Genomic DNA, 144,179 nt, shown 5'->3' with positions numbered 1-144,179 from the left:
AAATATATTTTGTCTTTCTTAATAAAGTAAGGGTAAAAATTCATGTATAAAAAAAAAGTAACGGTAAAAATGACTTAACTTATCAACTTTTATCATTTCTTAATCTTCGTGCAAAATTCTAGGACTAATTAAAGTTTCGGGACAGAGGGAGTATTAATATTACTTCTCTATCAACTAAAATAAGGTCAAGAAGCTATTCTCTCACAATTTAACAAATCAAGAAATGAATATCGATGAAAAGATATATTCGTATTTAGTGTTTAATATGTCTCAATGAAATTATCTAGATATGAATATGTGAAAATAAAACAAGTAATTGAGAAACTATTTTGGGTCATTTTTAGCTAAATAAGTCTATCACTAATCTAGATTAAATAAGTGAGTGCACCGACTATTATGGAAAAACAAATTATAAAACAACTAGTGAGAGTAATTTGGCAACAAAATAATCGATGTAAACAATTTTTTCGAAGTGGCAGTTGTAACAAACATATCATCACTTTCACCTGATATATTTGCAACCAATCGATTAAACATGAGTCAAAATAAATAAAAATGACTAATTTATCTTATAAACAAAAATTAGGGACTATTGTTTTTTGTGAGGTACTAAATTGGACCATAGAAAAATTGTGAAGACCGAAATAAATAATTAATCTAAAATATTATTACTTCACTTTGTTCACACTCTTGCACATTCAATAGGAGAGGAGTAGAGACCAAAATGTGGGAGGTTAGCATGATTTCATTTCAAACCCATTTTCAACTTGCCCACATTCAAACCCATAAAGCAATTTTGTCCACTAAGACAACTGGCCCAATTTATTGTATCTACTTTGTACCTGCAGGGTCATTTATGTCCAAGTAATCAATCAAAATCTGGTTGATAGAAAGAGGAGAAACATATTTCAGTTTGTAGGAGATTGCATACGATATGGAGAGATCGAAATTCGACCCTTATATATATACCTATTTTTTGTGAAAACATTTTGTGATTTTGTTACCAAAACATAATTGTCCGTTGTTTCCACTTTATACGTCTTGAATTGTATTATTTTCACTAGATAGAACCTATATAAAATCGTTTATAAATTTTAGTTCAATTGATAAAAATGTTAAAATTGTTAGGTTAAATATTATTATCAGGGTTTAAATTCTAACTGATCTATTTATTTGTGTAACTTTTTAATGGTTATTATTATTTTGTCTATCTTTAAAACAAAATAAAAATCCTATGCTAACCAGCATAGTGTGACACAAGTTGTGGATATTTGAGCCCCTTAACCATTTGGTCAAGGGTTCGATCTCTGATCGGTGCGTATGGAGAAACATTTGTTGGAAATGTCAATCCATTTAATGGATCTCGGTTACCTCGGGAGGATTAGTTTCTGCAGTTGAATACGGATGATACCTTAGTTTAAAAAAAATCCTATGCCAAACAAAAAAAATGTTCTTTTTATTAAGCTATAAGCCTATAACTATGCAAACTATAATATAACTGATAAATTGGAAGAAAAAAAACTAGCTACAAATTAAAAGACATATTTATTCATTAATTTGATTGGGACAGATCAAATGCATCAATGAAACTACATATAGAATGTTATATGTTTGACTAAAAAAGGTTTAATATCTAAAATCTAAAAAGTTCAATTAATATAAGAGATTTCTTTTTGTCACCTTACCAGTGACTCGCGCGTCCTATGCATTTCACATCCGCTACTTAAGTAGTGAACGTTATAAAGGTATGGCATTTTTGAGGAGTGACCGCTACTTAAGTACCCGATGATAATATTTTGATAATTTTGTAGGGCGCGTAAAAAATGTAGTAGGGTGGTAAAAGTAAAGGTCCTAATATAAATGCTACATTAATCCAACATATAACAGGATTTTTTTTTTTTACCCCAACAATTGTCAATCTACCCCAACATTAATTTTGAATGGACGAATTTACCCTCATATATAAACTAAAATCCTGAAGAAAAAAAATTTGTTTACCGGAACACTTTGGAAAAAAGTGTTCTGATATGTAAATTTTTTTTTTACCTGAACATTTTGAAAAAAAGTGTGTAGGTATGTAAAATTTTTCCAAATTTATTTTGTTACCTACACACTTTGGAAAAAAGTGTTCAGGTATGTAAAATTTTTCTAATTTTTTTTTTACCTGAACACTTTGAAAAAAAGTGTGTAGGTATGTAAAATTTTTCAAATTTTTTTTTACCTGAACACTTTGAAAAAAAGTGTGTAGGTATGTAAAAAAATAGGCTATTTTTGGAAATTTATTTTATATACCTGAACACTTTTTTCCAAAGTGTGTAGATAACAAAATAAATTTGGAAAAATTTTACATACCTACACTTTTTTTTCAAAGTGTTCAGGTAAAAAAAAAAAATAGAAAAATTTTATATATCTGAACACTTTTTTTCAAAGTGTGTAGGTAACAAAATAAATTTGGAAAAATTTTACATACCTACACATTTTTTTTCAAAGTGTTCAGGTAAAAAAAAAAATTAGAAAAATTTTATATATCTGAACACTTTTTTCCAAAGTGTGTAGGTAACAAAATAAATTTGGAAAAATTTTATATACCTACACACTTTTTTTCAAAGTGTTCAGGTAAAAAAAAAAATTTACATATCAGAACACTTTTTTCCAAAGTGTTCCGGTAACAAATTTTTTTTCTTAAGGGTTTTAGTTTATATATGAGGGCAAATTCGTCCATTCAAAATTAATGTTAGGGTAGAAAAAAAAAATTTCCATATAACACCATCGATAACTTTGGTCCAATATACATGTTCTGAACAGTCCATGTGCAGGCCCTAAATAAAAAACAAAAGAGAGTTCTTCTTTTTGAACCTCCTAATTATTTTTGCGCTTCCTTAAAAAGTTTAAAAATATCCCCTCATTATTTATTTATAGAGATTAAAATTAAAATACTTAAATATTTGTAAGGATTAAATAAATTTAACTAGTTTTTTTTGCCATGGCATTAATCTAAAGTGGATTTTTGAAAGATGTAATCCAAAAAGTTGTTCATCCCTTTTCTTTGGCGAAAGGTTGTTAACGTGTTATTAAGTCCAATCTCCATAATTTTTTTTTTATACTCCATAATAGTAACCTTTGTGCCCCTAAAGCAGCTTTTTTGACTTAATATTTGATTGAAGAATAAATGTAGTATTAAGAACTTGAAATATGGCTGACAGAAATTAAGTTGACGGTGGATATAGTAGACAAGAACCAAAACAAACATGTCAAATTTGTTTTGCGAACTTTTCTGGTACTACTTGCTTTTTAGGAAAATACTAAAAAGTGATATTAATTAAAGAGACAAATACAAATGTTAGTAATAGTATGTTGAAAAATAGTGAATTCTTGCTATAAAAAAATAAAAAATAAATAGTGAATTCCATGTTTTACAATTTCAAAAATAAAACTACAAGAAAATGAGGAGGTAGACCATCAACACACTAGGACTCATCACATGCAGAAAAAGAGAGGTAAAGATCAACTACATGAGTTTTTTTTTTTTTTTTTTTTTTTTTTTTTGCCCTTTTTACTTCTTCCTTTATCCATTTATTTCTTCCGTAACTAATGATGGCACCTTAGGTGTTTTTGTATTTTTGTTTTTCTACTTATTTTGTTTTCTTCTTTTGTGAGTACTTTGGTACTCCTCTTTGTATTTTTTCTCTTGTGCTTTGTAACTTCTTCAATTTTAATATATATCTTTGCTATTAAGAAAAAAAATTAAATTGGACAATTGGTCTCTTAACTTATTTATTTGTTTCATATTGATCCCTTAAATAATTAACATTACAAATTAATCCATTAACTTTATTTTGTTTGTCATTTTCGTTAGTTTTTGTCAAAAAATGTTAACTTTATTTTTTGTTATTCGTTATATGTACGCATAAATGATTTATTTATAAGTAATATTGTTAGGCATGCCAAGAAATATGATTATGAGTACAAACATCTTTCTTAGACTGGAGATAAAGCTAACGTTTTTTAAGAAAAACTAACGGAAATGACCACAGGTATTCGACCTACTTGATTTGGAGGTCAGTTCAGTCATCAAGTGGTTCAAACCTCCTCCTAGTCGCATTAGCGGGTGTCACTCTTTTAATTAGTTTCTAAAATATGAAAATCATTAATAATCAATCAATCATGTTCTATTAAAATAAATAGTTCAATCATAACAAGATCTACTAATAAATTTTACATTCTTGTCCTGTTTATTATAGTAATGACTTGAAAACCTTAATTTTTAATAATGAATTCCTGTTCGTGAAAGGATAGCTACGTTTACACCGAGACGCATCCATCCACAGACCAAAGTTCTTAGAAGAAATTCATGTAGTATACTATTTTAATCGATTACCAGATTAGCAAGGAGATCATAAAATCTATGGTGGGACCAAGCTGTTTCATATATACATAGTTTGCAACTATCAAATTTTAATCATGGACCCATATGATCGGTCATCACGGTTATAAATTGAAATTCTAATGGCATACACCACCAAAGTTAGTTGATTAATCAATATATAGCTTTCCTGCTGTCATCTTCATCAAAAAAACAAAACAAATTGAAAACAAATTAACAATTAATAACTTTCTTTGTTGGCAAACTCATATATTCCTTTTAAAATAAGAAAAAAGTTAAGGTTTAAACCATATACAAATGAAAATTTAGTAATATTTTTCAAATTTGATATACACGTTTCGTTTCTTCTATAGTGAATGTCACTGATTATTAAACACCGTTAATTTTGATGGGTCTCTATAATATTTGAAATGTTTTTCAATTTTTCTAATTTTTATATGGATGATCCATGTGATAAACTTTCAATCTAACGGTAAATTTGATAAAATTCGTATTTAGTAATCACTTATCCACGGTGGACCACTTATGAATGTGGTCCACCGTAGCATAATTAGCCTTAACAATAATAGTATTATCAAGTGAGCTAGATTAAGGATCATTTGCAAGAATGAATTAAATTAATAAAACATGTCTCATTCTTCAAAAAAAAAGAAAAAGTCCCAAGACTTTATCTTATTTGAATGAGATACATCGCACAAATAACATACTCCCTCTATCCTGATTTATAGGCAAAATTCTACTTTTAAGCTTCATTCAATAATTGATGTATTTGATCTATAATATATGCCAAATACATTTTTCAATGAATCTGAAAAATTAACTTTTACTTATAATTAAGGATAAAAGGAGTAATTACCTAAAAAAATTAAACTCAATATTTTCATTTTTCTCATCTAATAAAGTCAATAAATATTTCGTACCAATAACATAATTCTCAAAATAAATTGAACTACTGTCTCAACTTTTTCTTTTCTATATTAGTACACACTACCTAATGGATATTGTTTATTTAATTTAATTAAGTAGTACCTAATGAGAAGTGAAGCTTGTTTAAGAATATAATCTCTAAAGAATATAATCTCTTACAGATAATATATATATACAAAGAGATCTAGAGAAAGATCAAGTGAGTTGGAAGGTGATCAAACAGTATATAAAATAAATTAGAAAAAATAGCAACTGGATATAAAGACCATAATCAATCATCATTAAAAATAAGAATTTTATACAAAATTAAGTGAGCACAAAACGACAAAAGAAAACAAATACTATTAAAAATGAAGTGGTTGCCACAGTTTCTATCAAACCAAAACCTTTTCACAACAAGAAAAAGGTTACAATAAGTCAAAGCTTCTAAAACAAAAAAAAAAATAACCATTCCAATAATGATTAAAAAAATTAACAATTACACATGTGATGGAATTAACATAGTTAACCTTAACCAGTCAAAGTCAACTATGCAAAAAAAAAAAAAACACAACAGACGAAAAAACAAACACTTTGGCACCATCTGTTGAAATTCCACACACCGACCTAGAAGAACAGACCAAAGCAAACAAACCCTTGACTGAAAACAAATGAATCATAATACTATGTGAATGTTGAAAACATGATCTTCCTTTGTATGTATTGTACTCCAGAATTCAGCTTATTAAGGATACTAAAAAGGAAAAATAATTGAAAGCACTTGTGATAAAAATCGTTTGTTGAGTAAACTTATTGATGTAGGTTAAATATTTTTTCAATTGATCAAAGCCTGTCGTATGCTTCCTAGGAGATCCTTTGCAGTCACACAGTTTTCCTTGTTCATCTGCATGAGATGTAATTATATTAATCATCTTGGTTTAACAATTCAATAAATAAATTAATCTAAAATGTTCAATATTAATTGCGATCATAAATATAAGAGACAGTCAGGTTAATAAATTGAAATTGATATATTTAGTCCGGTCATGGATCATACATCAATTTCTATTTATCCAACAAACTCATGCGTACTATTTAAGACTGAAGAGAGTATGTGTGTGTATGTACTTCATCATTAAGCTGAACATTAAAGCTAAATATATTTTGATTTCTATTAACAACTTAATTAAGCATGCATAAATATTTATCTAAATAATAACTAAACTAAAGGCTTAGAGTATAGCCTTCTTCCTATGATAAAAGATAAAATAAAATCAATTTTTTCATATATTTTTCATAAGCTTATCTTAAAGTTTATAGAAATAAGCTTAAAACCATATCATAACATTATGTGATCCCACAATCCCGCATTTGGAACAATGATCATTCTATCTAGATCAGACTTTCAAAATTTTAGTTTATTTATAATTTAAAATAACGACTTTAACTTAGACCATCTAATATTGATCAAATGACCACCAATATTTTGAATGTGTAAATATTGGTAATGGCGGTTGCAGGGGAGTCGAATCCCTATTGTGTAAGTTTGTATGATACTAATAAATATAAATAAGTGAATTCAAATATGTCATATATTAATATAGAGCCAATACATTGAATAATTGATGAATCTGGATTCTATTATAAACTAGATACATCAGTTATTCAATTGATCTGAAAAATTGACCTTTACTTATAATTAAGGATGAAATGAGTATACTGAAGTAACAATAGTTATTACTTATTTACCTGAGCAACAATAGTTACATCAAGCATGTTGTTTCCAAAGGGCAAAAAGTTACTACTTTGAACAATGAGATTAAGGTTTTCTAATTGGCCCAACACCGTAGCAGCACGTCCACTTTGTTTATCACATTGAATCTTGATGAGTACATCTTTACTTGAAACTCTTACTTCGATTTCAGGAAGAAGTGTCCTCTTGTTGTTGTCATCATGGTCATTATTATCAATGAAGATAACAGATCTCTTGACTTGAACTGTGGATCCGACTTTTTTGTTGTCTTCAACTTGTTCCTCAAGAGTTTGTAAACGTGCTTTTAGTTGTTTCATATATTTGATTGCATCTCCCAATACAGATGCTTTATCCATCTGCACATGATGCCATAATTAATTTACTACTATAACTTAATTAGGTTAAACTTGCATGTGTGTTTATTCATTAATCACTATAATTTGTACTACTTGCACCCAATGCAAGTAAAGTAGACCAATACTAAAATAAAAAAGTAAAAAAATATTAGCAAAATAAAGAACTAAAAACTCTCTAGTCTCTGATGAAAATAAAAAAACAACCTCGATCAGTTTGAGTCTCGAAAACCAAATTGTCCGTATTATTTTTAGTTTTTCGAATGACTGAAAGTTGATTGAATTTATTTTTTCCGAGATCAAATTAGGTTTTTTTACGGTTTTTCTTAAAACTAAAACAAGTCTTCAATTAGAAAAAAGTTTGATATGGCACAAGAGAATTAGAGAGATCTCACTTTTCTAGCTAGTAATGGTTTTGAATGAAGTAGCATTATACTTAGGATAAGATCATACCTTCTTGAGGCCAGGAACGATGGCCGAAAGAGCAATGAAACTTCGAGTGAGCTTTTCCCTTCGCTTTCTTTCGGCCATTACATGTTCTTGAGCTTGAGTTGTATTTCTGGTCTGATTTGCTCGGTTATCATAATTTGCCGCAAAATTCTTGTTTGTACTACACCCTTTCTCGAATTTAGGCTTTACATCGGAATAATCAAGGCCGTAAAATTCCTTATTAGAAACAATTGGTGTTGCATTGAATTGTTCAAATGAAATGAGTTGAGGTGTTGATGAATAGGAAGAAGGATTGGTTGACGATGTCTTTATCTTCTTAGTTGGTCTTGTTTGAGCAACGTAGTTATCATTAGGTTGATGAGTTTCAACTGGGAAACAATTTGGTGTTGTTTCGTAGTTGTTGTCAAAGTGAAATCCAAAGTTGTCAAATGCATCCGATGCAAGAGAATCCATAGGGTATTGGTGCAAGAAGTTGAGATCCTCCATTCCCTATTCAAAAAATTTAGTAATTAATATAAGACTAAGTTTTCTCCTTCTATATATATGCAATTTATTTTCATTGGTCTGAACTCTCTTGTTCGCAAAAGAAAACTCTGATAATCGGTTAAAAGAATAAATAAAGTGTAATAAAAAATTATTCGTGTATATATACTTGATGTTTAGTTATATTACACTCTTGTCTCCTTAAAAATGTTTTTCTGGTCAAGAAACAAAAAGTTTATGAATTAATTTTAAGATACACTATTTGATAGGTAATATTTTGATAGAGGTATGCTTACAAGTTCAGGCAAATAGATAGGAGACATAATTTCCATCATCTTCGATCAGTTTCCTTCCTAAAAAATAGATTTGATTTGATATTGTGGTATGGAACACACTGAAATAGAGTGAAAAACAAAAACAAATTAAGGAAATTCAATTAAAAAGTTGAAGTCTTAGAATGGAAGGGACAGTCCCCAAACATGACTGACATGTTAGAATAGAAGACAAAGAAACAAACACCTGAAAAAGAAAATAACAACTTATACCTTGATGAATGAAGAAAATTAGAAGAACGTACGTCAAAGGGAGAAGAGGTTTATTATTTTCTCAAATTAATTGTTTGTAAGGTTGTTGAGAAGTACAAAGTTATGAGGGATTATTATTTATTTATATAGAGGCAACTATAGCTATAGCAATACACGCTTCATACCCGGGTGAAATAATGGCTTTAGAATTATACACGTGTGAAAATGATTCCTTATGCGGCTGATACCTCTTCACTCGTTAGTTATATTTGGTCAAACTATGGGTTCTATCATCTATGACTTACACTCTTTGCAACATTTTAGCACGTCCTTTTGAGAATTTAAGGTTTTACAAAATTTGTTGGGTAATTGAGATTCTAATAGGCTAAAATATAACTTTTGATCTACAAATATCATTCATACTGATTTTAATCTTAGTAAAAAAAAGGTTTTTATGTGAAAGTTTCTATAGGCCAACTGAATGATTTTCACCAACGGTCCAACAAAACTTCCCGCAAAAGTTTTAATCATGAGCGCACGGTAGTTCTAGGATAAAAATATGACCATTGATAGTTCAATGAATCATAAAGTTTAATTAATTTTTTTGTTAGGGTTTTTGGAATCTTTTGCTTCGGTGGCTGTGAATTTCACAGCTGAAGCAAGGAAATGTAAGATAAAGTTTAATTTTTTTTTACACGGATAAAATTTAATTAAAAAAGCTGTTTGTGTGTATTACGTTAGCCCTTGTACGCTTTGCAATGCTTTTTTATATAATATGAAAATGTCATCATATCATTTAAATTAAAGTTTTGTCGATCGTATCATTTCTTCAGACACAAAGAGTCTGATCATATTGTTTGTGTTTGCTTGTGAGTTTAATCTTTGTTCTTGTTTCTTTACAATAGAGAGATGTCAATGATGAATGAGATAATATAGAGAAACTTCTCCATTTAGTATTCTCTTTAATTCATTTTTGTTATCATCAAAATTGATTGAGTCATTTTCAAACCAATTTAGTTCTAACATAAGTGTAATTTTAAAGAAAAAATATGAATTATATAATTACATGTATTAATTAAATGATTAGATAACTTCCCACTATAATTTTACTTAATTTAAAAATTAATCTACCGAAATAAAAAGATATGGCGTAGTGTGGCTGCCAACTCACCGCAGAAAATATGACAACTAGGATGGAGACTTTCCTTATTTGGTTATTTCTTTCTCCCATCTAACTGGAATATATGCAACTGTTGTCCTTGCCTATCTCCCACATGCTATTTAGATCGTGCCATTGCCATCAACAGTTTAGTTCAATTAACTTTTTAAGCATATAAACTAATTAATAATGATCACTAATGTCATTTCTTTTTAATGATATGGATTGAACTTAACTTCATCTCAAAATCATGGTTTAAAGGGGAGGATTGTTCAATCCTATATAAACTCTCGCACTAGATTCATTATTTCCGATTTCAAACTCCAAGTTTGATTCATGAAGTCCAACATGCACATAAAAATCGGCGACATAGAACAATTAAGATTAACAATGTTAAGTAAAAACACATAAACTGTTAGATTTGACTAGTCTCAATATTATACCAAATAATTATAGATTTGTTAAAGTTTTTGCATGAATCATCTATACGATAAAAACTTTTAATACAACTGTAAATTTTAGAATAAAAAAAATATTCGTTAAAATGTTATTGAGTGGTGTAACATTACTCAAAAAATATCTAGGGTGCGTTTGATCCGTTAAAGAATAAGTACTTGACAGAACAGCACAAGACAGAATAGCACAACACATGGCAGAACAACACAGAACAAATTTTTATGATATTGAACAACTTTGTGTTTTATACGATATTTGGTGAATAAAATGATATTTTGGTATTTTAGACAAGTTGTACTTGGGACAAAAAGTTGTGCTGTGGTTTAGTGAGGGACAAAAAATTCTATTTTTGTGTCGTCCCTTGCCTCCATATTTGTCTAATCCCTGAAACAAATTTACAATCAAACACATTACAATTGAAGTTGTCCATTCTTTTGTTTTTTAGCAGATCAAACGCACTCATAGTGTAATTTGAGCACTCCCTTATGTATATATATTATCCTTGTCCGATATATACATCGCTTTCATAGATGATTTGCAGGATCGCGTAAGCCTATTTGACGAACCAGAAGTGCGTATTCTATTGTTAATAAATCAGCTAGCAGTTCAACACAAAAACTTAGTCATGTCCCCTTAAGGTTTTCCCAATTTTGAGGATAATAAATAGTGTAGCAGTGAAACACATGTGTTAGCATTGCGCGTCAAAATAAACAACTAATATATAGCTACTGTAAAAATAAAAAAAGTCTTTTGTCTCTAATATATAGCAAAATATAATTTTAGTCTTTATTAATTAAAAATAAAGATAAGATTTCTCTTGTGCCAATTTTGGTGGGCTAGTCCATACAGAGTAAAAATACTCTGACTTTAAATGGATCACCGCAAGTGGGCGATGAGATTGATCTCATCGAATTAGTCGGTCCTAGTGCCGGATACCGAGTTTTAAAAAAAAAAAAAGATTTGGTAAAAAAAAATAAAGATAAGATGTTTTCATCTTTTAAAGTTTTCATGTGACGATTGTGTCGAAATTGTATACCGATAAGACTTCAAAAAAAGAGTGAATTATCCTTGTGATGATTGTCTTCTCTGTGAACATGGTGATGAAGATAATAGGCATCTGTTTCTTCTTTGTGACAATGCCAAACAAATTTGGTATCACTTTGGTTGGTGTCATCTTATGCAGGACCCTTTATAAAACTAAATTCGTTGCTGTTTTATTTATGATTGTAATTTGGGGTGGGTGGGGTAGCTCAGTTGGCACTTGCTGACTGAGTGGGTGTAGGCTGTTGGTCAGGGGTTCGATCCTTGGCAGCAGCACTTGTAGTATTTTCTTTGTAAATAAGTTGGTGGTACTTATAAACCATCAACTTTTAAAAAAAAAAAAAAAATTTATGATTGTAATTTGGAGCATTTGGCAACAAAGAAATAACAAGTTATGGAAAAACAATATTAATTGAACCGATCCACTTAGTTGTGAGCATGCAATAATTTTTTTTGACTTATTCGAAAGGAGCACAAATTCACATGGAAGCAACACATTCACAACAACGAATTGTTCTACGATGGTCTAAGCCCGAGAGTGGTAGATACAAATGCAACATTGATGTTTTTTTTTTCTATATCTCAAAATAAAGTAAGCATAGGAACGTGTATAAGAGATGATCAAGGAAAGTTTGTTCTTGCCAAAACAGAGTGGATCTCGCCAATTTGACACCGGCATTGGTGAAGCTCTGAGTCTTCTTAACACGTTAAATTGGATTCATGGGCTACAATTGGAAAATGTTGATTTTGAGCTTGATTTCAGAAACGTCGTAACGAGATTTTATAGCAAGAAATATGGTATGTCTGAGTTTGGTGATGTAATAAAAGATTGTTTACGTGTTCATAGTTCTCATTTTAGAACCTCGCGTCCTGAGTTTATTACAAGACAAACCAACGAGGTTGTTCACGCTTTAGCAAAAGTGGCCTCATCAATAACTAGTTTCCATATTTTTATTGATATACCCATATGTATTAAAAGCATTTTTGATAATGATATGCAATAAGTTTATCGGTGTCATAATTTTTTTCAAAATTTTCTGTTTTATTTTTAATCTCTAATAATCAATTTATGTTCATTTTAATATTAAAATTATGACATTTTTATGTTCAAGATATATGTCGATGTTATGTCTATCGCTCTATCTATTATTTTAAACTTATTTAATCCATGTTATGTTCAAAAAATGTAAAAAAAATTCAAAAATTGTCCATTTTGGACTATAAACAAATCGATTTATTTTTTGGGATGAACAAATCTCAATTTTATTTTTAGAGACTAAAATCAAAATTCATTCAATCTAGATCAATTTTTTTTGTTAATTAATTTTTGCTAAACCGTTTAGATCCCTAATTATTAATGTCAATTTGACTAATACTATCTTTTTTTCGATTTTTTACTTAAAAAAAGGGGGGTGAATCCTACTTTTCATTTTACAATAGGATTGGAATGACGTCACTATGACATTCTGCTTAGATAATCGATACCTACTATTTTTTTTTTTTTTCATTTTCAATACACTTTTTAAAATAAGTTTTAAAAAATAGATTTATAAAATGAGTATATCTATTATAAAATGAGCATAAGTTTTAAAAAATAGATTACCCATATCTATTTTTTAATAAACTTATTTTTTTTTCATTTTCAATACACTTTTTACTAATATTATTTTATTATCTTCTCAAAATAAGTTTTAAAAAATAGATTTATAAAATGCTTTTTTTAAAAAAAAAAAAACAGAACTCATTCGAACATACAATAAATTGCTAAATTTTGAAGTACCACTAGTTGGGACTAGATTGTCTTCAATCAATGAAGAGTTCAGTGAAATTCTGACCACTCATTATTTTTGAACAGGTATTTTAATAATTAAATAAGAAAAGATGGAGGGTGTGGATCTACACTTTACTCCCTCCCGTGAGATTGTCACGGGAGACAATCCTAACCCCCATTAGCTATAGAGTGGGGTTGAATAAATTAAAATTTGAGAATTACTTTCAAAAAATCATGTGCTCATGGACTCGATTGAGTATCGATTGAATTGCTTGTAAGTAAGTCATAGTTTCACCTTCAACTGGTTTTTATATTATAAAAAAAGTTTATTAAAAAAAGTATAAGGAATACTTAAATCATACAACAAGATGTGTTAAGAGTCTCATATCAGATGTGGGTTAATCTGAACAAAATTTATAAGTAGAGATAATATTTATTTTACAAATCAATCTTGAGATGATTTGAACATGAGTTTACAAGTAGAGACAATTCTCACCTTACAAATATATTTTGTACTCCCTCCGTCCCAAAAAGAATGACCCATTTTGAATATATGCACTATTCATATATATTGTTTTGACCATATTTTTCTACTAATAAATAAAAATAAATATTAACATATAAGATGTTGTTAGATTCGTCTCGATGAGTATTTTCAAAATATCAATTTTTTATAATTTTTACTATTATACAATTAAAGATATTAGTCGCCAAAGTTATGCATTGGCATGCGTGTTTCGGTCAACTGGGTCATTCTTTTTGGGACGGAGGGAGTATGATTGAGATAGACTCAACTTTCAATTCAAAAAGAGCTGTCCAACTCGAATGAGCCACCACAACCATTGTTGTTGCACGCACATCGAGTCACACTTATTTGATACTGCACCTTTGTGAAACTATTTTACTTTTTGAAAGAAAAAAAATTAAGAAAAAGTGTTATATAACTTTTAATATCTATGAGCCATGAAAAACTTAGCTTCCATTTTCCTTTTAAGAAAATGAACCAAACAAAAAAAACATTAAAAAAAAAGTGTCTTCACTCTTTGCTATTTTCTCCTAACTAAATGCACAATTTAAGAAAAAAACAATTTAAGAAAAAAAGAATAAACATATATTTTTTGTTTTAAATCTCAAATTCATAAAAAAAAAAATATATTCTGATAATTTAAAATTCGGCCGCAGTGTAAATATAGCTAAGTCCAATTAAAAAAGAGAACACATTAATTAACAATATTTTATGTAAAATTAATGTATTGCTACTAAAAAAAATAATGCATTGATTCTACGTACTGATCTGTATTCACAGAGTGGCATGATAAGTTAGTGGCAATATTAGATTTAGAATTATTGACCTATTTTTTTTAATGGTGTTTTTTTTTAAAAAAAAATATTAACCTAATTAAGTTTTTGTTGGGGAGCTATTTTCGTTACCAAAAGTTGAGCAAATTAATAAAATTTCATATTTTGTTTCATTTTGTCTATATATCTAACGTCCAATCTATATCCGATCTTCTTGTTACGAACCCGCACGAATGCAACTAAGACTGCATTTTATTTTAATTAACATTTCAATTGTCAAGTTATATTGAAACACTTGTTAATTAAAAAATACTTTTTACATATGCCTGGAGATTCTTTCCAGATCTCATGAAATTGGTCACCAGATAACATGTATTAGAATATCCGTCCATCCATCAAAATACATATATTTTAAGCGAATATTCTAAGTTATAGTGAACAAGAATTGTATCGTTAGAAATATGTTAATTAGTTTAATCTTTTATGTTTATATTTGGGCTTAAAGATAGTTTAATCTTTTATGTATATATTGTAAGAGTAATTTTTGTACTCATAAGTTTTACTCAATGTAATGGAAATCCTAGTCTCCTTTTACTTTTTTGTATTTCTTTTTTTCTTTGATTGATTGTATATATTATCATGATATAAGAACATGGTTTGATCCGCCTTGAAGTATTAGTTTCTTCCGCCGAGTTTTCAAAAAAAAAATTGGGAACGTGTTTGCTTTATTTTATTTTTATTATTGATTTTCTATATATGTTTTTTTGTTGTTGTGCTTTCGCTGCTAAAAAGGGAGAAATGCAAGTGGTGTGGTGAGATATGAAGGTTACCTATTTGTTTTCTTTTATGCCTCAGCTCGTGCATTGTGTTGTGAATGGTTAAGTTGGTTCTTAAACTTGATTGCCTCTGTTGTATGTTGGTTACAATTTTAGTATTGATTTTAATATTGTTTAACAAACTCTCGATGCTTTATGTCATGTGAACACATTGTGAGTTTGTCGGGATAGTTAAATAATATGTTAGGAGGCTTCTAACAATGTAATGGACATTTGTTATATTTGGGCTTAAAAATAGTTTACTATATTTCCTATATATTGTATGAGTAACTTTTGTAATGAAAATTCTAGCCTCCATTTATTCATTCATATTTTCTCTTTGATTGATTTTATTGTTAAGTATAACTTAGTTGATAATGGGATGTTGAGGTGAGTCATGAGATCCGATTAGTTAGAGATCTCTTGTGTATGTCCTTCTTGATGGTTGATCACTGCCTTCTTCTTTGAAGGATTTTTGGATCTTCTTGTGGTGAGGGGTTAATTAGAGGTATTTAGTTTTTTGTTGTTGGTGTGCTTCTTGTTTGCTTATTTGTATTTTTTGGAGTCTGTTAGTGTTTGTGGAGTGTACTCTCAATATCTCTTATATTTTTTTTCTCTTGTACTATATTCGTATTTATATAATATTAATTAATTTCCCATTAAAAACAAAGTTGATAAGGGTTTATAAAAAACTTTTAAAAAAAACTTAGTTGATAACGACAATATTATATTATATATACAAGTGTCAATTTGTTGGATGAAAGACATTTAGGCCCCAATTTTATATGAGTGTGGATACCTTAATGTTTACTCCTCCTTACACCATCATAATATTTATATTTTTTTATTGATATTTAATATATAAAAAATATATCTATGTGACATTTAAGAAATATAACACTACTACACTATCACACACCTTTTTAATTAAAATATTTATTTATAATATAATGCAAATACAATACAAAGATGTGAACACAATGATATAAAATTTAACATGTTTAATAGTATTTAGGTTTATAAATCTAAATATAATATCAAGTTCACAATATGAATAAAAATATCTTAATTATTTGACAATTAATTGTGTAAAAGATGTTTCTAAATTTATTTATTTTTTATTAAAAATAAATTTGTGCTTAGTCTAGCAAGTTTTTTTTTTTTTTTTGCTTTTTCGTTTTAGTTTCTATTCCTGTCACTAACCAACAAAATAAATAGTAAATACACATACAATACAAAATTCTCATCTTTGTTTCACTTGGGGACATCAAAGGGTGAGTTATTGGGAGATTATGGGATAATTTTACTCCATCAAATGTAAATGTTCTCTTGTGGTAAATGTTGCAACATCGCTTACCAACTAGAAGGAATGATCTATTCCAGTGGAGAATCTTGGAGGAGGGGTTAAGAATGTCTTTGGGAGAAGTGAAAATGGAAATGCAGCTTTTTGCAAAATGCAAGTTTGTAGCTGAAATTTGATATGGTACTTTTAACCGATTGGGTGCATTGATGCCGATATCGGGTGACCTCTTTATCCTATTTCAAAGTTGTTGCTTATCCTTCAAGGATTGATGTTGATTTTGCATACATCTTTATGGGTTATTTGGAAAGCTTGGAATGATACTATGTTTTCGAAAAATCCAAAATGGTGGTAGAGATTGTTGATAAAATTAAATGCCTTTTGTGGCCATGGTTTTTGGATAAATGTTTTGGATCCTCTTGCTTGTATAAAAATGATTTGTAAATCCTTCGAATTGTATTTCGCGTTAGGGGGTAGGTTTTAGTTTGTTTTTCAATAATGCTTTCCAATATTATTTTCTTGACAAAATTACACTACAGGTCCTTTATCTTATTTTTTTGTAATACTTTGGTCCTTTATTTTTTTTTGTAACACTTTGGTCCTTTATCTTTTTTTTTTTGTAACACTTTAGTCCCTTTTTTTGTAACAGTTTGGTCCTTTATATTTTTTTATTTGTAACACTTTGGTCCTTTATTTTTTATAAATAAATAAGATAAGGACCAAAGTGTTACAAAAAAAAAAGATAAAGGACCAAATTGTTACAAAAAAAAGATAAAGGACCAAAATGTTAAAAAAAAAAAGATAAAGGATCTGTAGTGTAATTTTACCTATTTTCTTTGTTTGTTAGGGAGAGAGTACCACTTATACTCAAATTTAGAGGTTAATACTACTTGTTTGGACATCTTCAAAACCACTTGTCATGGGCAATTCAACATTTGAGTCTCCAAAAATTACATATCCTAATTGTCAAGCCTAAATTGATCCTCGTGTTGGTCCTTTGTTTGGCCAGTAGTTTGTTCCTAGTCTTCAAGTTTGCTTGCTTATGAAAAATTCTATTCTCTCCTCTCTCACCCCAACACTCTTTTAACGACAGAAAAAGTTTGAAAAATATGTTCCATATTTTTACAAGGGCAAAAAAGTAATTTACAAGAGAAATAAAAGAGTGTTAGGGATCCTTCCTTGTTTATGCCTCATGTGCATGTTGGGCTAGAGTGGGGTATATTAGATCCAACATGATATGCATCTTGGGCTGGGTCGCATAATAAACTTGGGCTTCATATTCCACGTGGGCTACAAAATTAGGCCAACAGCCCAACACACTAGCAGGGCCGTTTCTATGACTTTGCTGGCTTATAGGTGAATTTATAATTTAGGATTAACTATTAAATTATATAAAAAATTGAATACATAAAAAATATTAATTTTTTTTAATATATATCAAAATACTCATATAAAACACTTCCCACAAACATTTTTAGTTGCAAATTCACTAATAGTTGTTTCTATATCAATATGTTATATCATTTCTTTTTCAATGTATAAAATGACTAAGTCAGTCAACCGTTCTTGTGACATTGACGATCTCAAGTAGTTTTTCAATAGTTTTAACTTTAAAAAACTTTTTCCTGCAGATGCAACAGTCACCGACATAATTAAGAAAATTTGGTAAGCAATTGCTACATTTGAATAACAATCTACAGTAGAAACTCTTTAAATTAGTAATGTCAGGACCGGATAAATTTATTAATTTAGAGAGTTATTAATTTATCGATAAATTAATAATTATTAATTTAAAGAACTTTTAAGTAATTATACTGTACATACCAAATAAAAAGGCAAATTAGTCTATGACTCTTAGAATTACGTTACAACGAACCTTGAGACTCAACGTAAATTAGTAATTACTGTGTTCATATGCATTTGAAATCAATAATGACTTTTGAAGTACAGTAAATGTAAACAAGAGGAACAAATGTGTTCAATGTATTCTTAAACTATTAAATCATATTTCAATAGAGTGTAATATATTTTTTTCAGTTTCTATGAATTATTAATTTATGATTTTCTTGGGACCGAAAATTATAAAGGGATCTCCCGAAAAATTATTATCTTATTATTTTATCGAGTTTTTCAATTTTTTACATTGGCCCAAGTCGGGACCGAACATATTTATTATTTTAGAGAGTTTATTAATTTACCGAGTATTAATTTAAAGAGTTTCTACTGTACTACTTTGACAAACTCAAGAATTTTAATTGCTGACTTCAACAGATTTGATAGACATATTTGCAACATTATTGGCGAACTATTATACAATAGGTACATGCCACTTGGTGAGTTTTAAATTAAAAGAGTAAAACTGCATTTAAGTCGTAATTAAACAAAAGAATTTGCATTTGCTTATAACAATGATTGAAGCTTATAACAATGATTGAAGGGAGTAAGTTTTTTGAGGGATCGAACTGTGGTCCTAAGTTTTTTGAGGGATCGAACTGATAGACATATTTGCAACATTATTGGCGAACTATTATACAATAGGTACATGCCACTTGGTGAGTATTAAATTAAAAGAGTAAAACTGCATTTAAGTCGTAATTAAACAAAAGAATTTGCATTTGCTTATAACAATGATTGAAGGGAGTAAGTTTTTTGAGGGATCGAACTGTGGTCCTCCCTACCAAATTCAGCATCAATCAAACTATTTTTTGCGGAAGATCGAACTGTGGTCATCGTTACCAAGTTCAGCGTCAATCACCACTAAACCAACTAACGATTGATTAGCGTGAATTATCTTATTTATTGTTTATAAATAGATATTGAGTGCATGTCCCTGTGAGCTTAGCTCAGTTGGTAGGAGACATCACACTATATGTGAAGGAGTCCGGATTTGAACTCGGGACACTCCATTTATTCACCTTTAAGGTGGATTTTCTAGCCACCAGGCTATTTAAAAAAAATATATTTAATGCCATAATGTGTCTTTGATTTACGAGGCTATCCATTTCGTGATTCAGTCAATTTTCACATTAAGATAAGGGACCTAACGTCTTAATTCTTGCGGATCAACTCAACAACTATTCTATTCATCCATCGATATCACCACAGATTTTTTTTAATACTTCATCATGTGGCAATTTCTGATGAGAAAGATGAAGACACACACATTGATTGACATGAAAATAATGTATTGCAATAAAGTACTACTAAGCTACAATGACATGAATTGCAATAGTCCAACTTGAAGGTTTCTAGCTAGCTCCTGCACACTTAGGCTGAACTCCTCATCCATCTGCATTTTTAACACAAGATAAATAAGCTTAGTAAATTCATCAAATAAAATGAACTAGTCCTTTACACACAAAATAAACAAACTTTGCAAATTTATTGAATTAGTTTATGACATACGGTGTATACTATTATGAATTGGCAAGTTGTTTTAAATTTAATGCATATTTTGAATGTTCATAAAATGTCGAAATTGTTAGGTCGGACGTCATAACCGGAGTTTGAATCTCGTCTCTCTCACTTGTGTGTGAGTTTATCATGACATTCGACATGCACTTAGTTTACTAAACTCATCAATGTAGCTAGGAAAGTTTATAATGGAATTCAATTCAATCAAATTTTTTAAATACAGTAACAAATAAGTTAAGGAGAATGAATCATTTTACAATTGTCAACAAAGGGGTTTGAACTTAATGCCATAATTTTTTAAGGCAAATGCTAACATCTATCTTGAGAGCAAATGATAAACCAATTTGGAAAGTCAAATTATTGTATTTTTCAATATCATAATTCAATTTTTAAGTTCTTTAACATAGTATGCCGTAACATGTGCCTAACAAGATCCATTCTTTAAAGCTGAGATACTCAACAGTCAACTCAACACTATGTTGCATGGCTACTTCATTTTAGACAGAGTACCGGTACCGGGTACGGTACCGGGCGGGCAACATAGTATGATTTGGTTTATTGTGTGTAAATAGTGAAAAAGATAAAGATTAACTATTTTGATGTTCAAATAACACATTTCAAACGCATCGAAAATATCTTACCTCGGCAATGATGGTTATGTCAAGTTTGGTGGTTCCAAATTGCAATGTACTACTACTTGTGACCGATAGATGAAGATTCTCTATCTCTTGGATTATGTTCATCAACACACCCTTTTGTTTCTCACAATGGATTCTTATCAGCACGTTCTTCTCTGACACCCTTGCTTCAACTTCTGGCAGTGACCTTGAGGGATGACAGCAATTACCATACTCAGAATTTGATGAAGTGTTGTCTGAGACATCTTCATCTGAAGAACATGATTTTGTCTTCTCAACATATACCACAGATTCTTTGTTTATCCTTTGGTTCTTTTCTTCTAGTACTTTCACTTGTTCTTGAAGCTGTTTCACATGGGTTATAGCATCTGCTAATACAGAAGCTTTATCCATCTACACCCAAATCATTAATTAAAATTAGTAACCCTTAATTAGTATACTTAACTAATCAACAATAAAATTAATTTGGGTGTTAATATTGAGTATAAAAATTGAACCTTTTTTAAGTCTGGAATAAGTGCTGAAAGAGCTATGAACTGTTGACTAATTTTTTCTCTTCTTTTTCTCTCAGCAATTATGTGATCTTTAGCATTTCTTGTAACTGAATCAGTTTTCTTACTCTCTTGAATATTGCGTTTAGGTTCCTTTTTTTTATTTTCTGATTTCCCATCGTAATTCAAAATCTGGGCTTTTGGTTTCAAGGATGAATCAATGTTCAATATTGGATTTGGTTCTGTTTCTGGATTTTCATTGTTAAAACAAAGAAAATAGGAATGGGAAGGATCTTTCTTTTGTGTAGGGTACCCTGTGTTTGAAGGGGTAGTTTTGAGTATCTTTGTAGGCCTTTCCTCAAAGCTGTTAACAACATCACCTGAGGAATTACTCATAGTGCTTGAGGTTGTTTGAGAACAATGGCTACCACTAGATAAAGTTTGTTGCAAGTTTTCAGGTTCTTCTGGCAAAGGGGTTATGTTAATGTCATCCATGAAATTGTAATCTTCTGGTTCCTGTGAAAAAATATAAAAATTTATGTAAAATAAATGAAAAATTTAGAAGTGTGCAAACAAGAATGTGGTTGAAGAAAACATAATTGTATTTACCAAATCACATAACCAAGTTGTCCATGACTCATCAGTTGATGTCATTTTGCTAGCTGACATATCCATTTTGAGTAAATGCTCACTGCAAAAAGTAGAAAAATCTGGAATTTAGTTGAAATCAACACAAATGATACTAAATCATATTCTGAAGGGAAAATCACATCCATACCTTTCTCTCCTAATTATGTGAGAGAAGTCACTTGCCTTCATTATTCCTTTATAGAGACTAGACTCCTTCTCATATTATAAGAAGAAGAAAAAATTACTAAATTACTTTTTTATGTGTTAAATTATAAGTAAAAAAAATCAGTTTTTATTAATTTTAGGATAGACTTTTATTTAATTTACTCTTTTTTTTTTCTCCATAATCAATAATGAATAAATTTTTTTTTTCCTTTTTCCAATAAACTTATCTCAACAAAAAATCATCTTTAAAATTATCAAATTTTATTTTTCTTAATAAATGTAAAAATATTTTTTTCTTGCTTATATTATGGACAGAGGGAGTACCTCCCACAATAACAGGAATACAAAAATAGGATAAAATAAATCACACTTATTTAAAAATAAAATTACACTGTTACAAAAAAAAATGATAAATTATTCTTATTAAAAGAAAAAAAAAATCTCTCTTATTTTTTTCTTCGCTAAATTGGATTTTCTGCCCTCTAATTTTTCACAAACTTGTGATTTTTTGGCACCTTAACTTTCATAATACTAACATTTTTGACCCATTAATTTGCACAAACTTGTGATTTTAGCTCTCTAACTTTAACTTTTTTTGCAAAAGAATGATTCATACAACATGGGACAAGTGACTCATATGTCACGTCAACATGTCTTGTCACATGAAAAATGACTCACACATGAGGCAAGTGGCTTACATGTAACGACAGCGTCTTGTCACATGGAGTAACACTCATGTCACGTCAGCATGTTTTGTTACATGGAAAATGACTCACATGGTCACATGTCATGGCATGTGAGTCATTTTCCATGTGGCAAGACATGCTGACATGACATGTGAGTCACTTGTCATATGTGTGTTGACTTGGTTAGGAGATCAAATCACAAGTTTGTGAAAGTTAAGAAACCAAAAGTGCTACTATGAAAATTAATAGGTCAAATTGGAAGTTTGTTAAAGTTATGGGACAAAAAAATACAATTTAGCCTTTTTTTCTTCACATGTTCAAATACTTGTTAGTCCATTATTGACCATGATTAGGAAAAAATGTTGGATATATAAGAAATATGACTCTTATACTTAATTTTTTTTTTTAAAAAAAAAAGTCGGCATGTGACGTAGAGCTAGAGTTGTCAAAATGAACTAGCTCATATGAGACGACCCACCAAGCTCATATAAATGTAGGCCTTGAGCCTTAAAATATCAGCCGGATTTTTTAGGGCTTTTTAGTCCAACTCGAAAAAGTCTAAATTTAAATAAGGGCATTTTGGCCCCGCCTGATAAAACTCGATGCCCATCCGAGTTAGTCTGCTTACGGCCAAGTAGCTTGTTTGACAATTCTAAAACTATCAAAATGGGTTAGCCTGTAAGGGCCGACCCGTCAAACCATCTGATTTATATATTTGAGAACTAGGAAATAATGTATAACGATATTTTAAATGTACTAAGGTATATTCCTAGTATATACCATAATTAAGCTTAGTATTTAAATTGAACCATAGTAGTAGTACTAAAGTAGGTAGTACTGTAGTCTGTCCTGTTCTATTTAGGTGTTCCAATTGAATTGTTATACTGTATGATGATGATCACTGGTTAGTCTCATTCAACAATTGAGCGCTCGCAGTATAATTGAGTGAGTATATATCTCCATTAATCATAGGCCGTTAAGTTTCATTACAAACACGTGAGAGTCAACTTAACAATCAGTACACTAGGTGAAAGAATTTCATAGCTTAATACAAACATTTTTATTTATTTTGGGGTTTCTTAAGAGTTGATATCTACGGCAGTTATCACACTAATTCAATGTAGATTAACTTATCTCTCATTATTTGGTGCTCGGTGGAGCACTTTAATTCAACATGTAGGTAGTTCTTTCTATGACTTAACTCTGAATATATGTTAAATGAGTTTAAATTCCATCTCAAAGACTAACTCGAAGGGTTGTGTGTTCAAATCCATTTATATATTCAACAGTTTGAAAATATGAGTAATGTGAGACTCCAACCAACTTCAACGCTCACGCACATGTCTAGCGTGAGCCTGAGTTCAATTTTGACATTTGCAATCTTTAACCGAACCCTAATAGCATATTAGATTTTTATATTGGTCTAGCCTAACTCATCCTTAAAAAAATCAATTTTTAAGGTGAGAATTGTCTCTTACTTATAAACTTTTGTCTAGGCCAACTCACATCCGATGTGAGATTTCTTAAAACACCCCCTGATGCCCAACATTATTGGGTTTGATGCGTGGATATAAATGGTTGGTGTCCTGATAGTGGGTATCCCAACAAATCTTGAAGAGACTCTGATACCATCTTAAATTAGTTCGAATCTCATCCCAAAAATTAACTCGAAAGATGAAGATGTTCAAACACATTTATACATTCAATTGTCTAAAAATATGAGTAATATGAAACTTCAAACAATTTCAACAATAAATATCCGACTAGGAAAACAAATCTTTTAGGCTTATATTGAATAATTTTATCAGACAATGTAGACTTTTCTCATGTGCTTAGATTGATAGACACTTATGAATGAAAATGGTTTAAATAATTTAATAAAACTTTTTTTCTAGTGTTAAACATTTTTTATAGGAAATATACTTTTGTAGGAAACGATTTTTGTGTTTAAATTTTACTGAAAATTGAGTGGAACGAGATGTCTAAAAAAATATTTTATAAAAGGAGCTCAACTTTTAGTGAATAAAAAAAGATGGACGTTATAGACATGTTTAACATTTAACAATATGATTCACCAACAATATTAAAAGCAAGTGGAGGATAAGTTATGGGTTGTCGATACTTAAATTAATGAAACAAAATCCCTAACACTATCTAATCCAGTGTGTAAGATCATCAAATTGAACATAATCTCGTACTTAACACATCTATAGTGGCACAAAGCAAAGAATCTTTTCCTGTGCTGAACATAAAAAACTGAAATTCAAATTGAACAAACAACTCCTTGGAAAAATATCATGAGATGCCCAACTGCTATGATATCCATGGCTCAGATCTTGAGGTACTTATCCCATTACTTATTTTGGAAAAAATATTTTTTTTAACTAGGGTACACATATTAAAATAATAACAACTGCTTTGCTGTATGTATGCAGTTCAAGTAATAGTTTATTTTGATACTTTGTATAATATGAAAGAGTGGTTCAATTTGTGCATGATGTATAAGTCATGAAAAATATCAATGAATATGAATATTACAAAATGGTTTAATGCGATTATGCGTTTTAAGGGCCTGATTCTCTAGCAAATGAATATAACTTATCGATAATGTATTTCAGGTTACTCGTTTCAACAAAATGATCACTGATGATTTGAAATGAATCACTCCAATTTTAACTCTCAATAATGTGTTTCCGGTTACTCGTTTCCAAACTTAGAACACAGTCTCTTTCTCTAGGTTAGAGTTGAGATTGAAATTGGGTTCCAAAACCCATTAAATTTATTTTCTTTCACAATCCCATTAATTAACTTGCATGCAAAAACTAAAAATGCAATAGATAGTATTTTTTTTTAGGTTTAATTACTTGTGGTCCTTCTATTTTATTAATTTCTGGATTTTTTGTTCCCTCCTAATTTCACAAATTTGGCCTTTTAATTTTGTCAATTTTTAAATTTAGGTTCCCTAATTTTGCAACTTTTGTTCTCTATTCGAAATAATTCAAGTTTTATTTTTGGTGAGAATAATATTCGGCCAGATTTACTTACTTCGCAGCTGGATTATAAATTACCGAACTCTCTTCCCTTGAGAACCTGAAGGTTAAGTCCTACCACAATTCTTGATGGAAACGTGAAATACAAATAAATTTGTACATTTAATGGAGAATAAGGGTGTGAGGCAATTAATATGTTACACTTCATCCTTTTTTAAGTGTCGTTTTAGAATAAAGTTTTCCAACTAATGTAGTGAACTATTATATTTCTTTTTCCAATAATACCCTCATTTAATCCACCATTTACACTCTCTTTTCAAGTAAATTTAGCATATACACTCTATCTCCATTAAGTTTTACGAAAAATGAGAACTGAAATTATTGAGACAGTAAGAGTATAAGAATTTAAACTAAACGATGCTTAAATATGAACAATTTTTTTTCTTTCTAAAACAACACTTTAAAAAGAAAATGAGGGAGTATGTGAAATGCAGAAAAAGAATGCTCAAGGAAATAAAAATTAACAAAGATTAATGTTGGATTTAAATGTACTGTTAAATATGTTTGGATCTCATCCCCAAAAGCTAGCTCAAAGGGTGAGGTTGCCCTCACATATTTATACACTTCACATCCCGGGAACCTAAGCAATGTGGGACTTCAAACAATCTCAAACAACACAACACATTCAACACTCACCCTCACGCCTAGCGTGGTCCTGGGTCAAATGCCCACATTGCAGTCCTTAACCCGGCTCTGATACCATGTAGAAACTCAAGAAAATATGAGAAATAATTGTATATTCATTGTGATAATCAAAGTACAAGTAAAAACTCCTATTTATATTATAGGATTAGACAAAGAAAATAAATACATATAAATGCTAATGATCCTAATTTAATTACAATATAAATTATTATAATGAGAGAATCATAACATATAAATTATTATAATGTGAGAATCATAACATATCTTAACATGTACGTCAACTATGAATTGAAAGAATGTTGAATTTATATATAATGTGAAGATTAATATTTTGGCGGAGATTAACGTATCTCTCGTGATCTTAAAGCATTTGACCCGATGTTTTCTCTGAATTATATATATTAGTAGTTTTTTTTAACATATTGAAAGAACTTGAACTATATACCTCTAACTTTTTAACATTTAGCTCAACTATTTTAAATAGTGTAGCTACCCATCTCACTCCTATACATATGTGATGTGAGTAACTATTTATTATAACTTGTTGAAACTTCAACACTCACACTAATTAAGTAAAAAATAAAAAACATTCACACTAATTAAACGTTATGTTTTATTTATAATTGAGTTTTCTAAGATTAACATCACCGTAAACATTGTGTCAGAACAAAAATAACTCGTGACATAATGCATATAAGACAGTATAATAAATGAAACATGTGGAGTATATGAATACGTACGAATCTCTTCATAATTTTATTCATGTTACCTCAAAAATGTACACAAAATGAAGAAAAAATATCCGCAATACTAAAAATACACAAGGCAATACATATAATGAGACAGAAAATGAGACCACACCACAACACAAGGAGCATGGCTTAATCAACGGATCATGCCATGGACCTCTATCCTTCAGAAAGTCAATATCTTGTAGGACCACAAAGTCACGTGTCGAAATATAATTGGTTGATTCAGATTTTCCATTACCATTTGAATTGGATTATGAGTTGGTAATTGTTGTGTACGTTCATAATAGAAGTATGATTATAGATTTATTTATGATTATTATTGTTGCATTGTACCCACTACTTGGACCACAAGTTCGTTCATATTATGACATGTATCTTAATGCAGCCACGCGTAGGCTTTTTATAAGGCCATTTCTTGTCAATTTGTACCCCGTTCCCATCTGCAAAAGAAAATTTCAAGTGGAAAAATCAGTGTATCTTTCTCAAATAATTAACTAGGGTATCCATATATATAAGTCTAATAATTGATTTTACAAAAAATTTAAAAATTGCCTATGAAAAGGAGAACAAAATATTTACATTTATAAGGATAAAGATTGAAAGGGACACACACGATCAAAGTAGGGAACATATTTTATTTATTTATGAAAATTGTCAAAATACAAAAATAAAATATTATATTTCTTCAACAATGACATATTTGTTATCTTTTTTAGCATACATACAAAAATGAATAATAAAGTAGAAAGGGAGTTTATTATTATTAAAATAATGAAATCATGTGATTTTTGCTTGTGTGTCTAAAAGATTTGGTTTCGTGGCTGTGATCTAACCACACAAGAATTATCCAATCTTGCAATTAAAATGCTAGGGTTATTGAGAAAAAATTCCTTATATTTTTGGGATTAACAAGATGTATTTTGATTTTATTTAAAGATAAGTAATTTACATATATGGTGTGCATGTTTGATGTAACGTTAGATCGGACAAAATCTTAGTTGTAAAGTTGCATGCATATGATTTTGTCGAATTTACCCAAATACCAAACAAATTCTTACTCCCTCTCGTTACTATTAATCATATAATAAGGGTAGGATGAGTAATTCAACTGATTTAAGGAGTTGGAGGTCTATGATTCGAGATAAAAACTAATGTAACAACTAGAGACTAATTATTATTATTTTGTTTTAAAAGTTGATACTAGTAGTATTCTTTAATTTACCTGAGCAACGATGGTTATGTCAAGGATAGAATCCCCAAAAGGTAGGACACTGCTATTAACAACAAAGAGATTAAGCTTTTGAATCTCAAACAATACTTTGAGCAAAAGACCCTTTTGCTTTTTGCAGTGAATCCTTATGAGTACGTCCTTGTCCAAGATTCTTGCGTCCACATGGGGTTCAAGAACTTCATTATTACCACTACCAGCTTCAGCTTCAGATTCATCATTGCTTGATGAATCGTAACTTAGTTGTGGTCCATTATTCATTGTCACTACACACTCAACAGGACTAGTACTATTACTATTCTTGTTCTTTTCCTCTAATACCTTCAAACGTTCTTGAAGCTCTTTCACATACTTTACTGCATCTCCTAGGACTGAAGCCTTGTCCATCTGTACATAATTCATTCACAGTGTCCCAGACCACTCGTTAGAAATATCTTAATAATAATAATCAAGTTTAATTATTATGAGATATAGTGTAACTTATTCATTTTCTTTTTAATTAAATGAGACATAGTGTAATTTATTGAGATGTATTGGTAAAAAGCATATTCTTTGTACATGATGTAAAGTAATTTTGTTTTGTGCACATCAAATAAAGTATAATCTAAAATGAATTGATGGGCCATGACAATTGCATCATGTTGATGTGGATTGATCACTCGTTGAGACATCAACTACAATTACTAGCAATATTAGGTGTTTGTGTGGGCATTGCCTGCCCCAAATGTGGGTACATTTTGATTTTGTTGTTGGTCATCTCGTGAAAGTTTAGCTTTCCTTTTTGGAAAATGCTAAACAATGCTCCCGGGATATTGGTTAAGGGAGCAAAAATAGTAATTTGACACTGAAATTTGTGCCGTCAACTTCTCAAAAGTTTAAATAGTATTATTTTCTATTCAAAACTTTCTTTTTTTAGTTTTCTTAACAAGTGTTCCGAAAACACCAGTTAGCATGACCCTTTTTTTTTAAAGTTCGGTATTTGGTATAGTGTCGTCAATGTCCTGTCCAAATTATGAATATTGAGTCTATTTTTTCTTTTTCCAAGTCATATTTTTTTCCCGAATTTATAATTTATACAATAAATAAATAAAATAATATTAGATATATCTATAAATTGATGCCTAAAAAAGTCGTGTCTTGGATCCCCGCTCCTCGCAAACACTGGATGGCAAAAAAACCCAAATTCGAGAGACCCACCCGAACTCAAACTCAAGTCAACGGGCGAAACCCAATTTGACTGGGTTTAGGTTTGGGTTCGGGTGACACCCGATAATATGGGTGTGAGTTTGGTATCATTCAAACTCACACCCGAAACCCATACACCCACCCGAAATATTTTATAATTACCTAGTTACCCACATAGTCTCTCTCAATTTCCTCTTGAAAGTCTATATTGTAATTTCTTGAAAGTCTATGTTTGAAATTCCTTGGAAGACCTTAATTTTAGTTGTAATTTAATTCAAATTCTATGTTGGAATTTAATTTCTTAAATTTGCAAATTATTTTCAAATGTGCTGCGGGTTTGGGTGAAAAAAACCCGAACCCAATGGGTGTGGGCGTGGGTGTTGTTTTGCCACCCAAACAACCTTTGGATTTGGGTTTGGATTTGGGTGATGATTTCGGGTGTGGGTTTGGTAAGTATCAAACCCGCACTCATGGGCGCCCGTTGTCATCCCTACTTTTTGGAACCCCTGTTTGTTTGGTACTCCCTCCGTCCCATTATATAAGAGCTACTTTGACTAAATGTATTATTCATTCATCTTTTTTTGACTATATTTTTCTAATAACATATAAACGTAAATATTAGCATATGAGATCTTGTTTGATTTGGTTTGAAGAGTATTTTCAAAATATCAAGTTTTTATGATTTTTACAAATAGACAATTAAAGATATTAGAGATCAAAGATGTTCGTTGACATACGTGTTGTGGTCAACTAGGTCTTATATTTTGGGACGAAAGGAGTATAAGATTAACTAATTTGGAGGACTAATTTCAGCTATTAACAAGAGTCTAATTAAAGTCAAGTCTGAGTAAAATGGGAATGAATTGTCTCTCGTGAAAAACAACTGGAGGAGATGCAGTGATATGATCCATCATTCATTTAATTTATTTTATAATAAGTTAATATTCACATCTAAACTAGGTTATGATTTCACTTAAGAAAAAAGGGACCGAAGAGGATCCTCTCCCGAGTAAAATTATATATGAAATAGTCTAATAACCTAAAACTAGAGTAGAGTAAGTTATGAGGTATCAAGTCTATATACCTGAGGGGAAATTCTACTATGGGCACAAGCCTAAATAAATTTAGTTTAGGCATACTCACAATCAAGATTAAAAATTAAAGATAAAGTAATTAAATTAATATTGATTGATGTAATAATTTTATTTTTCTTTTAATTTTTTAAATTAATGTGTATGTCTAAATTTGTGTCTATTACATTTGTGTCTATAGTAGAATACCTCTATACCCGAGTTAAATTACATGTTTTTTGTTTTGATTATTTTTTAGTGAAGATAAACACCAGTTTGATTTGTTAAAATTAAAGTTTGAATAAAACAATTTTAATTGTACTGTGTTTAATTTAAAAATTGTTCTAAATACCGAAAAAATCGGAAGATAAAAAGTGGACAAAAACAATGAATATACTAATTGAATTGTACTTACGATTACTTTTTCCTTTACCTAATTTATTTCTTCATTTATAGAAGTTGAAAGTGACTTTAAAAATATAAAATTAATTTTTTCATGAATATACTAATTGTCATTGAGTTGTACTTACAATTATATTTTTTTCTTTACCTAATTTTTTTCTTCATTTATAGAAGTTGTAAGTCACTTTAAAAATATAAAATTAATTGTCATAGATGTTTATTCATTTCAAATTAATAAATTTGTTTCTGTCGACATAAAGAACTCAGTCTTTTCTAACAAAAAAAAAAAACTCAAACTTTAATGCGGAGTTCAATTCCCATAAATAGAAAGTAATTCAATTTTATTCCTTCAACAAAAAAAAAGTAATTCAATTTAAATTACTTATCTTTAATTCTTTTTATATCCAGACATAAAATTAATACTCCTGTGTCGTTCTCAATTTTAATAATTAATTTACAAAAAATTAAAAATAAAAAAATCACCCTGGACCAAAAAATTAAATAAAAATCACCATCATAAAATCTTTGAGTTTGTGAAAAAAATCTTGATGAGTTAGTTCATGAATGAGAAATTAGAGTACTATACCTTCTTCAAACCAGGAACAAGAGCAGCTAGAGCAATTAAGCATTGGCTAAGTTTCTCTCTTCTCTTTCTCTCAGCTATGATGTGGTCCTGATTATGTGCCACAGACCTCTTACTCCCTCGATTTTGAGGTAATTGAACATGTTTTTGTGATGACAATGGAACAACCTCGTTCTGTTTTGTAGTGTTTAAGGTACAGTCAAAAGACAGAATCTGAGAAGTTGTTGAAGAAGGAGAAGAAACAGGGGAAACATCTTGCAAAATAGTGTTTGGTTTCAACTTTTTGTTTGGTCTTTCCATAGAATAGCTTTCAGATTGTTCTAGTAAAATTTCATCTTGTTGAAGAACACTTGCTATGTCATGTGTAAGAAATTCTTCAACACCAAACAAATTTTGTTCACATTGTTGAAACAAATCACCACAACCCTCTATGTCAATTTCTTCAAAGAGCTGAACAAAATTTTAAAATGAAAACATAAATAAATTCAGTTCAATTATGCATATAATTAGTACTATATATGTAATTAGAGCAATATATTGAAAAAAAATTCTTACCATATTAGATAACCAGCTAGTTGATGATGTGTTTGAAGATGTGTTTAATTTATCCATAATAGTATTGATATTATTGAATTAATTACACCTTTGGTTCACAATATTTCAGAGATTGTTGTTCCAATTTTAGGTATAGAACGTGTCCTTTATATAGACTCTCTAATTTACCTTCCGGAGACCTACCAAGGATTTGTACCATTAAATTGTTATTACTATATTACCCCCCCCCCCCCCCCCCCCCCCTTGTTTTTTATAATAAGAAAAAGCTTATTTTTTAAACTAAGGTTTTTTTCAGATCCAGGAATCTATAAAACGGGGGTCGGAATAACTAAATAATAATTATAATGGTATTTAAATATACTCAATAAAAAATAAAAAAATACATCATATTGTTTATCTAAATTGTACATGACATTACTCTATATCATAAAATTCATCGACAACTGAATTTGTATTAAATTTTTTAGTAATTCTTCTCTCGTTATAAATAATCACATAATTAGTTTGAAATTCATTTTCTATCTTGTTTCTCAACCTATTTTTTACAATCTTCATAGTAGAAAATAATCTATCACTTGTAGCAAACAATCCGAACTAACTTAATTGAATTTGGACTTTAGTAGTGTATAATATATATTATCAAAATATTTTAAAGTAAATTGTTACAATTACTATGTTGTGGATACATGTTTTGCACCAAACAATAGTTACTAATCTTTAAACACATATTTTAAATATCAATTTATGTGTACATATATTTCAAGAACAAATATATGAAGAAAAAAAAAATACAACAAGAGGCACTACAAGAAAATACGTGATTTGCTACCAAAAGTTTGCTACGAAACGTTTTACTAGTTAATTTCAAGTATATTAGCCACCATTCGACTTAAATTAATTTTATATTACTTTTTTCAACAAATTATTACTATTCTTATTTATTTATTTATGTTTTAAGGCTTTATCTCATTGTATCTCAGAACACGACACCGGTTTTACTCTCTATGGTGAAACCGCTCCCGATCTCGCTTCGATCTCCTTCACACTACGACCTCGCTCCGATCTCATTCTCGCTGCAATCTCGCTCCGATCTCGCTCCGTTCACGATCTCGCTCCGACATGGACTCGATTCTCTTCCTTGTATTTCTCCTTCTCTCTATAAATTGTTGTTCGTTTTCTATCCCTCTCGTGGTTGTTATTCTTCGTTGAAATTTGATGTTCTCCTCTGTTTCTTCTCCGATTGTAGTGTATATTAAATTTCAACACTCTAATTTAGTTCCTTTTCACTAATTGTGCTTTGGATTTGAACCCTGTGAATTTCATGTTTAGGTTTTGCATAAATTGAATTCATTAGGTTTTGCAAAAATTGAATTTAGGTTACTGAATTTGTTCACCAAATTGACAATTAGGTTTTGCAAAATTTGAATTCAGGTTACTGAATTCACTTTACTTTATGCGATAGAATTAGATGATACTTATTGGATTGATTCTATAATTCACATTTCCGGTGGCTGGTATTTAGATGATACATAATTCTTATTCTTACAAAAAAACTTTGTGTTGAGATAATAATCCCTCTGTATATTGATTGTCACTTTCTTTATATGTGTTCATAATGATTGCCTTTTTTTCTAGTGTAGGTGATTTGTGATATGGTTTAGTAAGTTAACAAATGCAGCTTTTTTTCATAGATTATTCATATAAACCTTAGCAGCTATGTCTTTTGATAAAAAATGAATTGAAAGTTAGACGAAAGTCTTACATAGCTTAGAGGTATGCATGCCTTAGTATGAATATACTTATGTAGTTATAACTTATGACAGTATATAGATAGCTATTCAATGTATAATTTTCAGCGTTCAAAATAACACTTCTTCAGTCAAGTCTTCATTGCAAACTACTTTATAGCTAATACTTATTGTGAAGGGATTATTTATATTTGATGGATTGTAATGAGTAGTGTACGGTGCCTGTAGTCTTTGATACTTTCAATTTGAAATTTGAGTTTCTTTTGTTTTTGTATGCTTAATTATTGTTTGGCAAATAGGCATGTGAAAATGCATTGCGGTGCATTGGTAATAATGATGTTCAAAAGCTTGGAAGAAGTGTTTTTCCTGAAAATTTGAAGGCTACTACTATCAGCGAGATAACTAGGCTCAGGAACGTTGCAATGACATCAATTACTTCACGTTCTGGTATATCTTCATCTGCTCCATTAAACATTCTTGCTAGTATTTTAGGTATTAATTCTACTAAATTAATTTCTCTAAAATCAAAAGGAATGCCTCTAATCACCATTCCTCTGACCAAACTTGACCTCTGTGGTTGATGAACGGACTATCCAGATGTCGGTAAGTCTACAACAAGAGACAGATACTTTACTTCAGTGGTCAGATACCAAAGTAGAGAAAGCTGGTAAGTTCATTTACTGGTGTTTCTTGATTGTGGATGCCACATTTATCTTCTGCTAATTTGCTTCCTTAATCTGTTTAATCATTTTAAGATGTTTGTTGAAAGTTGACTGCTTCTAACTTCTAAATTTAGATTTAGGTAATGAAAGTTACTTTTGTTTTACTTGTTTGACCAGATTATTCCAAAATAACTTGTATTGGTCCTCAGACAAAGAGTAGGAAGAATTCTTTCCATGAGTTTTTGTCATATCAAAATGTTGAAGACTATCTTTTGTTTTTGTTATTATTAAAACATCTTTTTTGTTAGTTACTATTGTTTGTTACTCTGACATTGGAAGTAGCGGTTTATTGTGTAGGAGAATGTATATTTCGTGTTGGTTCAGTTCGCTACAGAATGGATCCTTCCAGGCGGACACTTCAGAGGATTTCAGGTGAATGACATTTTGAAATTTCTTATCATTTTATGAGCCAGTGGCCTGTCAAATTCTAAAAACTCTGCTGCTATGTTCTCCACGATAATTTGTTTGCATTATATTGTAGATTGTATGTTTGGACAAGGAGAGGTTGTAATACTGTAACATGAAATAAAATAAAATCATTAAGTTCCTTTCTTTTTCTGCCATGCTGGGGATATTAGTAGTAGTATGGCCGTTATGGTCATTCGTTTATTTTCTGCTGGTCCTATCTTTATATTGTTTTGAATACTTTTATCTCTTCCAAGCAAGTTAATAGGTTTTATCACTATATTGATATTACAAAGTTTACCTTAATTTTCTTTGTAGATGATGAATCCATGTCCTCTGCCTCAATCAATTCAGGTTTGGCGTCCAAAAAAGGTTACATTCCAAGGAGATTAGTGTTTGGAAATGATGAGTAAGTGCTTTGTTCTTTTTCATCGAGTTTACAATCTTTGATGATGAGTGTCAAATTTCGTCGATGTTATTGTTGGCTGTCTTTTTTAACAAATAACTATGCAGAAAGTAGGTGAATAAGAGGTGACCATATAATACAAAGTCCTGTGTTCTATTGAATTATTTGAATCACTGTCAATATATTTGCAGATATGTCTGAATTGGCAATGGGAACCAACTTATCAGAGACCCAAAGAAACGAACTAGAAAATTGGCAAATGAAAAAGTTAGACGAAGCTTGCACACTGCCAGGCAGTGGTTGGCTCGTAAGCAGAAGTACTGTGTAAGACCCCTAAATTCCACTTTTAATTTATATGAGTTTATGGAGTAAATTAAGTGTGGAAAGGATGTTGAGTTTGGAAATGAAAAAAACAAGGTTTTGGTTGTTTTGTTGAAGTCTGAACAAACTCGTACCTTTTTGAACCCTTTACGTTTTGATTTGGTTTTTATGGTCAACATGAAACTTGTAGATCTCTTCGTTAGCTTTCCAACGAATATTGGTGCGTCTCAATTGGACAACCAGAACTCAAGTTATGATCGTTTCCGTAAGAGGCGGATTCGCAGAAATTTTCCCACACTTCCTAGCACTCGAGCCAGGCACAGCAGAGGCCCATTTTAGGCCAAAACCTGACCATGGGGGCTGAGCATAGGCGCATGGTACTGTTCACAGGTGGACTTTTGTGACTTTTAGTTGACTTTAGGGGTTTATGCACCCGGGACCTTTGTTGCTTAGTTTTTCGCGTAGATTTCGTTTCCGAGGTTTGTTGTTGGGCTAAGGAATGCTATTTGGATTTGTCTTATGGAAGACCATTAGTTATAGATAGGTTGATTAGAGTTCGAGAGTTATTAGTTCGAGTATCGTCGTTATTACGATATATTTTGCTGAGATCGTGCCTGTTTTGTGTTCGAGTGTCAGAATGACACGGGGTTTGTTTTCCTAGTCTTCTTATAGGAATGAGGATGATCCTGTGTCTTTAGAATTTCATTTTTCGCGTTATGCTAGTTTTTGAGAAAACGGGCAATAGTTTACCCGCTGTCGTAAAATTTTACGGTTTCGAAATTCAGTAAAATTTTGGGTGGAAGTTTTATATATCTGCGCGAGTTAGGATATGTCCTGAGAATAATTTTCGAGAGTGTTGAAGAAAATTACAGTCGCGGAAAAAGATTCGGCGATAAGTTTTGGAATTATTTTGAGACGGACTTCCGTTCCGTAAGTTTTCTGTTTTTACGAGTTTTGCTCGTCGCGGCGCGCGAGAGCTATGGGGCGTGAGAGAAAATATCTAGATATTTGTTAAAGTAAAATGGATGGCTAGGATTTGATCTAGAGAAAGTGCTTTTGATCCAATGGCCAAGAGTTACCAAGACCATTTGTTAGTAAGGAGGTTTAGGCACTTTGGAGACTTAGAAAAATCAGATTTTTCATCCTTTCTCTTCCTCTCCAAACCGTGAAAGCCACTCCTCATTTCTATTCATCACAAAATTTTCATTTCATCATCAAATCCTTCCTTTTCAAGCTCTTTGGAACCTAGACTTGCTAAGGGAATCACTTCACTTAAGGTAACTAACCTCCTCCTTTCTTTTAGTTGGTTGAAACTCATAGATGTTAGGATTTGTTATGAATATGTTCTTGAGCAAATATTCTAGAAATTTAGTTTGGTTCCATGGGAGTGTTTATGGGTAGTAGACTAGCTTGTTTAAGCTTGGCATGTTGTGATTTCCATGGTGATTAAGATTTTCATAAAATCTTTTGTTAGGGTTTGAAAAACTTATTTGAAATGATCATAACTTTGAAAAATTGTTTTGTGCTTTTCTTTTTGGTGTTGTTTATGAGCTTAGTAGAGAAATGGATGTTAGATTATGGCTTTAATTTTGTGAAACAAGGAAAAATAATTTTGAGTGTGTTCTTGAGGATTTTATGAACATATTTTTAGAAACTTTTGTTTTGATGCTCAAAGTGGTTTGGTTGATCAATTTCAAAGACTTGTGGACTCATAGATACATGCTAGGTATTAGTATTGGAAAAATTTTGAGTGTGGTCCTTATTTTGAAAACTTTTGGTCATGAGAAATTTCGGAAAAGTGTGGTAGAGGTTTCAAAATTGGTTAGGGCTTTGAGGGAGGCACAATGGTGGCCTAGGGCGAATTACCATGCAAAAATTTTTGGGAAAAAAAATGGTTTTAGTGTTGTATGTGTGTTAAAGAACCTAAAATTGAATTTTCGAAATTTGAGGCTTTGCCCGGAAAATTTTTGGGGCTTGGATTAGTAACTCGGGGGTATTATGGGATATTACCATGCCCTCGGAAGCGAAAATTTTTGAGCGGAAGTGCCACTTCCATTTTGGAGGGCAGAACCTAGAGCTTGTGTGGGGGGGGAAAAATTGTGAAATTTTTCTAAGTCCACAATTTTGTGAAAAATGAGCATGCTTTGATGAAATGATCATAGGTGGGTCAAAGTTTGATTATAGGATTGTATTTGGAAAGAAAAACTTGAAACTTGCGACGCAAGAAAAACTCGATTATTTTGTCGAGATATTTTCGTAAAATTTTTAGGTTGTTTTCAAGTGTTTTGGTAGTGTATGAAAGTGTCCTTTGAAGTTTAAAACCATAGAGAGCAATGGTATGCTTTGAAAATGAAAATTTGTGGGAGAATGCCTTGATTTCTCAATTCTGGACGAACTGTGCAGGGGCATTTTCGTCCATTTAAAATTGTTTCAGTTCCCTCAAAACTTAACCATTTGATCCGTCTTTTCGAGACGAAGAGTTTGGCGTATGGTTCGTCTCGAGTGGACAAGAGTTGAATTAGTTATGGTCATTTTAGTTTGAAAACTATTTTGTCGAAAATGTGTTTGTTTTGTGAAAAATAGTGTATTTAACTTCGGGAATTTTTAATCACTATGGGGAGGACTCGGAAATAATATCCGAGAGTGTTAGGAAGTGCCTTAGACACCTCTAGACCTTTGTTGATAGGTTTAGTTTCGTTAAGATATTTTGGGAGAAACTTATGCTTTGTCCGCTCACTATTTTAGGAAGCACGTAACGGTAGAATAGAGCGAACGTTGTGGTTTTTGATTGGAAGCTTGCCGAGGTAAGGGCACCTTCTATTTATGCCTTACTTCCGACAATAACATGTGTTGTTTTGGCTTGTTGTTTATGCACTGGTTGTGAGTGCTTTGTATGGTTGCGTTATGTATTCTCGTAATGAGTTATGTTGAATACATATTGGTTGTTTACATATTATGCGAATATGTATGTTGGAATGTTTGAGATTACATATTAATGAGAATATGTAAGTTGTTGCATTAGTATATGTAGAGAAGGCGTATGCTCATGCATTCATAGTGGGTATTTGATCTGAGTGATTGTACCCGGTGATACTCCCGCCTTTAAGTGAGCCGGTATTTGATCTGAGTGATTGTACCCGCCGTTAATGGAGCCGGTATTTGATCTGAGTGATTGTACTCGGGGTATTCCACCAATTGAGTAGGTGTTTGATCTGAGTGATTGCACCCGGTGTTATCCCACCGTTTGATTCCGGAATCCATGCATGTGACGATCCTGTGACGGGGTGTCACACTCATTCATTAGAGGTTTGCATTAGGCTATGTGCGCATTTTATTTATTATGCATGTGTTGAGGAAAATGATAAGTGTTTAGCCGCTTTCTATTTGGTATTTGGTATTTGTATTTCCTGTTTCCAGTTGGTGACCCTTATTTTGCATGCCATATCGCGGGCTCCTCCCACCCCCAGACGATGGAGCGCCATCTGAGACCGTAGGCCGTGTGGACGGCGAGGACTTCGTGGACTATCCCGGAGTGTAGGGAGTAGCGCTTGTTAGGCTACATTTTGGTAGGCTTAGGGCCTAGTTTGTATTTTGGATGACTGTATGTCTTATACATTATACTCAGACATGCTTAGTGCCTTTTGGCCTTGTGATATATTCGGTTCATAACTCGTGTCTTTTGGTTGATGAACTTAATGTATCCGCCGTATGTAAATTATTCAGGTACACACTTTGCTTCGAGGAAGCCCTGTAATATAATGTGTTGATGTTATATTTATTTTTCTATTGAATGACGAATTGCCGAGATAGCTGCGGGCGTTCACGCGCGCCATTTTATTTAAGCGTGTTGTTTTAAAAAAATAAAAAATAATACCCCTTTTTATGCTTTGAAAAACGGGGTATTACATTTTGGTATCAGAGCTCGGCATTAGATCTTCAAAGGGAAAGTGTGTACATGAGTTAACAGTCTGAGGTCAGTTAGTTTAGAGTTGGATTCGCGTCGGGTTAGCGAATTATTTGTGGGTAGCAGTGTGTCTTGTTTGCTAGTATTGGCGCATTAACTCGTTTCGTTAATGTGTGTCTTCAACCAATCCGTGATTCAACTACGTTTGGCGCTTATCAAGTTGGATGTGGAATTGGAAAAAGATTTATTAGGCCAAGTGTGTCTCCGTGGGGAGCATCAGTCCTATGGGTGAAAAGGAAAGATGGACTTGGAGCGAATCAAAACTACAAGGGATTCTTGGAAGTGGCATTGGACGTGGCCACTCGACAATGTTGAGTGTGGACGAGTGGACGTCGTTCTTGTAAAGGATTACAAGTACGGAATTATTTAGGGGAACCTCTTAAGAAAAATATTGGATGTCTTCTACGATGAGTTCGGGACGAGACTCGATGAAGCCGTTTAGTTGTCAAGAAGGTGCGACCGTTGTGGAATGGTGGAGCAGACAACGAGGTCAATTGGTATTAATTACGACGATTGGAAAATCATCGAGGCAAGTCGCACTAGAATTGAAGGACGTTGCGTGTCAAGAGTGAGTGAACCTAGCGTGGCTAGACGACGGTTATACCGACAATGGGTACCTTAAGGGTTTAAGTTGAGTGTTTAAGACATATGGGATTATGAAATGTGAGTATTAAGGTAAATCACGTGATGATTTAAGGTAGGAGAACAAATATCACGTTGATAAGTGATGAACTATGCGTAGTTCAGGGGATAGTAAGTATAGGTGTCGATGTGAGACAAGAATATAGTTGGTTAATTTTTGGATCAAGGGTGAATTTGGAGGGATGTTTAGGTAAAGAACGAGTAGTTCAACCTTGGAAAATGAGTTGTGTGTCGATGTTAAGCGATGCTAGAGGTATAAGTGTGGAAATACCTAGAGAGTTGTAGCCGTGTAAGCTAGAATTGTTAGTTTTGGCGGGTAAAACCTAAGAGAAATTAAATTTCTCAAGTAGTTTGACGGGATTAGACCATGAGTGAGTAGAGGCTCGGTATGAATGGGCATTTAAGTTAACGATTTCGATCGACCGAGAGGGACGAATGATCAAGTAGCACCTTGAGTTTATGATATCATAGTAGTTGAAGTGGAAAATTTTTGAGTAAAACAAGTTATGGACGGAAATTTTTAGAAAATTTTCTAGAAATGTCGTAGATGAATAAAAAAGGGGTTCGTTAGTAAGAGTACTAAGACAATGAGAGTGATAGTTGGAAGGACATTTTGTTGAATGTTAAGATGTAATGGGAAATTTGGATGATATGGCTAGTATTTTAAGTTCTTGAAGATTAGATTCAAGGAGTTGATTTATGCATCGGACCTATTACGGAAGTTATGGTAGCGTATGATTTATTCTTGGTGGGTAGTCTCAAGAAGACGAGCATTAAGATTTGAGATAAGTGTCGGACACTAGATGGATGAGCAAGATGAGTCAATTTGGAAGTTAATCATAATGACGTTCTAAGGATAAGGTTAGAGATAGTTATGCATAAAGGGCTAATAACTAGGAACATGGATGGTTAATTATTTAGAGTGTTCGATTACGAGGAATGTGTTGGTTGCATCTTAGAGAAGGCTAGAAGTGAGTAAGAACTTTTTGAGTAAGTAGATGCGTCGAGATGAGCGGCAAGAACTTGTGCGCGAAGTGGGTAATTAGTATTAGAAAATACTATAACTTTAGATAGTTGCGACGATTTGGGGAGTTGTAATCACCAATCGGATGTTGGGATGGTATTATTAAAAATGAGATTGGAATGAGATTAGTGTATGAACGAACGGTGCGGCGAAGTTACGAGATCAAAAAAAAAAAAAAAATTTTAAGGATTTACGGACATTGGTGAAGTTGTAAGGTTCTACGGAGATGACAACTTCATTCGGAGTATTTATGTTGTGGGCGGTTGCGACTCGTAGACAAGATCGAGGTAGTAAGAATTGAGGAGACATGTAGAAAACCTCGAAGAAGACGTTGGACCTTTGTGATTCAGATGAATTGAGTACAAGTGGCTGAGAGTGCTATTGTAGTTTGGTAAAGATGGTCTATGTCACCATCATGGTTGTCGACTATCTAGTGACAAATTGAGGAACTGATCGTCCTTAATCTCTTGTTATTAGTAGGCGGAATCGTGTTGACTGGAATGGACTAGTTTGGCCAGCTTTGGTAGTGCGTAAAGTTTTTGAAAACTCTTTTTGGAAGGTAGCCGTCACTGTTTCGTGTAAACTTAATGAAATGGACTATGATGCGGAGGCAGAAGAATGTGATGTTGGAAACGTCATGTGATAACTTAGGTTGCGGACTTTCGTGAAGTTAATCTAAGTTATTACTCTCACTTTAGTTTCGAGGACGAAACTTCTTTTTGGTGGGTAGTAATGTAAGACCCCTAAATTCCACTTTTAATTTATATGAGTTTATGGAGTAAATTAAGTGTGGAAAGGATGTTGAGTTTGGAAATGAAAAAAACAAGGTTTTGGTTGTTTTGTTGAAGTCTGAACAAACTCGTACCTTTTTGACCCCTTTACGTTTTGATTTGGTTTTTATGGTCAACATGAAACTTGTAGATCTCTTCGTTAGCTTTCCAACGAATATTGGTGCGTCTCAATTGGACAACCAGAACTCAAGTTATGATCGTTTCCGTAAGAGGCGGATTCGCAGAAATTTTCCCACACTTCCTAGCACTCGAGCCAGGCACAGCAGAGGCCCATTTTAGGCCAAAACCTGACCATGGGGGCTGAGCATAGGCGCATGGTACTGTTCATAGGTGGACTTTTGTGACTTTTAGTTGACTTTAGGGGTTTATGCACCCGGGACCTTTGTTGCTTAGTTTTTCGCGTAGATTTCGTTTCCGAGGTTTGTTGTTGGGCTAAGGAATGCTATTTGGATTTGTCTTATGGAAGACCATTAGTTATAGATAGGTTGATTAGAGTTCGAGAGTTATTAGTTCGAGTATCGTCGTTATTACGATATATTTTGCTGAGATCGTGCCTGTTTTGTGTTCGAGTGTCAGAATGACACGGGGTTTGTTTTCCTAGTCTTCTTATAGGAATGAGGATGATCCTGTGTCTTTAGAATTTCATTTTTCGCGTTATGCTAGTTTTTGAGAAAACGGGCAATAGTTTACCCGCTGTCGTAAAATTTTACGGTTTCGGAATTCAGTAAAATTTTGGGTGGAAGTTTTATATATCTGCGCGAGTTAGGATATGTCCTGAGAATAATTTTCGAGAGTGTTGAAGAAAATTACAGTCGCGGAAAAAGATTCGGCGATAAGTTTTGGAATTATTTTGAGACGGACTTCCGTTCCGTAAGTTTTCTGTTTTTACGAGTTTTGCTCGTCGCGGCGCGCGAGAGCTGTGGGGCGTGAGAGAAAATATCTAGATATTTGTTAAAGTAAAATGGATGGCTAGGATTTGATCTAGAGAAAGTGCTTTTGATCCAATGGCCAAGAGTTACCAAGACCATTTGTTAGTAAGGAGGTTTAGGCACTTTGGAGACTTAGAAAAATCAGATTTTTCATCCTTTCTCTTCCTCTCCAAACCGTGAAAGCCACTCCTCATTTCTATTCATCACAAAATTTTCATTTCATCATCAAATCCTTCCTTTTCAAGCTCTTTGGAACCTAGACTTGCTAAGGGAATCACTTCACTTAAGGTAACTAACCTCCTCCTTTCTTTTAGTTGGTTGAAACTCATAGATGTTAGGATTTGTTATGAATATGTTCTTGAGCAAATATTCTAGAAATTTAGTTTGGTTCCATGGGAGTGTTTATGGGTAGTAGACTAGCTTGTTTAAGCTTGGCATGTTGTGATTTCCATGGTGATTAAGATTTTCATAAAATCTTTTGTTAGGGTTTGAAAAACTTATTTGAAATGATCATAACTTTGAAAAATTGTTTTGTGCTTTTCTTTTTGGTGTTGTTTATGAGCTTAGTAGAGAAATGGATGTTAGATTATGGCTTTAATTTTGTGAAACAAGGAAAAATAATTTTGAGTGTGTTCTTGAGGATTTTATGAACATATTTTTAGAAACTTTTGTTTTGATGCTCAAAGTGGTTTGGTTGATCAATTTCAAAGACTTGTGGACTCATAGATACATGCTAGGTATTAGTATTGGAAAAATTTTGAGTGTGGTCCTTATTTTGAAAACTTTTGGTCATGAGAAATTTCGGAAAAGTGTGGTAGAGGTTTCAAAATTGGTTAGGGCTTTGAGGGAGGCACAATGGTGGCCTAGGGCGAATTACCATGCAAAAATTTTTGGGAAAAAAAATGGTTTTAGTGTTGTATGTGTGTTAAAGAACCTAAAATTGAATTTTCGAAATTTGAGGCTTTGCCCGGAAAATTTTTGGGGCTTGGATTAGTAACTCGGGGGTATTATGGGATATTACCATGCCCTCGGAAGCGAAAATTTTTGAGCGGAAGTGCCACTTCCATTTTGGAGGGCAGAACCTAGAGCTTGTGTGGGGGGGGAAAAATTGTGAAATTTTTCTAAGTCCACAATTTTGTGAAAAATGAGCATGCTTTGATGAAATGATCATAGGTGGGTCAAAGTTTGATTATAGGATTGTATTTGGAAAGAAAAACTTGAAACTTGCGACGCAAGAAAAACTCGATTATTTTGTCGAGATATTTTCGTAAAATTTTTAGGTTGTTTTCAAGTGTTTTGGTAGTGTATGAAAGTGTCCTTTGAAGTTTAAAACCATAGAGAGCAATGGTATGCTTTGAAAATGAAAATTTGTGGGAGAATGCCTTGATTTCTCAATTCTGGACGAACTGTGCAGGGGCATTTTCGTCCATTTAAAATTGTTTCAGTTCCCTCAAAACTTAACCATTTGATCCGTCTTTTCGAGACGAAGAGTTTGGCGTATGGTTCGTCTCGAGTGGACAAGAGTTGAATTAGTTATGGTCATTTTAGTTTGAAAACTATTTTGTCGAAAATGTGTTTGTTTTGTGAAAAATAGTGTATTTAACTTCGGGAATTTTTAATCACTATGGGGAGGACTCGGAAACAATATCCGAGTGTTAGGAAGTGCCTTAGACACCTCTAGACCTTTGTTGATAGGTTTAGTTTCGTTAAGATATTTTGGGAGAAACTTATGCTTTGTCCGCTCACTATTTTAGGAAGCACGTAACGGTAGAATAGAGCGAACGTTGTGGTTTTTGATTGGAAGCTTGCCGAGGTAAGGGCACCTTCTATTTATGCCTTACTTCCGACAATAACATGTGTTGTTTTGGCTTGTTGTTTATGCACTGGTTGTGAGTGCTTTGTATGGTTGCGTTATGTATTCTCGTAATGAGTTATGTTGAATACATATTGGTTGTTTACATATTATGCGAATATGTATGTTGGAATGTTTGAGATTACATATTAATGAGAATATGTAAGTTGTTGCATTAGTATATGTAGAGAAGGCGTATGCTCATGCATTCATAGTGGGTATTTGATCTGAGTGATTGTACCCGGTGATACTCCCGCCTTTAAGTGAGCCGGTATTTGATCTGAGTGATTGTACCCGCCGTTAATGGAGCCGGTATTTGATCTGAGTGATTGTACTCGGGGTATTCCACCAATTGAGTAGGTGTTTGATCTGAGTGATTGCACCCGGTGTTATCCCACCGTTTGATTCCGGAATCCATGCATGTGACGATCCTGTGACGGGGTGTCACACTCATTCATTAGAGGTTTGCATTAGGCTATGTGCGCATTTTATTTATTATGCATGTGTTGAGGAAAATGATAAGTGTTTAGCCGCTTTCTATTTGGTATTTGGTATTTGTATTTCCTGTTTCCAGTTGGTGACCCTTATTTTGCATGCCATATCGCGGGCTCCTCCCACCCCCAGACGATGGAGCGCCATCTGAGACCGTAGGCCGTGTGGACGGCGAGGACTTCGTGGACTATCCCGGAGTGTAGGGAGTAGCGCTTGTTAGGCTACATTTTGGTAGGCTTAGGGCCTAGTTTGTATTTTGGATGACTGTATGTCTTATACATTATACTCAGACATGCTTAGTGCCTTTTGGCCTTGTGATATATTCGGTTCATAACTCGTGTCTTTTGGTTGATGAACTTAATGTATCCGCCGTATGTAAATTATTCAGGTACACACTTTGCTTCGAGGAAGCCCTGTAATATAATGTGTTGATGTTATATTTATTTTTCTATTGAATGACGAATTGCCGAGATAGCTGCGGGCGTTCACGCGCGCCATTTTATTTAAGCGTGTTGTTTTAAAAAAATAAAAAATAATACCCCTTTTTATGCTTTGAAAAACGGGGTATTACATACTGTCAGTTTTTCACAATATTTGGGAAATGTAACAAGGATGATGGAGGGAAGTGTCCTTACATTCATGATCCCTCAAAAATTGTTGTCTGTACTAAGTTCCTGAAGGGTTTATGTTCTACTCCAAACTGCAAATTGACTCATAAGGTTTTGTAATATATGGGGTCCAACGAATTGAATGTGGTCACTGCATTTGCCGATCTGCAAACTAAATATTGAGTTTAATTGATTTTTTGTGCAGGTTATTCCGGAGAGAATGCCTGATTGTTCATACTTTTTGCAAGGTGCATCGTAGAATGTTGTTTTCAAGTAAATAATATTAAAATATGATTCTGACAATTTTTTTTTTGGCAGGCCTATACTCAAACGAAAGTTGTCCATATAGACATGTCAGTGTGAATCCTAAGGCATCTATTTGTAAAGGTTTTCTTAAGGGTTATTGTGCTGATGGGAATGAGGTATTAGTCAACTCTAATTAATTTCCCGTTGAAATACCGGATAATTTGAATTTTGGACTTTTCTTTTTTAGCACAATGAATCAATTTTTGTGGGTGGAAGTTTATTACGGTCCGTATTTCAAAAATGTTAGGAACCCCTTAAGAAGGTTGATTTTACTTACATGAATTCTATCATGGCAATGATGAAGGATCCTGAAGTTGATAAAGCATTTGGATGGGTGCTTGAAATGTAATTTTCTATATCTTCTCTAAATTGTATTTATCAACTGCAAGTTTTTAGTAAGTATCTTCTCTAAATTGTAGTTTTATCACTCTAGTTCTTTTTCCGATATCACTCTAGTTCTTTAAATAGTTGGAACTTCATTTGTTAAAAGTTTTGTAAGATTGTATCTTTCTAGTTTAAGAACTTTTGACTCTTATATTTAGGACCGGAGGGAGTAATAGATAAGCATCTATCTACGATTCTTAATGTCTTGTTCTAATATTGATGCCAGTTGACATTTTGAAGGCTTTAATTATATGATGTTTATGTAAAATTCAGGTGATCGAGTAAAATTTGTCGGTAACTTTCCACCTGCCGTCTCATCACTACAAAATTATTCTTCAAGGTTTTTTCTGTCCTGCTTTGGCTAAGGCTGTAAAAACAATGAAGAAGGGAGAGAAAGTTCTCTTGAATATTAAGCCAGAATGTAAGTAAAATTTTTGTTGTTATTATTAGAATTATGTTGATACATGTTTTGCTTGTATAAGTAGTTTATTGAGTTTTTTAAGTTCTGCAGATGCATTTGGTGAGGGTGGAAAACCTTCATCAGGAGATGATGGTGTTGTGCCTCCCAATGCTTCACTCCAAATGGATCTTGGGTTAGTCTTGTGGAGGATTGTATCTGACATTACTAAGGATAAGAAGGTCCTTATGAAGATCTTGAAGGAAGGAGAGGGATATGAAAGACCAAATGATGGAACTATGGTTCTAGGTACAGTTTTGCTAATAAAAGCTTTTAAAGGTTTTTGTACTTTGATTTCATTTGTAAAGGTGAGAATATTATGTCTTCATTTTCTTTAGGTTTTTTTAGTTTTGACAAAGTTGGAAGATATACTTGATTACTTATATAATGCTAACATGTGTTTAGTTACTTTGTTATGCGTAAAATTTAGTCTTGTAGTTGTAAATCATGTTCATTTATTTTATTTTATTTTTTGGTAGAAAAATCATGTTCATTTAATTAGGCTTATTTGGATTTTTTAATAGATGATAAATAATTTATAATTAGCTTGAATTTTGGGCATGAATTCATAATCAGCATTTTATAATATTTTTTTTTATAAACGCTTGGATTTGGCTGCCAAATCGCTAGGACTGTATAGCTACAGATTTATTGCGAAATCGTTGTGAAATATCCTAGCGATTTAGTTAGGAAACATAAACATTTGAACATTATTTAACTAGGCATTAATTGGGAACTAGCTAGGATATTCTATATATTAGTTGCAAATTAGCTAGGAAATATTTTTATAGGTGATTTGCCGCCCAATCCATGCTACACCCTATACGACAGCTAATTCACAACAAATCTGTAGCTAACTCTGTTTTACTAGAGATTAGCTACGGATTAGCTACAAAGGACGTCGTAGCAAATCCCGTATTTTCTTGTAGTGAGGGAGGACCTTAGCCCCTACTTGCCTCCTTATGTCCATCTCTGTTTATAAGATCACGTACATAAATAAATTGGACTTCAAATTTTTATCATAAAGTTCGATTTAATAATTTCAAAAAAAAATTATCGGTTGAACTATAAGTTCTAGACGTAAATAATGTTTTATATATCACAAAAACAAATGAATAATATTATCGTGATGTGGTCTAAAAAAATCTTTTAGCTAAAAACAGAGATTTGTATTTTTATAAAAAATGAAAGATATTGGCACGTGGGAAATTATCTTCACCACTGGACAAATGAAGGGTGGCAGTGATACTGCACAATATATGGGCTATTTTTATTTGAAGATTTTTTAAATATAAAATAAATAAAAAAGTTTGACAAAAAAAAATATTTATTTATTTATTGAATAATGTGACAGTTTTTGACAAGCTACGTTTAACCTGCACAAATACTAAAATTTGTGTTCCATACCTCAAGTGTAATACTAGCCATTGATTTATCATTTAATATTTCAATGGCAAAGATTTTATAAGAATAGTTTGGTGTGAGAAGCATGCAATATTTTTCCAACCAAAAAGTTCATGCCGTATTACTGACAGTGACATAGCATTTGGTTACAGTGTTTACTTTTCATACCATACAACTCAAGCAGTATTGTTTTTCACATTTTTCACAACCAATAGTCCAATACTACTTAAATAAATATAAATGAATATACATTTTCACAGACTAATCTAAGAGAATCAATCTCACCGCCTAATTGCGGGACTCAATTTAAAGCCAGAGTTTTTTTTTGTTCGGTATGGACTTAGCCCACTGAAATTGGCACTAGTGGAAATCGAACCTGAAACTTTGAGAGGAGCATACTCCAAGGGCCCAAGCCAAAACCACACGATCAACTCCAAGTGGGTTTCCCTATTGTGCAGTTTCATTGACTGGATAGACAGAAAATGTCAACTAAATGTCACGCAGACTAATTTAATTATGTGGATGTGACACTTTTCGTTTGTCCAATCAACCAAAACTTTATAGTAAGACCAATGTAGGGACCCTTTTTAAAAGTCCTAAAAAAATAAAGGAACTAAAAACATATTTAACCATATATAAAATCGAAGGGAGCAGCACATTAGTATCAAACAACTCTTAAAAACTTGACAATGAAATACTCTGTCTCGAATTATAAGGTAAAATATAAAATTACACTTATTAGAAAAAAAAAATATGTCCATAAAATCTAACTTAACTGGTAGAAATAACGAAATTGATATGTTGATTGGAGTTCGAACTCCGATTCATCCATTTTAATTTTACTAGATATTTGTTATGAAAAAAAATAAGGAAAAAAAAAATTAAATGCAATTTGCATTTAATTTCATGAGAATAAATTAAACAAAATTCGTGTTTGAGTTCTTTCTCTGCAATTGTTATTCATAGAGTTACCACTTATCATCTCTATTTTGAACTTGAAGAAATTTAGGAATTTCAGATTTGAGTAATACAAATTAAGAATTGTAAAATTTATGGTTATTTATTAAATACATAGTTTTCTCTTCTTTTTTTTTGTCATGGTGTTTATTTAATATTATCAGGATAATATTAGAGTTATATATATTCCTATGGTGGATGGTTTGAAATTATTATATCCAAGGTAGTTTTAACTGAGTTAGTGGACGGTCATTATAAAGGTAATCGAAGTAATAAAGTTGAAATAGTAAGATTAACCATGAAGAAAAATATAGAAGCGCATTAGTTATAAGCTATGTTGCATGGGTACTCCATTTTAGACCGAGTACCGGTACCGGGTACGTACCGGGTACCGGTACGCGTATGGTACTCCCCCGGTACGTACCGACGCCGTACCTAATTTTTTTGTTTGTTTTTTGCAATGGGTACACGCGTGGTACACCTGTGGTACGCGCGTGGTACACCAATCCAAAAAAACACGATTTTTTTCTCCTTTTTCTTTTATTATTAGTTTTCTTTTTATAGGAAGATTTACGATTTTTATTTGTTTATAATATATAGTTGATATTCGTAGAGATGAATGAGATTTATTTAATATATAGTTGATATTCTTGAAATTGCTAGTCTTACTCGCGGTGAACCTAACTAGAGGTCACTCTTTTTAGTGATGATGAAGAGGGAAATAATTGACTCTTTTTGAGCTAATTGGTTTTTAATTTCATATTTTGATGTTTCGAACAATTTAAATTACATTTAAAGTGTGGTGTGATCTTTTTTATGTTTAATTATTTGTTTTAACAATATAACTATATTATTTGATATATATAATTATATTTAAAAAAAATTATAGGGACGTACCCGTACCTTAATTTTTCTAAAAATAACGTACCCCGTACCGGTACCGGTACCGGGTACCGGTACCGTACCCGCACCCGGGCAACATAAGCATAAATATTATCCGAAATAGTATCTAAAGAAAAATTATAACTCATTGAAAAAAACAAATTATCAAACATATTTTATTTTGTTAAAAAAACTTTTTTTTTATTAAATTAAAGAAACTTATAAACTAACTTATTTGTGTTACCAAATAAAATATGATTCTTATATAAAAAAAAATTAGGATTATGCTAAATTAATTGTTAACTAGTCAATCTAAAACACTAATTGAGAAAACAAAAATAATATATTATATATTAAAAATAACATTATTTATATTTTAAAAATATCAACTATACTTCGACAAAAAAAAATTATCAACTATAAAAAATTTAAGATTATTTTTCTATTTTTAGTTTTTTTAACTGATATCCAAAATCACTACCATGCATTTTCCGAAAAAAGTAAGTATGAATGTTTATCAAATTAAAGTGAAACCATGTTGGAAAAAAGTTGCATACTCCTCACACCAACTCATCCTTCTCAAATCAATGTCATTGAAATTTTAAAATTTCAATCAATGGCTAATGTTGTATTTTTGGTATGGTACACAAGTTTTACTACTTGTGTATACTAAACGCCACCTTAACAATGTAATGTAAAATGTACAGTATTGAACATTTAACAGTTTTTGGCAAGGCTGCCAGAGGGAGACAGAGTGAGTGAGAGCGATGATGCGGCGAATTTGAGAGCAGCTGGGAGATTGGGCAACGAGGGACAGACAAATTGAAAGCAACGCAGTTGATTTGAGTGGTTGAGAGAGAAAGAGAAAGCGTGGAATTAATGAGTTAGCGACTTAGCGGTGCCTTTCTTTTCTTTCTGCTGTTTTTTTTTTAAAAAAAAAATTAATAATTAGGCAGCCCGAACACGTGCAAGGCATGCCGGACGATAGAATCGCCATGATTGTAACCAACTGTCTGTTGGTGTACCCGTTACCGTGTTGGTGGTCAAATTCATTTGCCATTTATTAAGGGTGTGTTTGGATATGAGAAGAAAATAAGAAGAGATAAAGATGTGAGAGAGAGATTGAGAAGATAGAAAGATGTGAGAAATAGAGTAGATTTGATAAGTTGTTTGGTATAAGAGAAAGAGAGAAGTGTCGATTATATTGAAAAGTACAAAAATACCCTTAGAATAAAAAATCACAAATAAAAATGATTTAATCAATTTAACTAGAAAAATGATTTTAATTTTATTAGATCAACTCATCTTTCATTTTGTTAAAAATAACTCACGGGTAGAAAAAAGAAAAAGAAAAAAACAGTCATAAAATCCCATCACCAACCGACCCACCCGTTGCATCTCAATCCAGCCGACCACAAACATCTTCCCTTCATATATCCAACAACAAATCAATTGTGTTTTGTTCATAAATTTCACTAAAAAAATATTGGTAATCGGCTGGTTTTTTAAGATATCAAACAGATGGTACCAAACCCACTTGTTGGTGAAAAAAAACTCCATGTCCTAGTTCGTTTGTTTCGTGAACTTGTTGGGAGGGAACATAAATTAATAACAATATGGAAGAAAAAAAATAATATATTAATATTCTAGATTTGGTTTAGATTTTATTTTATTAATATTCAATTAATTATTTTTAATTATTTAATATATTAATAAGTTGTAATGATTTAATTGGTTATGCCTAATCATTAATGCTTAAACGTGGACTCATCTAAGAATTTCTCAATCCGAGAAATGGAACACGTGATATATGAACAATCTGTCAATCTCAATAGGTGTCGGAAAAATAATAGAAATTTTACAATCTCTATAATTGAATCACTTTGTCAGCCAGGGCCCACATATGTTCTCATCTCTGTTTTTTCATTGATATTTTCCTGCTTTTCCATTGTTTTTTTCTCTAGAGTTTGATGAAAGACAAAGGTTAATAGCTAGACAATCTTTTTTTTATTGTACAGTAAATGTGTACATTGCTCATAAGTCATAATGGACATGCCATGCTATAATACTCTTCTATAATAATCTAATTCATTTTCCTACTAATAATGGACATGCTAAATTTACTTTGAATAATGCACTTGGGCAGATGATTTGGCGTGATGTTTACAAAGTCGTGATTCAATTCTTTCATATACTTGTGGTTCTTATTTCTAACATAAATGAAAAAAATCCTATTGAACAATACAGGCCTATCTCTATGACCAATTTCAAATTTTCCTTAAAATATTCAAAAAAATGTTAGGAAGATAAATTAACTTAGATTGCTCCTAATATTACTTATCCTAATTAGTAGATAGATTTCATTTAGACAAGTATATGATCGTATTGTATTTGTTTAATTTCTGAAGCGCGATATGATTAATATCTTGTAAAAATGGAGTTATGAGGGATTTAGCCCTTAAGATTGACGTTACCAAAACATTTGATACCAATGATTGGAGGATGTTGATTGCTTGTGCCTGTTGTCGAAAAATTCACACAATTTTATGTTGTAATAAGAGATCACAACCGTTAATTTTAAATTGAACGATTAAGATTATATATAGTAAAATTAAATAAAAGCAATCTCTATCGTCCATCTATATCAGACGATCCTGATCTGTTACAACGGCCTGCTGTAATAGCGGGTATCCATTTCCATAATTGGAAGTTTCTCTTCAAAGATTTTCATAAAAAAATTGAAGTTGGATTGAGGTGATTTTGAATTATGACTATTAAAGTTGAGCCATCGATTATTTTTCTAGTAATAGAGAGGTGTTCGTCAAGGAGAAAACTCTAATTAGTAGAGTGGTGTGAGTGTTGATATTTCAAGTGTGAGTTGAGTCTCACATCGGATGAAACAATGAATGTTGAATGATTTATAAGTGAAAGGACTCATAAACCTAACATCTTAAGGTTACGGTGAATGTTGAATGATTTATAAGTGAGATGACTCATAAACCTAACACTTTAAGAGTGTGTTTGGATGATGAAATTTTTTGAGGTAAAGTAATGTTTTGAGGGAATTCAAATGATTTGAGGTGAATTTTATTGTTTGGATGAAAATTTGAAGAATTTTCAAAATGATGGAAATTTATGAAGTATTTTGTTCAAGTTAAATCTAGAGAATTTCAAAATGACACTAAAATCAAAGAATTTGTAATTCCTTCTTTTCTATAAACTTTTAAAAATTACTAATTGATCGTAAAACCTAAAATTAGCCGAAAAATCTAAAATCGACAATAAAAGCTAAATCGGCCGAAAATCCAAAAAATCAGCAGAAAAAACCTAAAATCGGCCAAAAGCCCAAAAATCGACTATAAACCCTAAAATCGGCCGAAAACACAAAAAATCGGCCAAAATTCCAAAAATCGACTATAAACCCTAAAATCGGCTGAAAAGTCAAAAAATCGTCCGAAAAACCAAAAATCGACCGAAAATCTAAAAAATCGGCCGAAAACTTAAAATCGACCAAAATCCAAAAAATTGACTATAAACCCTAAAATCGACCGGAAACCCGAAAAATTGGCAGAAAAACCTAAAATCGACCAAAATTCCAAAAATCGTCTATAAACCCTAAAATCGACCGAAAACCCAAAAAATCGGCCGGAAAACAAAAAATCGAGCGAAAACCAAAAATCGGCCGAAGAATCTAAAATCGTCCCTAAACCCAAAAAACTCGGCCGAAAACCTAAAATCGACCCAAAATCCTGAAATCGGCTATAAAACCCTAAATCGGCCGAAAAACCTAAAATCGACCATAAACCCATTTTTCGGCCGATATTAGGGTTTATAGTCGATTTTTGGGTTTTTCGGTCGATTTTTCGTTTTTCGGTCAATTTTTGGGTTTATAGTCAATTTTTGAGTTTTTCGCCGATTTTAGGTTTTTTGGCCGATATTTTGGGTTTAGGGTCGATTTTTGGGTTTTCGATTAATTTTTTGGGTTTTCAGCCGATTTTAGAGTTTATAATCGATTTTAGGACTTTTTGTCGATTTTCGGTTTTTCAGCCGATTTTGTGTTTACTGTCGATTTTAGGGTTTTTGGCCGATTTTAGGTTTTTCAGTTTTTCGGCCGATTTTATGGTTTTTAGTCGATTTTAGGTTTTTCAGCCGATTTATGGTTTTTGACCGATTTTAGGTTTTTCCGCCGTTTTTTTTCGGTTTTTCGGCCAATTTTTGGGTTTAGGGTCGATTTTATTAAAATAATTAAAATGAAATGAAAGAAATTCAATTACATTACCCAAACAAAGAATTTTACAATTGATGAAATTTCAACACTTTATCCAAACACTGGAATTTGAAAATCAATGGAATTCAATTGAATTAATTGAATTGCCTAGTATTTAAAATCCCTTGAATTTCTAGAATCCCTCATCCAAACACACTCTAAGGTTTTGGATTAAAGTGTGGTGTCCAACTCCGATGTGATTATCCTCGGACCCCCTCAACAATGAGTAAGTTGGTCTGAAATAGAAAGGTTCACATTGCCAATTTTCATTTTATGCTGGCAACATCTCTTATGATAGAAAGGTTCACATTGCCAATTTTCTTGATTTGTTTCTTGGTTGGTAGGCATTATTTTGTTTATCTTGGTACTCTAATTTTCATTGGTAAGTTGGGGACTATACACTTACAACTACTCATTGCGGATAAAATTCAAGAACAAGTTGTGCACTTGGAAATCTTCCATGTTGTCTAACATATAGAGTTAAATTCATGGAAATATGTGGTCCAAGATGTCTTGTTACATTATTACATAGTTTTATTATCATTTTTTTTTTACCTAGTTCTTTGTTAAATCAGTTTGATAAATGGATCAAAAATTTCATCTGATCTCGATGTTAATATCAAGAAGTTAATGATTGTTGCTTGACCTAATTAACGTTTGTTCTCCTATTTAGGGTCAGCCAGTCCACAACAAGTACATATTCAGTCATAACACTTAAATGAACTAAACTTCAATCATAAAGTAATATTATTTTATATCATTAAAGATAAAAAATAGGCAAAATCCTTTTTCTTATTTTTTTTAACACTTTGCTACTTTATCTTTTTTTTAACACCTTGATCTTTTATATTTTATTTGTAACACTTTAGTTCTTTATTTTTTTTTATTTGTAACACTTTAGTCCATTTTTTTGTAACAGTTTTGTCCTTTATCTTTTTTTATTTGTAACACTTTGGTCCTTTATTTTTTATAAATAAATAAGATAAGGACCAAAGTGTTACAAAAAAAAAGATAAAGGGTCAAATTGTTACAAAAAAAAGATAAAGGACCAAACTGTTACAAAAAAGATAAAATAAAGGACATGTAGTGTAATTTTGCCTAAAAAATATAAACATGTGGATCAAGTTTTGGTTCTTTATAAACAACCACCATTAAGGTAAAAACTACTCAAATCAAACTATTAATTTCTTAAATTCTACAGATTAGGCATGGCAATGGGGCGGGGCGGGGACGGGTTTTGCCCTCCCCAAACCCAAACCCATAAAGTTCGGGTTTCCCCAAACCCGTCCCAAATTCGAGCGGGGATAAAAATAATAACCCCAAACCCATACCCAACGGGGATCGGGCATCCCCATCGGGTTTCGGGTATCCCCATTACGCCTCTTTCCACATGAATTTAGATTATATTTTAGTATTTTTTTATTAAAAAAAAGTTAAATGTCCAAAATTATTTTCTGTCAACAATATTTTTTTAAATAAAGAAAAAAATAATAGAGAAAATGGTTTGTTTAATATTCAAATTAAAATATAAAATAAATATATGAACGTAATTTAAGAGATTGTTTAAGCGTTTCTAATTTAAAAGAGTTGAAATCTAATTTTTAGTATAAGCGGGGCAGGTTCGGGGTGGGTATCAATGTACCCATTACCCGCCCCAAACCCATCTTTTGAAATTGGGGAAAACACAAACCCGAACCCAAACCCAGTCAACTCGGGTTTTCCCCGTCAAAGCGGGTATGGTTTGGGTGAGTACCCGCGGGTATGGGTTTTATTGTCATGCCTACTACAGATCGGCCGACAAAAAGTTAGCACTTGGTTCACTCCCATTAAATATGCTCTTATGAAAGTTGTCATGTCACTATAAGAAAACATCAATTTACCAACAAAATTTACTAGCGGTTAAGGCCTTCTGTAAGTTTCTGGCAGTCTAAGCCCTTAGGCTATGTTTGGATTGGTGGTATGTGATGGAATAGAATTGAATGGAGAGGTAAATAATAACATTCCATTGTTTGGATTTGCAAAAAACTAATGAAATGAAATGGAACCCAATGGAACCAATTACATTCTATACCACTCAATCCTTCAATTTTTCATTCCCCCAAATTTAGGGCGTATCCAATAGAATGAAACTTCATATTTTAAATATTACTCTTTTACCCTTATCTTATTTTTCTCTTCCTCTTCCTAAATATCATATCACACGAGAAACTCACACCTCACTTCTTTTTCAAAAAACTCTCTATCTCACTTCTTCTTTTGTGTGTTGACTGCTAATTTTCCCTTGTCCAATAAAATATGCAATTTTTTATTAATCGTTGTTTGACAAATAATAAAAATAGATTGTTCTTGTATTTTTTTAAAAAATAAAATTGTCATGCATGTTGCTGGTTGTGATGCATTTTTCATTTACTTTGCATATGCAAGATTCAGTTTTTCTAATTCTATGTTTAAGTAGATTAGCATGAATGAAGTCTAGAACCTAGGTGCTTTGTATTGGTGTTTTTTGTTTGGTATTTTTTTTACTGTGTCTGTTTTTCGTCTCTTTTGGTTGTTGTTGTTGTTGTTCAAAGGGCATATTCTATTGATTATGAGAACAAAAAATCTTAAAGTAAGTAAGTTGCTTGTTTATTCAATTAACTGAGATGATAACATAATTCTTGGATACCAGTTAGCAAATCCATATAAAAAAAGTCCAAAAGTCGGTTGTTGTGAAACCTCTTCTTCAATATTTGTCTTTGTTAATTGATTATGAGGTAAATTCTAATATGGACAACTTCATCAAGTGGTCCATGGTGGACCAGTCACGAATAACTATAACGAATACGAATTTTATAAAATTCACCGTTGGATTGAAAGTTTAGATTATATAGATCATCGATAGAAAAATTTAGAAAAATTGAAAATCATTTGATATGTTATTGAGACACATCAAGATTAACGGTTTATTAAATGACATAAATTTTGTTGGGTCTCAATAACATATCAAATGATTTTCAAAAAAATTTAAAAAATTTATGAATGATATATACGATATAAACTTTCAATCCAATAGTAAATTTTATAAAATTAATATTCGATAAATCACTTGTCCACGGTGGACCAATTATGAAGGGTATTGATCAACATAGGTACAATGCAACAGTTACACGATGATAAGACTGTACAGTAGTTCTAGTAAAAAAAGAAAAAACTGTACAGTAGTATGAACCAAATAAACACGTGCTCTAAAAGGAAGATGCAACTTGACAAAAGACACGTTATCCATATGAACATGAATTTGAATAACTCTTATTAAATTAACATCAATTATATTAGGAAAATGCTAAACAGTGCCCCAAGGGCACTGGTTAAGCATGTTAAAATAGAAATTTTGTCTCGAAATGCGTACATTCAATGCCTCAAAAGTACAAAAAGTTGTCTTTTCAATATAAATTTTATTTTTTATTTCCTTTTTAGGTATACTTAACAAGTGCCCCGGGGGCACTGTTTAGCATGACCCATTATATTAAATTGTTTTTGTTGTAAGTTACTATAATTTATAAATACAAAATTCGTCATTATTAAATTTTTCAATAATTTTAAATACTGATCTACGTTCTACAATAACCAAGTCATTGAACTCAAGTGATTAATGAGTTTCACTAAAAATGACGAATTTCGGGAGAACTCGGGTGGGTGGAACAATTTCTTGGTCAGACTTTCCTTACTTCGCGATCGAACTCTGGACTACTAGAACCTCTTTTCCCTATGAACTAACTTTATTCCCAATTTTTTTTACACTAGGCATATTCTTTGATACCTTTATGAATCACGTCATGGTGTTTGCCACTATTTGAATCAATGACATTTTGATAGTCATAATTAAAATATAAAATTAATTTTAATTCTCATTATATGCAGGGACGGATCTAGAAATCAATCACACGGGGGGCCGAATTTCTTTTTTTAACAATAAATAATAGAGTTAAATATATTTTTTATCCTTATAAAATAACGAGTTTTTATGTTTAGTCCTATTAAATTTTAATTTAAAATATCCTTTAAAATATTGCAGTTTGTTAAGAATAGTCCCCATTTTGAAATATTCTTACAAAAAATTGATACTTTTAGTCCTCAAAATAGTCCTATAAAATACAAATATGGACTAAAAGTAAATTTTTTGAAGGACAAAACTTAAAAACTCATAATTTTATAAAGACTAAAAATATATTTAACTCAAAATTATTAAATAAAATCACAATAATTTATTTAAGAGGTGTCATTAGCAACTATATGTATGTGGGAGGGGGGGGTTGAAGCCCCTGCTTGCCCCCCCTTCAGTCCGTCCCTGATTATATGATGTATTTGATCCTTCGATATAAGAATTAGTTTAGACTCTAATGATCCGTTTGGTTGAAAAGAAAAAAAGTGAGAATGAAAGAAAACACGGAGTTGAAGAATAAAATTAGACTAAGATTTAGTTTAAGTTTATTCATCAATTTCAGTGTTTTTCTCTTATTTCACTTTCTTTCCTTTCAATCAAGGACCATAGATTCTAATTTGAAGTTGAATTTTGGAAGTATATATGATAAAACAATCTCGGCGGTATTCCTTATACTTTTCCATTGTGTTTGGATTAAGTACTACTACTACCTTTAGTTTTTGTTATCGACTCCATGCGCAAGTTGGACTCTGTAACGACCCGAAATTTATTATTCGTTATTTAATTATTTTATTACGCGAGGGCGTAATTCATAATTATTTTATTAAGCGGCGAATAATTAATTGGCGCGAATATAAGTTAATACGCGAGTTAGGAGCATTACGTGAGCGAAACCATGTTAAGTGGGCTTGAAGCCCAATGGGCCAAGGCAAGGGAAAGGGGGGCGGTTTATGATGCAAGTGGGAGGAGAAGATAAATTCAATAAAGGTGGAAAGGAGATAAGAACAAGAGAAAAATCACAAAGTTCATTCATCCTTCTTCTTCTCTCTTCTTTGGCCGTGGCATTTCTTTATCATTTCCCTTCCATCACAAATTTTCATTTCTTCACCAAATTGATCCATTAGAAGCTTGTTGGAATCATGGGAATTCAAGGATCATCATCCCTAAGCTAGGGCAAGCAAGAGAGCAAAGCAAGAGGGTGCTAGGGCTTGAGAAAGAGAGGAGCTCATGAGAGCTAGAACATGAGGAGCTTGAGGATTCATCAAATTTCTAAGGTAAGAGAGTTAGTTTCCATGATTCATGAGTGGTTCAAGAGAGGGGAGGTTGTCTAGGCCTCCATTCCCAAACTCTCTCACTCATTTTCTTTGGGGTTTTGCGTGATTTTCTTCATGAATCATTGAAAGGAAAAGATCATGAGATGTTATTTATTCATGACATGATTGTATGAGGGAATATGTAGATGTTTGTTAAGGAAAAAGTTTGTGTTCTTGATGAATTTTGATATGTTCACAAGCTTGTATAAATGGAATCATAACTATGTGTATAAGTGTTTTTGATGGTTAAAATACTTGTGTTTAAGTGCTTATGAATATGCTTGGTTGATTGTGTTGATGTGTGGTTATTTTGGTGTGCTTTGCCTAAGCCCTAGATTGGCCTTAGCCAAGCTCAATGATTTGCAATGTGTTGATGAGTTTTGCAAAATGTTCATGAATTTCTTTGAATAATAAGTAATGAATGATGTATTGATGTTTAAATGGACTTTTGTAAGTGCTTTGAGTATGTATATATGTGTGATGGAGTTTAGAATATGAAAAATGGTCTATGTGAGAGTCTTGAGAGTTTAGAGTTTGAAATGAGAAATGTAGAAAATTGTTATCTATGAGGTCTGAACCTTTACGTGCATTTTTAACCTCTTTTCGTTGTGAACTGGTTTTAGTGGCCAACATAAAATTGTAGCTCTGTTTGTTAGCTTTCCAACGAGTATATGTGCGTCTCCATTGGATTTTCGTAGCCCAAGTTATGATCGTTGCAATGAGAGGCTGTCCTGCAGAAATCCTGCACAATTTGTCTGTGGCGCACCGTTTTAGAGGTGTGGCGCCCAGGCGCTCAGAGAAGTCTAGAAATGCCATTTTGACTCTGTTTTGTGACGAAGGCTGGCGCCCCAGCGCAGGCACTGTTCACAGGATTGAAAATGTTGACTTTTGGTTGACTTTTGAGGGTTTTCGACCCCGAAACCTATTTTACTCAGTTTTTCGTGTAGACTCCGATTCCGGTGTTTGTTTTATGAGTTGAGGCATGCTTAATATAGTTGTTATATATTAATTGCATGAGGGTTGTGTTGATGTATATGTTGATGATGTGTTGATATATATGTTAGTTGATGTTGTTGACGTAATTGTTGAGGGATATCGAATTATGTTATTCGATAAAGACGGATATTAGGATCTTGTTATTCTAATAAAGACGGATATTAAGGTATTGATTATCTTAATAAAGACGGACGTTGGATAGTGTTCCACGTTATTGTTGATGGGCTATATGCCAATTGTTGATGGATATATTCATGAGTTTTGAGTGCATGCATCATGAATATTTAGGAATATTGGCTTGTCCAATAAAGACGAATATCGAACTATATTTGTTCGATAAAGACGGATATCGGAGGTGAGATACTCTGATAAAGACGATGGTACCACATGCATTAGAGGTGTCTAGAGGACATAGCATGAATGTGAAGCATTAGATTGCATTAGGGATTATGTGCGCATTTTATGATAGATGATGTTTGACACATACTTGGTAAATGTTGATTGTTAATCCGTATGTGAGGAGCAGAGTCCGTCATGACTATAAAATGAACAACGCAGGGTCCGTCATGACCATAATCTGAACAATGTATTTGTGGTGTTAGATTACATTAGGAACTTTATGTATATTCCTATTGGTAATTGAGTTATGTGATAATTGTTGACGTACAAGTGATGTTTGAATTATAATTTGTCTGGTAAATTATAATGGAATATTTGTTGATGAATGTGCGTGTGAGTTAGTAGTATGCATGATAGTGGTGTAAAGCGTAGGTGCATTCTTATGCTTGTTTTATTGATCATGTAAACTAACTCTCTGCTTTGTGTTAATTGGAACCTTTGGGGGTTCAGATATCCAGGTTGACAGGTTATATGTTAGCTTGTCCGAGTAGCGTGGTGAAGCTCCGCTCTGATTGTGACACGGGGAGAAAAGGGGTTTTGTATATATATATATATATATATATATATATATATATATATATATAAATTCCTTTAGAAAATTACTCTGTAATTGCTTATGTTTTCATATAAGAATTATTCTTTGTGAAAAGTATTGGTTTTGTATAACTTATAACGCATCGTGTTGATGCGGAGGATTTTGTATTTTGTGATATTCAAACCAGCGCTTTATAATCAGATTTTCAATTTTTCCGCTGCGTATTTTCGAAAAAGATTTTATAAAGGCAGAGTTAATTAAATAACGGGTTTGGGTGTTATAAAGTGGTATCAGAGCCTGGTTGTCTTCGGACTGTGAGGTTATGTGTCAATCAGAGCCGTTCTGTGCAGTCAGATCGAGTGAGCGTGTGTGCCAGTTGTGTCTGTCTTTTCTTGTTCTGTGTACTTGATGCGATTGATACTTATCATTGTTATAAGTTATCAAGTCAAGTAGTGGTTGTGTATTTTTATGCTTAAAGTTTTAAAAATTTGTGTGGTTTGAACTTTTGGTTTGTAGATGCTTATTGCTAATTGTTGATGATCCGGCATGATGTAAAACTGCATGTGATGAAGATTTTGTTGAAAATATAAGATTATTTTCTTTTGAGTAAGTGAAAATGAATTTTTCACTAGAGTGAGAAAGGAGTAGGATGTAAGTAGATCCTAGTGTGTGTTGTTATATGTTTGTTTATAACATGTGGTAGATTGATTACTAGTACTTAGTTTGGTTCTTTAATTGAACTATGTGAATGTATTCTCATGATGAGAACTTGTTTGAGAACATGCTATGTTTTATACATGTTTGAGTAGATGTTGTAAGTATGCGAGCAAATGAAATGTAATGCATGTACTTGACTCGATGTCTTGTGTACATGGATGTTTTGTTGTCTTACATATATTTTAGTTATAAATATATGTATTGACATGTTGTTGTGTTTGCGTATGCTAGTTGGTATGAAGGTTGTTACACTAGTATATGTGGGGAATAGAATACTTATGTATTTGCGTAGTGGCGTATATGTCAAGAGGACTGTACAGGATATTTGTGTAGATGTCTAGGTTTAATGCCTTACGTTTACCCTTGTATGCGACACGCATGTGAATGTTGTCGGTACTAGATTCTTTTTGGGAGAATATATTTAGAATCGATAGAATGACTAGGAGTTTATACCGGAAGTTCCAGTGGAAGAGTATAGATGGGTTTGAGATAAGTGGGGGAGAAAGTTGTGTCTCTCCGAGATGGTTCGAATGTGAAGAAGTTAGGATGGATGGAGATGCTCTTGAAGTAGATTGTTCAAGATTGATTAGTGTTGTTCGAAGTGGAAGGAACTTGGACAACAAGTTGTGAGGATTGCTAGATGAGAAGTTGTTGGACTAAGTGTTCGTCATGGGATCAACACTGAGATTGGTTAAGAAAGATGAAGACCGTTTGGAAACGATTGGAGATCGTGTAGTGTACAAAAGAGTATGGACTAGAGGTGGATGAGAACTACAAGAATTTCTCAGAAGCAATACCATGGAATGGAAGGAGTAGGACGTTGTCGTTCAGACAAGTTGAGTAAGGACGAGTAGACGTCAATTTGATAAGGGATTGAAAGTAAAGTTCTTATTTGGAGAGTATTTTGGAGGAAATATTAGATGATCATTCCGGAAGATTTAGAATGAGTCGAACTAAAGTTGTTTAGCCGTAAAGAGAATGTGACCATTGTGGAATGGTGGAACGGACAGAGATGTTAAATGGAAACCGTTGTTGGAAAACGGAGAAGACGTTGTGCGTTAAGAGTAGGCGAACCTAGTGATGATTAGGTGATGGTTATAAGAATGGTGGGAATACCTATAGAGTTGTATCGGTGTGAGCTAAACTTGTTAATTATTAGCAAGTGAACCTTTAAGGAAAGTAAACATTTTGAATAGTTCGAAGAGACTAGTCAAGATTAGAATAAAGATTTTGTGTGGATGAACTTTAGGATGTTATGACTTTAAGATAGTCACGAGATGTGAATAAGAACTGATCGAATGGAGAAAAGTATGTTTGTCACAGTGAAGAACGATAAGGAACGTGACTAGTTGGATAGTGTGCGACAAATAAGGACGTTGTTGGAATCAACAAGATATGAACTGTGGTTGTTTGGAAATCAACTTTTGGATAGTCACCGAGATTGAATATGGAATTACTAGGTGATCGAGAAGAGCCTAGGATGGATTTATAGCGGTTGAGTGTGTTAGAATCGAGTAGTCATTTCTTGGAAAGATTTGAGAAGCTTAGAATATAGATGTTAAGCTTAGAGAACCATTAGTGTTGTATAACCAAGGAAAAGAAGTGAGTTCTCATAGTAGATGAGAATGGAATTAAGAGATACCATAGTAGGGTTAGTAAACTTGTGAGGGTATCAAGTAGTAGAGGATGGTATGAATAGTAGAGTTATTTCAAGATGGAAGTGGGGTGACAATTTGATGGATTTTGTAAGAGCTTGTCGAGAAAGAAATAATTTCATTTGGATAATGATCGGACGATTAGTGTCGGAGTTGGATGAAACCTTAGGAGGTTGAGATGGAACTGAGAGCGAAGTATCATTTTTGGATGTTTGGAAATAAGAAAGTATCAGAGAGAGTGTTTTGTAACATTCGGAAGTAAGAATGAGATTGACAACGACTTATTAGAAAAGTCGGTGGAGATTTGAGATGTTGGACACATCGTATCCATTGGAATAGTAAAGTTATACCATGTGGTAAATGAGTAAAGGATTTTGAATATTTTCATCATGGACGGTGAAACAACAGTGAGTCTATGGGTGACTTAAAATAATATTTTGATAAGGGTATCGCGGCGGAAAAGCGACATTGGAAATGTTATGTTACGTAATCTAAGAATTTAACGGTTAGAGGTGGTGAATTTGATAAGTGTCAAGAAAAATTTGAGGAGTTGATCAACAAAGGAATGTTGAGGTTGTGTTGTCGACTAAATGATTGGAATAAGATTCGACGCAGTTAAGTGATTGAAGAAAAGTTGAGGACTTATGAAACTTGAAAAGTTGTAAGGTATTCAACGAAAACGTCTTTTCAAGGTGTATTAGACTGATTAGAGTTTGTTTTGAGTGGTGCAGTGAGTACCGTAAGATATTAAGTGGATGTTTTGGTGGTTTGATAAGAATGGTTTATACCGACATCATGATTGTTGACTATCTATCGACAAATCGAGGGATTAGCTGTCCTTGATCTATTGTTGGTAGTAGATGAGATTGTGTTGGTTGGGATAGACTAATTTTGTCAAACTTATTAATACGTGGAGTTTGAAGTGTTTTGTTGGAAATCGGATAAAAGAGTTATCCGGAGTTGTTTTAAGTCGGGTAATTTTCGAGGGCGAAAATCTTTTAAGTGGGGGAGAGTTGTAACGACCCGAAATTTATTATTCGTTATTTAATTATTTTATTATGCGAGGGCGTAATTCATAATTATTTTATTAAGCGGCGAATAATTAATTGGCGCGAATATAAGTTAATACGCGAGTTAGGAGCGTTACGTGAGCGAAACCATGTTAAGTGGGCTTGAAGCCCAATGGGCCAAGGCAAGGGAAAGGGGGGCGGTTTATGATGCAAGTGGGAGGAGAAGATATTTTCTTCTACTTGGTTGGTAAGAAAATTCAATAAAGGTGGAAAGGAGATAAGAACAAGAGAAAAATCACAAAGTTCATTCATCCTTCTTCTTCTCTCTTCTTTGGCCGTGGCATTTCTTTATCATTTCCCTTCCATCACAAATTTTCATTTCTTCACCAAATTGATCCATTAGAAGCTTGTTGGAATCATGGGAGTTCAAGGATCATCATCCCTAAGCTAGGGCAAGCAAGAGAGCAAAGCAAGAGGGTGCTAGGGCTTGAGAAAGAGAGGAGCTCATGAGAGCTAGAACATGAGGAGCTTGAGGATTCATCAAATTTCTAAGGTAAGAGAGTTAGTTTCCATGATTCATGAGTGGTTCAAGAGAGGGGAGGATGTCTAGGCCTCCATTCCCAAACACTCTCACTCATTTTCTTTGGGGTTTTGGGTGATTTTCTTCATGAATCATTGAAAGGAAAAGATCATGAGATGTTATTTATTCATGACATGATTGTATGAGGGAATATGTAGATGTTTGTTAAGGAAAAAGTTTGTGTTCTTGATGAATTTTGATATGTTCACAAGCTTGTATAAATGGAATCATAACTATGTGTATAAGTGTTTTTGATGGTTAAAATACTTGTGTTTAAGTGCTTATGAATATGCTTGGTTGATTGTGTTGATGTGTGGTTATTTTGGTGTGCTTTGCCTAAGCCCTAGATTGGCCTTAGCCAAGCTCAATGATTTGCAAAGTGTTGATGAGTTTTGCAAAATGTTCATGAATTTCTTTGAATAATAAGTAATGAATGATGTATTGATGTTTAAATGGACTTTTGTAAGTGCTTTGAGTATGTATATATGTGTGATGGAGTTTAGAATATGAAAAATGGTCTATGTGAGAGTCTTGAGAGTTTAGAGTTTGAAATGAGAAATGTAGAAAATTGTTATCTATGAGGTCTGAACCTTTACGTGCATTTTTTACCTCTTTTCGTTGTGAACTGGTTTTAGTGGCCAACATAAAAGTTGTAGCTCTGTTAGTTAGCTTTCCAACGAGTATATGTGCGTCTCCATTGGACTTTCGTAGCCCAAGTTATGATCGTTGCAATGAGAGGCTGTCCTGCAGAAATCCTGCACAATTTGTCTGTGGCGCACCGTTTTAGAGGTGTGGCGCCCAGGCGCCCAGAGAAGTCTAGAAATGCCATTTTGACTCTGTTTTGTGACGAAGGCTGGCGCCCCAGCGCAGGCACTGTTCACAGGATTGAAAATGTTGACTTTTGGTTGACTTTTGAGGGTTTTCGACCCCGAAACCTATTTTACTCAGTTTTTCGTGTAGACTCCGATTCCGGTGTTTGTTTTATGAGTTGAGGCATGCTTAATATAGTTGTTATATATTAATTGCATGAGGGTTGTGTTGATGTATATGTTGATGATGTGTTGATATATATGTTAGTTGATGTTGTTGACGTAATTGTTGAGGGATATCGAATTATGTTATTCGATAAAGACGGATATTAGGATCTTGTTATTCTAATAAAGACGGATATTAAGGTATTGATTATCTTAATAAAGACGGACGTTGGATAGTGTTCCACGTTATTGTTGATGGGCTATATGCCAATTGTTGATGGAATATTCATGAGTTTTGAGTGCATGCATCATGAATATTTAGGAATATTGGCTTGTCCAATAAAGACGAATATCGAACTATATTTGTTCGATAAAGACGGATATCGGAGGTGAGATACTCTGATAAAGACGATGGTACCACATGCATTAGAGGTGTCTAGAGGACATAGCATGAATGTGAAGCATTAGATTGCATTAGGGATTATGTGCGCATTTTATGATAGATGATGTTTGACACATACTTGGTAAATGTTGATTGTTAATCCGTATGTGAGGAGCAGAGTCCGTCATGACTATAAAATGAACAACGCAGGGTCCGTCATGACCATAATCTGAACAATGTATTTGTGGTGTTAGATTACATTAGGAACTTTATGTATATTCCTATTGGTAATTGAGTTATGTGATAATTGTTGACGTACAAGTGATGTTTGAATTATAATTTGTCTGGTAAATTATAATGGAATATTTGTTGATGAATGTGCGTGTGAGTTAGTAGTATGCATGATAGTGGTGTAAAGCGTAGGTGCATTCTTATGCTTGTTTTATTGATCATGTAAACTAACTCTCTGCTTTGTGTTAATTGGAACCTTTGGGGGTTCAGATATCCAGGTTGACAGGTTATATGTTAGCTTGTCCGAGTAGCGTGGTGAAGCTCCGCTCTGATTGTGACACGGGGAGAAAAGGGGTTTTGTATATATATATATATATATATATAAATTCCTTTAGAAAATTACTCTGTAATTGCTTATGTTTTCATATAAGAATTATTCTTTGTGAAAAGTATTGGTTTTGTATAACTTATAACGCATCGTGTTGATGCGGAGGATTTTGTATTTTGTGATATTCAAACCAGCGCTTTATAATCAGATTTTCAATTTTTCCGCTGCGTATTTTCGAAAAAGATTTTATAAAGGGAGAGTTAATTAAATAACGGGTTTGGGTGTTATAGACTCCATGAACCCAACTTGGAGTCTTACATCGGAAGTCATGAATTTGATGTGAGAGTTTATATAGGATTAGACAATCATCCCCTATGAACCATGATTTTAAGGTGGAGTTAGGTTCAATCTGTATCAATTTGTATCAGAGCAAGTTCGGGTGCCGGGACCGAACGGGAAGAATGAATCCTATAAAAGAATGGGAAAGAATGAACCTTCGGGAGTGGACAAATTTGTTATCGATTTCCATGTGCAAGTTCGACTTCATGAACCCAACATTGTCTCTCATATTGGAACAGGGGCGGATCCAGTGTGGTGGCAGGGGGTGAACCTGCACACCCTGAAATTTGAAAAATTGAACTAATAATCTTATTTTTTTGCATTTTGACCACACTGAATTTTTTAGTTTGCACCTTGAGTCTAAAGATTTTTCACTTAGACCCCAGTATCTATCACCTCATTTATGACTATCTGACACAAACTTTACCTTTCTGTTTCAATAGTAGCACTAGCAGAGGCGCATGCTTTTTTCTTTCTTTTCTTTTTTTTTTCTCCATATATATTACTATTGTTTATTGTTTATTTAATGATTAATATACTACTTATAATAATCCCAAAATAATGAATGTTGGGGATCGAACAGGTGTTCCATATGTTAATAAGAAAGGTTATTGCCACCAAACTACAATGATAATAAAGTTTAAGTCTCACAAATTTAATATATATTATTCACTCCATTTTTTTAAGGCAAAAACTAACATATATCCTTAGGACATTTGTTAGTGTACTATTAAAAGAACTTTTTATTTCTATTTAACCGTTATTTTGGTAGTTTAAAGTTATAATTTATTAATTATATTCTTATTCTCTCAATAGCTCATACTTCATATTTTTCATGAAATTAATTCTTCTTTTTTAATAACTATATACCTTTTTCAAAATGAGGGTAGAATAGAAACAAAAAACTCCAAAAATTCACTATCTTAGTTTGAGAGCTTTATACACATTATGTCCGGAGAATTGCGAGTATAAACGCTCTGAATTGTATTTATGAGACAAAATAATAGTCATTTAATATGATAAAAGATGAAAAAATCATAAATTTAGTAGTATGTGTATTTTATATTTATATATTATAATTATTAAGTACGATAAAAATTCATTTACAAAAATAAAAAAGTACGAAAAAATTCTGCACCCCCTAACTCAGGGTCCTGGATCCGCCACTGCATTGGAAGTCATGAATCTCGTATGGATCTGGTAAGAGGGTGAATTTAAATAGTAAGGGGGTCATGGATCTGGTATGAGAGTAACATTGTGTCCCGAATAAGCAAAAAAGAGTCATTTTCCTCAAACAGTCATGAATCTGGTATTGGTGAAAAATTTATTATAAATTGATGAGTCAAAAAGGGGTGAATTGAATAAACTAAGAAAAAAGGCCACCACGTGGCTGCCGGCCCAAAGATGAAAATAAGACATGTGATGAAAATTAAAATTAGGAGTAGTTAATTTTTCCTTTGTTAGAAATGAGTAAATTTATATGACAATTTTTATTCTATGATTTGATTTATAATTATTGAAGTAATTTATTGGATTATTCTATAAATCAAATCATAGAATAAAAATTATTATTTAGGTTTACTCATTCGTAACATTAACAAAAATAGCTACTCATAGAAAATTAAGACTTACGCATAAAATTATGGTTAAATGTGTATATAATCACTTGAATCACAAGAAATTTGCTCTCTAAACTCCCAGACCTATTTTCTTTCTCTCATTGTCACATGGGCCAAGTTTAATATCCATGAGTTTGGAAAATTGCTTTTTAGACTCCCATGCATTGCTACCAGGCCCCCCAAACTGCCAAAATTGCCCCTAAGTAATTTCGGAATTTAGGATCCGAAATGCACTTTTTTCCTTTTTTTTATGAAACGTTGCTGAGCAATAAACACCCCCTATATTAGCAACTGCAAACACAAGGTAACATGATGAGGCGGTGAGATATTGTCTTGCTTTTGTATTTCCAGTGGTGCGTTATCATTATGCTGAAAATTCAAGAAATCAACAACAAAGTGCTATCAATATGTTGGAAACAAGAATAGACATTAAAATGGATATATAGAACACACTACAACTGCCGTAAAAAAACAAAAAGAACACACTACAACTGCATACACACAAAGCATCTTTCTCATCCTCACCAAAAAATAACAACAACAACCCTTTTCAAAAACCCGAAATTTTTCCCCATTTGCTTCATTTCGGATTCCACAATCCAAACACGCTTAATTTCGGATACTAGATTCCTAACTCGCTTAAGTTTAGAACGTAACTTCCGAAATTGTGTTTTCTATGCTCAAAGTTGAACTCAAATCCTCCTCTGTTATTCTCCTTCACACCAAAACATTCTATTTGCGTTAGAGATATTCACAAGGTACAATAATAGATCCACATATTTCTATTTATATTTGAGTTAATAGATTATAGATCTACTAAAATTTGGGCGTTGTGATTAGTGAAGATTTTCTAAATTTGCTACATCTGAAGCAACAAGAAGGTGTTAGTGATGCCAACTGGTTGACCAACAATATGATAGCAACAACACCAACACTAACAAAGCTAGAACTAACACTAGGACACTAACACTAGATTTCGGATCCTAGGTGCCGAAATCGCTCAAATTCGGATTGTAGGATACGAACCAATCTGAAACCAAAATCAAGGGTATTTTTGGATTTTTTGGGGGGTTTGGAAACAACACGGGGGGCCTAAAGAGCATTTTTCAAGAGTTTGTTTTCTTTTATTTACCACAAGCCCATCACATCACATCATATATATATATATATATATATATATATATATATATATATATATATATATATATATATATAAGGGATTTGATTTTCCCACCCTCTTAAATTCCTCACGCACCTCTTGAAAAGACTAAACTAACTCTCCCGCCTTCTAAAATGTGAGTGTTGTTTGCATTCTAGATATAAAGTGTGTAAAAAAATCACCGTTTGGAATGCATCCACCCCCTAGGAGAATTTTTGAAAAAAAACATGTTCGCTTTCTATATGGCGAATACTCTCTTATGTGTTTGCTTACTAGAAGGCGAACACGTCTTATATATATATAAGGTGTGTCACCTTCTTCCCCCCATTTATGCAAGTTGAAAATAAGGTGAAAAACAAAACCACAAAAACTCTCAATTCCCAATACGCGAAAATTCGTCCAAAATGAAGGATACTACTCATTTGCGGTCGAAATAATCAAGTAATTAAATATTAACATAAGGTAAGTACACATTTGATCTTTTCTTGCATTTTTCAGTATTTTTATTTTTGCGACCGTGTTCGTTTGCTTTCTGGTTGGCGAAATGTGTGTAAGGTGTTCGCCTTCCAGAAAATGAACGCTCTTAATGCTGGTTTGTTTTTTTGTTGTTTTGGTTGATCATTAGTTGCTTTATTTATTTTTTTTTATGTTGTTAAACTTAACCTTAAAAATTTATGAATACCATCATAAGTTAGGAAATCATAACCCAATCAAGATGACTTGTTTGGTAACATTCGCCAAAATGTCACTGTTCCCTTCGACAACCAATTATAGGTATTCATGATGTTGGACATTAATACTATTCCTTGATGATATTTTTTTCTTTATCATGATATTGATATTAAGTCTCCATCACCTAATCGTCGGAGAATCTGTGGAGCACACAAAATGAATTATTCCTTTTAATCGAATTTTTTCTATGAGTATGAGTTATTAATCGAACTTTTGTTGTAACCAAAAAAAAAAATTGAACTTCTGACCACATGTTTAAAGGGACCAAAATTCTTATCACTTGGACAAATTCATTATTAGTCGTTCATGATAATTTACGAATCTTATAAATTAATGTTGAATGAGTTTAATTCTAGTAGCTAAAAATAAATTGGACTTCAAGTTAACTGTTAGTAATTGGTGTAAAGTAAAGTTTGTTTTAATATATTTTGTTTAAATTTAAATATTTGATAAAAGTTTAGAATTTACCTTATGGTAGAGTTTAGCATAAAGTTTCCTTCCTACGTAATAAACAATAATTATTAGATTTTTTCAATTTTAATCAATGTGAGTAAAATTTGAATTCAACATACCTTTGAGCAAGCACAAATCCAAACTGATTTTGCTTGTATATGTGTCCACGTACGATCTTATTTTTGGGTGCATTTATCCGCTAAAAATATAAGAAATTGGACAAGACAATTCAAATTGTACCATGTTTGATTGTACTCCAAAAGATAGAAAAGGAACAATATATGTCAGGAAAACTGATCATTAGGTTCATTGCATATTTAATGTATCTAATCTAAATTGTGTTGTGTTAATATATTTTGTTTAAATTAATTTATATTTTGATTGTACTTCAAGTTTTATTCACCAAACATCGTATAAGACAAAAAATTGTTCAATATCATAAAAGTTTATTCTGTGTTGTTCTGTCATATATTGTTCTGTCTTGTGCTATTATGTCTGGTACTTATCATTTAATCTACAAACGCACCGTTTATACATTAGATTAGTCAATGCATAATAGTAATTTCAAATTTGGGGGAAAAGTCTTCATGCGATTTTTATGAGTGAACTGTATTGAGAGAGTTTGAGGAAGCGTCGAGAGCAACTATGAATTAATCAATAATTTATGACCATTGATCAAAACAAGTATGAGTTCAACAATTATAGACCAAAAACAGAAAACTACTAAAGTGTGTGTCGATTTCAAAACAAGTATATTTGCCGAAAATAGTTTAACAAAAGTAACTACCATGACCGTGGTCTGTCACAAAAGGTCTTTCTTTCGTTTATTTTTACATGCAAATTAACTTTCAAGTCATTTACTTCTCGCATTTTCATTCAAAGTTTTTTTATTCCAAGCATTTAAATTCATGCAAATTTTAAATAAACCTATAAATTCACTCACCTTTTATATTAAGTCGTTTAAATTTGAGTTAATTAACTATCACTCTTTTTCAACTAATTTCTCTCTTTAAATTCAAATTTGTTTCGGAGATATATTCAAAACTATATATGCATTAATAATTACTATAGAAAATAATTACAAATGAATAAAAAAACACAAAAAAAAAGTTGTACTATTAATATTTTTGAATGGTAAAATTAATTCTCTTAAAACCAATTCATGTATACACGTTAACCAAATATTACTACTATGTACTTTTCAAAAGATACTTAAGAATTCTTCAAAAAATATAGGCTTAAATGCAGTTTTACCCCCCCTATTTTGAAAAATGCGGAATTTTACCCCCCCTATTTTAAAATGCGGAATTTTACCCCCCCTATTTTATAATTTGTTGGATTTTGCCCCCCCACCAAAATTTTGCACAAAATCTGCTTCTGAGCCTCAAGTTCAAAGCTACGCACAGAACTCAATTTGGATCAATAATTCACCAAACTGGTACCGAAACGACCGCAATCGAGTTAGTTTTCCACAGAATCAAACTCCACTAAATTTGGAGTTACAGAGAGAGATTAATTACTGTTTTAGTGAAGGTCTGTTCAAATTAATTATCGTATGAAACTACTACTGGTATTCTCGTCATTCCTCTCACCCTGTAGCTCATTTTTTAATACTATTTACATGTATGGAAATCTAACGAAATTACCCTTGTTGGCATTTCAATTTCGTCGAATTTGGAGTTACGATGTGTTCGGTAGACGATGTTGAATTTGAAGATCACAAGTAGATTTCTGCAGAATTAGTAATTGGACAGACCTTCACTAAAACAGTAACTAATCTCTCTCTGTAACTCCAAATTTAGTGGGGTTTGATTCTGTGGAAAGCTAACTCGATTACGGTCATTTCGGTATCCATTTGGTGAATTATGGATCCAAATTGAGTTGTATGCGAAGCTTTGAAGTTGTGACTCGAAAGCAGATTTTTTGCAGAATTTTGGGGACATATCTTCACTAAAACGGTAATTAATCTCTCTTTGTAACTCCAAATTCAGTGGGGTTTGATTATGTGGAAAGATAACTCGATTACGGTCATTTCGGTAGCCGTTTGGTGATTTATGGATCCAAATTGAGTTGTATGCGAAGCTTTGAAGTTGTGACTCGAAAGCAGATTTTTTGCAGAATTTTGGGGGACATACCTTCACTAAAACGGTAATTAATCTCTCTTTGTAACTCCAAATTCAGTGGGGTTTGATTATGTGGAAAGATAACTCGATTACGGTCATTTCGGTATCCTTTTGGTAAATTATTGATCAAAATTGAGTTGTGTGCGAAGCTTTAAAGTTGTGACTCGAAAGCAGAATTTTAGGGGGGGCAAAAACCAACAAATTATAAAACAGGGGGGGTAAAAGTCCGCGTTTTAAAACAGGAGGGATAAAATTCCGATTAAATCAAAACAGGGGGGGCAAAACTGCATTTAAGCCAAAAATATACTTAAGAAATAAAGAAAAATTTATTCACATAAATAGATTTAATAAACTTGCGCACATAGTTCTTTGTACATATCCATATTCAAGACAAGTAACATTTTCTGTGGGTTGTGTTTCAGGCTTTAAAGGTTTGGTGGGGCCGAAAACACTTCCGTGTTCAACTTTCCTATTTTTGTTGTTTTTAAACTTTTGGCCATTGTTTTGACAAAAACAATTTGCCAAAACAAAGTTATGCTCTAATCAATGGTGTTTCTTCTAACTATCTCTTCTACTAATTTATTACAATAATAATGTTTCTTAGTAAAAAAGAAAAACTTCATGCATAGTACTTTATTTTTATTTGAATATATAAGAACTGAACCGATAACCTCTATTATTTTATTCAAACATTTTACCACTAGACTAAATTTAGTGATTTTCATGCATAGTACTTCGTTAATACTCTCTTGCTTAAATATGTAAGAAAATGTTAGATTAATAAATTTACTTTGGGTGTGTTTGATAAATTAAAGAATAAGTATTGGACAAAACAGTACAAGACAGAACAACACAACACATGACAGAAAAGCACATAACAACCTTTTGTGATATTGAACAATATTTTGTCTTATACGATATTTGGTTAACAAAATGATATTTTGGTATTTTTGACAACTTGTACTGCCGACAAATAGTTGTGTTGTGGTTTAGTGAGGGACAAAAATTTCTGTTTTTGTCCTGTCCATTCCTTCCAGTTTGTCAAGTTCCTGAAACAGTTTTACAATCAAACACAGTACAACTAGAGTTGTCATGTCTAGTCCCGTATTGTTTAGCAGATCAAACAAACCATTTATACCAAAAATTCATTATAAAAAAACACATTAACCAATTGAACTCAATTTCTTAGTTAATCAAATATCAATCTCGGTGATATCCACATGACTCATAAGTATAATGCTCATCATTAAAGACCATGATAGTCTATTTAATTTGTTAAAAACAAGTTTTTTTTTTCCCTTCTAAACTACCCCTTCATAATTTGAAGGTATTTACCCATCAATCAATGAGAATAAGTCATATATATGTGAAATCAAAGTTAGTTACGAGCTGGTTGTAGATACCACATTCAAATTTACTTATATATGGCTTATTCACACATGTTGTGAAGTAGGCTTCATCTAAAAATAAATACTTGACAGCATAATATAATACTAAATAATATACGACAAAGTTTTAAAATATTGATCAACCGACTATAACTTATTCATTACTCCCTCCGGCCTTAATTGTAAGGAAATATTTATTTTTCATGTTTATTGTACAACTGATGTATCTGATCTATATTAATAAATTTAAAAAGTTAATATCTACTTATAATTAAAATCCGCTGGAGTAGTTACTTATATTAATTTAACTTTCAAATTCTTCCATACAATTCTCTCACAACACACAAATTCGAATTCTTCCGCATGATTCTTCTTTAACCTAAACTCATTAATCACTTGGATTAACCATTCAAATATACACCATCCGTGACAATATATAAACAAAAATCATATTTTTATGTTCATTGCATATTCAATGTATCTAATCTATATTATATGTCAGATACATTAATTATGTAATGAACCTAGAAATATGATTTTTGCTTATATATTGTCACGGAGGGAGTATACTGTTTAGCAGCACCCTTACCGTAAAATCTCTGTTTTTTTATTTTTTGATTGAACTGTAAAAATTTCATATACGTGTGCAAGTTAGATATTTCAACAGAAAAAAAACAGACACATTTATTACGACAGCAAATGATGAAGTTATATAAATAGAGTAATCTAAGTTAAGAATTAAGATTGGGTTGTCTAAAATCAATAATCATTATAAGACATGTATTTAACAACGTTATCTCCACATGTCATAAAGTGATTGGTTATTTAGATATTCTCAAAATAATCTTAAATACATGTCCCAATTTAGTTGACTATTTTCTCACCTCTCCCAATTTCAACCTGAACCTCAAACTTCATCATCATCGTGTCATATACAAACACACCAAAAATCACCACCACACAAAAAACCACGTAGTATCAATAAAAGATAAACGAATCTTTGTTGCTGTTGTTGTTTCAAGTTTCAACACAAACTCAATATGAACAACAACATCAACAAAAACAAGAACCCATTTTGAATTTGAATTCTTTTTTTCTCTCTTCAATTGAATGGAGCTTTCTCTAACACTAACACCAAACCCTTCTTCAACTTCACTCTCTCACTTCAACAAGCTATGTGAATTTCATCAAAGGAAGAAAAGAGTAACCTTTTTGGATTCTTCAAGAGTAGTTTCACTTCGTTGTATTAAAGCTTCTGCAGAACGAACCGGTGATACAATTGATGACAGGGGAGAGACTCGAACCGGGTTCACTACACCGGCTGCTATGGAAGTAACAACCACATTCAACCGTGGATTCAATGATGCTTCTGCTGCTGATTTTCCTGTTTGGGAAAAAATTGGTGCTGTTGTTAGACTCAGCTATGGAATCGGTGAGAACTTTTTGAAACAAATTTTGGAACTTTTTGGATACCCTTTTGATTACTTTTACTGAAAAACTAATTTTTAGCTTATTGGGCCAAATAGAAAAGGAAAACTAAACTTTATGTTTTTGCTTTTAATTGAATCTATGTTTTTCCAAAATGGGAAATTTTGATTTTATTTATGGAGGATTTTAGTTGGATTTAAATATTTGTGTGCCTGCAATTTGGATTTTGATGAATTGATTTGTTTCAGGGATTTATGGTGCTATGGCTGTTGCGGGGAGTTTTATATGTTCGATAACTGGAATTGATTCTCTTGGGGGTTTTCATTTATCATTAGATGCTATTCTTGAAGGGCTTGGATATGCAGTTCCTCCAATTATGGCTCTTCTTTTTATACTTGATGTAAGTTTGTTCATTTAGACAATTATGATTAGGTTGTGTGTTTGTGTGTGCGCTCGCGTGTGTGTTTGTGTGGTGTTTTAACTTCCTTCGATCCAATATTTTGGTTCAAGTGGAAATGACCTTTTTGAAACTTAGATAAACTAATTTGAACTTATCTACTAGTGACATAAGAACTTGTGAGACTATTTGAGAGAGCTTAGTTGCACAGCGTATGACATGTCCATCAGCTATTTTCAGCTTATTTCCGTAAACTATCCATGATAGCTTATGAAAACAACTTATATACAATTTGAATTTGTCATCAAAATAGCTTATACATATGCACTTACTAGTATATGATAAATGCTATTGCTATAAGCGTTTAATTAGGTTGTTTATCCAAATATTAATCTTTAGGATGCTATATATTTGTTGGAATATTTTTTGTAAGAAATGGGAACTTGTACGTTTCCCTTGTTATTTGGTTTCCTTGTTGAATTGAATTGAGCTTTCATCAACGTGGTGATTATTAGGACGAAGTTGTTAAGCTATCACCCCATGCTCGTGCCATTAGAGATGTAGAGGATGAAGAACTATGGAGTTTTTTCTATGGGATGTCACCTTTGCAGGTAATTTGATAAAACTTGCTTGCTTTGGTATAATAAATCATCTTTAATCTACTGTAACCATTAAGATTAATGTAATTTGGTTTTAATTTACAGTTTATACTGATGGTTGCTGCAAGTTCAGTAGGAGAGGAGCTCTTCTATAGGGCTGCAGTTCAGGTTTGTTTTGTAGCTTCTATGCCCGTATTTGATTGTATCTGCCAAGAGATGCTTGTATTTCTCGGTTCATCGAGTTTTCAAAAAGAAAAAAAAAAACGTTACCAGATAATTAGTTAGAGTATTGTAGCTATGATTGGATCAGATTACATATATATTAAATATGAATGATGATTGTGTGTTAAGAAATTTCTCTCATTCTCTCATTTTCCTCCAACAAAGAATACTTTCAATGTGTTTGGTGTAAGCTTGTTCATAAGATGAATAACGTTAGTTTCATAAAGACAATTTCATTTTGTGAATAAAAGAAGAAATTTGCTGGTTTAATAGTCTTCATAGAATACTATATCTTAGCTTTAATAACTTATATTTGAAACTTCTACAGGGGGCACTTGCTGATATATTTTTACGAGGCAGTGATCTTATACAAGATGTTCGAGGAATGGCGTCTTTGGTATGTGTACCATTTTCTTACCTTTTCCTTCTTATATTATAAGGGTGAGCGTTGGTGCAATGATAAGGTTACTAGTTGCTACTGATTTGACATAACAGCCATTGGTTCTAGTCGCAGAAACAACCCTCTTGGCTCTCAAGGCTGAAGGCTGTGTACATCTTACCCTATTTAATGCCCTTGGCCACCCTTTCATTACTTTTTATGTTGCAAATATTTCAAACTAAGAATTTCATTCCGGTAACTGACCTGCATTTTATACGGTAATATGCAGTCAGGGGTGCTGCCTCCATTTGTTCCATTTGCTCAGGCGCTTGCAGCTGTACTTACTGCTATCCTTACTGGTTCTCTCTATTATGTGGCTGCCTCTCCGAAAGGTTACTTTTTCTTATATCCCATTTTTATTTTCCCTTTTATGTAGCTTATTTTTCCTAGTTTGTTCTCTGCCTGACTAATGATTAACGCTTAACGCTTCTTTTCTCCCTCTCTTTCAGATCCTACCTACATTGTTGCGCCGGTTTTACAATCTCCCTCTAGTCGACAAGATTTGAAAAAGCTGTTTGAAGGTTCAATCCTATTCTCGTACTGTTGAATGTTATATTCAATTCATACAAATGTCGTCATCATTCTTGTTTTCCCGAACATTGTTTCATCGTATCTTAACCTGATCATCCACTTCATTTTGGTTTGCAGCATGGTATGAGAAAAGGCAAATGAAGAAAATCTATTCTCCACTTCTAGAAGGGCTGTTGGCTCTCTACCTCGGTTTCGAGTGGATCCAAGTAATACCATTTGTTGTCTTTTTAAAATATTCATTAATTTTTTGTCTTAAGATTTCTATGGAATGAAACTGATTTGTGGATGTTTGGAATTTTTACTTTACAGACAGATAATATTCTTTCTCCCATTATCACACATGGGATTTACTCCACTGTTATATTGGGACATGGCCTTTGGAAGATACACGACCACAAGCGAAGACTACGGCAAAGAATCCAAAAACTCATATCAGAAGAAAAAAATTTCAACTAGATTTTGAAATGATCTTCATGACAGATTTTGGTGAAAAATTTGTATATGTATTAGAGTTGTTAATAATGTAAAGAGAATATGTGTATAATTATGTGTTAGTTGAGGTCTCATACATACAGAAGATGCAAAGTTTTGATTACACTATAGGATTCTCTAATTTAGAATCATCAATGTTTTTGCTGTTTTGTAATAAAATTGGATAATCCAAAAGTTGGATTAATGCAATAAAATATCATATATGTTTTTAGCTTCTGGGAAAAAAACACTATAGGATTGGAGGGATTCTGAACAACACGAGAAAAGAAGAGAAATCATCTCATCTCAATGATATAGTTGTGATAACTTTGTCTCTATCGGCTCTTATAACCTATCATTCTCTCTCGTCTAAATAATTTTATTTAATCGTCTATAAGCTCGTTTGAATTAGTTTATTTTTGAACTTATTCAAACTACTTATGTAAATAAATAATTTTTTATCTATTATTATAAGTTAGTTTATGATAAAATAATTTATAAAAATATAATTTTTACTGGTGGAAACTTATAAAATAACATAAAACTTAATTTATATTGCATAAGCTGTTTGTATAAGCTGAAAAATAAGCTAATCCAAACAAACCTATATCTCTCTTAAGTACACTGAATCATTTCTAGTAAGTTGGGACCAGCTTAAAGAAATGATGTTGATTTGGAAGAAACTTCCTCCACACCTCTAATGTCCACATTCAAAGAAACATGTATTCTGTCATTTAGGATTATACTTTTGGACAAAATATGCCGTTTGAAAGTACTTGTTCCAAAATAAGTGTAGATTATATAAATGTGGAGTGAAAAGTAGTCCCAATTGATTTTATTACTTGTTCCAGCCATATAAAATTGAAATTACTTTTCATAGACTGACGGTGTAAAATCTTTTTGCACATGCATCCAAACAAATCCACACAGTAAATATTTTTAAAGACATCTTAGGAACTAAATTTTAAAAGTGGATTGTTCCTTCATCTTGTAAAATGTTGAAGAAAATTTAGCAACAACAAACTAATTATCATTTGCATAATTTTAACCAATATTAATCTCAACAAGACATCTTCATAGGCCACTAGACACTTGGTACTATTAGTTCCTCTGCAATTCTCAATCTTTCAACAAGACATCTTCATAGGCCACTAGACACTTGGTACTATTAGTTCCTCTGCAATTCTCAATCTTCCAATTGCGCGATGATGCTTGCAAACACCCGGTACCCTTGGGCCATATCTGTAAATAGACAATACTCATTCTGGGCATGGTACGTTGCCATCAGACCTGCACATGACATGGAATGCAGTAAGTACTTTATAAACTTTCAAATTTAATATATACATAAATTTGTTCTTAGGCAGATCATACCATAGCCAACACTCTGAACATCAAAACCTTCATCCTGTGACAGAGAAAAGAAGTTAAGTAAGAAACGAGTAATACACATCTTTCATGGACAACAAAGAGAATATATCTTCACCTTAAGTTCCCGAATAAGAGGCAAACTCCCAGTAATTGAGAAAGGCTTCAAGGAGCCAACTATTTCTTCAGTTGCTTTGCATAAAACTTTGAAACCTCTAGAATTGAGATCACAAGCAATTCCGGACATAGCTTCGTCAAAAGTTAGAGTAAGGCTGTAAAAGAGGAGCAATCAAGGAGCAAGGGAACCATAACTAGTTAAAGAAAATCTATAAAGAAGAAAAAAACCAATCAAGAGATCGAAACAAAATTATCAAGTCATTACATATTCGAAAGTAAAACAAACTCTTTGATAACACTAAATCTAAAGATGTCAACACAACTCTTGAGCAGAGCGGATTTCTTTGTTAGATTCAAGCCAATTTAACAAATAAGGATAAAAGCCTCACCTCCCCCTTAAGTTTTCATCAGATAGGACATATTTTGAAACTGGACCCCGAGTTTCTAGCTTCTGTACATTCTCGTTAATGTCGTCGACATATTCTTGCAGCTTCTTTATTACATCCTTCACACTGAACAAATCATTAGAACATTGGGCATGAAAATTCATAAAAAACCAAACTCTTTCACATGTTTGCTTCTATCTGTAGTCTGTATATTTAGCAATTGCAAGAAACTAGTAAAATAGAAGAGCAAAAAGTGAGTCCAAAGCTTCCAAAAGTTTGATATATGGCCACACTATATAAGATGTAACTTACTTGTAGAATGGAGTTAATCTGCAACAAACAAACATAAAAAGATATATCAGTAAAGCCGCATTAATAATAAAAAAAAATCCTTGTTTAATTCTAAGCAGGAGAATAAACCTGACATCTCCTGAAACGGTACATTCCCCTGGAATTTGGTTGATTCCACCTCCAGGATCTGCAATAGGCAATGCAATTATGACAATTGAAGTGTTTTGTTTTTCATTAAAATAATCAAGTATGAAAATAGTTACTCAGTCAGTTAGATCCCAAAACTTACAACTCCATTGGGTTGGTTTCATGGTGGAAGGGGTTGCAAACCCATAAACCTGTTCCTGAGGATGAGGTGGGAAGTCCTTGTAAAATTTCAGCTGGATTTCCTTTACTGCATCCATGGCTAGCTCAAGCGGATTTATAGCCTACAAGTAACATAACATGTAAGATAATTTTACAACTGCAATACCTACCAGTCAAAACAGCATCTTGATTGCAGATTGGGAATCATATTATTCATCCTTAACTTGGATCAAATTCATGAATACTCTTAAGACGGAGAACTAATTTTCTTAATTTCTTGACGAAACCATCCGCATAAACATTTATATTCATACACAATATTTATATATTAATCAAGGAAAGTTTGTAAAAGGAAATTGTAAAAGAGGAAACTTAATAGAAGATACTTTCCAACACTCCCACCTCAAGTTAGCGCATTCAAGTTGTAAGCACCAATCATGCTACAAATGAACTAAATCTGATCACTACAGTTGATGAACTCGAGAAATTTCCTAAGATAGATCTTTTTCTCTGATTAAATGAGAACCGATTTCTCTTAAGTTTGGTTCTTCATGAAAAACTGGGTTTCACGCAATATGAAGAGCAGTTAACTACTATAAGTCCCAGCTTCCACTGGACAGGTCATAGACAGGACCCTTAAGTTAATCAAGTGAAACTGAAACTCATCAATATGCATAATCGTCAAGCTAATATTTGCATGATTGAATTGTTCTTAAATTAACTAAAGCCCTATCACTGTATCACATATTACTTACAAGCTCCAAGTACCACAATTTAACTACCTCTACAGAGGCTCGTAGTTATTAAGTTTGGCTCCCTTCTGAACTAAATTGACTAAAGCACTGCATTCTTCTCACAGGTTCTGATATTATAGTAGGATGCATATAGCAATGCATCTCTCTCTTTAAATGGCTACATTTATGTGGCATCCTTTACATGAAAAGATATTCTTTTTATTTAAAATGATTACAGATCTTTCATCCTAACATTATTTTAGCAGGAGGATGACTGGATGGGACAGACATTTTTCATTATTTCACCGAAAAGTCATGGATACAATTATAACTATATGCAGATCTCAACAGAACTCCTTATGTTTATTCATATGCATGCTATAGGTTCTCAGAGGATCCGGACTAAAAACTATGTTAGATGGACCAAAACAAGACAGAACATATCATATGATCCTCCTCTGAGCTATATTCTATTTGATACACAATAGAAGTAGATCAGAACATTCCAGACACAATTACATGAAAAATCATAATAAGAATCCAGACACTAACGTAAGAGCATACCTTCCTTCAAAAAAAAAAAAAACGTAAGAGCATACCTTGTGAGCTAATCCACTATGAAAGAGCTTCCCAGTGACATGAAGTTTCCAAGGTATCATACCACCAGTGCCAACACAAGGTTGTTTATCCGCCGTATCGATCCAAAACCTGAGCAAAAAAATGCACAAATTAAAACCTACAAATATATCACAATTGGAATCAAAATAGCTACTATAAAGAACAGAAATAAATTTATGCATCATAAAGTATTGACACATGACATAATAAGTAATCGACTGTAACCATATATATCGGTATTGTGTCAGACACGGAACATGTCTTTGGTCTGAAGTGTCGGTGCTACATAGGTTTTGCATGCAACAAGAGATTTTCTAGTAAATACTAACAACTTACAAAGGACCGTCCTTTAGCTTATTGAGTAACCCATCTTGAACAAGTGCATCAACACCAACTCCAGTAATAGCAGAATTCTCTTCATTGGCTATAAAAACAGCAACAACAGTTGATTTCAAATTCGGCTTAGTTTCAGCAAGCTTCTTCATCAACTCAGTAACAAGTGCAACATGTCCCAAACAATCAGTAGTTCCTCGTCCCCTAAGTTTATCGCCGTCAATGCTCAAACTAAACGGATCAAAATCCTTCACATTAACACCAAATTCAAAACACACTCAATATAATAAATCCATAAATGCATGTGTCAAATAAACAAACAAAAACACTCCCTCTCAGACAATTCATCGAATAACTGATGTATCTAGTCTATATCATCAAACAGATGCATAAATTATTGAATGAATCTAAAAAGTGATTACATACCCAATCATTGGGATTTGCGGTGACGACATCCATGTGGCAACCAACAAAGGAAAGGATCTTGCCGGGAACGGTACCAGGGTACTCGACGATGAGATTACCTCTGCCGGGGAAATAGGTGACATGGTTGATGATTAAGGGACCACCGCCGGTGGTGGTGCTTAATGGTGAGAGAGAGTTTAAGACATGTTTGACTACTCTGTCTTCTTCAGGAATGAGTTCTGGTGGATTGTTCTGAACATATCTGGATTCAGAGATTAGGTTTGAGAGAAGGGATATGAATGAATCCTTCTCTAAGTTTCCTAATGTTTGTAGCAAATTCGTCGCTGTAGCCATTCAATTCAATTTCCTTTCTTCTTCCTCTTTCGCTTCTATGTTCTGTTGCTTCAAAGTTCAAATGCTTTTTCTTTTTTCTTTTTGTAAAGGTTACTGTTGCAGGTGTTTTTGGTGTTGAAGTAACTGTTATCTGTTGTTACAGATTGAGTTTTACTTAGGGATGTCAACTGCACCCATGGGTGCGGGTTTGACACTTACTAAACTCACATTCGAAATCATCACCCAAACTCAAACCCAAAGACCGTTCGGGTGGCAAAACAACACCCACGCCTACACTCATTGGGTTCGGGTTTTTTCCACCCAAACCCAAACCCGCAGCACATTTGAAAATAATTTGCAAATTTATGAAATTAAATTCCAACATAGACTTTGAATTAAATTATCCAAGGAAATTCAAATATAGACTTTCAAGAAATTAAATTACAATTAAAATTTAAGGTCTTCCAAGAAAATTGAGGGAGACTATCGGGTAATTAGGTAATTATAAAATATTTCGGGTGGGTGTATGAGTTTCGGGTGTGGGTTTGACTGATACCAAACCCACACCCATATTTTCGGGTGTCACCCGAAACCAAACCCAAACCCAGTCAAATCGGGTTTCACCCGTTGACTTGGGTTTGGGTTCGGGTGAGTCTCTCGGGTTTGAATTTTTTTTTTGCCATTACTCTCTTTTGGGCTGTACAAGTGGGTCATTGATGAGTCCATTGCGGCCCATATATTTTTTATATGAAATTTTAAAACTATAATAATGTGAGGGGGATAATTTATTTGGATTTTTCATAGTTACTGCAGGTTGTAACTGATCTGGGTTGTCCAATTTTTTATCGGCGATTGAGATTGTTCGCTTTATGAAACTGTATTTTAAATTTGAATCATTCTATCTCAAATTAACAATCGTGATTAATAACCGTGTGAAACTGTGTTATTATTTAACCATCGTGACCATATATGCAATACTAACGCACAAAGGGTCATCTTGTGAACTACAGTATGATTAGAGGTGGGAACAGGCCAGGCCGGCCTACATGGCCTTAAGGCCTAGCCTACATAGGCTCAGGCCAGGCCAACCTATTTCTTTAAATAGAGCAGGCCAATGCTTTTTTATAAGCCTATTTAGCTAAAAAGGCCAGGCCGCAGGCCATTAAAAAAGCCTTTAAGGCCTACTAGGCCGGCCTATTTAAGTTAACATGAATAATATTTTTATTACGATTATTATTTATATATTAAAATTTATACTTTGATTAAATTATAATTCTATTAACTTTTTAAGTAATTTAAGTTTATTAATCTACATTAGTTTTTAACATATATAAATGTATTATTATAAACTAGAATTGAAATATGATGACATATATAGTCAAATTCTCTAAAATATCAAATGGAACATTATTTTATTAGTTCATAAGTATATTTCAAAATAAATATAATTATTTATTTAAATATGTTCATATGAAATAGGCTTTTAAACAGGCTAACAGGCCACATCAGACTTTCAAAAGGCCAGGCTCAGGCCTAGAATTTAAGCCTATGATAGGCCACAGGCCAGGCTCAGACCTTCGATTTTTTGACGGGCCAGGCTCAGGCTTGGCAAAGCCTAGCTCGGCCTAGCCTATTCCCACCTCTAAGTATGATTGAAAAATAGTGAGCTTCTGTTCAATAACTTGATTATAATTTAATTCACAGCATAAAATCAAATCAATCAATTGTAACTTCAATGTTGGGTAAAATTAAAGTGATCTTCTTTATAGGATCTGCAACTGGTTGCTACACAATTTGAAGGCTCTACAACATTTGTGGCTTGCAGACATACATATGATTAAAATCACGCGTAGACACTATCACGTCAATAATATTACAGTCGCAATTGTAGATGAGGACTGTATTTTGAAACCATTGTCCACCGCAACAAATGCTAGTCGTTTTTATTATTAGTAACCTCAACTATTCTGAATCTTCTAATTGAGCGACGATGCTCGCTAACACCCGGTATCCTTGAGACATATCTGTAAAAAGACAATACTCATTCTTGGCATGGTAAGTTTCCATCAAACCTGGATATAAGTATGTGAAATGCAATGAGCAAGTGCTTTTATTAACTTCCAAATTTAATATATTTATATATATTCTTAGGCAGATCATACCATAGCCACAAGCCTGAACATCAAAACCTTCATCCTGAGACAGAAAAAAGGTTAAGTAAGAAACAAGTAATACAAAAGTTTTCATGGACAACAATGAGATTAAATTTTCACCTGAAGTTCCCTAATGAGAGGTAAACTCCCTGCAACTGAGAAAGGCTTTACATTCCCAACTACTTCCTCAGTGGCTTTGCATAAAACATGGAAACCTCTAGAATTGAGATCACAAGCAACTCCAGACGAAACCTCGTCAAAAGTTAGAGTAAGACTGTAAAAGAGGAGCAACGAAATCCAATCAAGAGTTGGAAACAAAATTGATAATACAATCTCTGTTGAGTAAGGATAGAAAGCCACACCTCCCCCTTAAGTTTTCATCAGATAGGACATATTTTGAAACCGGACCCCGAGTTTCTAGCTTCTGTATGTTGTCATTAATATCGTCGATGTATTCTAGCAGCTTCTTTATTACATCATTCACACTAAACAAGTTATTAGACTTAGAGCATTGGATATGAAAATTCGTATAAAAAATACAGAAGCTGGCCAAATGGCCGGCTTCTGTATGGTGTCCTATCTTCCAAAAGACTATAATCAGTTAATCACTAGACTAGACCAATGGCGACGCTATATAGGGCGTAAACTTACTTGTAGAATGGAGTTAACCTGCAACAAACAAACACATGATCAAAATATATCTGTAGTACAACATCATTCATAAAAAATGCATTGATTAATTCTGAGGAGGAGAATAAACCTGACATCTCCTGAAATCGTACATTCTCCTGGAATTTGGTTGATTACACCTCCAGGATCTTCAATAAATTGAAGGGTTTTCTTATATTTCATTAAAATAATTTAGTATGAAAATAATTGCTTAGACACTTACAACTCCATTGGGTTGGTTTCATGGTTGAAGGGATTGTAAACCCATAAACCTGTTCCTTAGGATGAGGTGGGAAATCCTTGTAAAATTGCAGCTGAGTTTCCTTTATAGCATCCATGGCAAGCTCCAATGGATTTATAGCCTACAAAGCAACAAAATATATAAGTATTCTAAGCAGGCGCAACTCCGTATAAATGCGATGAACATGACAATAATATAAGAGCATACCTTGTCACATAATCCACTATGAAAAAGTTTCCCAGTGACATGAAGTTTCCAAGGTATCATACCAGAAGTTCCAACACACGGTTGTTTATCAGCCGTGTCAATCCAAAACCTGAACAATAATTAGAAATAAATTAGCCACAATATCGAACAAAAATTGTGTCATATCAGAAACTCAATAGTCAATGCATCTTTAACTTGAAGTTTCGGTAGGTGCTACATAGATTTTGTATGCATCAGATAGATTTTGAAGTAAAAAATGACTTACATGGGACCTTCCTTTAGCTTATTGAGAAGACCATCTTGAACAAGTGCATCAATACCAACTCCTGTTATAACAACATCCTCTTCATTTGCTATAAAAACAGCAACAACAGTTGATTTCAAATTTGGTTTGGTTTCTCCAAGCTTCCTCATGAGTTCAGTAACAAGTGCAACATGTCCCAAACAATCAGTAGTTCCTCGACCCCTAAGTTTATCACCATCGATGCTCAAAGTAAACGGATCAAAATCCTTCACAAACACCAAATTCAAGTTATTCCACACACTTAATATAAAATAAAATATTGGTTCTAAGATAGATAAATAAATACTCACAATTCCACCTTGAAATAATAGGGGTCTAACATTTATATCGTGAAATTTGCGAATAGGTAAATTATGTCGAACAATTTAGTCATTCTGCTAACTTAAATTTAATTTAGTGTCAAATTAGCTCTCAAATTATATTACTTACTATCAAATTAGCTTCTAAATTAGTCTTTGAATTATATTACTTACCGTCATCAAACTAGTCCTTACGAGTTAATAAAATGTCCAATTAGTTGTCCGACATAATTCAAACTCGGGTTTTTTTTTATCTTCATGTATTCGCAAATTTCAAGGGTGCAAATGCATGATCCGTACATGTTTCATGGGTGAATTAGTGATTTACTCGTAAACAATGAATACCCAATCGTCGGGATTTGCAGTGACAACGTCCATGTGACAACCAACAAAGGAGAGGATCTTTCCGGGAACGGTTCCAGGGTATTCAACAATGAGGTTACCTCTGCCGGGAAAATATGTAACATGGTTGAGGATTAAAGGGCCACCGTCGGTAGTGGTGCTTAACGGTAAGAGGGAGTTTAAAACATGCTTCACTACTCTGTCCTCTTCAGGAACGAGTTCTGGTGGATTGTTCTGCAAGTATCTGGATTCATCCATCAGGTTGGATAGAAGGGATACAAATGAATCCCTCTCTAAGCTTCCTAATGTCTCCAACAACTTCGTCGTTGTAGCCATTGAATTTCTTCTTCTTCCTTTGTTCTGTTACAGTTACTTCAGACCTAAGAAAGAAAATGGTACAAAGAAAATTATATAAAAAAAATGTGAACTGTAAAAGGTCCTTTTGTAATGTTAGGAAGAGTTAGGCAAAATTACTTAACAAAGAAAACGGTCCAATTAAAATGAAAATACATTAATATTATATTTCATAAAAAAAAAATACATTTTAACTTGTCTGTGACATAGTTTAGTTGTTAGAGTGTAAAATTTAAAGCTTATGATTAGACCTCAAATATAGATTATGCATATCAGTATATGCATGGTCACTTGTTAAAGAGAAAAAAGCACATTTTAAAGTTTGTCTTAGATTTTTAAATCTGTTGGAATGATCTTCTTGTGGCTCCAGAATGATCCCTTGGCTTAAGATATATAGAATAGCATATTGTCATGGAAAAACGACACCCTTTGCAACAATGTACAAGATTTGTAATCCAATCAACTCTTTTCAAATGAAATATAAATAAGATTTTATTTTACAATCATCTTCCTGATTTATACTTTTTTTTTTTATTTTTAACTTATAAGAGGCTTTTGCAATTTTCACCAAAATTTTAAAAATTGGATACGAGATCCTGTCAGAACTTCAGATCAAGATTCAGCTGGCTGAACTGTAGAACCAGAAAATAAATTAGTAATAGTTACCGATGATTTCTCTTTAGGCCCATGTATCTTTTATACCCAAAAAATTTAATTTTGCAATTCAGGAAAAATTCGGTTAACAAAAACCGAAGGCAAAAAAAATTCGGTTCGTAGAAATCGAAGTTTTTATTGAAGGGCAAAAAAGTAAGATCCAAGAAGGAAAGAGAACCATGGAAGACCTAAAGAAAAACCATCGTAATTACTTTGATACTTTGATAGAAACAACAAATAAACAATTTTTAAAAAAAAAGACCCACTCTTAGCAAATAAAAAACAAGCCCATTAAAAAGTCCAATACGTTCGGCCTGCAATAAGCCCAGCTTGGGAGAAAAATAAATAGAGATTTTCATCTTTGGAACATGTTTGTGTATAGGAGTGGAAATATGCTAGGCCGAGCTAGACTTATTAACATAATTTTTTGAAAGTCTATTATGAAATGTTTTCCTTTTTAAAAATTTATTTTATTAGCATACCGTATGTCTTTATAGGCCAGTTTAACCTATTCTCACCCTTACTTGTGTGCCAAACATTTAATTTTTTAAATAATCAAGAATAATTTTAGGGAAAAAAAAAACATCGGCATCAATTGGGCTAACGCTAATTCACTTTTTTTAAGCAAATGGAGTGCAGAAGGATCTGCACATCCTAAATTGATTAAAATAAAATAAAAAACTACAAAAATTTCAGCATTTAATTCTTTATACAAAATATTTAATGTAGATTTTCACATTTAAAAGGAAAATTTAATTGTATGTGTCGGCTAGTAGAGCAACGCTAGATCCGACGCTTTTTATCCAAATTACCAACAATGTGCAGATTTTTTATGCAGCGCTAGATCCGGCTTATACACTAATGCAGATGGTACCAAAAAAATTCAGAATATCCGGCAACTTTTGCATATTCACATTTCTTTTTGCAATTACAATGATTTTATTTGCACTTCAATTTTATTATTGCATACTAGAATTGTTTTTAGAACTGACTATATATTAATTAGTATAAAATATAAGACAAATGCTAACAAGCAGATGTAAAAAATTCAAATATAAAAAAAAATCATTTTAAAAGTTATGTATTCAAGTCTTAGAATTGATGTTAAATTATATTTTTAAAAATTTTCTTTTATTTTTCTTTTTAATTCGCTAATACGAGATCCAACAAATTATTAGTCCTAAAACCAAAACACATCAATAAAGTATGTTGATGGATTTTAACTAGGTTTTTTTTTTTTATTTCTTTGGTTCATTTGAACTACCAATTTTTTATGCTTGTTCAGACAACATTAGCTCTACTCCGATCCAATCAGTTGAACCGGTAATCCAATTAGGGTTTAAAACAAGACTTTTTCAATGTTATAAAAGTGAGATTGAGAGACATGCATGTGTATGTGTTTATGAAATATGTAGCAAAATTGGAAATATAGAACAAAATAAAGTTTGAATTGAACAAAATAGAAATGAATTAATAAGTAGTAATTAAAAGCAATGTGATGTGATTATGAAAGTAGAAAAAGGCCAAGTGGGAAATGTCATAATCGGAATCTGGGGAAGCAAAGTATGTGTGAATTTGTGTGAGGGAAGTGTCACTATTAAGAACAGTCAATTGTTTAGAAGGAAGGGAAAGGAAAAAAAGAGACAAAGGAAAGCAGAGAGAGAGAGAGGGTTGGTTTGGTTCCATGCAGATGCAGATAAGGATAAGAGAAAGGCAATCATTACTCATTACTAATTTGAGCCCACACACTGATCACGACTACACCTCTCAATCCCACTTCCCACACCCTCTCTCACTTTTCATAATATATACTTTTTCTTTTAAGTAAATCAAAAAATCTGAATTTAAACTCTCATCTTTACCTATTAACATTTATCTATACTTACGAAACACTTTTCACAATAATTTACCCTTGCAAAAAATGCTTTTTAAGTTTTTATGTACCTTTCACTAATTATATGTTCTATGTATAACTGCATAATTTATTACAACCATGGTCTACAAGCACCTCCACATTTTTTTAATTTTTTTTACACCCAATAGTACAGTATCTTAGGTATGAGTGGTACTATACTTCAATAAATAGATTCAGCAAGAAAATAATTTAATCGTTAGTTCGTTTAGTGGTGATTAACGCTAAACTTGATAGGGAGGACCTCAATTGGTTCAATCCTTTGCAACTATTATCGGGAGAAGGCTGAAATCACTTGATGTCAAAATTGACTCCTGAGCCAGATTAAACTTGTGGTGAAAGCCAAAATAAAAAATGATCTAGATTAAATTAAAATTGGCATATTTGTAATTGTACTCCTATTATCACTCTCATCATTGCGTCAAAAAAAAAAAAAATTATCACTCTCATCACCCGCTTAAAAATGCGGAGTTGCAGATCACCATCTCTCATATTTATAAGTATGCAAATAAATAAGGCTACAAATGTTGGTGGATTCCAGGGTGAGGGCTCAATTAAGTCCCTCACTGGTGTACCACTCTAAATAGCAAATTATAACCGTTGGATTAAATAAATTCACATATTTGAGTATACAACACATTGCACTGAATCTTTTTTCCTTCTTTTATCTTCTCTACTTATTCTTAGTTTCATCCCACTAGGCCACTACGACAACAACATTAACTCCCAGGGAGAAACATCAGGACGGTTCTAATTGTTCCATGGCAGCACTAAGATATGTTCTCCAAAGAATTCAAGTATCACAACTCTTCATTCCCTTTTTGACCCATCACACGTCTAACCATGATACATTTGGACATTGAGAAAATGTATTTTAATTTCAAAATCAAACACATCTGGAAAAGTTTATTTGAGAAAACCACAATAACTACTATACAACTGGAAAATTCTAAGTTATTATAATAAATAGGAGTGAATTTTTTTTCCTCTCACAATAATAATATGGGTATTTCAAAAAAACTTGCAATGTAGTAGAGTACTTTTCCATTCTAGTACTTGAATGGTGATATGCTTTTGGGGCCTTGCAAATCGCCATGGAATTGAAACATGACATTAAATGCAAGATTACTTGGTTTCTAGGCGACAGATGAACATGGTGAAAAGGCAACGGTTTAAAATCTGAATATTTACATTATCAAAAAAAAAAAAATCTGAATATTTTGAGGAAGAATTTGTATCCAGTGTGCCAATGTAAAATGAAATAATACAGGCTTCTTTAATCCAATGGTTAAGATGAGTGGTACACCGGTGAGGGACTTAATTGAGCCCTCACCCTAGAATTCACCACAAAGGTTATGTGAGTTTAGTTGAATCGGCAGAGATATTGCGAATTTTACTTCGACTACAAAAATATAATTGTAATCATTAGATCAAACGCAAGTGTTAATGCATATAATATGTAAGTGTAGTAAACTTTGAGATATTAAATTTGACGAAAAAATCTGCATATATTATTGAGACTTTTTTTTTTCCCGTGATTAACTACATAGTAAAATTAGAAGTTATATTATATATATCAAACTATTTATTTATTTATTTTTTAATTTTCACAACTAATATTCAGCGTAATTTGATTTAGATGTCAGTTTTGTCATCAAGTGACATAAATTCTCTCTCAATCACAGTTGCGGGGATCATATATCAATTATCACTGGATCAGCTACCTATCCGTTAGAGAACTAGTCTTTGATAATAATAAAATTTTAAAAATTATGTATTGTATACAAGTAGCTTTAATTAGGTAGCATTTATGTGGTACCTAGTAAATGTAGGTTTATTCTTCCTGAGAAGCATTCTTTCTACTTCCAGGGAGTCATGTGAATGCACACACGAGACGGAGATGTAAAGAAAGAAAGAAACATTTACTATTTACTACTACAACACAAAGGAGTATTGGACACTGAATTCATGGTTGTGAGATCTCTGAACATCCATATCAGTTACAGAAACAAAGAGAGAGAAAACAAAGGGAGGGAGAGAGGGCAGTGTTCAGATTCAGAACCTGCCTTGCCTAAATAAATACAATGGGATATATGTCATATTTTAGGGAAACAAATCTACTGTTCATATTTTACTATTCACTGTCTCTATTCTCATTTCTTTTTTCCAAAAATATTTTACGCACATTGTTAGGATTTAAGCACATGATTCTATCGGCATTGATCCAATGATAGATTTTTTCTTTTTGGCCGCTTCACTCACCTATCAGTTTATAGCCTTCTCCTTTTCGACGGCTTCACTCACCTATCAGGGGGAGCACCTTAATCCAACCTATAGATAGCCCTTCCGTGACCCAACTCTCAATAAAAACACCAATTGTTAAGATTTAAGCATACGAGGAGGTCCAACCAAAAAAAATTATTCCAATAAATGGAAGAACTTCTTAACTTAAATACCACATTAAACGTTTTAAAATACTCGATGTGGAACTCATGACACACATCCAATTTTTAATATAACATGCAAGAAACAGGGTAAATTATATATATTGATAAAAAGAGGAATTCTAGTAATATGTATTATAGTTTTTATTTTTATTTTTTCTTACTATTTACATGTTGATCAACACATACTCAATAGACATGGTAAAAAGAAAGTGTGGGCATCAGAAATTGAATCCAAACTCTCACATAAAATGTTTTCGCAACCACAATTATTTTCAGTCAAACTATTAGCTTGTACTAACATCATAGACATGTATAGTAGGGTTACATAGGTTGTGGTTTAAAATTCTTTGTAGTATTTCTTTAACAAACCTAAATTCTTCTCCACAAATTTAACAATGCTTAACAATTTGAATCACCTCATTGTATTGTAAATACTTTGTTAGGACTTAGGAGTAATATATATAAGAATGTGAATACCAATCGTTAGTTGATTCATTGGTGATTGACGCAGAACTTAATAGGGAAGATTACAGAAGGAGACTGAAATCACTTAATATCAGAACTACTGACGCCAAACCAGATTAAAATAAGAATGTGAATGATTATTAGTTTTCCAATTTAGAATAAGTAGAAGAGGGGACCAGTGAGTGAAGGACAAGAGCACATAGAGCCTAGAGGAAGATGAACAGTAATGTGGTGGCAAATGAGAGTTGGAAGCAGTCATATATGCTGCAGAGTCCATAAATATATGTGCTACCTCCTCTTAGCTGTCTACTCTGTCCTCTTCTCCTATGCTTTTCCTGGGGTCCTCCACAGTCTAATGCTAATTAGTGCTAATTCCAGTTGCTTGCATTGTTGTACTACTATACAGTACACTACTATTTATATTCTCATTGTCTTAAATTAATTTCATCTTAAAATCAATAGTTAAACATGTTAGTAGTACTGTAGTAGTACCATCAATCAACAAATCAATTAAAATGCTAATTATAGTAACAACTATAACTTAATCACGAATTATATATATCAACGTTGTTGAATCCTGTTGAAGATACTGAATATACACAACGTGACAAATTAATGTTTGAATTTTGACCGAGAGAAATATACATTTTTAGTATTGACGTATGTTGAATCTCTCGTGCATGTAATCTATGGAGAAAAAAAAAAGGAGTTTAGGATGAAATTTTAAATATTTGGCAGTAATTTATTTACTTTTTGATTGAACTTTAAATTATCAGATATCTATTTTCATGTGAACCACAGGAGAATTGAGATCCAAAAAAATTGTAGAACTAAAAAATGTTTGAAAATCAAATAAAGAAAATAATTGAAGTAAATGTGATAGAGTAATATAATTGTGTATAAAAAGAATATTTGAACTTAATCTCATATATATGATTGTTACACTGGTCCCCTCTTTCAACACACAATATATGGTTTATAAAAATTATGTAAAGAAGCTTGTAGCAGTGAAACCGATCATTAACAGAGATACAGTATCTGCGTCTTAAAAAGTACTGCCAATGATAAAAGATTTACTTTACACTCTGATTCAATGCTGATTACTGAAGAGTGGCCTTCCTTTATAGTAGTGCAGAAACTTTTTTTTTTTTTGAAAATTACTAAGCTGATTTATGTGCTTAAAGTGTGGCTAACATGATGAATATGTTATTTTCTGAGAGGTGTTTGTCACACACATATACAGAGATTGTGCAATGTAAGTAACACTGTAACAGGCTAGCAGCAGCCAATGTTATTGTTAACATCATACACAATGAGGATTTTCTACTTTTATATTTAGCACTTATTAATTAATTCTTGTAAAATATCACATTTACAGTCACACTCTAGATAAGTTAATTTTTAAATGACAAATATAATATATAGAAAAGATTAAAACGATCATAGTACAAAGAGCATAGCATCAGAGGTAACCACAAAGAGCAAACTAAAAACATAAATATAAAATCTGAAACGGTGACAAAAAGGCAGCTCCATACTCACTCTAGATAAGATTTACTTTTTCTATAAGTTCTCTCTTATTCATTCACCGGAAGGTTGGTTTGTCATATTATTTGTAAGTGTTAAGAAGTCCCACATCAGATGTAAGATTGCATAAACATGAGTTTATAAAGTAGAAATAATCATCACTTTACAAACCGATTTTATAGGGTTGAATTAGGTCTAACTCTCAATTTTAAGATGGTATCAGAGTCTTTCCATAATCTCATTTCAAGTTAGTTTTGTAGAATTGAATTAGGTCCAACTCTCAATTCTAAGAGTAGGTATTTTGTTGTTTTATACTAATTTGAATGTTATAAGTTTTTTTATTTCAAGATGTTTGGTTTAAATTTGATGTACAAAGTCTACCATAAACATGTGCAAAGTGTGCTATATAGCCCGATCTCTATTTTTTGGAGCCTAAAAAGAATGGTAGTAGATCTCTAAAAAATATGAAAAGATTGATTAAAAAAAAGTAAAATAGAAAGGTCCAATATTTTTTGAATATGTATTTGTCAAAAAATAATTTGAAATGTCCAACTCAAAGTGGCTGGGATTCAGAAAAAATACAAAGTGAAAAAAAAAAAAATACAATGAAAATTTGATCGATGTGTTTACTTCTATATTGCTAGAAGGGAGGGTTGTTTTATATTAGAATATGAATACTTTGTATGTTAGTTACAATGATGACTATTTTTTATGTTATTAATATTATTTACAATTTAAATAAGGATCGGATTGTTCTTTTAAAAAATTTGCATCTTTTTTATTAAGGGGTCTATATATTTTTAACATTCGAAGTCGGACTTCCAAATAGTTGGAACCATCTCTACCCATATATTATACTATACCAATTTAAATCAATATTGTTTAGTAAAAAAAGAAAATGAGACTCTAGATCGTTCAATCTCTCACATTCAGCATTTTGAGTAACATTCGAATAGATTCGATAATATATATATATTGAATGCGATATTTATTGGAAAAAACAAAATTCTCACATATGGTTTAAATTGAGTTTATAAAGTGATACACATCACCTTTTAAGTCAATTTGAAATGATAAGTTAGACTAAATATAAATACTTAATAATATGTTATCACCATTATTTATGTCCGCGTATCAAATTCAATAGAAAAGAGATATAGTCTAAAACTCTTTTTTATTAAAAATGACACTTATCATTTTATAAGCCGATTTTTAAAATGAGTTAAGACTCGATATAATACATGAGGTGAAACGAATTTCGTTCGAGCTTTGCTTTGAGTTGGGTGTGGGTAGGAGGACTCACTTAGGGTGGTTGTTAATTTGACATGTTGTTATTTGGTCAATCTGAATTTCCCAAAACGACTTAATAGGTTGGGTCGGGAAACATCATCTAATGAATATCTGATTGATAGAGTGAAACTTTTTTTTTTTGAGGTGGTATTTTGGCCAAAAATTTTACACACTCCTGCCCTTTATATGAATGGGAGGTGCAATCTTTTTTATATCGAAACCGTTAGAGTGTTGTATCATGGTGACTCTTATTCTTTGGTGATCAGGGAGGGTTGTGGGCCTGCGTTTTGATCAGGGATGGGTGATATGATAATAGTTTAGTGCTGATTAATTACTGAAATTGGCATAATAACTTGATGGTTGTTGAACATGAATTATAACTCTAAGAAGAATGAATTGACATTGATATTATATTATATTATATTATATAGATAATTCAAGTGACATAATAAATTGACCTTTGAAAATAAAAAAGGACTAGTCACGTTAAATTCGGGGATATGTTTTTGGTTAGGAGTTAGGGACCACTGTGTACGAAAAAAATATTAAATTTGCAATGAAATGAGAAAGCTATGTATGAGTATTAGTAGTGACTAGTGATTAATTTTATTTTCCAAACCAGTACTGCTTCTGCTACAGTAATTAATTACTTCTAGCAAAAATACATTATACATGTTCCTCGGGTCCCCTGTTTTGTTGTAACGACTGACATACTAGTACTCATTTAATTAATGTCACATATTATATATTAATTAATTTCCAAAATCATGTTAATTAATTATATTGAACTAATTATTCACGACATAATTAAGTGTGTTAGCTAGGTTGTTTCAGTGACATTCATGTGTGTTGTGTTGTGTGTTTATTTACTTTTCAGGAGAGGGTGTGGCTGGGGTATACACAATAAATAAATAAAGGGTCTTGCTTACCAGTGCCCCCGGGGCACTAGTTAAGGAATCAAAAGAAGAAATAAAATAAAAGTTGTGCATGGAAAACATCAAAATATAAATTTTTGTTGTATTGACTACACTATTTTCAAGGAAAACTTTTTAAATTTAAATCCTTAACAAGTGCCCCTGAGGCACTATTTAGCATTTGCCATAAATAAATAGTAAATAAATAGTATTAGTAGACATAAATATATAGTGCCAATATATAGGGTATAAGATTTGGTAAATATTATACTATAATAATAATTTGAGAAAATAAATTGTACTATACTCCACCAGAGTTGTATTGCATGAAGAAAAGGGTCATTAATTAATTCAGCTATGAGCAAAACATGCTGAATAAGAAACATATACATGTACCAAAAAGAATAAGAAACATATATATACTTGTTGTTTACGCATTCTACTCATTTTTTGCGGCTCCTTAAGCTCAGATTTTACAGTGAAGACACAGTCTCAGACAACCTCTATTACTCCCTGCTTCCCCTTTGTTTCTTTAGCATTAATACCCAATGGTTTGTTTCCTAAGCCTCCTTGAGTCCCGAATTTCGATTGTACGCAGTCTTGTACTCACGAAAGATTTGTCTAATTGATTAGTTGGTCCAGTACTGGACTTGATAGGAAGGACCACAGTTCGATCCCCGCAACTGTGATCGAGAGGAGATTAAAATCACTTGATGTCAAAACTGATCTCCGAACCCTATTAGGCGGTCCAGTAGATCAGATACTGGTGGTAAAAAAAATAAAAGTCCGAATTTAAAATAGTTTAAAAAGAGAGAAAATGCCTATTTTAAATTTGGACAGTAGGTCAAATTTTATTACCTTGCAATAATGTATATAATTTGCATGAATATTACTAAATTGTCATTTTCTGTGCATTATATGTTGTCTTTTCATACTAGTATTTCATAACAAAATTTTTTTGGTTACTACTCCTATAAATTAATTAGTAGTATTAATATACGTACTCCTATTTCATAACAAATTAATTAGTAGTATTAATATATACGTACTCCTATATCTTAAAAATGGTCTACATGTGGTTCAATCTTTACTATTTTTAGTTAAAAACTAATTTTTTTTTGTCAAGTAGTCTAGTGACTAGAAAATTCATCTTAAAGGTAAATAAGTGGAGTGTCCCGAGTTCGAACCCGGACTCCTGCACATATAATGCGATATCTCTACCAGCTGAGCCAAACTCACAGAACGTAAAAAAATTAAATTTTATAATAATAAAAAATAAAAGTATGAAAGTCATATTTTATTAAAATTTTCTATAGGAGGATTCATCTTTGGACCAAATCTATGTTAAACGGTTCTAATATGAGAAATATTTTTTAAAAAAAAACCTTCACTCTATGTTACAAAAAAATCATTTAAAATTTATTAAATAACTTATGTATCCGATTTATATCTAACAAATTATAGAATTAAAATATCCTATACATAAGAACAAACAAATGTTCAGGAAATTTTTTTTCTTTTTTTCTTTTTAAAAAAAAGGAACAAACTACAAAAAAGTCTTATAATTAAACACAAAAGGAGTAAAAGAAAATATGGTGTCTATTATATGAACCTCTCAAAAGTGGTCCAAATGTGAATTACTTTTTTTAATAAAAAATAATTTTGTTGTATGATAAAACATTGAAAACAAAAATTCTATTTTATTACTGTAAAATTTTTTATTTAAACTTACTAAAAGTAGGAGAGTCCACATTTAAATTGGTCCATATTAATAGTCCCATAGAATTAGTTTGTTTTTTTAACGACAAATGTAATATTATTAATAATCAGGTCTCTGTAAAAAATGAACAGAGATCGGTACAAGCTCGAGGAACTACAAAAACAAAAACGTCGTATATAAGCAGAACACTGATAAAAATACCAAAACAAGCATCACCTAATTAGAGGACCACTTCTAATCTCGTTTAACATATTTGAAAACAGACATATTTAAATTTGCATGAAAAAAGTTTACTACATGTTCTTTACATTTTTTTTTGTCACTGATTAAATTTTAATCGCTATTTCAACATTTTCTACTACTTCAATTTCCATTGGATTTAGATTGCTTTTGGTAATTATTATACATGTACATAATTATTTATAAGTTATGAACTTTTTTTTATATAGGTATTAAAAGTTGTAGCTGGGGGATCGTTTCTGTATTGGTGTTTGTATTACTAGTACTGTACCTTTATGCGTTTATGATCACTTGCATAAGTACACTGTAGTTTTTTTTTTATTCATCATCACTATTTACTATTGTTTTTACACAAGTTTATTTACTATTGTAAAATAACGTACTTGTATTATAATTTATATGCATAAGTACACTGTAGTTTTTTCTTGTTCTTTTTTCATTTTTTATATTAATATAGGAGTATAATATATTTGTAATTCAATATTTTTTTTCTTTCTTTTTGGTTATTATATATAATATTATTTGTTATTATTATTTTTTTTGTTAAATTACTAGTTTGTATGTTATTTTAGGGGGGCTTGTTGAGGAGCTAGATCTAGACTTGGTTTGGTTCTAGTAGGGTGACATTTGAACTGTATAGTTTATATGAAAGTCACGAAATGAATTGAAATTTTAGGTAAAATGTTATTGGTCGAAAAAATAAAAGTTTCTTCATAAAAGTGACTTATTAGCAAGATTCATTCTTGTATGTTGTATGAGTGGATGGTGTTGAATATGTTGTTGTGTTGTTGGATATTGTTTGAAGTCCCACATTGCTTAGGTTTTCGGGATGTGAAGTGTATAAATATGTGAGGGCAACCTCACCCTTTGAGCTAGCTTTTGGGGATGAGATCCAAGCATATTTAACATGGTATCAGAGCCGGGTTAAGGACTGCAATGTGGGCATTTGACCCAGGACCACGCTAGGCGTGAGGGTGGGTGTTGAATATGTTGTTGTGTTGTTGGAGTTTGTATGAAGTCCCACATTGCTTAGGTTCCCGGGCGATTAAGTGTATAAATATGTGAGGGCAACCTCACCCTTTGAGCTAGCTTTTGGGGATGAGATCCAAACATATTTAACATGGTATCAGAGCCGGGTTAAGGACTGCAATGTGGGCATTTGACCCAGGACCACGCTAGGCGTGAGGGTGGGTGTTGAATATGTTGTTGTGTTGTTGGATATTGTTTGAAGTCCCACATTGCTTAGGTTTCCGGGATGTGAAGTGTATAAATATGTGAGGGCAACCTCACTCTTTGAGCTAGCTTTTGGGGTTGAGATCCAAGCATATTTAACAGATGACATAACATTTACTATGTTTGGCACAATAGCAGCTTGTGAGGTTATCTAGGTCGAACTGACTTGGCTCTGATTGATCTTTATTTGTTTTCTTTTTTTTTTTTCAATTGAACCTATTTTAGGTAAGATATAATTGGTCGAAAAAATAAATTTTTCTTCATAAAATTGATTTATTAGCAAGATCTTGAGTCATTCTTATAGGTTGTACGAGTGGATGGCGTAACATGTCCTATGTTTGGCACGATAGTATATTATCTAGGTCGAACTGACTTGGCTCTAATTGATTTTTATTTGTTCTGTTATACTTTTTTCAATTGAACCTATTTCTAATTATCTTTTGCTTTGGTCGGTTTAGGATGTCTAGAATTCAATTATATTCGGTATATGTCAAAATGACTTTTTTTTTTTTCTTCTTCATAAATTTATGTCAAAATAGGATCAAATATTAATATATATACTCTCTTTCAATTACAAGCAGCCAACATTTATATTATTTCTAAGGCGATTATATTATTTCTATGGTGATTTGATAAAAAAAATTCTATGGTGATTTTTGTAAACTGATCTTGTACAAATTAACATTTTTCTTCTTTTATAACATTGTTATTGTTATATATATAGTCCATGCTAGGCAATCATCTCTTATCTCTTCCTATATCCCAAAAAATCATAAATAACATCGCTTTGAAAACGAAATATATACATACATATGGAGGCAAATCATACAATACTCCAAGGATTACATTATTTGTTTGCCGAAATATTGCATTTCTATACTAAATTTTTATGACTTGTATACATCAACACATTTTTTGCCATTTCTATTACACACACACCCATAAAAATACATACATCAACAATAAAACCAAAAGAAGAAATACTAAACCAAATGTCGTCAAAAATAGAAACCTAAATAAGAAAGTACTAAAATAAACAAAATGGCATATTTGTAGTTTTGTGTAAAAATGGGTGTGAACAGTAAACAATTTCATTTTATTTATTTAGGTAAAAAGTTGAAAATAATAATAATCCCCACGGAAATGTATGCCTAGAAACATATTAATGTGTGTGTACTTAGACAACACTAAAACAGAAAATGACACTTCACTGCAACTTTTTTCAGTGTCTTATTCAAAACCCTAATCTTTTTTCCTTTAAAAAAAATAATTAATACCAACTTACATTTTTCTTTTTTTTTTTTTCTATGAAAAGTTATACATTTGGTGCCTATCCTTAATTTCTCCCCTCTCCTCCTTTCCCATTCCTTCCCCAAATTAGAAACTAATTTCTCCTCCATCTTCACCTTCATATTCACGATACACACTAATTATAATGAAATCAATTATTCAACCAAAGAAATTAATTAAAATTTATTGAAACCCCTAGAACCCCAACAAATTACAGTACACTTTCTTCCACAAAATCTCAAATTAAAGAAAGAACAAATTAATATAAGAGTACTTTGTTGGAGTTAAGAATTTAATTTTCATAATACACACTAAAATTAATTAACCACCATATATATGGTTCAAAGCATCAAATATAAATATCCATCTATATCTATGCTATGTAGCTAGCTTTAGCTTTTTCATGGCTTGTTTCCCAATCGAAGCTCAAGATCAAGCTCTTCAATTCCATGACCATTATTATCATCTATGGAGGTGCAAATAGCAGTTTGTTGATCCACTTTGCTAGAAAAAGAAGAAATGCTATGATTGATCATATTCCTAGCTGAATTAGCCTGAAAATTAAAAGATGGAGGAGGAGAACAAGTTTGCATTTGCATTTGCATCATCAAATTATTTGGTGGATAAGATGTTGATGATGAAATAGAAAGAAGAGTTGAAGGAGATTCTCCATTAGAACCATTGAAAGAAGAAGCAATAACATTATTACTATTAGGGTTTGGTAAATGGTAAAGAAAGCACAATCCAGCATTTGCAACAAGTTCTTGAGGAGGGATATACGAAGGATGATGATGAGAGGAATTTAATGGTGGTTGATTTTGATGCAGGCGAGCACGGTCTCTGCGGTGAACATTCATGTGACCGCCGAGAGCCTGTGCTGACCTGAACTCTCTTCTACAAAAAGTACAAGAGTAAGATCTTGGTGGCCATGTTGTGTTCATGATGTTCCTTGTATCTTCAGCAAAAGCTCTTACCTCCCATGAATCTTCATCTTCTTCTTCATCATTTTGTTGGTGTTGGTGATGTTTAGGGTTCCACATCCAAGTTGATGGTGATTGTGAGGCTATGGTTGTGTTGGAGTTAGGGTTTGGTTGATGTTGTTGAGATTGTGATTGTGAAGATTTTTGGATCTGAGTCATATTGGAAAGAAGGCCAATATCTGTAGCCATGGTACTGTCACTGACATTTAAGATAGAAAGATAGATAGATATTGGTGATGGGGGGGTTGGATATGAAATTTTGTAGATAAAAATAATTGGTTAAATAGGGGAGATTGTTATTATAATTAATATTTGAGGTCAAGACAAAGTCAAGCTTTAAAACATCAAATCGAATGTATCACCAATTTAATAAATTCTAAGTAAGCAAGATAGATAGCAGTTGGGACATATTGAGATTGACACTACATATTATTTTACTAATAATAGTCAATAAAAGTATACTTGTTCCTAGCTATAGCTAACTTAATATAGTTAATTATACTAAGTTATATATAGTTAATTATTAGCATATAAAACTAGCTGGCTTAATAGAGACAATTTTTTTCCTTTGGCATCTACGCCATTGAAATTATATATAATCAGGCAGGCACATCAATTGTTTTTTTAATCCTTAATGTTCTTCCCCTCTTTTTAATTTTTAATAAATTCAATAAGATAAAACGTATATAGAAACCACTAGATTTGATTTACTTGTGTTTTTTTTTTTTTATTAATTTGTCTATTTGTTTTTTTGTCTTACTCATTTTGCATGAGGAAATATATTGTGAGGTAATGAGATTTATTGAAGGAATTTAAATTTTTCTTTGTAAATTTTACAAAGAAAAATTTGAACTCTCTCAAAAAATACATTATTCTACAATATTCTCTCATCCAAATACACTTAAAGGGTTAAAGAAGTTAAAGGATTAAAGTTAATAATGTTTTATTTATTTCAAAATGAAATGATGATGAAAACACCTCCCCACGCCGGCCCTAATTTTTTCTTTTGAGTTCTTTTCTTGCTCCACTCCTAGGGGTGATTTTAGGTCATTTTTAGCCTAAAATCATCCATGTATCTTTTTTCCTTTCTTTTAACCTAAATAAGTGATTTTCACAATTGAGTCTTTTAGTTGTTTTCTTTTGTATTTGTGATTTATTCGTCTGAGTGTGGCGCTGTGTTGGTCGTCGTCTTGGTACGACGTTGTTTGATTTCCCGTCTTGTTGCCGTGTTTATTTAGTTTATATTGAAAGATCATCTTCAATCAATTGCTGATTCAATCGATGAAATGATTTGGGCATCAACTTTCAAAATAGAAACTACTTTTAATTTCAAAATATAAAATGAAAATTACTGGAAAAGAAGCTTTAACAATTGAACCAATCTATGTTGACCGTATATCCTTAATTTTGACATTTGAGAAGAAATACATAAAATTGAAGCCTGCACTACAATACAAATTGAAATACAGTTGTGTCTATTTTAATTTAGCAGGTATGCATTATAAAGATATATTGATTTTAAGATTTTTAAGAATGATCACTAAATTAAATTATATTAAAATATTTGCTAGGACATGATATATATATAAGAAGGGAACAAAAAGTACAAAAGGGCGGGGGGCAAACCTAACCTTAAAAAAAAAAGACAAAAAGTTCTAAGAGAATTTAAAATTAGGAAATCTAAAATGATTCCTAAAAACTTATTCAATGAAAATTGGCGAATAATTGACTGTCAATACGGAGAGAGATTTGTGTACCCTCAACTCCCTGCAAGCAATAGCGACATGGTCTTTCAAGTAAAACTGTCTAAAATTAATCACTAAATATGATACAGATTTGAGATTAGAAACCCTAACACGGGTATAGTAGATAACCTTCTATGCACCATGTGATGATGCATTGATATTTCCTTGGAAGAATTAGCTCCACAAAGTCATCATCATGATGTAAGCTTTGCACAATGGTATGTACGGACAAACCGTCTCCGACTATTTAGAGGCTTTGTTTGAATTTTAAAAATTGTTCCTAACAAAAAATGTAAGAAAAAGTTAAAAATATCATTTTTAGATTTAAACTGTAAATAACAAAAAATATATTAAAAAAAATAATTAACATCTATATAACATAAAAAAGAGACGTTATAATCAATGATTAAAATGACTAGAACTAAAATCATGAAAGAAAAAAAAACATTATAGGGATTGAACCAAATGACCTTGCAGTCAAAAACACTAAAGGATACCACTAAACTATTATTGATATACATTAATTAGATATTTTATTAACATTAAAATTTTACATATATATTTATTATTATAGGGCTTCAAAATTTTAAGACCTCAAATTAGCCTAAAAAATTTGAGATGTGATGTCACACACCCGATACATGGATATAGGTCGGCCCTATGTACAGAAAGAAGTAAATTTCAACGACGGTCAATAAAATCAAAGAGAGTCTCTACGGTCAAAACCACCCTAGCAGGTACTCCTTTCAATTTGGCTTTTGATTTAATGCTCAAAATTGATTTCTGATACTGTGGAGCAGTGGTGGAGCATATTAAGGTGATGGTTTAGAAAAAAATAAATAAATTAACTCAATCTAATTCAAGTCGTGATACAAATACATTGTTTATTTTATGAGACTGAGTGGGCACATGTTAGGACCACACCTAGATTGTATCTAGAGGAACTAGTGTGTGGTGTTTTCTTTCCTTTTATGTTTGTTTTCTTTGAAGGGTATGTATGTCTATAATTAAATATGAATCTCTAAAAAATAGTTTTAAATAGATCTTTATTATTTATAGTAAAAAAATTATAATAATAGAAATGAAGGATACAAATTTACTATAAATAGTATGATTAATTCATTTTAATTAGACTGAATTCATATTAGACAAACTCTTCTTTGAATTATAATAATCAAAATATTATACTCAAGTGATTAAAATAAATTTTTGGGTAAATAGGGTTTTACCCCCTGCAAAATGGGCGAATTTTGCATTACTCCCCTGCAAAAAAATATTTTGTGATTACCCCCCTGTAATATAAAGATTCATTCAATTACCCCCTAATTCGCCAACTAGACATGGAATTTTTTTTTTTTATGATGTGGCATGCATATGTGGATTTTCTTAGAATTTTTATTTATTTTTATTATTATAATTATTCCAAATCATTGTTATTTAAAATAAAAAAAATTAAAAAAATCTTCATCTCAAATCCCACAATTTTTTTTCTTCCAAAAAATAACTTTCATATCAAATCTCAGGAAGCAACTTTCATCTCAAATCCCTAAATTGAAAAAATAAAATAAAATCATCATCTCTACAGTTCCTCCAATTCAAACTCTTCCTCCACCTCCTCCATAACCACCACCACCAACAACAACCCTAACATAATCAACTCCTTCATCCCTCTCCTTTCTGGTCTCTACCTCTCACGTGTTCATTCCTTTGATCTTGGTGAAGGATATGAGTTGGGTTAGCAATTACAAGTTCAAGAAAAATAACAACAACACATGTTCTCCAAACATCATTAATTCTGATTTAATTTTAATTTTTTGGAAAATCAACAAACAACAAAATTCAGATCTGAAAATCGGCGGAAATTAGTGAGAGTGATGCTGCAAGGAAGATAGATGCAATTGGTGGGAAAGAGAGATGGACGACGACAGTGGTGGTGGCTGGTGGTGGAGAATGAACCGTGAGATTTTATGTTTTGAGAAACTTATGAGTTTTTTATGGTTTTGGATTTATGGGTTTGAGATTGAATTGATGAGATGAAATTTAAGATTGAAGATGAAGTTTGTTGTTGTTTTGATTTTTTTTTTAATTGAATGAAAGAATGGGTTGTTGTTGTTTGTTCTTCCCATAAGAGTGGTAAAGATTGTTGATGTTTCTTGCTGTTTGTTTTTCCCCTTTTTTGTTTTTTATTTTTTATTTTTTTAAATGACATAGCTCAATATGTGGCAAAATAAAAATTAAATAAATAAAAACAGTAAAAAAAGCCATGTGTAAAAAAAAAAGCCACGTATGGTTGCCATGTCAGCAAAATTAAGATTCCAAATCCATGTTGTCTATTCAGGGGGATAAAACAAAGAATCTTAATATTACGAGGGGGGAATCACAACTTTTTATTTTACAGGGGGTAATGCAAAATTCTCATATTTTATAGGGGGATAAAACCCTATTTACCCTAAATTTTTCAATCAGAGTTCAATAAACTTTATGTAAAGGGTTTCATTATCCACTCATAAAAAGTACACGAAAACCATAAAGATTTATCTAAAAAACACTTTCAAGAAGATAATTTAATACAAATATCCATCAATTGCATTTAACATTCATATCCTTATTAGATTTCACTTTTACTTCTTCCTAATCATCCATATCATAGTCAAGTGATGTTAATTAAGCTAAGAAGCAATTAATCTCGTGAGCTAAATATGATCATAATGGACAGTAAGATTATCTTTTGTAATGGGTATATATGATCTATGATTAAACTGAAAAAAATCTGAACTATATATCTCATCTAAACTAATCTTCAATATATATGTTAGAAATAATATAAAAACCATTGATGTGGCCTTTTCTAACAGCTTAAGCTTTTGGGATAATCGGTTATTTGACATGGTATCAGAGCCTCTATGACTAAGTGGTCTAGAGTTCGATCCCCGCTCCCCTCACTTTCTAATTAAAAAGTGGAATTTAAAAAAAAGCATATGGTAGGTGGGCCTATGCATTATCCACGCTTCAAGCCCAAGTGGGCTCTTGCGTGAGGGGGCGTGTTAGAAATAATATAAAAACCATTGATGTGGCCTTTCCTAACAGCTTAAGCTTTTGGGATAATCGGTTATTTGACATGGTATCAGAGCCTCTCCAAGATCCGTTGGGCCACCCGATATCGGGCCACCTACCATTTATATCCGCGTACCAAGCCCAATAGCGCTGGACGCGAGGGGGTGTGTTAAGAAGTCCCACATCGGTTGCGAGATGGCCTGACTAAGTGTTTATATACTAGAGGCAATCCTCACCTTACAAGCCGGTTTTGTAAGGATGAGTTAGGCCCAATATCCATTTCTAAGAATATATATATTCTAAGTATGATATATATTAGTATATATTTTCACATTCCCTATAATATACAATAAAATTAAGAAAGCAATAAGTAATTATAGCCGGTATATGTGAAATTTGCAGCTGAGTACAAAAAATAGTTGTCATATTATGTTTAGAGAATGCTAGCTAGTTAAAGTAGGTCTCTAATACTCTATTGTGTTAGTTTCTTGTTGTCAGTATCCATAGGCCCCTGCAGCAGAGGCAAATTAATCACTCAATATATATTAATTAATAATTTAATTCATTTCATATAAGACATAAGACATATATAGCTATACTAGTTATGAAGACATAGCTATATTCGCCTTTATACGAACAAACCAAAGAAAGAAACACATCCTTCTTACGTTCTTGTATATACTATGTATCATTGTTTATGTCGACAATCCAACTATTACATGCCACCAAATTCACAGACAGACATTACAGTTAATTCATTGCGGGCTTAATATATATGTTAAGCTTCTTGTTTTTAATTTTTATTGATTAAAATATAATTAATCAGACATATAGTCCTTACTAACTAAGAACTTATAGTAAGTGTTGTTACTCTTTATTTATATTAATCCCTGGATTTAACTTCAAATCAAATTCAATTAATTTTTCATTGTCTCAAATCTAGTGACATGTTTAGATTTAATTAAAACAACTTACAGTAAATGATTTTTAATTGGACACAAATTTGAGTCATATAGATAATGTGAATAAGTGAAGTGTTTGAGTTTGAATTTCGTTTCTTGTATATATAATGTGATATCTTTATCAATTAAGTCAAATTCACGGGGATAATATTTTCAATTTCATACGGTGTCTGCATATAAAAAGGGAAAAATATGTATAAAAAAAAAAGCGTGAACATACAAGTGAGTTGAATGCCACAATTTTATCCAAAATATTAAGTCATAGGTTTATGGGTCATCTCACTTGTAAAGTGTTCAACCTCCACTTTTCTAAGCAATGTAGGACTTAACTCACCTCACATTTGCCACAACAATCTCACCGTCTTTGGGCGCATACAACGGGTCACACCACCTGACCACCTTTGTCAGAGAAACTTTAGATTCAACTCTGATATCACCGTTGAGTCACGAGGGGCAGCTGAAGGACCACATTGAAATTAGAGCAACTATACAAGTGAGTTAGACAACTACAATTTTACCAAAAATCTTAAGACATTAAGTTTATGGGTTGTTTAATTTATAAAATGTTCAACCTCCACTTTTTTAAGTAATGTGAGACTTAATTCAACCCCACTTTGTCACAACATGTGGTATTAACATCAAAAGAATTCATGGTCTTGGTTTTGGTTTGTTAACTGTGAGGGTAGAAGAAAACTTTCATATATTTTGATTGGTAGAATTGTTCATTAATTACAATGCCTTCAAAGAGTATGACACTTAATTTTGTAATGAGTTTTGAGCACCTTTTACAGTACTCACAAGTCACAAATAAATCTTTCTTATTAAAAAAAATACATGGCGTCCAACATACGATATCAACTGTGTCCAATTAACGTCTCAATTAAAATAAATATGATATGATTTGTCATACTCAATATTTTTAATGTGATATTAGATAAGTCTTGATAAATAGTTATGTTTTTTGCTTTTCTAGGCTATGTGGGCTTGGCTATTTAAAACAGTTTGGCCCAATATCAAATCATGGTTGTATTAGTTTCTATCAGTTGACCCACCTTTTAGGCAAGCATTTTTTTTTTGAAATGCAAGCATGCTCTTAATTAAATAACTAATAAATATGAGGTGTGGACAGATGTAATTCTTTGTTATATTTCTTATCAATTTGCATTTGATTTGAACCTTTGTGGTCTTTAATTTTTCAATACATCATGAAGATATTTAAATAAAAATCATCGAAAGATAGATACTACAATTTCTTCCATCTTCGTTGTTTTAAAGTTTACACATAAAAGTTAATAAATTTTGTACTTTAGATAGAATTATTTGTCATTTTTAATAATATATTTAATAATTTATCACCTCATTTCATCTATTTTGTCTACAATAAATAATAAAAGTGTTATGGACTTGGCCTCAAGCCCAAAAGCTGAGGAGATCTTCCTCCTCATAACGTCGAGCACGGCTCAAATGTTGAAGGTTCAAGATCACATGTCTCTCCTCAACGGTCAAGGAAACCTTGCCTTCCGTAACAGCCGACAATGGACATCATGGCTCCTCAGCCGCTTAATAGCATTGATATTAACCCAGTGTGGGGCTATATATACTCCTCTCATGTAGAGGAGTCAGGTACGTCCTACTCTTTCTTAAAACTTTTGCTCTATTTCTGACTTGAGTGTCGGAGCACCTGCAGGTACAAAACTTCCCTCCACTCACGAGAGCTGAAGAGGAGCACCACCGAACAAGGTCGACTCAGATATGGTAAGATCAAAATGTATATTATTTACAAAACAATGGCTAATATTTTATTGGCTTTGAAAATGACATATAAATAAAAGGAAATATTTCTATTTTTGATGAAGTAAGAGTTTGCAATTTGTTTACAACTGAGTTTGAGTTTGTTGATAGATATTTTCATAAATTATTCTTCCTAATATCAGAATGGGAGAATAAATATTTTAAGATAGATATGATCTTCATATACATTAAGATGTTTTAAAAAAGAAGTTTTTATTTTTTATAAAATAGAGGACTCAAACCCAAAGGAAAAAGAAAGAAAGAAAATTACACTGAAATCAAGATAGTGATGTGATCCTCATTACATCAGCTACCAAAATATATTTGTCAACGCATCTACACATTGATTTGATTCGCGATACGAACTTCCCACTTCATACGACTTGTCTTTATCACTTGAACCACTACAACAAAATCTATATTAAGCTCAATAGCCATGAACCTCATTCTCTTTACATATGTCAATCATTCAAAATCTCCCCACAACTCTGCTACAAATGCACAAAGTTCTCAAACCCTTTGCAAAGCCACCTAACTACTTCCTTAACTACCTCGTATAACACCTCATCTACTTGTTGAGATGCATGCTAGACAATATGTACAGGTCTAACATAATGATCATCATGAATTTTCTTATTCCGCGACATCTATAAACTATGATCATCATTTAATTTAATTGGCAAATTTTAGCAAAAAATGGGATAATTTTGGATTTATCTAAGCACGTATATGTGAAGTAAGTTAGATATGAATGAATATCCTTGTTGAAATGAAATATTCAGAAATGATTGAAATTACTAGTATTTGACTAGTTAAAGATCGATATTGAAATTATGGTGCATCAAAAACTTATATAGTAAAAGTAGCACATAGGGGTTTGTATTGCTTCACTTGAACAACTACCTCTTATACTTGTTCTTGTATTAATAAAGTTTAGTCAATTTCTACTTATGGCTGGTAACAATTATTATTTTTCAAATATGAATATTTAGAATTTAATTGGGGGTTGATATGAAATCGGAAGTAAGAGACGATGTTTGTGATTGGCCTTTGGAGTTTTTTAAAGATTACCCTTCTGTATGTGAAGATAATGAATATGAAAATGCTTTTACCTTTCAAGAGCCACAACAAGTGAAGTGGAAGAAATAGTCACAAGAAAGGGAGGGTTTGAATTGTGACCCTTTTAAAAATTAATCCTGCAATCTCTTAAATTGATCTCAAGTGTATAGTTGAATAAATGTTAGTGAATTAAGAATCAAATTGTTCTTAGAACAATCTCAGCTGCGTGAGAATTTCAAAGTAATTGTAAATGAAGTGTTTCGTGTGATGTGTGTTTACAGAAAATAAAGAGTTAAAGGTTAGAGAGATTCACACACAAAGATTATACCGGTTCACCCAAATCTTGGGCTAGTCCAGTCCCACGCCTGTGAGTTTTTCACTATGATCTTGAGATGCTACCGATCTCAAATACAAATCTTCTTTGATCTAAACCAAGATCAAAAAACTTCTAATCCCTACAAGCTTGATCTACCTCAGCCTTACAAAGGTGTCACTCAATCAATAGTTACGTATTGACTTGAGCCATCTTCTTTTACAGAGGAAGTTGTTCTGGATCCAAGCTTATACACAAACTCAAAACTAGTTTGAGAAGCTTATACAAAATACACTCAATACGCTCAGTAATATTGTGATCCAATAGGTTGATATAGAGCTGGAGTGTGAGTGGTAAAATTGAGAGACAAAGATATAACCACTTAAAAGTGGGTTATGTTGAAAAGTGGTCTCTTGAGAAATTTGCTTGTAGAAACTCAAAGGTTGTTTGAGAAGCAAATAGAAACACTCAAACTCAGAAGTATGATGTGAATGAAGTGCCTGAGTTTGAGTGATGAAAGAAGAGCTTTAGGACTTGTAGACAAAAACAAGTAATTGATGATTTGTAGCTTGAACTCTTGCTCTTTCTCTTGGATTTGCTTGCCTTTTATAGATGCTTGCTTGAGGTTGAAGCTTGGCCTTCAAGTATATCAGTTAGAGGGCAAAAAAGAGCTGTTACTCAGTGCTCCACAAGCAGCAGACAGCTTCTGCATATTTGACAGGTTCTCTGTTCAGTCTTGGAACAGTCTTGAACTTCATTTTGCTTTGATCCACAAGAGCCAAATATGTGTGAGCTGTAAGCAAGTACAAATGAGTTGTTTCCTGCATCCTTCCAATGTCAGAGGTCAGATATAGCCGTTTGGAACCTCGGTAAAAGGACTCATGACAGTTGGAGATGGTTTTGCAAAACTGTGTGCAGGAACGTTCTTGAATCAGTCTTGAACCAGTCTTGACTGTATCAGCAAATGTGATGAAGCTTCATCTCTATTTCCTTTGTGATGTGTAGCTGTTCAGTAGGCTTAAAGACACTTTAGAAATAGGTTTAGCTTGGGAATAAACCAGCTGGAAAAGTATCAAAGCATGTAGGACAAAAGTGTACTTGTTATGACACTTGCATTGAAGAATGTTTCTTCTCAAGTACAATACAACTCATAGTTCAAAGAGTGTTGTTGCAATCTGATTGGCCTATGATATATGATCCGATATTTCAATTGGTTGATCAATACCATAAAAGATCATGAAAGATCAAACGCATAATCCTTTGCATGAATTATGAATAGGAAAGCATATACTTAAAATTCCACCAAATGTTGTTGATCTCAAAAGAGATTATCTTCTGTAGAGATTTGATCCATATTTCCTTTGTAAAGTGCTTATTTGTTTTGTCCAAAGTTGACTTATAAAATCAGAAAGCACTTAATCCAAAACGTGCTTATATTCAAAAGTGCAGTCTGTCTGTTAAGAATGTTCTCAGATCATTCTTGAAACAGTAACTTAAGATTTTCTTATAGAGAGATCTTCATGTTGCTGCAAAACTTTCCACAATTCCTCTTGATGTTTTGCACACATTGTTGCTTGTTTATTGAGTACTTTGAGATGCTTTTAGTGGAGGCGTGGGAGTAATCATCATGAGGATTATCATTTTCTAGCTTAGACAATGATTGAAACTTTTATGCCTTGTGGTGCATAAGCTCCTTTGTAAATTCATGGAAAATCATTCTTAGATCATTCTTGTCTTGAGAAGCTAAGATGAAACTTTGAGTAGGTTTTGAAGATCTTCAACATATGCATCATTTTCATTGATGTTAATTGTAGTAGTAAATCCTCAAAGCATGTAACAAAACTCAATGTGAGCTTTGACATGATAACATCAAATATGTTCTTTTGTAGCTCGTGATGCAAGTATTTCCATCAACTATGATCTTCATATTCTTCCTTGAATCTTTAATACTCATTGTGAACCTTGTGGTGATGAGGAAGACTATTAACCATGAAACTTGCTTTCTTGTTTGAATCTTCAAATGATGCCTCTTATGATTCAAACAACATCCTTTAAAAATCTTCATGAAGCTTGTGATGCTATTGTTATGATCATCTGATGCTACTCCGATTCTTTCATTGTTTGAGTATATAAAATGCACTTGTTGATATGAGTGGCTTCTAGCTTGTCCACTTTTGTCATTACCTATCTTTCAACAAAAACTCAAGTGCAAACATCAGTAGATCACCATTCATAAAACTTAACATTTATTCCATAAGGTTTGTTGTCATTAAAATACTAAAATGGATTTTGCCTCAACAACAAGAACCCTTGCCTCAAGCAAATACCGTTGATGAGTGTGATCCTTTTGAAGGACAAATATTTAACAATGATGATGAGGCTTATGAATTTTACTCTGTATTTACTCGAAAAAATGGATTTTCAATTCGGCGTGATCAAGGCTGGTTCAAAAACGAAAGGTACGTAGACCAAAAAGGTCAAGGCCTAAAGGAGGTGTTGAAGTTGCAACTTGCAAAAAAGTCTTGTTATTATCATGTTCCAGGTTGTCGTCAAACTGATCATGATACACGAAATTGTCCTAACAAAAATAAAAATATTGAAGTATCGCCTTCTCAATCTCCTATTAAGTAAGATAATTGCTGCTTTTTTATGTTGATGTCTAGATTTATTGAATATTGTTATTAACTATTTGCTGATTATGGTGGTTTGACAGGATCACAAAGGGTTGGAGACGATCATATCTTCAAATATATAGTGAGTTGGTTAGAAGGAAATGTCTAAGTTGTTCATAAAGTGAATATAATGAATATTTGATACACCTTTTTAATTGGACATGTGGTGCTGATAAGATCACCAAATTTGCTAAGGCTGTAGTCCCCTTACACGTTCAATATACGAGTTCTACTTCTCACATCCCCAGACATGCGCCCCTCCGGATACTTCCAATTTATCCTCTCGCTACTTATTACTTATTAGGAAGCGAGTGTAGGAAATAGCAAAACGAAAACACCATTGTTTGCATGCTACGTCGCGAATGTGGAAAATTGCAAAAAATTGAAAAACCACAGTTCACGTTCTAGGATGCAAACTGGTTCACAATTTTTTTTTTTTATCACCTTCATCTTATAAGGCAGTAATACTATGAATTAAATTATATTAATATTGAGAGATTACATGTACATATATTTGAACTGGTTAACAAAAATAATTTTTTTTTATCACCTTCATCTTATAAGGCAGTAATACTATGAAATAGAACATCGACCCTTGCGGTGCACTGGTCTGATTAGGTGTAAGATATGTAATGATTAAATAAGATATGATAATTTCAATAATTTAAGGTATATGAAAAAAGTTGAGTAACATTAAACGATAGTTCAACAATAATTTTGGATAAATATTCATACAAAGAAAATTATGTTATATTACGGAAGACTTCCTTATAGACCACATTCGAAGTCTTAGTCGTATCTTCACCGTCATCATCGATGATCAATATTTTTAATCTTTTTCTAGAAGTAACTCTTGAAATTGCAACATACAATTGATCATGTGAAAACACTGGCGACGGAAGATATATCCCAACATGCTTTAAAGATTGTCCCCGACTCTTATTAATAGTCTTCGCAAAAGAAATCATTATAGAAAATTGTCTCCGTTGAAATTTAAAAGGAATTCTCACGTCAGATGGTGTCAGAGAAAATCTAGGCATGAAAACCTGATCACCAATATTACTTCATGAAATAATTTTTCCTTCAAGAGCACGTTTTCCCAATCTCGTAATAATAAGTCTTGTTCTATTGCATAATCCTAATTTTTTATTCAAATTCCTTAATAGCATAACTCGAACTCCAACTTTAAGTCTCAACTTGTGATTTGGAAGTTCCGACGTAGAAATCTGTTCAAAAATTCGGGAGTATGAACATCATCCACTGTTTGACTGTCTATATTTTGTGTGAGTGGAGTATCAATGATTCATAACTCAAATATGTTTTTTCTTCACCAGGAATTAAATCCAACATATAATCATTTATTGTGTCGACTATTGAATTTTTAGGAGCTAGTATAGCTCTATTTTGAAAATACGTTATATCGTTCATGTTTTGTAAAAGTTGGGGATATGTGCTTTCAATGATAGAAGCAAGAGGATCACCTGAATTTGGAATCAATAAATCTGATGGAATGTCAAGTTCTAATTCATCGTCGTTGTCATATCCAATTTCTCCATCGCCAACACCCAAAACCCATTCAGAAAACAAATTTCTTTGTTCAACGTCTGCACTCGAAGCACCACCGAGAAGCATCATGTTTTTACTCAATGTTAAAACTTCACAAAAATTCCAAAGAACCCAAGAATTAATAGTAGCATGAACAACTTCTGGCCTTGTACCTTTTGGTATTAATGGTAGAATTTGTCTAAAATCTCTGCCAAAAACAACAACTTTTCCACCGAAGGGAATGTGTTTATTTTTTTCATCGATAGACTTGAGAATATCTTTTAAAGTTCGATCAACAGCTTCGAAACAGTGTTTGTGCATCATTGGTGCTTCATCCCATATAATGAGCTTTGCTTTTTGTATTAATAACGCCAAAGGGCTTTTAGGAACTATGGTACATGTTGAAAACTCGTCGACATTTAGAGGAATAGAAAACCTTGAATGTGTTGTTCTACCGCCAGGTATAAGCAATGCAGCGTTCCCACTTGAGGCAACTGTTAAAACTATCTCACCTTTTGAGCGTAATGCGGCTGACATGGCCCTCCAGATAAATGTCTTCCCTGTATCGCCATAACCATAAAGAAAAAACACACCAGGTTTGTTTTCGTTAACTCTTGTCATGATTGTGTAATATACTTTACGTTGCTCTGAAGTCATAGTTGACATCAATCTAACATGTTCCCCAACTAATGATTGTATGTTATAATTCAATTCGTCGTGTATTAAACTATTTTGTATATCAGGAACTAATGATGTGGTTGCTCTAGGCATTGGAGGATAATCTTTTAAACTCTTCTCACAACTACGTAACATCATCTCAATATCTGCTAGTGCATATTGTATCAATTGATCATCGATTAATATTAAATCTGCAATGTTAAAATAAAAAATAATGAATGTGATTAGTGACATGACTATGGTTGTGTTGCAAAAAAAAAATTGATTTAACATAATTGAGTTTGATAATAACTTTCCAAATCACACGTGTTAATAACTTTCCAAATCTCACATGATAATTATTCTCTAAATTTATGATCCGGTAGAAAAAAAATCATTGATCAGTAAAGACATAAAAATATTTCGTGATGAATAATATAGTCAACAATAATTTTGATATGATATACTTTTAAAATTGATGATGCTTATCAATTATTGCACATAATTTTAATCACAATTGGTATACTTGCCATAGTGGTTGGAAATATTGTCTTGCACCGAAGGGTTGTGGGTTCGAATCCTTGTCAAGACAAAATTGTATTATTTTTTAATAAAAATTGCAAGATAAAATGGAGGGAAAACAGGAAAAACAAATTAGGGTTTAAGATTTGCTTGTGTATACAAACTTATAATATAAAAGATTAAATTATTATATTAATATTGAGATATTACATTACATTACAGGTACATATATAGTAAAAGTAAAACTGATACACCAAATAATGAAGTAAATTATACACATAAAAACAAATATAAATTGACATTATTATTGCTATTTAAATTAGAGACTAATATCCATACAAAAATAATTGTTATTTAAATTCGTAATAATTGCTTTTAAACGTCATAATACAGCCAACATATATAGCCACAATTGCCATTATAAACCACACTAGCGCTGTCTGTGTCTAACTTATGTAAAAAAAAGAAAAAATTTATCTTATGTATGATCAGTTTGTTAATAAAAGTTTTTTATTTTTGTCTTACGTTATGGTGAGTTTGTTAATAAATTTTTTTTGTTGCTACTAAAATATCAAGAGTATTGTTGATATTATGTAAAGTTCGCACCAAGACTCATGTATGGTCTTTATATATAATATTAGATAAATTTTTATTTTTTTTATACAACCATAAATTATTTATTTATTTCTTGCGTTTTGATCGAATCCTTTTATTTAAACTGAAACTGATTTATTTCTTTCCAGAATTGTCATAGCAAACGATTATCATAATGCAGCCAACGTATTTATTTCTTGCCATTATAGCCACAATTCTTTTATTGTCTCAATTAATCAAATTAAATTTGTTGATTTATTTTATCGACTGTGTTAAACTATCGCATTCTAAATAGCGAACTGTGTTTTGGTTTGCATTTTACGTAACAAACTGAATTTCAATTCATATTTTAAGTAGCGAGTAATAATATTTTTTACTCAAACACAACGTCTGCGCCTCTTAAATAAAAAATATCATGAAAAAAGAGTTCGTATTCTAGGATACGAACTCAGTTCGCTTTCTATAATGCAAACTCTTTTTGTCATGCAAACATTGAGTTTGAATATAAAATATTGTGACTCGCTACATAGAACGCGAAAAATGCTCACATCCTAGAAAGCGAGAGAATTAGTTTGGTCATTTCAGAAAATGTATGAGAAATTTCATAGTGGCATTATTCCACTAACAGAGTGGTCTTTGGCCCAACTCAAAACAGCTTATAAGTTCTATAAGTACTCCATATAAGACGTGTTAAAAAAAGTGTCATTTTCCATCACCGACTAATCCACCTAAGACAGAAAGAAAACTTGGCCAAACAGCTATACATCCAGAGTCATGAAGAAATTGATTTTACTCTTTAGAGTAGTTTTCACCTAAAATAAAAAAAGTAAAATCCTAAATAAATAAATTGGTTAACTTTATATCTACACATAAACTTATTAGTTAATCTTATTATTATATTTCCATCAACAATGAAACACCTCCTTTTTTTCTATTAAAATTAAAATTACATTAGATGGATCAATTAATTTGAGTGCAAACAAAATAGAAATTGAATAAGAAAGATCTAAAATAAAATCAACAATCATTTGAATATAATATATAATTTTACCTAAGGTTTATTATGTAACAATGAAATATGAACAAAAAATTGTAAAATTAACATAGTACCTCTGTTTTTGGGAAAAACTATAATACTCTGTAATTTAGAAGATTACATATAGAAATCAACAATATCCTTCAAATTAAGCTGAAACAAAGAAGATGTATCATTGTTCATAAGCCATAACATGTGCTCAAACAAAATATCATCAACATCCACAAAGATAACTCTCTCATGATGATCATGATGATGATGACTTGATGGATCCTTCTTCATAGAGATATTCATCAAAACCTGAAATGGATTTTCTTGTAATATATTAGGGTCTACAAGGAACACTTTCTTGTTTTTTCCGACAACCACCGTGACGCGGTTGTCGGAATCTTGATGATCCAACAAACCATCATTGGTTAGTGGCTTATAACCAAACCTTGAACCTGTGGTGGATCTTCGACGAATTAATGAAACTGGCATCACCAAACAATCCATGTGTAAAATGCAATTAGGTAGGTAAGAGGTTGTGGTTTTTTTTTTAGGAAAATAGTTGAAGAGGATGAATGAAAGAATAAATCTATGTTGTTGTTGGGTGGTGGCTCTTGAACTTGGTAGAACACTTAAAATGTATAAAATAAACGTAGAATATTGTATTTATGTTTATCTTAAATGAATTTAATAATAATTTGGGTGACGATAAAGGAAAGAAAAGGTTAGTTTGGAAGTGTATATAATTGTCGCGTTGCATTTTGTAATGAGAAGTAGCCGTTGGTGTGAAAGGATCTTTTGGACTGCAAAACAGAGTAAGAGGAAGGCTACGCTCTTAGGGAGGTGCGTGGGACGCGTCAGGAGTTGTTAAAGTCAGATTCAACTTCAAAAGTAAGGTTGCCATTGGGTAGGGCGTCCTACACGAGGTGATCATATCCGAACAAATCCAAAAGTAAAATCGTAAATCGAACCAATTCAAATCAAAACTGTAAAAAATCGCATTTTATTTTAATAGCACGGATCACTTTTCTTCTAAATCGTATGATTTGGTTTGGTTTGCGGTTTTCATTTCAGAAAATCAAACCAAACCGCAATACTTAACTTAGCTCTATCAACTATTAGCAATCAACCCAAATTGAGTCCATAAAACAGAAGGTTGTCAAAACATATCATTTCAGGCGATCTAGATCTATAATGTTGATATAAAAAATAAGTTATTATGTATATGCAATTTCTGTATATGCATACTGTATTATATAAATAATAAAATAAATTAAATTTTTCTATGTTTATTCTGTAACAAGTTGGAAATATTATCATATTTTTTATATCGTGACAAATCGCACAAATCGAACCAATCCTAACCACATTGGTTTGGTTTCGTTTGATTTGGATGATTTTTTAAAAACCAATCGAACCAAACCAAACCGCATGCATTTTTATCTCGCGGTTAGGATGACTTTTATGCACAAAATCGAACCAAACCGCATCGCGAGCACCCCTAATCCAAATTAAAGGGGCTTATAGTTTAGTCTATTTCTTTAAATAGAGTAGATAAATATTTTTTATGAGTCTATTTAGCCAAAAAGGTCAGATCCGAGACAATTAAAAATACCTTTTAGACCTACTAGGTCGGTTTATTTAAGTAAATATGAATAATATTTTTATAATAATAATAATAATAATTATTATTATTATATATTAAAATTTGTACTTTGATTAAATTATAAATCTATCAACTTTTTTCTCAGTCGTTTAAGTTTATTAATCTACATTAATTTTTCACATGTATAAATATCTTATTATAAACTAAACTTGGAATATGATGTCACATATGGTCAAATTCTCTAAAATATCATGTTAAATATCAAAAGAAAGTTTAATCTTGTTATTATTTTTAGATGAAGTGGTAATTTACTGAAATTAAACTCACATATAATTGTGAGATACATGGTTCGAACCCGGGCCACGAAGTCCAGCCTAACAATTTCGACATTTTTGTCAGTTGAGCTAGGACGTATGAGACTTGATCTCATTAATTTATTGGTTCATTAATATATTTAAAAATACATATAATTATTTATTTAAATATGTTCACGTGAAATAGGCTTTTAAACAGACTAATAGGTCATGTATGGTTTTAAAAAGGTCAGACTCAAGCCTAAAAAATAAGCCTTTGTAGGCCACATGTCAGGCTCAGACCTTCAATTTTTTGATATTTCAAGCTCATGCTTGACAAAGTCTATTTCGACCTAACTTAATGAGTCAAGAATAAGAAAAAATAGTGATGTCAAAGAAACCCGTATTTGTAAGGGTCCACGAATAAAAATTGTCATAGACACAAGATGGATAGTTAAATAATAAATATTTACATATAAAATGAACGTTACATGATAAAGATACAAGTTTAATGGTCGTGGCACTCGCGAGTATATTAACCGTTAATAAAATGAAATAAAAAACCATTTGAATATTTTTAGTTATTAAATATATAAGGGCCTTTTAAATTCAATATAATTTTGTGATGAATTTTGTTTTGGTTAGAATTAAAAATTAAATTTATGGATATTATTTTCTTTTAAAGAAAATGTATGAATATTATTATGTTTTGGTAAAAAGAATGAATATTATGTGTTAATAATTTTTTGGCTTATGTAAAAGAAGATGATGAAATTTTAGTTAATTATTAGATAAAAAATAATTCAATCTTTTTTTAGGAAAAATAAATTATTATCTATATAAATATCCGTGAATATCTCCGCTTAACATATAACCACACGAATATAGAGCAAATATGAATATCTATTTATGCTTATAAAAAAAAACGAATATCTATTTATTCGATGAAATGAGCGTTAATATCATATTATTAGCCTGTATTGATATTTATTAACATTAACATCCCTACTCAAGAATCCGTGGCTTCTCTGTCATAGGAGAGTATGGTTAGTTGTTGAGGAACCAGTGGGACATGGAGAAAGTTAGGTATTGTAGATTTTTTTTAATTGTTTACTACACTTTTTTGACACGTAAACTTTACGAGTTCATTGTATTACCACCACCGTATTTCATTTTGATTGTTTCGAAATTAGTTACTGTAACATAGAGCATATGAACTTTTCTCTCCCGACCCCGATTTTTTTTATATCCAAAAATTTTATTTTGTTTTTGTGGTTTGAAATATTTTTGTTAAAAAATTTCGGTTCATATTCATCGAAGCCGAATGTCAGCTTGCTCGGTACCTACGAACCGAAATGTCCTAGATTTCGGTACGTTGTTACCAAAAATTTCATTGGGTCGCTGGAATTATGCCATTTCGACAGAAGTTTACCGAAATAATTGTTTCGGTACTTGCGAACCGAAATGTCATAGATTTCGATACGTTGTTACCGAAAATTTCATTGTTTCACTGGAATTAGCCAAATTCTTTCGATTTGTATAAACCGCAGTACCTCCGAGAATAAAAATGAAGATTCAGTGGTAGAAAAGAAACGAGGGATCAAGAGAGAAAAGTTCATAGCAGATTATGCTTGATTTGGAATCAAGTGAAAAATCCACCAACTTGATTTGAAATAATCAACATTCCAACGGTCATCTTGAGGAAGATGTCTACATTAAAATGCCATACACTAATGATTTGAAAAGATTAGAGCAACTTTAGCGCATGATGTCATTTAAGTCCAAGTTTCTTATAGATGACAACTATTGTGGTTCTGTTTGGTAAAAATAAGCTATAAGCTAACTGATAGCTGAAAAGCTAGCTTATAGCTGATGGCTGGTAGCTTATGGCTGGTAAAAATAAGCTATAAGCTAGCTGATAGCTGATAAGCTAGCTTATAGCTGAAAAGCTAGCTTATAGCTGATGGCTGGTAGCTTATAGCTGAAAAGCTAGTAGAATAAAATTAGGGTCTGTTTGGTAAAAATAAGCTATAAGCTAGCTTATAGCTGATAAGCTAGCTGATAGCTGAAAAGCTAGCTTATAGCTGATAGCTGAAAAGCTAGCTTATTGAAATTAAAGTGTTTGGTAAAATTAGCTTTTAAAGTGGTTATTAAATATAAAATTACATAATTGATAGTGGGTAGTTCATTTTTTAGAGTGGGTAGTTATTAAATTAAAGGGTAAAAATGGAATAAAGTGTAAAAAGCTATAAGCTATAAGCTCAAATGCTACTTGAAATAGCATCTGAAAAAAAGCTATAAGCTAGTACAAAAAGCTTGTTACCAAACACCTCTAATTTTTTGAAACAAGCTTATAAGCTCATATAATAAGCTATAAGCTAGCTTATTTGTGTTACCAAACAGAGCCTTAAAGTGTTTGGCAAATTTAGCTGTTGTAAGTACAAAATGACATAAAAATACATGGTTAATGGGTAGTTTTTTTTTGTAAGTGTTAGTGGGTAGTTATTATAATTTTTTAAAAATAAATAAAGAAAATTAATGAGGGTAAATATGGAATAAAATGAAAAAGTTATAAGCTATAAGCTCATACGCTACTTGAAATATCATCTCAAAAAACACTATAAGCTAATTAGAGAAGCTCGTTACCAAACACTTCACATTTTTTCCAAACAAGCTTATAAGCTAGGTCACTTACCAAACAGTGCCTATATAACTTTGCATCTTTCACATATAAAAATATAGTAGTATGCGATATTTTTATGTGTTTATTTATCTTCTCTATAATGCAACTAAAATTAAATTGTAAATAACAACAATACAAATGTGTTGTTTTGTTGTTGTCGTCATTTTATATTTAGGGTTTAGACATTTTAGAGAAAAACTTTGAATTTGAATCCTAATTATAATTTATAAAGTAATTAATAAAAAAAAGTAATAAATAAATAAATAAAAAGACAGGTTAAACGGATCAATCCACAGATTTAACCCGTCTAACCCATTGTTTCAACAGTTTAATCCACAAGGGCAAAAATATAAACGGACCAATAATTTTTTATCTTAAATCCACGCAGATTTTGGGTTAAATGGATCGGACCGTAAACCCAGCTCTACTAATATATACAAATACATAGGGTATGTTTGGAATAACTTATTTTTGAGCTTATACAAAACAACTTATGCAAATAAATAAGTTTTTATATATTATTATAAGTTTATCAAGGTAGTTTATGATAAAATAGTTTATAAATATACAATTTTTGTTAATAGGAACTTACAAATTAATATAAAACCTTATTTATTTGCATAAGCTATTTGCATAAACTAAAAAATAAGTTATTCCAAAGGGCCTATAATATAATCTCTTCCCATATATAAATATATAGACATACATATATACATTCACATCCACATGCTTCTAAAATTAGATCTAGAACTTAGGAATTATATCTATGCAAAAAAATATTCACAAAAAAATCATTTAAGTACATACAATCTATAGGATATAACTTAAAGTGTGTTTTAAATATAGAAATATGATACTTCTAGAAATATCTATGTAAAAAAATATTCACAAAAAATAAAAAACATCTATATAAAAATCCTCAACACATATAATCTAGAAAATATATAACTTAAAGTGGCTTTTAAATATAGAAATATCATTAGTCCAAAAAAAAATAGAAATATCATATAGTAAATTTAGACTTGTCGAGAATAGATTCTCTCAAGTATAATTTATACTTGAGAGAATAAAGTGTGATTTGTTACCATTGATCAAGAGAGAAACATATAAAAATTTAGAGAAAGTGAATTTAAATAGTGTTAGACTACATTTTATTCTCTAAGTGTAAATCATATTTGAGAGAACCCATTCCCACACTCGTCTAAATATATTTATTTATTTTAGCAAAATCTAAATATATATAGAAATATTTTTCTCATAAAACACTTCTCTCCATATCTAAGAGAAGTAAATATATAATCTAAATATATCTTCTCGTATAGGAGAGTTTCTGGCCTATGTAATATGCTTCTACTCTCACACTAAGATTAAATTGTGTCCTATTTTCCATTTTCGCTTGTGAGATAAGACACACAAAGAAAAAGGAACAACCTAATAAATATGAAGCATCAAACTGCAGGCTTTTGTTTGGCTATGATTCACACATATATACAAACATATACATTTCATGCAATAATAACATATAATATATAATTTCTTTCATATATTGAAGAAGACGTTAAGAAATTGCGACGCTCATTCAAGATGCAACTTCACCTCATTCAAATCTTACGTCGTCTACTTATCAAGAAGAAGGCTCAAGCAAAAACGAGGAAGAGAACCTACATGTTTGACATTTATAAAATGACTAATTAAGGAAGTTACTCTATTTTGACCGAAATTAATTTTGTGAAGAGCAACACTTGAGAATTATTAAGTGCATGTTTGAAACAAATTTTGGATTTTTAGTTTTTAAAATGTTCTATAAATCTGTTTTTAAAAATGGTTTTTAAGAAGAGAGAAACAAAAGTCTTTGAACCTGTTTTACTTTTTCGGCCGGTTTTAAAAACTACTAATACATATAGAAAACAAATTTTGAAAACACTTTTGTAAAATTAGATTACCAACCAAATTTTTTAATTTTAAAAAACTAAAAAAATGTTTTTGAGAAGGGAATCAAACAGGGAATAACACTACCGAGGGTTGTAAAAATCCATCCGAGTCAAATGAGAGTACAATGTAATAGAGATGTGAAAAAAATACAAAGCACACCAAATTGCCATAAGGCAGAAGGTAGGAAGCACCGACACTTCTCAGATTAGGCGTGTCCGTGTCGGACACGTGTCGGTGTCTGTGTCCGACACTGACACCGACACTTATGATTATACTAAATTATGTTATTTTTCCAAATTTTTATCAGTGTCGACGTGTCAGTGTCCGTGTCGTGTCCGGTGTCAGTGTCTGTGTCCGTGCTTCATAGGGCAGAAGTGAAAACTTAGAGTAGGTTATATATATGCTTGATTTTGAATGAAGTAACAAATCTACCAATTTAGATTTGAAATCCGCGTCTTAAATATATACCGCTCATGTTTTCCATTACGCACAGCAAGAATAAATGAAAGAGTGGGAAATTTATCAACGCCATAAATGAAATCAGAAAATATGCAGCTCAGATATAGTCATAAGCGGATCCAAAACCGCAATAAGTTCATTAACCAAAACACAATAAGCTCATTAACCAAAGCACAATAAGTTCAATAACCAAAAGCAACCACCACTAGCAATGTTTCATAAATTATTGGAATCAGAAGAAAAACAGACATAAAACTTATAGATAAATTCCCATAAAACATGTTAATTAACCACAACTTTGAACAATCACCATGCAAATAACCTGTTTCTGCATCGATGATCGCCTAAATGCCCGTCCTCACTGCTGAGTATGGCGAGCCCACATCTGCTGGTACCCCGCCAAGTTGGGAATAGGCTGCTCAGCATTGTTGTAGACTCCAGATGGTCCATGAATAAAAGGGTTGTCGTCATTGTCACCAGAGGACTCATCACATGAATGCCCTTGAGACATAGCGCCGGTTGGAGTCCCAAAAGCAGCAAATTGGGACGATGGCGCTGAAGAAGGCCCAGAATTCCAGTTACTTGAGCTAGCCTTTTTTCCATCCACAGTAAAACTACCCAATATGACCTGTAAATATATAAATGGTTTATAAAAAGAACTTACAATATGACCAGAAGTGAAATTCAAGCAACTTTAATTTGTCTATCATTTGAGATCAATACCTTAACAGACGATGCCGCAATAAGCTTATTAGCAACCACACCTCCCCAAATGCGTGCATCACGACCCCCACATAGAGATACCTTCCAGCTACCCATTCTTTTACCACCATTGTTGTTCTCAGATGCCAAGGTCCCTGAGAGGGATACAATTTCAAATGTTCCCTGCCATGGAAAAACACATCATAGGATGAGAATTAAACCTAAACACATTAATATGTATGTATTTTCATTTTCTCCATGAAAAACAATGTACTTTTAGGTACCACCGGTTAAAACTGGACTACTGTGAAAAATATAAGTAAACAGATTCAAAAGGTCAAATGTATTTAGTACAAAACTTAGACCAAAAACATTTGACTTTTTGTTTATATTTTGTTGTATAGTGAATATTAAAAACTGAAGAAAACAATACAAAGATAGCAAAATCAAAGAAAACAAAACGGAAAAGGCAGACTCCATTTTATTTTTCATGTGACAGATAGTCAAATTGCCCTAATGTCACCATAATCAGTCAAAGACAACACTATCACATGTTAAATAAATGCTACCATCGGAACATATATGCATATCAAATAGACACATATTACATCAGATTTCAGATCTCTTCCAATTAACATATTACAATCAAAATATTTTTTCATAATCAGATACACAGTTATTGAATGGTTTCTAATCTAAAAGGATGTAAAAAGTACTACCTCATAAGTAGCGATTTTCTCCAAATGATGAAGGGCAACAGTGCTAACCAAACCATGGGCAGAAAAAATGCATATCTCAGAATTAGGTCCTCCGCGACAAGCAGCCGTAAGTTTCGCAACAATGTCCTACAAACAAGAAATAAAATAAAAAAAAATATTGACAAAGAATCATTTTTAACACCATCAACAAAAACTTCAAATAATACCATAAGTAACCACCTTTTTAACATCATCAAAATCATCTTTTTCAACATTGTGAAAGACAATTATATAGAAACATAAAAAAAAAAAAAAAAAAAAAAAAATTGATACAAAGTAACCATCTTTTTAACATCATCAAAATAATCAACATCAACATTTCAATTATATAAACTAACAATCTTTTCTAATATTGAAATCATAGGTTTAATTGCATACCTCCCCAGGATTCACAATGATCACATACGGAGTGAAACATGTACCAGCAAGTCCTGAGAAATAAAAAACCAGAATCAAAACCATAATCAAATTTAAATAATTCAAAAGAAGAAAAAAAAAATTAACATATATACCACCAATCACATTCTTCTGCTTAAAAGAGCCACGAGGCCTTCCTCTTCCTCTGGCACTCTTCGCAGAAGAATCAGGAGAAGTAACTGCAGTAGCAGTAGCAGGAGGAGGAGCAACAACAGCAGCTTGAGCTTGACCCGAGCCGGAGCCAGAATCAACCTCACCATCACCAAAATACTTCCTCGGCCTTCCCCTCTTCCTCTTAGCCGAACTGGAGTCAGAGGCAGAGGGAAAGACAGAGGAAGAACCTCCCGCCACCGTCATGCATGGCATCAAGGTAGTGGATGGTGCAGTTTGAGGTACAGTTACAATATCATTGATGTTGTTGTTGAAATTCTCACGAGGAGAAGGGTGAATGTTCATGTTGAACGGAGGAAACTGAGCAGTGACAGGTGTCATCATGGTTGTGGGAACGGTGCTGTTTGTAAACAGATTGGGACCCACCAGAACCATAGTTGCAGTTTGAAGGTTACGAGGAAACTGATGTTGAAGAGGTGGTGGTCGTGGTTGTTGTTGTGTTTCATGCTCGTTATTTGCTTCACGCGATTCCATTGAAAACAAAAACGGAAATGCACTATGTTGAAAAAGGAAAGATGAATGAAAAAAAACACAGTATGACTCTGTATATATAGTGATGATGAAGAAAAAGAAAGTAACCGAAGATTGTTGAAATGATGAATAATGACAAAGGAAGAAAAGTGTGAAGCAAGGAGGGAAGGAACAAACCAAGGGAGGTTTTGAAAAAAAACAATTTTTTTTTTTTTTGGAGATTTTTAGATTTGGTATTATATTAATTATTCATGGACTTAAGTTATTTATGATATATTTAGTGTTTATGTGCTTTCCTTTTATATGATTGACTATTGCATCATTTTTGTTTTCTTATCTCTTTTGGGAATAAATAAACTTTGTTTTGACTTTGAAAAAAATACTACATCGGTCCCTAATTATAAGACATTGTTTGACCACTGCACATACGTCAATGCACAATTTTGATCACTAATATCTTTAATTATTTATTAGTAGAAATTATAAAAATTTAATATTTTGAAAATACTCATCAAAACAAATTGAACAAGATCTTGTATACTAATATTTACATTTATATATTATTACAAAAAATACAGTTAAAACAAAGTAAATGAATAATACATTTTTGTCAAACGGAATCTTATAATTAGGAAAGAAAGTAGTACTGAGTTTTATGAAATAAAATACTTTTTGACCAATTGTTATTAATTACTCCCTTTCTTTTCTCATAGTCATGGTCATATATATTTTAAAAGGGTTAAATAACTTTTGGATCTTATAAATATCTTGAATTTTGTTTTTAGTTCCTATAAAAAAATTTAGCAACTTTTGGTCCTTCAAATATTTTCTATCACAACTTTTGATTCGTACTTTTAATCAAACTCTTGTACTTTCACTTTTTTTAATGGTTTTTGTTTTCATGTTTATAATATTATAAGAATATCTCCCATAAAAATTTAGAATTTTTAACATAAGATGAATTATTTATGTGCAAAATATTTTAAATTCATATTTAATTCATCTCTTGTTAAACAAAAATTTAAACTTTTGTAAGAGATATTCCTATAATGTACTAAACATGGCCGCAGAAGGTCATTTCTATTTTTTTTTCATAATTTTTTTTCACTTGTATAAATCTGATTAATATTATGTTAACTAGTCTCAATTTTATTTTATTTTTGTCAAAACTAGTCTCAATTGTTATTAAGGATATTTTTGTAAAACTATTATTCATTTCCTTTCATTGTTTGTCTTTTGCAATATATGAAATGGTCAAATGAAAAAGTTAAATTAATGCTCTCTTTAATGAAATATATGTTTTTATTTGACTTTGAAATTAAATATTCCATTTCAAAACACACAAATTGATCAATAAAAATGAATGTATCTGATCCAAATTTTAAATCAAATACAACAAAGAGAGCATCAAATTTTAATAAATCATTTTTTATTTATTTATTTATTTATTTATTTTACTTATATTTTGAGACGTGTGAAGTGTATATTGATTAATTGTTCTCAAATACTACACTCTTTATAATCCCATAGTCTATTAGAAAAAGTTGTTTTCTATGCAATTTCCTATCTTTATTTCCTTAACATATGCGGACCCTAAATTTAAAATACACATATTTCAAGAATAATATATTTGTTTTCTTTAGGTCACGTTACTAAGTGTTATTAAATGCTCTATTTGAAAAAAGCCGTCTCAAAATCAGTGTTATACTCTCAATTCCCTATTTCCAATGTAAATGCTACTCTCAAATATCATGTGAATAACTCTCAAGCTGTTACCATTTCTAGTCTTTAATATAAGAAAAAATTTACTTTTTAAATTGATTAAAATATTAATGTATCTGGTCAATGATGTAGACTAGATACATCAAGTTTTTAATGAATCAAAGAAGTAAATTTTTTCTTATATCTATATTATATTATATATAAAGAGGATACATGAGTTTTGGTGTGGACTTTTCATAAGAACAACAATACCCTTAATTTTTTTAGTAGCATCTATACTATATATAAAGAGAATATCTGAGTTTTGGTGTGAAGTTTTCATAATACCAACAATACCCTTGATTTTTTTTAGTAGCAATAAAAAAAATTATTAATAAATTCCCCATAACATAAGACACATATTTTTTTAGCAGAAAATTTTTTTTAGTAACAAACTCACCATAACATAAGATATATCTTTTTAATTGAAACGCACTTGTCTGGCCCGCTAGTTAATGACAATGAATATACATCAATTGTTAATAAAAAAAGTGAAATGCATTCGGATGTCATTTAAGGGTTATATATATTTTAGTCCTCTAAATATATCAAATTTTGTTTTTAATCCTTTTAAATTTGCAGTTTTCAATTTTAGTCTCTCCTTTTTTAGAAAAGTTCATGTAGCATGTTCGAATCTTCTAAGGAAACAAATCCTTATTTGGCGCTATTTGTACTAATTGCAATAAATATTCTTAGAACGTCTATTTTTAAATCTTTAACTTCGTATTTGTATTTAAGTTGAAACTTGATCATATCTTCATCACTTCCTTCACAATCTGAGAGTATGATTATGTAGTAGATGCATAGAACTGCTGCTCGGAGTCTAGTGCTTGTGATACAGAGTCCGGAACCTCTCTTGTCCAGAGTCGTTCTTCACCTAGTCCAGAGTCCAAAGTCTTGATGTTCAGAGTTCAGAGTCCCTGAAGTTCAGAGTCTAGAATCACTTCTTTGTCATCTCGTAATAAGCCTTTCTTCACTTATTTCTACACACTTAATAAAACGTTTAGTGCACAAAATTATTCTCTTATTCTTTATTATCATTAAAAATCTAAGGATATAGTTGTGTTCCAACATGGAAATATCAAAATTAATGTAGTCGTAAATCGTAATGTTGACAAAACCGCTATATCTGTATTTGTGATGTATATATTGGCAACACTGGTTAACACGAGCATCTACAACTCTAGCCACATTTTATATTGACTGCATATTATGTTATGATAACATAAAATACTAATCATCCAGTAGTGAAAAAGAGATAAGCTAGACATAAATACCATAAAAAAAAGTGCAAAAGAAATAATAGAAAAGTTGTCTTTTGTTTCGTATTAAATTTAACTATAACTGCCAATTTCCCAGGGGAAAAAGAACCATTATAGGAAGAGTTAGATGAACAAAATAGGGGAAATAGTCATTTTCATCCCTCATTGTGCAACTCGCTGTCAATTTAGTCCCTCACTGAGGAAAAACTATTTAATAGTCCCTCAATGTGCACTCTGTTAGTCAATTTAGTCCCCGACGTTACATTTGGCAGTTAACTGAACAAAAAAGCTGATGTGTCATTTTTTTGGGGACACATCAGCTTGTTGAGTTGGCAATAAGGAGCTGAGTTGGCAATGAGGGACCAAAGTGAAGAAATGGACCAAAGTGACAGTAGATACCAAATTTTCCCAATTTAAATTCCTAAATCTCACATATAAGTTTAATTAGTCATAAGTTTACTTAACTCAAACAAAAAGTGACTTATTCTATTAAATTGGTTCTTTTAAGATGGATGAAGTGGAGAGCTTTGTCATTGTGATTATTATACTATGTCTATCATCTGCTTAGCTTTTGTATACTTCCTAAAGAGCTTCAATCAACTTTCAAAGACACTTAGCTGCATTGTCCATTGCAGAATTATGCATAAGACTCTTAGCAATAAGAATACAATGGTACCAAAGACATCTTTTACTTAAACCAATTCCATTGTTTCTTGTCAGTGCAAGTTAGAAATATAAGATGATATTCATATTACATATACTAGCTGATATTCAGCCTGATATTCAGATATTACATACATATAATTCATCAAATGATTCAACATTACATAGTAATTTGCAACACACTTGTGCATATAGGAGCAACAAAAAAATAGATAAAAAGCTCATACTAAGCATCACCAAATGAGACTTCATTCATCATCAAAATGCTCACTTGATTCTTCATGTTGCATTCTTCATTCATAAAAAAAAAAAACAGTACATTCTTCATTCTTCAAGGCCTAGGGCCCCTAGGATTAAACCTTGGTGTTGGCATGAAAGACATGAGCATTTGTTCATCAGAAATTATAGCATTACGAGTTGTAGGATTATGTCCACTAGTTGTAGCAGTGGGATTTTGTCCCCTAACAGGTGGTGGCCTAATGTTAGTTGGCCTAATGTTAGGTGGTGGCCCTTGTTGTGTTTGAGGATGAGATTGTGACAAATCTATGTCCTCTTGATCTTGTTGGACTACATTGCTAGCAGGGGGAGGTGGATGTGGTGGACGAACGCAACCTCCGCGTTTAGGTGGTACACCTTGGCTAACACAACCGTTGATGTTGTGACCTTCAAGACCACACCTTGAACAAGTTATGACTGGGTATGACCATTTCATCTTGGTAGAATTTGATGGTCCAGCATCAGATGCATCTTTTCTTCTTTGTTTCTTAGGCCTTCTTGGTCTCCTTCTAACTGGTGCAGGCACATGTTTAACATGTGGTGTTTTCTGCCAATACTCTAGTCCTTGTGTTGGTCTAACAAAATGCTCATATGTTGCATTGTATGATCCCATGGTCAGCCACCCATGGCAAAAATCTTCAGGTTTTTCACGCTTCCATGCAAGGGCTGCAACGACATGTTGACATGGCATCCCTAAACATAAAGTAAATAACAATAGTAAGCATCTATATTATGTTTAAAAATAGTCTAAAAACAATTATATATTAATCTATTCATGCAAACTAAATATCATCAAATAATTTATAATGTTCAACTTATATATCAATAGGTATTAGTCACCATTTGTTTCCAATACTATAACAGTTCTAAAATCACTACAACAAAACTGCTTTTTAGCGTCGGCCTAAATGAGATGCTAAATGGCCAAAAACGGACGCTATGTAGTTCTTATCGTCTACTTAGCGTCTGTGTCGTGATAGACGCTTAAATGTCTGAAGCTAGACAACTGCGTCCAGTAGACGCTATTTAGCATCTGTCACGTTAGACGCCAAGGGGACACTACTAACATGTACATAAGCCAGACGCTACTAGCATCGACTTGTGATAGACGCTACAGATATATATTTGCATTATAAAACGTCACTGGTAGAGTCCACTTTGGCAGACTCTAACCGTAGAGTCTGCCCTTGATGGATGCTATATATTAATTTTTGAATTACATAGCGTCTGCTAAAAGCTGACGTTTTTGTTTTTTTTTTTTAAAATATATATATATATATTCATCAATTCTTAATATAAACATCTATTTCTCATATATATAGAATCTCAACAAAAAGGTCTACATCCATTTAAATTCATCAATTCTTAACATGACCATCTATTTCTCATATATAACCATATACATAGAATGTCAACAAAAAGGTCTACATCCATCAAAATAACAACCCACAAAATATATGACCCACCAAAATATCCCACAAAATATATAACCTATCAAAATAGCTCTTAAACTTAACATCAAAATAACCCACAAAGTCTACAACCAACAAAATCAAGCATCTTCCTCTTCATCAACCGATTGATCATCCAATTCATTATCATAATGAGGATGAGAACTCTGACGAGAATGACCACTACAGGAGGCCGTCTCCAAAGCCATCATGCGACTTTGGAATTCTTCAAACTTTATTTCCAATGATCTGGTTCTCGCAGTTGACGCAGCAGCCTCAGCTCTAGCAGCATCAGCATCTGCACGAGCTGCAGCAACCTCAGCTCTAGCTGCCTCAGCATCTGCACGTGCTGCAGCAGCCTCGGCTCTAGCAGCTTCAATGATCTGGTTCTCTGCCCTATTGTGAGGTGCCTCTGCCTCATAAATCAAGTTTTTACTTAAGGTTTTTAGCCAAGTGTCCAGTACCATAACATCTTCCCCGAGACTTACCCTTGGAAACATCTTTCCATATTTGAATTCTTTGCGATCCATCAACCTCTTGAGTGTCACGAGTAGCACCACCATCAGTTTGTGTCACTTTGGCCAAATTTTCATGATATTCGGCCTGTAAATCAACATGAGACCAACATCAATAACAATATGATTTTGTTTTTCACTTATGTCAAAAAATGTTACTAGACACAAATATATAATAACAAAATAAACTTTCTTCACTAGGCAAAGTTGGCAACATGAACTACTCTATGTCATAATGTCCTTTATCATAATTAAATCAAAGTCTATTAAACATATGATGCAACAAGACTAGTGTAACCAGCACAGTTACATAATTTCCACTGTCATATGATGCAACAAGACTAGTGTAACCAACTCAGATTCACAGAATGAAACAAGTTCTGATCAGAACTTAACAGAATGTTACCATAACAAAACATTTTTCATGATGATGTTATTACAACAATCAAACTTTTGTGTCATTGATAAGCACAACACTAAACACAAGGAGTGTTTGGTGAGGCAAGGGAACAGCTTACAAGAGCAAAGCACCACAAAGAACACAAAAAAAGGTATCTTTCAAACCAAACCTATTAGGATTTACTCTATCATACATCCAACTACGATCCATTTTCTACATGAAAAACATGAAATTATCAATCACTAGGGACGTTGGACATTTTAGAGGAAACTCATTCCTTACATGGTACTGTTAATAATTTCTTAAGAGTTGTAAATTGTGGTTGTTCCATAATATATTAAAATATATGAATTGGGACCAAAACTCTTACTGTGAAATATATAATTAAACTATTGAGATAGGTACTTTATTTTAAAATAAGTTTACTCATTCTCTGTCATATATTAGTCTTATATTGTCATCCAAAAATCATATCAGGCCATAATCAAGTTAAGTATCATCTTATTTATTGCAGCATCCTTTTATGAACATAACAATTAATAGCAAAGAGAACACACAACTTTTGAAGTTAATACTATCAAACTTAGTTATATATACCCACATTACAGCTTGCAAAAACAATTAATATCAGAAACAGGATATTAAGAACTGATTAAAATAAGGATCTAACGTAAAGAGTAAATATAACATAAAACACAGATTAGGCCATAATCGAGTTAAAGTAAATGCAGCTAGGGTAAATCAAAGATAGAGAATGAGTAAACTCTCTTTCAATCAAACCAAATTCAACATGGGATTGGTTATTATACATAAGCTATCCTTATGCACCATGCATAAGTTACTTAGTGCACCCCCCAAATTACTTGTGCACCCCCCAAATTACTAGCACACCCCCAAATTTCTCATGCACCCCCCAAATTACTTGTGCACCCCCAAATTTCTCATGCACCCCCAAATTTCTCATGCACCCCCAAAATTTCTCGCACACCCCCAATATGACTTTTGCCCCCCAATTTTATTTTTTTGGTCCCCTCCACATTTCTAGCCTAAACCATTTTGTTGTGGGAATGGTTTCAGAGATATGCACTCCAAAACCATTAAGTGTATAAGATGGTTTTAGAGTACAACCCTATAATTAGAATACAAACAATAATTGTGATTTGAAACCATTTAACCAACATAATGGTTTCCAGAATTTTTAAAACCATATAAACACACATAAAACCATTTTACAATACAAATGGTTTCAGTGTATAACTATCTGAAACCATTTAACCAACATAATGGTTTCCAGAATTTTTAAAACCATAAAAACACACATAAAACCATTTTACAATACAAATGGTTTCAGTGTATAACTATCTGAAACCATTTAACCAGCATAATGGTTTCCAGAATTTTTGAAACCATAAAAACACACATAAAACCATTTTACAATACAAATGGTTTTAGTGTATAACTATCTGAAACTATTTAACTGGTTTTAAATAATGATTATAATTGTACAAAAAAAAAAACAATTATGATTCTAATTATCGGTTGTACTTCAAAACCATCTTATGCACTTAATGGTTTTGGAGTGTATATTTTTGAAACCATTCCCACAGCAAAATGGTTTAGGCTTGAAATATGGGGGGTTAAAAAAAATTGGGCGCACAAGTCATCTGGGGGTGCGTGAAAAATTTTGGGGGGTGCGCTAGAAATTTGGGGGGTGCGCGAGAAATTGGGGGGTGCATGAGAAATTTGGGGGGGGGGTGCACGAGAAATTTGGGGGTGCGCGAGTAATTTGGGGGGTACGTGAGAAATTTGGGGGGTGTGAGATTAGGTGTGAGTGTGTTTGTTGAGATTGGCTAGGATTATTACATGTGGATGCTCAATCTAATGGATGTTATTGACTTATGTACCATGCATAAGGATTACACTTATGTATAATAACTTCTCCCATGCAACATAATAGTGTAAACATTGTGTTTATTGGATGCAGGTATGAAATAGAACATAACAAAATTGTGCATAACATTAAATAATAACTCAAAGTTCTTCCCCTTCTAAAATACCCCATCATGTAGAAATTATAAATAGTTAAGTTTAATTCTAACTGCATTGTGCCTTAATTTACCACACGAGAATAATAATTTAGAATACGATTCGCGACCTTCAGAAGCACAATTCCTAAAATCACCTTCTATGCATTATTCACAACCATCTAACCATTTTTCATGTATGGTTGGAGAATTAATGGTTATACATGAAGAATGCATAGTAGCAAATCTTAGGAATATTGAGCTTTTGAGGGAAGCCGAGTTATTATCTTCTTATGGAAAAGGTAAACTAAGGCAAGGCACAATGCATGAAACTTAACTATTTATAATTATTTTTTTACTATCAAATTTATGTGGTCATATATATGATTGATTAAGATCTTTATAGGGTATTTTAAAAATAGATGAACATTGGATTACAACTGATATGATGTACGATTTTATGTTCTCTTTCATAATTGTGCAAGCAGTAACATAATATTTTGCATTGGTTTGATTAAAAGAGAGTTTACTCATTCTCTGTCATATATTAGTCTTATTGTCATCCAAAAATCATATCAGGTCACACGGTACAAACTCAAAATTAAAAGAACACAGCTTGGAACAAAACATGGTTACAGTGAGCAGCTTGAAGTTAGAATCGATTATAATCACTATTAGAAACCACTCCTTCATATATCACTAATAGGAATATATCACTATTTTTTTTATCAGTAATTGAAAAACATTGTTACAGTCACGCAAATTGGGTGCTACTTCACAATTTTAGGTCTTAAAAATCCCTTTTGGCTAGTGAATCCCTAAAACATCTCAAAAATCAATTTTAGGTCTTAAAGAATCCCTTTTGGCTAGTGAATCCAACCATGTACAAACTCAAAATTAAAAGAACAAGAGATTAAGGAACAAACTATAAAGAACGGTGAAGAGATTTGTGAAGAGATGAAGTTACTTACTTGGAATCGTGAATGGAAACGAGAGTTGCGAGCTTCTTCGACGGAAACGAGAGATTGAAGGAGAGTTTGAGCTTCTTTGACGGCGGAGGATTAGGAACGGTGGAGGATTAGGAACGGTGGAGGAGTTTGAGCTTGTTCTTCGATGCTGAGTTCTCACTTTCCATCATTGTGTTCTTTGATATATTTTTTTTGTTTTTACTTCATATATATTTAGGGATTGGGAAAGAAAAAATAAGTAAGTGATATTATTTGTGAAATAAAAGTGGGAAATTGAAATAAAGTGGGAAACTGAAAATTTGTGAAATTTTTTGGCGCTTATCAAAAAGTTTTTTTTTTATTTAATTTAATTATCATTAGAGTCCGCCTCAGCAGACTCAATGAACTAATAAAAAAAAATTAGTTATTTATTTTTTCATAGAGTCTCCATATAGCGTTTCCAAAAGCAGACGCTAACTTTAAATAATAAATTAAAAAAATAAAAATACAGCAGCGTCTGTCAAGTAGACTCAAATGAGACGCTAGTAGTGTCCGTGTCGTGGCGGACGCTAAAAAATTTGAAGCTAAAACCCATTTTTCTTGTAGTGAATATAGACATCAAATACAAATTAAGACCAAACAACATGTCATTTTATTATAGTTAGCCAACACATTTCTACAAGTGATCTTAAGGTAAGCATAAACTCATTAATACAGTAAGCATAAACTTTTAATGTAGTTTTACCTGTTAGCTGCCACATTCTGCATGTACATGTTTGAGCATATATGTCAACATCCACATGTGTCTTCCAATTATTTGTTACTTGAAATCTTCCTTCACCAGCCCAATGTGGTTCCCATTGATTGCTTGCAATCTTGAAATTTTCCAACCTAGACTGCTGCATTGGAGTAAGTATTCCAGTTCTATTAGCCAATTTTAGTCTATTAGTACTCATTGTCCTCATAACATAACACCTTATCTCTTCAGCCAAGGTAAGAATTGGCTTTCCTCTATACTTAAGAATACTTGAATTAAATCCTTCACAAGTATTATTAGTAATGTTATCCACTTTCGGTTCAGTACTAAAATAAGCTTTAGTCCATGCCTCCTTAGGCCACTTGTTTAAATATTCTCATGCCTTTTGACATTTTCTCTTAATTCTTTCCATGACAGCATCAAATTGGACTGGTGTAGTTGATTTTGCAGCTTTCCACACTGCACCTTTAAGTTCTTTGTCTTTCCATTGCTTTGAAAAATTCTTCCACATATGCATGACACAATACCTATGGTGAGCTCCTGGCATTATCTCTTGCAAAGCAGGTATAAGTCCCTGGGAAAAAGTTACAGTTTTAACAGTTACAAAATAAGCAGTTATAAATCATAGAATTACAAAATTACTGTCATATCAGTCCCTAACAGTTACAACTTACTATCATATTAGTCCCTAACAATTATAACTTACTGTCATATCAGTCCCTAACAGTTAACATTAAATTACAAATAATTAAACTATGTACCTTCTGCATGTCACTCATAAAATTCCACCCATGTTGTCTGTAGTCTCCCAAATCTTCATGCAATAAAGTGAGGAACCATTTCCAATTGTCCTTGTTCTCTGCATCCACAATGTCATATACTATAACAAAGTTCTGGTTGTTTGCATCTGTTCCAACAGCAGTCAGCAGCTGACCCCCATAATAACCCGTTAGGAAACAACCATCCAACCCAATAAATGGTCTACACCCAGCCTTAAAACCTCTCTTGCTTGCATCTAAACACACATAGAATCTCTTAAACTGTGGAGGACCTTCAAGCACCGGAGTAACATTAAGTTTAGCTGTTGTACCTCTATTACTCCTTAACAATTCATTTGCATAGTCCCAAATCAAAACCATATTGCCCTTTATAACTTCCCTCTACTTTTTCTTTTGCTTCCTTTAATGCTCTGAATAATTTGGTGTCATTAATTTGAATTCCAAACTCCCTCTTCATGTATTCATAAGCCTCTAAATATGTGATTTTTGGTTGCATTTTAATCTTCTCTTGCAACTTATTTGAAACCCACGTTGTCTTTGCTTGACTGTTCACAAATCCACGACAACAATTATGAATAGGTGCGAAAGTCTTCACTTGGAAACTGTTGGTTAATTTACTCCAAGAACATAATATCTGCCAACCACAGTCTTCAGCCTTGCATACAGCTCTGCATCTTACCTTATCATTTTTTATCCACTTTATCTCTCTCGTATGGTATATGGTGTAATATCTCACAGCTTTCTTAAACTGCTCCAAGGTTTCAAACTCCATTTCCTTTTCCAAGTGAATCTGCCCAAATTGTGCATTTGCATCAAATTGTGGGAAAATTTGCCTCCCATTACTATCAGCTTCATCCTCACTGCTAATAGGGGTTTTTGGTTCTTCAGAATGGTATGAGTAATTGTTATCAGCAACTTCCTCTTCAACATTTTGATCGAGATCAATACTTATCCTTATCCCTTCATTTTGTCTTCCCCTTTTCCTACTACTTCCAGGTTCATCTATTTTAATCTCATTCAAATCAGACTCAACATCCATAAATGACTCATCATCTTCACTTAAATAAGATAAATAAGAAGGCAAATAATCGGAATCTTCAGAACTTTCATCTTCATTCTCATTATCAGTCTCACTCACATTATCACCTTCGTTAATAACATTATCAGTTTCATTAACAACATCATCACCTACAGCCACATTAGCCTCTTTAGCTTCATTAATACTATCATTAGTTTCATCAGTTTCATCCACATTAGCCTCTTTAGCTTCATTAATACTATCAATAGCTTCATCCACATTAACCTCCTTCAATTTTTCATCACCTTCAGCCCCATTAACCTCTTCAGCCCCATTAATACTATCATTAGCTTTAGCTCCATTAACCTCATCAGCAACTTCGTCAAGTATTTTCGGCTCATCAACTAGATGTTCAGCATAGATGTGAACTTCATTATTGTGGCGTATAGCAGTGGTGCACATATCATGGATGTCTCCATCCTCAAGCAATTCAATGTAACCACCCCTGTCAGGAATCAACCACCATATGTTCCCAATCCTACTGTACTTTCCAACAGACTTTAACTTATTTTTCAGGATCATCTTGTTAAGGTTGTCACAATCATAATATTTCCAAACAAAAAAATCACCACCTTCATACTCCATATTACCGTTACCATATTTTCGAAAATATCCACCATGATGCAAAATCAGAGTAGTCACAGGTTCCATTCTAAAAAAACAACATGGATATGTATTAACAACTATGAAACTTAGTAAAAAAAAGACTATGAAACAAACCCTAATATTCAAAACTAATAACTTTAACCCTAAATCCTAAATCCTAAATACACAAAAATAACAACAAATAATCTAAACCAATACACAATCAGAACTATGGAGATCAAAATATTTGATATTTGCATGCTCAAACAAAAAGGAACAAATAAGAGTTTTTCACTTACCTTGTGGTACTCAGTTGTGATTTATGAGATACTCAAACAACCTTCAATGACGGTTTCAGAGAATGAAGAAGCAAATGAAAAAACGACGGCGGCTTACGGTGGTTATGGGGTTAGGATGATCGGCGATGACGGTGATTGAGTGGAAGACAAAGTGAAAAAGGTGATGGAAAGGTGTCGTGGGTCAATTTGGTCCCCTTGTATTTATAGACAAAGTCAATCTTTTTTTTTTTTTTTGTTAAATAATCAATCTTTTTTATTTGTTTTTTTGTTAAATAGAAACACAATCTTTTTTGTACCAAAAAAAAAAAGAAAAGAAAATCAATCTTTTTATTTTTTTAATAAAATATAAATTTTGTCACTTTGGTCCCTCATTGTCAACTCAACAAGCTGATGTGTCCACAAAAAAATGACACATCAGCTTTTTTGTTCAGTTAACTGCCAAATGTAACGTCGGGGACTAAATTGACTAACGGAGTGCACATTGAGGGACTATTAAATAGTTTTTCCTCAGTGAGGGACTAAATTGACAGTGAGTTGCACAATGAGGGACGAAAATGACTATTTCCCCAACAAAATACGAAATAATAACAGCAAGAGTGAAATGCAAAAGTACATAGAGTAAATTGAGGTACTACAGAGGCTGACTCAAAAATTATCAAAATAAAATCATAGAGCTTAATAGATGTAACACAATTGAAGTATGGTAAATGTCAAATATTAATGAAGTAAATTTAAAAGTTACTTAAAAATTCACTCTCTCACACACCAACTCCACGCAAACTGAGTGGAGAACTTTTAATGTTAACGAAAATGATATAGATAATTTAAATTATAAATTAGTACATAGCAAATCAACATACTTTTCATTTTCATCTTCAAAATATTCATAACTAACATATAATAATAATAATAATAATAATAATAATAATAATAATAATAATAATAATAATATACATACCATTTTTAAGAGATGACAACTAATTGTCATCATCTTCCAAATGCTCAAACAAATACATAGAATCTTAAGCTTTGTGAATAAATCTTTATACATGTGAGACATTTCCTTTTATGTACAACCAAATCATAATTGTTGTAGAATCTGTAAAGCTAGCTTTCCATCATGCTTAATCTCCAACCAAATGTATCCAAAAGATTCTTCCATAGCTGCACAAAAAGGAAAACACAAAATCATGCAATAATTAAGGCAAGTATATATATTCTAGTGTGAAGTTCTTGAATACACATTGTTGTATCTCGCAGTCTTCATTCAATCCCATGAGATAATCATTAAGATCATCGGCTAACATACAAAAGAATTAAAAATCACATGGTTAACAACATATACCCTTTGTTATGAAGGGGGAAATGTATGTATATCAATTGTTGTATTCAACTTGTGTGGAGGCAAAAAAAAAAGGTGATTTGTTAAAAAAAACTTTGCAAATGTAATTTGTAGGAGAATGATTTATTACGTGTTTCTTCTTATCATGAATAAGATAAGAACTAAATAAAATTATAAATAGGACTTTGAGTTCTTCTACTTTCATCGTAGATTTAGTACCTGAAAAATTATATGAAACGCGGAATCATTTAGTGATATACTACTGGTGGAGAATGCAATTCTAAAATGCGGTAAATAAAGCAAATGCAACTCATGTGAAATAACACAAAGTCCAAAAATAATAATAAAACCTAAAAAAATTGGCGATGAAAGATAATACAAACATATGGTAACTAAAAATGCACATTCTCTTAAATAAAATGCATTAAGATTAAAACAACATACCTTAAGGAGAAGCTCCTATATGCGTGATTTGTTGTGATATCTTATAGTCACTATGATTTTCTATGACATCTGTGATGTTTGGGTAATCTTCATGACTCCTTAAAAAAGAGTTGAAGGTCCACAAAGATAAAAGAAACAAACCAAAAAAACTAATGAAATACGTAGATTTATGTATAGAGTTTCCATAAACAAAAGTAAGATAAACAAATTAAATAAATACATTAAAACACGCTTCACAAAAATACTTGGATAAATTTAGAAGGAAAATGACTTAAGGTCTCAAATATTATTTTTTTTCAATTTTGAAATATTAAAGGAGTAATTAATGAAAGAAAAATACTCA

General features: G+C 32.1%; 11 protein-coding genes, 2 long non-coding RNA genes and 1 pseudogene across 14 annotated transcripts; 5 read left to right on the top strand and 9 right to left on the bottom strand.

The window, feature by feature from the left end:
- Positions 1 to 5,558: 5,558 nt before the first annotated feature.
- Positions 5,559 to 8,970, bottom strand: LOC123908541 (transcription factor bHLH25-like). The gene is made up of 5 exons (XM_045959213.1): positions 8,875 to 8,970; positions 8,626 to 8,723; positions 7,850 to 8,335; positions 7,040 to 7,399; positions 5,559 to 6,194 (listed from the first exon to the last, which is right to left on the bottom strand). The coding sequence occupies exons 2-5, from the start codon at positions 8,662 to 8,664 to the stop codon at positions 6,126 to 6,128; spliced, it is 954 nt and encodes a 317-aa protein (XP_045815169.1). The 5' UTR covers positions 8,665 to 8,723; positions 8,875 to 8,970; the 3' UTR covers positions 5,559 to 6,125.
- Positions 8,971 to 19,695: 10,725 nt separating this feature from the next.
- LOC123908319 (transcription factor bHLH18-like) lies at positions 19,696 to 22,100 on the bottom strand. The gene is made up of 5 exons (XM_045958930.1): positions 22,016 to 22,100; positions 21,847 to 21,928; positions 21,244 to 21,753; positions 20,750 to 21,139; positions 19,696 to 19,983 (listed from the first exon to the last, which is right to left on the bottom strand). The coding sequence occupies exons 1-5, from the start codon at positions 22,054 to 22,056 to the stop codon at positions 19,903 to 19,905; spliced, it is 1,104 nt and encodes a 367-aa protein (XP_045814886.1). The 5' UTR covers positions 22,057 to 22,100; the 3' UTR covers positions 19,696 to 19,902.
- A 5,038-nt stretch (positions 22,101 to 27,138) lies between these two features.
- Positions 27,139 to 32,339, bottom strand: LOC123910022 (transcription factor bHLH18-like). The gene is made up of 4 exons (XM_045961043.1): positions 32,189 to 32,339; positions 31,637 to 32,083; positions 28,388 to 28,780; positions 27,139 to 27,605 (listed from the first exon to the last, which is right to left on the bottom strand). Exons 1-4 carry the CDS (start codon positions 32,243 to 32,245, stop codon positions 27,528 to 27,530), a joined length of 975 nt encoding a protein of 324 aa, XP_045816999.1. The 5' UTR covers positions 32,246 to 32,339; the 3' UTR covers positions 27,139 to 27,527.
- An 839-nt stretch (positions 32,340 to 33,178) lies between these two features.
- On the top strand, positions 33,179 to 39,121 carry LOC123909181. Its single transcript, XM_045959958.1, has 7 exons — positions 33,179 to 33,435; positions 34,236 to 34,383; positions 34,511 to 34,603; positions 34,956 to 35,030; positions 35,382 to 35,472; positions 35,661 to 37,067; positions 38,536 to 39,121. Exons 1-6 carry the CDS (start codon positions 33,193 to 33,195, stop codon positions 35,668 to 35,670), a joined length of 660 nt encoding a protein of 219 aa, XP_045815914.1. The 5' UTR covers positions 33,179 to 33,192; the 3' UTR covers positions 35,671 to 37,067; positions 38,536 to 39,121.
- Positions 39,122 to 46,082: 6,961 nt separating this feature from the next.
- On the top strand, positions 46,083 to 47,647 carry LOC123909180 (zinc finger CCCH domain-containing protein 7-like). Its single transcript, XM_045959957.1, has 6 exons — positions 46,083 to 46,203; positions 46,298 to 46,340; positions 46,411 to 46,514; positions 46,646 to 46,743; positions 47,056 to 47,203; positions 47,294 to 47,647. Exons 2-5 carry the CDS (start codon positions 46,313 to 46,315, stop codon positions 47,057 to 47,059), a joined length of 234 nt encoding a protein of 77 aa, XP_045815913.1. The 5' UTR covers positions 46,083 to 46,203; positions 46,298 to 46,312; the 3' UTR covers positions 47,060 to 47,203; positions 47,294 to 47,647.
- Positions 47,648 to 59,696: 12,049 nt separating this feature from the next.
- LOC123908582 lies at positions 59,697 to 61,905 on the top strand. The gene is made up of 2 exons (XR_006809644.1): positions 59,697 to 59,945; positions 61,830 to 61,905. It is a non-coding gene; the product is annotated as an uncharacterized LOC123908582 (long non-coding RNA).
- Positions 61,906 to 65,304: 3,399 nt separating this feature from the next.
- Positions 65,305 to 68,007, top strand: LOC123904008. The gene is made up of 2 exons (XR_006808239.1): positions 65,305 to 65,849; positions 67,734 to 68,007. It is a non-coding gene; the product is annotated as an uncharacterized LOC123904008 (long non-coding RNA).
- Positions 68,008 to 76,349: 8,342 nt separating this feature from the next.
- Positions 76,350 to 79,923, top strand: LOC123907826. Its single transcript, XM_045958210.1, has 9 exons — positions 76,350 to 77,036; positions 77,281 to 77,432; positions 77,945 to 78,040; positions 78,134 to 78,196; positions 78,579 to 78,647; positions 78,919 to 79,021; positions 79,139 to 79,210; positions 79,338 to 79,426; positions 79,530 to 79,923. Exons 1-9 carry the CDS (start codon positions 76,715 to 76,717, stop codon positions 79,674 to 79,676), a joined length of 1,113 nt encoding a protein of 370 aa, XP_045814166.1. The 5' UTR covers positions 76,350 to 76,714; the 3' UTR covers positions 79,677 to 79,923.
- Positions 79,924 to 80,649: 726 nt separating this feature from the next.
- LOC123910007 (acetylornithine deacetylase-like) lies at positions 80,650 to 84,727 on the bottom strand. Of its 2 annotated transcripts, XM_045961031.1 has the most exons (11): positions 84,271 to 84,727; positions 83,848 to 84,092; positions 83,493 to 83,601; positions 82,143 to 82,281; positions 81,983 to 82,040; positions 81,875 to 81,892; positions 81,566 to 81,688; positions 81,178 to 81,331; positions 81,066 to 81,099; positions 80,883 to 80,981; positions 80,650 to 80,815 (listed from the first exon to the last, which is right to left on the bottom strand). In XM_045961031.1, the coding sequence occupies exons 1-11, from the start codon at positions 84,601 to 84,603 to the stop codon at positions 80,811 to 80,813; spliced, it is 1,317 nt and encodes a 438-aa protein (XP_045816987.1). In that variant the 5' UTR covers positions 84,604 to 84,727; the 3' UTR covers positions 80,650 to 80,810. The 2 variants fall into 2 exon arrangements, with proteins under 2 accessions (XP_045816987.1, XP_045816986.1); XM_045961030.1 differs by having other exon boundaries at positions 80,650 to 80,981; positions 84,271 to 84,726.
- A 1,566-nt stretch (positions 84,728 to 86,293) lies between these two features.
- LOC123908859 (acetylornithine deacetylase-like) lies at positions 86,294 to 89,185 on the bottom strand. The gene is made up of 10 exons (XM_045959586.1): positions 88,801 to 89,185; positions 88,118 to 88,362; positions 87,853 to 87,961; positions 87,628 to 87,766; positions 87,496 to 87,553; positions 87,387 to 87,404; positions 87,098 to 87,220; positions 86,856 to 87,009; positions 86,745 to 86,778; positions 86,294 to 86,654 (listed from the first exon to the last, which is right to left on the bottom strand). The coding sequence occupies exons 1-10, from the start codon at positions 89,131 to 89,133 to the stop codon at positions 86,545 to 86,547; spliced, it is 1,323 nt and encodes a 440-aa protein (XP_045815542.1). The 5' UTR covers positions 89,134 to 89,185; the 3' UTR covers positions 86,294 to 86,544.
- Positions 89,186 to 102,787: 13,602 nt separating this feature from the next.
- On the bottom strand, positions 102,788 to 104,068 carry LOC123908941 (probable transcriptional regulator RABBIT EARS). Its single transcript, XM_045959688.1, has one exon. It carries the CDS (start codon positions 104,010 to 104,012, stop codon positions 103,245 to 103,247), a length of 768 nt encoding a protein of 255 aa, XP_045815644.1. The 5' UTR covers positions 104,013 to 104,068; the 3' UTR covers positions 102,788 to 103,244.
- Positions 104,069 to 116,174: 12,106 nt separating this feature from the next.
- Positions 116,175 to 117,828, bottom strand: LOC123905452 (annotated as a pseudogene).
- A 1,955-nt stretch (positions 117,829 to 119,783) lies between these two features.
- On the bottom strand, positions 119,784 to 120,477 carry LOC123909072. Its single transcript, XM_045959846.1, has one exon. The coding sequence runs from the start codon at positions 120,266 to 120,268 to the stop codon at positions 119,891 to 119,893; it is 378 nt and encodes a 125-aa protein (XP_045815802.1). The 5' UTR covers positions 120,269 to 120,477; the 3' UTR covers positions 119,784 to 119,890.
- Positions 120,478 to 127,092: 6,615 nt separating this feature from the next.
- Positions 127,093 to 129,256, bottom strand: LOC123905240 (AT-hook motif nuclear-localized protein 13-like). The gene is made up of 5 exons (XM_045954862.1): positions 128,710 to 129,256; positions 128,573 to 128,625; positions 128,156 to 128,281; positions 127,458 to 127,619; positions 127,093 to 127,362 (listed from the first exon to the last, which is right to left on the bottom strand). Exons 1-5 carry the CDS (start codon positions 129,254 to 129,256, stop codon positions 127,093 to 127,095), a joined length of 1,158 nt encoding a protein of 385 aa, XP_045810818.1.
- Positions 129,257 to 144,179: the final 14,923 nt, after the last annotated feature.

The sequence above is a fragment of the Trifolium pratense genome, linkage group LG2 (genome assembly GCF_020283565.1).
Source record: "Trifolium pratense cultivar HEN17-A07 linkage group LG2, ARS_RC_1.1, whole genome shotgun sequence".
Lineage (NCBI taxonomy): Eukaryota > Viridiplantae > Streptophyta > Magnoliopsida > Fabales > Fabaceae > Trifolium > Trifolium pratense.
Note: the sequence above shows the minus strand (reverse complement) of the source record. Positions and strands in the feature narration are given on the sequence as shown.

What these genes read in the sequence shown, in the direction of transcription:
- LOC123908541 (XM_045959213.1), bottom strand. Translation starts at nt 8,664, where the DNA reads ATGATGGAAATTATGTCTCCTATCTATTTGCCTGAACTT. An exon ending in TCGTTCCTGGCCTCAAGAAG is followed by an intron (nt 7,400 to 7,849) that starts GTATGATCTTAT and finishes CATCATGTGCAG; the next exon opens with ATGGATAAAGCATCTGTATT. An exon ending in ATGTAACTATTGTTGCTCAG is followed by an intron (nt 6,195 to 7,039) that starts GTAAATAAGTAA and finishes CATCTCATGCAG; the next exon opens with ATGAACAAGGAAAACTGTGT.
- LOC123908319 (XM_045958930.1), bottom strand. Translation starts at nt 22,056, where the DNA reads ATGAAGGCAAGTGACTTCTCTCACATAATTAGGAGAGAAAG. An exon ending in TTATTCCAGACTTAAAAAAG is followed by an intron (nt 21,140 to 21,243) that starts GTTCAATTTTTA and finishes ATTTGGGTGTAG; the next exon opens with ATGGATAAAGCTTCTGTATT. An exon ending in ACATAACCATCATTGCCGAG is followed by an intron (nt 19,984 to 20,749) that starts GTAAGATATTTT and finishes TTAAAAATGCAG; the next exon opens with ATGGATGAGGAGTTCAGCCT.
- LOC123910022 (XM_045961043.1), bottom strand. Translation starts at nt 32,245, where the DNA reads ATGGATAAATTAAACACATCTTCAAACACATCATCAACTAGCTGGTTA. An exon ending in TTGTTCCTGGTTTGAAGAAG is followed by an intron (nt 28,781 to 31,636) that starts GTATAGTACTCT and finishes AATTATGTACAG; the next exon opens with ATGGACAAGGCTTCAGTCCT. An exon ending in ACATAACCATCGTTGCTCAG is followed by an intron (nt 27,606 to 28,387) that starts GTAAATTAAAGA and finishes TTTCTTTTGCAG; the next exon opens with ATGGGAACGGGGTACAAATT.
- LOC123909181 (XM_045959958.1), top strand. Translation starts at nt 33,193, where the DNA reads ATGGTGAAACCGCTCCCGATCTCGCTTCGATCTCCTTCACACTACGAC. An exon ending in ATCAATTACTTCACGTTCTG is followed by an intron (nt 34,384 to 34,510) that starts GTATATCTTCAT and finishes ACTTGACCTCTG; the next exon opens with TGGTTGATGAACGGACTATC. An exon ending in GACACTTCAGAGGATTTCAG is followed by an intron (nt 35,031 to 35,381) that starts GTGAATGACATT and finishes TTTTCTTTGTAG; the next exon opens with ATGATGAATCCATGTCCTCT.
- LOC123909180 (XM_045959957.1), top strand. Translation starts at nt 46,313, where the DNA reads ATGCCTGATTGTTCATACTTTTTGCAAG. An exon ending in TTGTTCATACTTTTTGCAAG is followed by an intron (nt 46,341 to 46,410) that starts GTGCATCGTAGA and finishes TTTTTTTGGCAG; the next exon opens with GCCTATACTCAAACGAAAGT. An exon ending in ATTGTGCTGATGGGAATGAG is followed by an intron (nt 46,515 to 46,645) that starts GTATTAGTCAAC and finishes CAAAAATGTTAG; the next exon opens with GAACCCCTTAAGAAGGTTGA.
- LOC123907826 (XM_045958210.1), top strand. Translation starts at nt 76,715, where the DNA reads ATGGAGCTTTCTCTAACACTAACACCAAACCCTTCTTCAACTTCACTC. An exon ending in TAGACTCAGCTATGGAATCG is followed by an intron (nt 77,037 to 77,280) that starts GTGAGAACTTTT and finishes GATTTGTTTCAG; the next exon opens with GGATTTATGGTGCTATGGCT. An exon ending in TTTGAAAAAGCTGTTTGAAG is followed by an intron (nt 79,211 to 79,337) that starts GTTCAATCCTAT and finishes TTTGGTTTGCAG; the next exon opens with CATGGTATGAGAAAAGGCAA.
- LOC123910007 (XM_045961031.1), bottom strand. Translation starts at nt 84,603, where the DNA reads ATGGCTACAGCGACGAATTTGCTACAAACATTAGGAAACTTAGAGAAG. An exon ending in GAAACCAACCCAATGGAGTT is followed by an intron (nt 82,041 to 82,142) that starts GTAAGTTTTGGG and finishes TGCCTATTGCAG; the next exon opens with ATCCTGGAGGTGGAATCAAC. An exon ending in CTCTTATTCGGGAACTTAAG is followed by an intron (nt 81,100 to 81,177) that starts GTGAAGATATAT and finishes TCTCTGTCACAG; the next exon opens with GATGAAGGTTTTGATGTTCA.
- LOC123908859 (XM_045959586.1), bottom strand. Translation starts at nt 89,133, where the DNA reads ATGGCTACAACGACGAAGTTGTTGGAGACATTAGGAAGCTTAGAGAGG. An exon ending in GATGAAAACTTAAGGGGGAG is followed by an intron (nt 87,010 to 87,097) that starts GTGTGGCTTTCT and finishes CCTCTTTTACAG; the next exon opens with TCTTACTCTAACTTTTGACG. An exon ending in TGTTCAGGCTTGTGGCTATG is followed by an intron (nt 86,655 to 86,744) that starts GTATGATCTGCC and finishes ACTTATATCCAG; the next exon opens with GTTTGATGGAAACTTACCAT.
- LOC123908941 (XM_045959688.1), bottom strand. Translation starts at nt 104,012, where the DNA reads ATGGCTACAGATATTGGCCTTCTTTCCAATATGACTCAGATCCAAAAA.
- LOC123909072 (XM_045959846.1), bottom strand. Translation starts at nt 120,268, where the DNA reads ATGGATTGTTTGGTGATGCCAGTTTCATTAATTCGTCGAAGATCCACC.
- LOC123905240 (XM_045954862.1), bottom strand. Translation starts at nt 129,256, where the DNA reads ATGGAATCGCGTGAAGCAAATAACGAGCATGAAACACAACAACAACCA. An exon ending in AGAAAATCGCTACTTATGAG is followed by an intron (nt 127,620 to 128,155) that starts GTAGTACTTTTT and finishes TTTCCATGGCAG; the next exon opens with GGAACATTTGAAATTGTATC. An exon ending in TTGCGGCATCGTCTGTTAAG is followed by an intron (nt 127,363 to 127,457) that starts GTATTGATCTCA and finishes ATATATTTACAG; the next exon opens with GTCATATTGGGTAGTTTTAC.